The following is a 139,493-nucleotide window of genomic DNA, read 5'->3' on the forward strand; positions in this document are numbered from 1 at the left end:
TGAATAGTATAATTTAACAGATATAAATAATTAAAGAATTAAATTTAATGATAAAAAATTCGATAGTACCAAATTCTTAATGCTATCGTATTCCAGCCGGACTCTATATATATATTTATATAAAATATTCTAAAGTTTAGAGAAAAAAAAGAAAAACAAGTGTTATTCCATCTTTATGGAAGTACATTTTCACCTGTCCCGTATGATTCTGCACTGTTTCTAGCTCAGTCCATATTTTTTTTTCCAAAAAAAATATAAGAACAGCAACAACTTATGCGATACCAGTGTGATATTCTTTCTAATAATAACATCTAGAGTTCTAATTTAATCGATCATTGATTAGCTTAATAGTTGTTTCCTAAGCTGTCGCCTCAGATGTCGGAAGATGATTCCCGTTTTGTATTCTTCACAAACATAGTCTTGTTACTCGAGTTTAGACCAAATAAATAACTTCTTCGAGTGATATAACCCACCACTCGTCTAGATTAAAAATAAAGTTTAAAAAGAATTTAAATTTTTTGTGGGCCTATTTGAGAACGTGCTACAGTTGAGAGGTCCTTGGTACAAATTTACCATAAATTAATGAACAAAAAGTGGATAAGAAGAGGAAGCAACGCATCTTTGCTGGCGTGTTAGGGACTACACTAGTTGACTCAAAATGAAAATGGTCTCTTGAATTAATTTTACTGTTGATTCACATTTCTAGCTAAGTTTATTTTTTTAATAAAATAAATAAAACGGATAAAATGTTACCTATCTCTCAAAAAAAAACTTCGCCGTTGAGTACCACCTGTTTTCAGCTTCTCTCTCTTATCGGATCCGCTGATTTATTGGCCCGCAGACCGGCCCCACTTATATCATCCATTCAAAGGCTTTTTTCTTTTACATTTAGACCTCTCAAAATTATTCCTAATAAATTTATATTTGTATAAATAGCTCTTTTGTTGCCAGCGAGCGCTTAGATAGCATTTTTAAGTTGAACTTTTTTTATTTTTAACATTCCTAATTTGAAATGGAGGTACTAGAATGCGGATATAAACAAGATGATTCAATCGCCGTACTCAATTTAAAAATATCAACATAATGCTTGCATGGCGAAAAGAGGGTTATATATACAAAGGGTAAATTGCACTGTTATCCCTTGAATTTTTGGCGAAGTTTCACTTTACCCCTCGAACTTCTAAAATGCACATCTAACCCTCTAAACTCTAATATTTCATTCATGTTACCCCTTCTGTCAGTTTTCCGTCAAACTCCGTTAACCGGAAACTGACGAAAGGGATAAAACGAATGAAATATTAGAGTTTAGGGTGTTAGATATCTATTTTAGAAGTTTAGGGGGTTAAGTGAAACTCGCCAAAAGTTCAGAAAGTAGTAGTGCAATTTACTCCTTAGGGGACTCTTGACTATAAATTTTTATTATAATATGTTACTTATGGATTAACTATTAATTCTCAAGTTAGTAATCATACTTGATTTTTAATTTATATATATTTTTTATCCTAAAATAAATCATACCATAATTTATCTTACATTTTATTGTAATAAAATAAAAATGAAAGAAATGAATTAGAGTGGCTTAAAGATAAAAAAAAAGCGATACTAACTATCTACGATGCTCGAACACTCAACTATCCTAATGTACTCACTAATATAGTTGATTTACAATAGGTGTCCTCACTCGGATATAGAAATTTTAGTTCTCAGTTAATTTTCTGTAGTACTCGTTTGTCCCTTTTATCTTTAAAAGTATTGTTCTATAAAATATATTTAAATTAAAATTTTATACTTCATTTCAGCCAATTAGAAATTTTTAATATAAAAATATAAAAATAATTTATAGTAAAAATTTGGGTAAATTGTATTGTTACCCCCTAAACTTTTGGCGAGTTTCACTTAATCCTCCAGACTCCTAAAATAGACATCTAACACCCTAAACTCTAATATTTCATTCGTTTTATCCCTTCCGTCAATTTCCGGTTAACGGAGCTTGACGGAAAACTGACGGAAGGGGTGATATGAACAGAATATTAAAATTTAGGGGGTTAGATGTCCATTTTAGAAGTTTAAGAGGTAAAGTAAAACTTCACCAAAAGTTCAGGGAGTAACAATACAATTTACCCTATATACAAATATAAATTTACTAAAATTATTTTGTAAAAAAAAAATGTTGAGGGGACTAAAATGCAAAAAAAAAAAATCTCTATTCAAAGCTATTTTTTAGTCACTAAAAAGGCTCGAGCTCATGATTTTGTAGCTTCATTTCGCATTCATTCTTTAATTATACGAAATTAATATGAGAGTTAATTAATAACGTCTTTAATATTATCTATTAATGAGGGATATAGTTCTTCAATGTTGCTCTATTTTAAAAAAGGAATATTATTTGAAGATATATTGCACTATTTAATAAAAAAATTATACTATTTGCTACATATATTAAACTGTAAAATATTATAACTTTCTTACTAAACAGTGTAACACTTGTTCGCATAGTATAATTTTTTAATAAATAGTGTATCACCGTGTCGCCTACCGAATTTTTTTTTCTCACTAGTACACCACCTCGTCGCCAATGCCTACGTTCACTACGAACATGCTTCAAAAAATATTCTTAACAAGCGATCATCCCCCTTCTTCTTTGTCACCTTCATCTCAGTCTCTAGCGAAACGCCAAACCGCTATAGCAACAAGTGGATCAAGTTCGCCATTCCTCTTGGTTGTAAAGTGTTCATAATGCGAATGCGACCGAGTAAGTATGGAAACGGGGAAGGTGAGATGAGTGCTTAAAGCCGCTGGCGATTGAGACATGGCTCGCAAAGAGGAGGCAGAGAAGAGAGATATGGGGTATTTAATACACAAGATTTTTTAGGCGGTTTTTAAAAACTTTGGTATGCAAAAACAGTTTTTTTTTTTTTTTGGCAAAAAAGTCATAAATATTTAATGGGACAATGTAGATATGGTGTTTTTTTTTTTTTTTTTGAAGATTGAATTTACAGGTTGGTACATAATGGGACAATGTGAACTAACTTACCAGCTTCATTTATTATACCATACCTACATATTTAATCTCAAATTATTTAATCCTAATTCATTGGGTGACCCACCTTGGCCCACTTATATTAAATTGGTCACATTTTAGTCCTTTTTGTTGACATAAATTGGCCCATACTGGTCCCCAAATTCATTCAGTTTGGTAGCATTGAGCTGGTATAGAAGATGACCTGAGAGGCCGAATAAAAAATAAATAAATAAATAAATAATACAAATAAAAATGAGGATGCAAGAAAAATTACCTCAATTGGTCTAAAATATGTGCACATAAATATGTGTAAAATGATGGATCAAGTGTTACCCCACAAATTAATGATCTTATACAACTCATCACTCTGAGCATTTTGAACTAGCTGGTTTTGATACGGTATTGTTCGAAAGATTGATCTTATAACAAACGGTTCATAAATTGTTTTAACATAGTGTCAAAATCTGTGACCTCTTACAAACTGTTTGGCTGGATATAAATTAGTAATGCAGTGTAGTTGGAGATGCATGCAGATAAAAATGCAATAGTTATAACTATACACTTCTTATTTGATTGAATGCGGTAGAAAATATTGTTACTATAAATAAGTTGTTTAGTTGCTTACAGTTGAGAAGCACATTTTAAAATTTTATCACTTCATATATACGATTGTGGGATTATCTCCAATATTAAAAAAATATATTTTTTCTATTTAAAAAGTGATTAAGATGGTAAGTTTATCTTTTGTTTTAAAATCACTCTCTCCAATTATTACAGTTGAAACTGCAGTCAATTTGGGTATAATTTCAACTGCTGAATTGCGCCTCCTCATGCAATTCCGACTGTAGCAATTAAATTTAAATGCATCTAACGAAAAAATGAATTTAGATCTCAATTTGGTTACAATTATGCATTTGCAACTATATGCAACCAATTAAACAGCCTCTGAGAGCTGAGATGGTCAGATTTACTTTAATATCATATTATTCAAAAAAATCAATCAAATAAAGAACAATTCAGAAACATTCTTCTTTTTTTTTTTTTTAGAGATAGGTAGCACGCTATCCGCTTCGTTTATTTTATTAAGAAATAAACTTAGCTGAAAATGTGAATCAAGTAGGATTCGAACTTAGGTATCGGATACTAACCACCAAGCTCTTTGCCATTTGCTCTAGAGACGGTCGATAATTCAGAAACATTCTTAAAACTTATATTCGATACAAGGTAACACTAACCACTAATAAAATTATTAGAATGTTTAGTTTTGCTAGTTCTATGGAGAATTGTCTAGGTTTAGTTTGAATTTGTACCTGGAATTTGCTCCTATATATCATATATCATCATGAAATTGCTGCATCAAGAAGTTTCTCCCCTGCATGCTAAAAAGACAAAGCAATGATGCTGGGAGTTGAATAGAGGACAAAAAGAATCCTATCAAGTTTGTTGTTTTGTTTGTGCAGTCCTTTTTATGTATGGAAAATAAGACCCTAACCACACAGATATTATTATTTTTTATCCAAAAAAAAAAAATAAAAAACTAAACAAATAAGAGTTTGATATATTAAACCATAGTAGAAGAACTCTTATAGAGCCTGCTTAATTTGCTTGCTTTTGTTTCTACAGTATATTAGTAAAGTGCTTAATGCAAAAAAGAATTTGAAATTTTTATTGACGGTATAAAATAGAAATGATAGTTTAAAACTCTACGAAATTGATCAACAATAATTTTTTTTGGATACGAAATAATTTGTTATTGCCCCCTAAACTTTTGACAAAATTAGTCTTTTTGCCGAAAAAATTACTCCGAAAAGCTTTTCTTCAGCTGCAAATCCCTCTTTTTCCCTCGACATTTTGATTTCTCTTTAATTTAATTGGTAATTTTTATTTGCAATCCTCAACTCTTTGAGGAAAGGAAGTAACATGAAGCACTTACTTACTCCCATTTTAGAAGCTTGAGAGATAAAGTGAAATTCTGCCAAAAGTTCGAGGAGGCAATTTGGTCGGTTAAAATGCAGACGCACCTGTTAAACCTCAACTCATTTTAAAATCGACCTCCTGATTTTTTTTTTTTATTGATTTACGCCTCTCTTATTTACTAACTGTTTGATTTAACTCATTTGTTAGTAATTTTGATGAGTCTGTTAGAATCAAAATAAATGCTCGTGAGAGATGCGCATTTATTTTCATTCTAACGTAATCGCCAAAATTGCTAATGAAAATACCTAAATCAAACGATTAGTGTTAAATATAAAAATGTTTAAACACCATTTTTTAATAGCTTAAGCTTTTAGAGTACAACGGTTGTTTCACATGGTATCAAAGCAGGAGGTGCTGAGTTCGAGTCACGCCAGGCTCCTAGTATATTAATTTTTTCCTATTTAATTTAAACCCACGTCATGGGCCGATTAAAAAGTTTCGAGCCCAGACGTGAGGGGGAGTGTTAAATATAAAAATGTTTAAACACCGTTCTCTAACAGCTTAAATTTTTAGAGTACAACGATTGTTTCACAATTAGTAAACAGAGAAAGAAAAGGTTTCAGAGAGTCGAAAAGGAAAAGGAATTAAAATTTAGGGGTGTGTAATATGAATAAAAAAGTTGGAATTTCAAATCAAGTGCCTATTTCCAGCCTTTTGTAGAGCTTGTCCGCCCTTTTTGGTCGCCCTCTTCAGGACAAAATTGGGGAATGTCGGGGCAAAAGTGGTGTTTAATCTTAGCCCACTTTTATTATACTTTTTTAGGGTTAATTGTATATAACTCTTTATTGACGTATCGAATAGTAAATATATTTATATAAATTTTAATTTTAATTTTTATTTTATAAAAGTCAAATGATATTCATATTTGCTCTCTGATTTATTACTGTTCGAGCACTATTTATTTTTTGACTAAATTATATAAAATTTTCTGTCAAAATCCGATTTTTCACTTTTCCTTCTTGTCATTTAAAAACCTATATTTTGCCCCATGTAAAATAAAAAATGTTCACTTCGTCCCCTGCCGTTAGTAAACCATTAGGTTTTCGTTTATAAAATATTATTATATATTTTTTTTTGCCAAAAATACCCTCAGCCTTTTCTCTTATGAACATGATGATGGGCAAAATGATGAGGGGTAAAATAGTCATTTTGTCCTCACAATTCATAACGTATCCCTCTGTGAATATTTTTTATCTTACAAGGGAATAAAGTGTAGGTTTTTAAATGACATGAAAAAAAAAGTGAAAAATCGAATTTTGATAAAATTTTTTTGTAATTTAGCCTTATTTTTTAACAGTAGATAAATAAAATTATATATTTGCACTTACAAATATATCTCTCTAAAATTCCCAATTCTTAGAATTATACAGAAATGTCCTCCCAAAAAGTATTTTACCTAATAATATAAGAGGGATAAAAAAGTCAATTTCTCATTCACTAATCAAAATTAAATATTTTTTTAAAATATATTTAACATATTAAGATATATTTATTATGTATATATTACATTACTTTTATAGTGAAACCTATATAGTTTGCCTATCTTTCAATTTTACTTATAGCTAATTATATTTTTTCTACCGATCCTAACAGTAGAGAAATATTTAGAAATATTAAAATTTTTACAGAAATAAAAATAAAAAATTAAATTTTATAAAAATATATCATATGTTTAGAAAAAGCTAAATGCAATTAATCCTAAGTTTTATGATTGGATTGAGAGTTACACCAACCCACGTGACTAATTATAAACCTACTTTATTTCTAGATGAAACTCATGTGGAGAGAGTGATAAATTTTTATGTCCAAAATTTTTTTAAAAGCATAAAATTCGACAACTTTTTGGATGCTTGAGCCACTCATTTCGGGTGGAACTTTAATTTTTTGTTTTTGTTTTTTAATTATTCTCTACCCAATTTAAATTCAAATTAAGCACTTTAGGTGTAAAGCCACTTTTGGTCCCATCATGTTTGAATTTTTGGTACAACGGCTAGTAGCTGTATTTATTATTTATTATAGTAGAGAATTGATAGGAAATGGAGTTTTTTTAGTGGAAAAAATGGGGATTTTAAAAATTTGGAAATTTTAGATGCTTTGTATGCATAAACTGGTAAATTTTAATTATTGTCCCTTCAAAGTTGAACTAACAAATTAATGTAGTGTCTAAATCACATGAGTAACACATTTATGATAGTGTTTAAATTTACCATTTTCTACATAAATGGCCACTTTACCATCCATGTTTTAATAAAACATGGTAATTCAAAACTTGTTTTTATGGAATGAATAATAGCTCTTGACTAACGTTAATGAGATTCAAAATCAAAATATCTCACTGCGGTATCATTTTAAACAACGGATTGTTTTAAAAATTTAAACCGTTAAAAGATAGGATTTTTTAAATTGTATATTCAATAAATTTTCTTTCAAAAAATCTCTCATATTTAATACACACACACACACACACACACACACACACACACACACACACACACACACACACACGTGGCTGTGGAATTACTTAATAGCAAACATTTCGAAGTTGAGATATATATGTTTAAATTTTGAAGTCAAAATACCGTTGACTGGTTCAAATCAAACAAATTAAAAAGTTAGACAGTGAAATCAAAATTTTAAAAAATTAGTTAGTTATTTTAAAACAATCTATAATCCCAGCATTGTTACTGTATTGTTAGGAGCACAACAACTCTTGTACTCGTAAGTTTCTAATCACTCATCAATTTTGATGAGTGGTTAGGGTGAGAGAGAAAAGAGAAATTAGGAAGATATTAAAAGAGAAGCAAAATTAAGAAATTTAATTTTTCTCAAATTTTCCTTCTTCTCTCTCTTACACTAACTATTCATCAAAATTGATAGATAATTAGAAACTTATGAGCACAAAAACTGTTATGCTTTTAATAGTACAGTAGTACTACTCTTATAATAATTCATATAAATTTTATATTTTTTTATCTATTATTATTATTATTATTATTTTATATGCTATATAAATAATAAGTACTTAGTATGATTGTATGAATGACGACACCAATAATAATGCACCTCAAATTAAAAAAGTAAAAAAATTGTGATAGTCATTCAGGTCGCATTCATTTTTGCGGGGCAATTTGGATTAGAAAACATTTAATTTAATATTAGTTAATTTGTCTCCATCCCAGAAGCGGCTTCTCCTTGTCTCTTTCTCGAGCAAGAAATGCTCGGACGCAAAGCCAATAAAAAGAAGTCAAAATATGTAACGCTGTTGCTGACGCGATCTTCTGACTCGTCTCCCTCCGGAGTCAATTTTGCACTTACTCTTGTGTCTCGGCCTGCTGATCTGATTGCTTCAGGAATATAGCAATGACTGAACCTTGTCCACCATGTCAGCCATAGACCATAATAAATATAGAGAGAGATTAGGGCTACTACACAGTATAGATCTTTTTGCACTCATAAATTTTCGGCTCTTGGATAAAAAGATGTGCGGTTATGATGATAATGATCTTTCAGTTAGAATGATAGTGGTTCTCTAAAGTTGAGTGGGTGCCTGATTGAATAATATGATCTAACTTGTGAAAATAATCAAAGGGATAGATTTAACGGCCGAAAATTTATGAGTATAAGAGAGTTTATACTCATAAAGAGTATAGATAGGATTACTTTACTCTTACGAGTATAAACCCTTTTGTACTCATAAATTTTCGGCCGTTGGAAGAAAAGATGTGCGATTAGAATGTTAATGGTCATCGGTTAGGAAGGTAATGATCTTCTAGGATTGAATAGGTAGTTGGTTGAGTAGTATGACCTAACGGCTGGAAGTTGTCCAAAGGGTAAATCTAATGATCGAAAACTTATAAATATAAAGATGTTTATGCTTATATAGAGTATTGTAGTCATACTCTCTTTCTCTCTCTCTCTCTATATATATATATATTATTTATTTTATTTATTAAGGTGAAAACCTATAGAACTAGAAGAAATTTTGGCTTAGTTGGATTCAACTATCCAATCGTTTAAATTTTAAATTTTGGTGTCTAATTTTTTTTATAAATTTAGTTGATTTAGTAAAATATGTTGATCAAGCATGTAAAAGTATGGACTCTTGGATTGGTAGGGTGGTGGCGGTTCTATTCATCGTAGAAGAAACTTTATGTGTACTAATATTAGTTTTCAAGTCCTATCAATTTGATTTGAAAAGGAAGGAAACAAAGAGAGGGAAGAAGAGATAGGAATAAAGCAGTTTCCAATTTTTAGTTTTTGTTTTCTGCTTAAAACACTTTAAAAATCTAAAAATAAAATGGTTTTTTTTTTTCTGAAATATTTTAAAATTATTCTCATTTAGGTGGAGCCAAACATTTTGAAAAGCTACATTTCAGCTAAAAGCAATCCTGGTGACCCTTTACCTCAAAATATCAAAGCCAGATTTGATTTCACACAAATACAAAACCAGTATCAGATGCTTGAAGGATACTATCACAACACTGCGATTTCAGAATTGGCAACACTAGTTGCAGCATAAATTGATCTGGCAATGGATACTGCTTAATGTCAGAAAAACGGAGAACAGAGATACAGATGATAAACGACTCGGTCTTCCTAGGAACATCACAAAGGAACTGCACTACTATTTAACTTCCAATTTTGAGTAACATTTTAGACATAAGAGTTTGATGCATTGTTAAAATCCACCAACTATTAAAGTAGAATACGAAGCTTCTAAGGTTAGTTACAGCAAAAAAAAAGAACCGCCAGAGAGCTCACGTTTTTATGCACCCTTCACCACGGCTCAGCTAATGCATTGTTAAACTCCTGCCCAGTGGAAAGATGTGATTCCTCAATTCTACTCGCATCCAGTTTGAGACTTGCAATATCGGAGCTAACGCTTCTTCTTCGAGTAGCCATTGCATCTCTTCTCTCGCGGAAGAGTGCGAGGTTTTGCTCCGCTTCTGAGATAGCTCCATTCATTGTGCTGATAACCGCATCAAGTTGGTTGATATCATCTTCTTTCTGCGAAAGTTTCTCCAGCAGTACATCTTTTTCCTTCTCGCATTCCGCGTGGGCATCTTTTATGCACAGCAATGTGTTGAGGCGAGACCGCACACAGCGAACGTCAAATCCATGTGCTTCTAATGCGGCAAGACTTTTTAGCTTTTCCTCGAAAAGTTCGATTCTATCATCAATACGTAACTTGCCCATGCTTGATACTAAGCTGGCAAACGACACCATAAGACCTATAGCCATTCCTTCACGGAGCTCTGAACAGTAGAGCCCCAGTGGAAGGAAATGTGGCTTTTGCGGCATTCTACGAAAGATTTCCATCGTCTCAATAGATTTCCACAAGGAAGAGCTCTTGACGAATGAAAGATGCATCTCATCAGGCGCTGTAGCACAAGTCGGTTGATCAACCAAAGCCCTCTGATTTGCAACTAAAAACCTACCAGATAGCGATTCATCAGAGCAACACTCCTTGGGCGTAGAATTACTCGAACAAGATCGAAGAGCTCCATCTACTCCACTTCCTTGCTTCTGAACTCTACTACTTTCAACCCTCGTAGTAGGTGATCTCTGCACTGCACGTGAAAACTGCGTGCACGGACACTCAATTGGTGCTTTAGCTTTACTTAGATACGCCATCTGAGGTGCAAGACACCCATCTTGTAATACTTCTGCTTGTTCAGTCACCCTACTCATGCGACCAACATCACATCCTTGAACATCTGCAATAGAACTAGAAAAGAATAAGCATCACCAGAGAAGCATCACATGCATTTACAAACCAGAAAACCTTACTAATCATACATTAGATATTTACAAACAAATAGAGCCTCTGAAAGCCCACACCTTCATTTTGACGGTGAAGTGGTGGAGACAAATTAGGTACATCACTATAAAGATCGTCATTCCACACATCGGTGTCTTCAATCCTATGTTGCATTTCGGTAAATTGATCGTGTGCTTCTTCAGAATGTATCAATGCTCCCGCTGCAAATTGCACATGTAATACATCTGCTTGTTCAGTCACCCTACTCATGCGACCAACATCACATCCTTGAACATCTGCAATAGAACTAGAAAAGAATAAGCATCACCAGAGAAGCATCACATGCATTTACAAACCAGAAAACCTTACTAATCATACATTAGATATTTACAAACAAATAGAGCCTCTGAAAGCCCACACCTTCATTTTGACGGTGAAGTGGTGGAGACAAATTAGGTACATCACTATAAAGATCGTCATTCCACACATCGGTCTCTTCAATCCTATGTTGTATTTTGGTGAATTGATCGTGTGCTTCTTCAGAATGTTTCAATGCTCCCGCTGCAAATTGCACATGTAGGTTTTAACGATGGCATTTGATGTGTACAAATCTTTGGATGACAGCACTTACATTCTTTAGAGTTAAGCGAGCAATTCGTGTTTTTCTTTGGAAATCTACTTCTCTTCCTTGGCTTCATCTGCACATCCACGTAACAATAGAGTAGTCAGTCTCCAATCATGATCAACATGTAGCTTAAAAACAGCTCTTAACCAAGTGACACAAGATCGAGGTCTTACAGTATGATGGGTCTTCTTCTTCTTCTTCTTCTTATGTCTCTGTAGTGTTTGAGTATCTCGCTTCCTTTTTCCCCTGACAAAATCAGATAAAGGAACAGAATCGCCTATAAATTTCGTGGAATCAACAATGGGGAGCAAATTCTGAGCTTCATCATTTACTTCTGTATGGTTTGCATTGCAATCCTTTGACAGATCTTCTGATCTAACGCACAATTCATCATGGCAACTTTCCCCATTCATTAATGTTTTTGCGATATTATTCTCTCCAAGAAGATTTCGTTCATGCGTTAGCTCTCCCAGTGAAGAATCTTGTGGTGATTCAGTTGACTCGGTGCGATTTGTAGGAGTCTTCTCACAAGAAGGCATAAATGAATGGTTTGCCACAGCTATTGAAGAGGAATAATATTCTAGCATTGGAATTTCAGGAGGACTGGCACTGCCTTGTTCAAGTGGGGTACTCGAATCTCCTAATGAAGGTAAGTGATTCAGCTCATGTAATCCATTTTCCATCGGCTTTCCTCTGTTCAACCTTTCAGAAGGGTAAGCCGATTCAGCGTCACCAGCATTATCAAAATAAGATTCGTGCACGACCTCAACATCCTCGTCACTTGATGTTGACAACGAGATTGGAGAACTGGAGCTTGTGCCGGCAACAGATTTCTTTGTCCGATTAGCTCGCCTCTTTCCAATTTCCTTTGCCTCGAAACATGTCAAGATAACAAAGTAAACAAATCAATGAAAAATTAGTTAATCGATACGGATGTTTCAGTTAGGCTTGCTCATCTTTTGCGTTGATCACATCACAATCACATGGAAAATTAAACCAATGTAAATAAGGAGGATGAATAAGAATAAGCAACTAAATTCTCGTTTGGTACTTTTAGTGAGACATGTGATTGTCACATACTGAATTTTAATGGTATTTAATATTTAGTCCTACGTGCTTAAGGACGCAAGGTAGTGAAGCAGAATAAAGCAATAGAACAGGGTGTTAGCTCCAGTTTTCGCCACAGCACGTGTACAATTAATTACATTACAAGTTAAAAATGGAATTGTTACCACAGTGGAGCTGTCTATCCATTGTCTGCCGTTCCATTCTCTCCGCGACCTAATTAGAGTATCATCAAACTCCATCTCCTCCCCCATCTGCTCTCCATTCACGTTGACGGCATACCTCGAGCCGGGAAGAACATTTGACACCACCCCCGGCAACCACCCACCATCACAAAACACCTCAACCTCGCCGGACACACTGAACTCCTTTGTCTCAGGTAAATCGTATGCAGCCGGCCTAACATACTGAGCATCCAGAATCTCCTTCCTCAATTCTCCATTGCAATTAACTCCCGTAACATCATACTCCACCAGGAAACTCGTGGTCCCAATCACTTTTAAAACAGTGGCGGAGAACCAACCCAGATTCCTTTTCGCTTCAACCTTAGCTCCAACTGTGAATGCAGGCTCTCCATCTCTCTGCAAAAGGAGAGAAAAAGATTAAATATTTCACACAGATGGAGCGCATTTTCTCATAAAAACAATGCCTTTTGTTTGGTATTCTCGCCCTTCCTTTAAAAATCAAACTCAATGCTACAAAGTGTCGCAGATCAATGGTGGAGCGCTTGCAGTCAATACATCTACTGGGCTCAACCTTTTTCTCCTTTATTTGCTATTTTGTTTTCTTTTTAGAAAGAATGTCTAATGGCACACACAATCATATAAAAATCTTCATTTATGAAAACAAAAATCAGCAACAGCATCAAACACGAACTAAGCTTTTAGGTAAAAACAAATTAAAAAAAGGGGAAAACTAAAGTTCAAAGCCATTATCTTTCTATCAAACAAACAACCGCAGAAAAAATAATTTTTACCTGAATATCATTTTCAACCAAAAGTTATCTATGGGTAAACAAACAGGCCCCCCAAGTGATAGATGAACTTCTTTCAAAATAATAAAAAATGATTCAAAGTTTTATTTTTTTTTGTCGGCAAGATGTTAAATACAAGGATTGCAAGCAATGTACCATTCCCCTCTACGCTATTTCATATAAAAATCCGCTTTTAGATACCAAACAAGAACTAAGCTTTTCGATTCCCAAACTTCCATGAGAGAAGGCGCACTCCCAGTGCTTCATTAGTATTATTATTACCAATTCTTGGGCGGGGACCCATTTGCCGCGGAGCCACTCCATCCGGGGCCGGATCTCGGAGGCGGAGAACTCGATCACCTCCCGCGAATTGGGGAAGCTGACGACGTAGCGGTCGGGGGCGGCGCCGGGGGCGAAGACGACGCCGGCCCACCACCCGTCGTGGTGGAAGGCCTCGACGAGCTGGTGTGGGGCGAAGGGAGGGTCGGGGTCGGGGGGCGAGGGAGGAGGAGGGCGGGGGCGCAGGTGGGCGGCGTGGACGAGCTCGGTGAGGGGGAGGGAGGGGCCATGGTGGTCGTCGCGGCGGCGGTTGTGGGAGAGCACGGCGGCCTCGTACCAGGCGCCGCGGAAGCCCTCGTCGTCGCTCCGCACCTCCACCGCCGCCCCCACCGGGAACCCGGAGGGCGCCCGCTCCTGCTGCTTTGGCTTCTTCTTCTTCTTCTTCTCCATGCGGGCTAGGGTTTATGCTGCGGGTTTGGGATCGGGGGTGGGGATTGGGGTGGGGGCGGGGGAGCGAAAGCGACAGCGACAGCGAAAGCGGTGTTCGGGTGCTACAGCACCTGCGCGGTGTTAATACACTTCACACTTCACACTAGCGAGAGGAGAGCGACGTGGTTAACGCACCGAGGGTGAGGAGATCCCGGGTACGACGCTTCAGCGCTGTACCGGAAACTCCGACCCGTTGGGTCCCCTTTTTTTTTAAAAAAAAAAGAAAAATTATGAATGCATATTTAATACTTATTTTAATCATACTTTACTGTAAAAATCTTTATCAGTTTTAACCCCAAAATAATCATATCTATTTTTCTCGATAATAAAAGTGGGTTTGAAGGGACCAAAGGTGACATTTGTGACTTGTCCCCCTAAACCCCCATTTACTCTCTTTCTATATATATTATATTATATTAATATATATCTATTTTTTTCGGACTTTTTTTTGCAATTAGCCTCCTGGACAAATTTTATTACAAAAATGGCCATGTTAAAATTTAAATTACAAAAATGGTTCTGGGCTTGCCACGTGGGCGCCACGTCAGCATCACGCAGGCCGGATGGGGGTCAGATTATTTAAGTTGAACACGGTGAACCATTTACCGTGTTTAGACACGGTGAATCATTCACCGTGTTCAATATAAATAACTAGTTCTTAATCAAAAAAAGACTAAGTCGTAGGTATTTGTATTGGATGCGGGGAATGGTTCACCGTGTTTAAACACGGTGAACTATTCACCATGTCCAATATATTATACATACTAGCTTGGGCGGGTATAATACATTAAACACGGTAAACCATTCACCGTGTTTGAACACAGTGAATGGTTCATCGTGTTCAACTTACATACCTGGCCCTATCCTGCCCGTGTGGCGCTGACGTGGCGCCTGCGTGGCAGGAACAAGGCCATTTTTGCAATTTCAAATTTGATAAGGCTAATTTTAAAATAAAATTTTGTCAGGAGGCTATTTGCAAAAAAAGCACATTCTTTTCTACATTAAATGAGGGTTTGGGGGACCAAAGGATGACATTTGTCCCTCCAAACCCCCCTTTACTCTCACACTCACATTCTTTTCTACATTAAATGAGGGTTTGGGGGACCAAAGGATGACATTTGTCCCCCCAAACCCCCCTTTACTCTCTCACACACTCTCTCTCTCTATATATATATATATATATAATTGAGCTCCTATGCTTTTAAAAGTACAAAGTTATTGATGTTTGTAAGTTTTTTGCCCTTAGATTAAAAAATATGCGGTTAGGATGATGTGGGCCTCATAGGGTTGAGTGCTTGGTGCTTTTACAAGCACCATAGCCGGACTATATATATATATATATATATATATATTGATATCAAAATTTAAAATCTATTTCTCTACATTAATGGAGGATTTGGGGGACCAAAGGGTGACTGACACTTGTCCCCCAAAACCGCCCTTTACTCAATCTCTATATATATTAATTATATATTATTAATTAATATATATATATATATATATATATATCAAAATTTAAAATTTTTGAAACTTTAAAATTTTAAAATTTTAAATTATTTATTTTTAAATTTTAAATCTCTAAATTCTATGAAACTAATTAATTAATTTTATTAATAATACGTGTAATAAATTGCGTAATAAAATCTAACCTGATAGATGCAATTTAAATCACGTAAAATATCGCTGTATAAAAAAATACAGTATTTAAATTTTAGGAGTAAAATTTTAGAAATATAGTGTATTTCTGTGTATATATAATTAATGTTATTAAACAATTTCTTTTACAATTTTATTTTTCTTCTATTTATTGATTTTTTTAAAAATTATTTGGATAGATTTATCTCAAATTATTTTTATATATCTGTTTATAAAATAAATTATTGTATAAATTTACTTTGCGCATATACAAATTTTAATAATTTTTATTTAAATAAATTTACCGATTAAATTATTTTTATATAACTTTTATTTAATTAATAATTAGACTTATAAAACTATATAAAAATATTAAAAAAATAAAATTTATTATAAAAATAATTTTATATCCGCAGCATCGAGCGCGTATTTCACTAGTAAATACTAAATTTTGCGGCGTGATAATTTTAGTCCAATTTAATGATGATGATGATGATGATGATGATATATATATATATATATATATATATATATATATATATATATATATACATACTAGGATTAGTACTACAACACTGTACGAACAAACAAATAATTGGGTTGCAATACAATAAGCCAACATGCACATCGGATTAACTTCATCAAATTAAACTTCCGAACAGTTAGCTGCTTAATACAAAAGCTGTAACCAGATTCAGAGACAACTGTTTAACAGATGAAACTGGTTATGTTGTTTTTGGCGAAATGCGTCGCTGACGGATCAGAGAAAAGAACTCTTCCAGCATCGTTTCGCTCAGCACTGCGCCGTATTTACTGGAGTGCACATCATTAATTGATTCTTCTAAGCTTCTTGCATCTTTCGAACGCATTTGGATGTACTCATTGAGGTTGTTTGTGGTTCCATCTACATTAATAATTTTAAAAAAATCAACTTTTAGCAACAAGATTGAGCTCCTCCACCTCCAAAAAGTTTCAAATAGAACGAGTGAACTTCATAATTAAGACCAAAAAAGAGATGAAAATAAGTTGAGATAGGTAGTAGATTATCTCCTCACCTTACTATGTGTGTCCGTTTGCTTCTCAATCTCACCATGACAAGAAATAAACTGAACTTTCAACATGCGACACGACTTATTCCTAGTTCAATTTACATATTCTCTTGAATAACTTCATATCGATGTATAGCCTGGATAACCATTTCAGCTTCATTCGACTTTTCACCATCTAAATTGGGTTTGTTTGATCTCCACTAACACTTGTATATTGATTTTTATTGCAATAATTATTGAAAAACACACAGATTTTTTTACTTGAGATACATTTAGGGCATGTTTGGTTCATGATTGGAATAGGAATGGGAAATGAAATTAGATTGCTTTGAAATGGGAAATAGAATAACGAATCATCCAAAATGTTTGGTTCATTATTGGAATGAAAATCGGAATTTAAATTCATAATTTTTTAGAGAGGGTTTTGATTAAGAGAGAGGAAAGTGATGAAGGGAAATGAGGCAGGCATTAAAGAGAATTTTGAGTAGTTTACTTTGGAATGGACCAATCCGGAATTCAAAGCCGGATTGGGTCATAAATGGATTTGGCCATTCCCATTCCGGAGTGGAATGGGAACCAGAATCCGATTCCTATAAAACAAACGACGACTATCGGAATCAATTAATTCCATTCCGATTCCATAGTCTAAAATAGGTGAACCAAACATACACTTAGAAGAACACTGAGACAACTGTAACAACCATTCGAAAATCTAAGGTACAAAGCAGACAAAGTATAGGCAATGGACTCTCAACTTGTGGGGAGGTGAAATTCAATGCCAATGAAGAGGAGAAACATTCACAATAGAAAAGAGAATGTATAAGAATGTACCTTCAGCAACAATTGGATCATATACAGGTGGGGAGGAAATCCAATTTCCTGAGGGATCTTTCATGTGGCTTCTATCTGATGCAAAAGAACGAAGAAAGATGGGAGCATGGACAACGCGAAAAAGCCTATTTAAAGTAAAACAGCACTTTTAGTTGCTTTTCTGGCACGATAGTATATGAGGCAGCGATACTAAAGCATATAAAATTCAAGGATTTATGGCATTTACAATGCTTGTTTCATGAAGGAAATGAAACTCAAAACTAAATAAAATTTTGCCAGGATGTGAATATAACAATAAGTAAATTGTGCTTTCAAACGCATTGCCAAATCCAAATCACTTCGAACTGCAATGTCATGTGATAAAGCAGTCCAGATCCAATCAGGACTGAAGCAGGCCCTAGAGCTGTAGAGCACAAACTTACGTAGAAGAAAGCGGCTAGGTTTGTCTATACATAATGTATGTAACATATGTATGATATGAATCAATTTAAGCTGAAATTGAACCAAAAAAGAATACATGGTGTACCCAATACCTGCTATACATGGAATGGCCAAATGAAAGAGGTCGAATGGCTTCAGGAATATACTGGTTTAGAAGAAAAGGGAAAGGAAGTGTCGTATCCAAATCCCAGACAAGATCGATATCATTGCCTTGCTTTTGCTTTGACTGAGATGATAATTCACGCATGATAGATGTAATTGCTTCAGTAATTAGAAAAGGCTATCGTCAAGCACTATATGCAATCACAGTAATATATATTCCTAGTTGACAATCCAAGTTTATATAACATAATGATCAACTTTCACCTGGATGCAGATCACATGATAATCCCATACAACAAGCCCATCGATTGAGTTGCTTGCCTTCTGATGCCACAACGGAACCTGGTAATGGCACATAAAAGCAGTTGATATCAGTATGAATATTGACTCCAGGTGGGAAAGAAATGTTCATGAATGCCTTCACCAAACATATCTACGTAAACCAAATTAAGTTTTATCAACTATGAAGAATTAAGATAAGATGATCATCTTTACCGAGCAGGAAACACAACTTATGAGATTAGAATTACATTAAAATTTATAATACATCAGATCTAATAATCTGAAAGTTCAATGATTGCACTAATAAAAAGTAAGCAAGCAAGGAGAAAGATGGACTTATCAATTAGAGAATTTTCCTGTAATAGAGCTACATACTCGAGAGATGGCACATCAATAATTTTTTGACCGTGTGCATCCTGCAAGGAAAATGAGACTGCTAATCCAAATCCAAGTGATGGATGTGAAGTGACCTAAGTATGAGTCAGCTGACATGGATACCTGTATCATTCGAGACTCAGCTGATATGGGTGTAAAATGCTGGTCACACCAATTTTAACACTATATGTACTGATTTAGGTTATTTAAGATTCACAAAAAAGAAAGCATACAGAGAAAGCTAGATATGTTGTGGATCTGTAGCATGTAACAGCCAAAAAAAAAGGTATAATTGACCTGTCGAATGAACTCTGGAGGGGTTGGTTTTAAGATTTAAGAAAATAACTAACTATAACTAAGAAACCCTAAACGGTAATCAGACAACCCGTGATATACTTCATTTGTTAGACCTTCAAACTACAACTTAAATATTGTGCAAGTCAAAATTTGTTGAAAGTCTCATAGAGCAGTGACATGTTACCGGTAAGCTAACCCTACTACATAGATAATACACACTTATGTGCATGCAAATATCAATCAACCTTGAAGTGCTTAAAAACACTACAGGCGCTGCCGGTACAATGTCTTCCTAACAAATTAACATAACCTGCATCCATCTACATTACATAATATAGTAATGGCTGTAGTACTAGGTTTTCTCCCCTTTTGATAATTTAAACATAGGGTTTGATACCTTTTCAGCCAAATGTAATTCAGCTGTAGAACTGGTTTTGCTAGCTTTACAAACCAACTTATCAAACCATAATAATCCCTTAATCAACACTCAAACCAACTAATCGTTGAAAAGGCATTAGCCACTGCACACATCTGAACATTATCTAAAGCAGGATAGGCCCTCATCTATGCACTAGAATTAAGGTCAACTGCAATAGAAGTTTAGAATATTGGAAATTTGAGATTTCCAATATGGCACTAAGGCCTAAGATGTAAATGGAATATTTATCACTGAAAAAAAGAAAAAGCCCTAACATAATTCAATAGATTCCAGATAAATTTTCTTGAATTTAAAGGCTTTAGATTGCTTTTTTTCATATAGAAGCCTTAGAAAACAAAGTGTAGCATTACACCAATGGGAGATGTTATAACAGATGACTGTTCGAAGATAATAAAGCTAAAATAGGAACATTATTCTTCTTTCCTTGCTGATGCTTAAGCAATATAAAAGGTTTCAAAAAGGGTAATTAGGAAAAACAAAAATTTGACAGGCTTTCACCTTTTTCTCCTCATTAGAAATGAAGACAACAAAAAGATCGACCCCCACTGTGTCAGCAACTCCGATTGAAATGAGTTTCTTGCACAGAAAATAAACATTCTCCTCACTACATTAAAGTGCATAATAATCAAAGTTTTACCCCGGAACGTACGCAATGAATGAGTTGAGTAGAAAAAAGGAAAATAATTAACACAAGTAGTTCAAATGGTAAATAATCAGTACAAAACATTACAAAAGGCATTGGTACATGATCGACATGTTTTTGATATTTTGAGTAATACCTAATACAATGTGAAAAATCAATACAGGAAAAAGGTTTATGGGGAGCATTAGGACAAAAAAACTTAGATTATTCCCAACTTTGTTCTTTCGGTATTAGGCAGCAGTTACCATACGGTGGACATATGACAATTTATATGATCGAACCACCACTTCTAATCATCAATAGTTTAGCATGGAATCCCGATAAAGAACATGCATAGGCATATAAATATTAATTGAATAGAACAGGTCACAACATTTCCCTTGAGCAGCACTCACAGGATTTGAAAAAATTTACAACTACAAAACACATAAATTTAGAAAGCCCAATGCTTTAATTTCAAGGTTGAAGGTTGAATACCAAGCACTCGTTAGATACTCAAGGCAAATCCTCTAACCTCTATCAAGTTATTAGTTAAACAAATTGAAATCTTTTGATACTAAAAAAAGCATTCCTAATTATTACTAGCAACAAAAATTGTCTGATAAGTGATAAAAATGTGCAAATGATCAACACTGCTATGCAAAAGATCGATACAACGAAATGGCACACGAATACATTTAACACTCCTACTCACGTTCATGATGGATATGAAAGCCGTAAGAGCTTAGGATAGATCGATCGAACAGGAAAGGGCCCGAGGATATATTTCAAAAAACAGAATCAGGCAGAAGAACCTTGCGACTAACTTTCAAATTCCACTCAAATGGATTGGTTCGAAGCATAAATCAATTCCAGAAGCTTGTAAAGCTTGTAAATCATGGATGTCGATCGAGATCTTTCGACGAGCATAAATCAAATTCTTAGCTTTCAATTACGCAAAGATTCTTCATCGTTGGATCTAAAGTTATTGCAAATTACTTGTGTTTGTTGCCAAATTTGACTTTTGATGATTCATTTATGGTGCTCCAAACATGGGGGGAGAGAGAGAGAGAGAGAGAGAGAGAGAGTTTTTTTTTTTTTTTTTTTTTTTCTTTTTGTGTTAAACATAGGTGTTAGTACTCAAATCGGGACGAGACTCGAAGATGAGTTAGATCACGGTCGATCAGTGTTCTAATACTAGTCCAAATTTTTATTTTGGTAGAATCTCCTAATTAATTCTTCCCTTTTCTATGTTCCGTTCTTATGGAATCCTTCGTTTATCTTGATATATAGGTGAAGGGGTAACAAAGGCTGCTACTTTGTTAGTTTAACTCTCCTCAGGTATGTAAACTGGAGAGAAGTGACGACTATTAGCGTGCCGCCACCGCCACCGCCACTGCCACCGCCACCTCTGCCTACAAAGCCTTTCTTTACTCCCCTGACGCGTTCGAATCCTCGGCCACCTCGGGTATGGCCGCAGGCTATTCACAAGACGCCGCCGTTTCACGCCACCGGCACTACCACTACTACTACCATTACTCCGCCTCCGCCGCTGCCGCTGCCGCTGCCGCCTCCACTAAACTCCCGTTTACCACTTACACTGTTTCCGGGGCCTCCGCTACATTAACCAGCAGCTAGCGGATTGCTAGATGCCAACGACGAGACAAATAACTCACTTTTTCTTCACCTTTATTGGAGAAGCGGTAAACTCACAGGGCATTGATAGTTTCAACAACGACATCGTTAGTGGTCATTACAAACTTAGTGCTCGTTGCTTCATCTCTTGGGGTAAAATCAATAAAAGAGGGGAGAGAGAGAGANGGGACGTTTTGGAGTCCGCGTTTCGCCGGAAGGATGGTTTCGTTGGGTTCGTTTTTGCATTTAGCCCCCTCAAAACTTTTTTTTTTTTTTTTAACAAACATCCCTTATAAATTTATATTGGAATGCTACGGGTGGTAAACGGGTTTTATCGCCGTTTGTCACCCATTTATTTCCTATGATGATGGAGCCTCTAAATCGATGATCGGTACTATTGAATATGATTTCACTTAAAGTATTTAGAAATTAAATTTTAAATTTTTTCGACGTCATTGGCTTAATGATTAAAATATTATAAAATTTATAATTTTAATGGTAGGCATTTTTTCGTTTAACGGTGTAAAAATATTCAAATCAATTAAATTTTGATTAGAAATTTTTTAAAACTATTTAAAATAATATCTATATTCTTAATTTTGATTATAAGACTTCTATTATCACTTTTTAAAAAATATTCATTTTCAGCCGTTTATTTTTGTGTCCATTTGATGGACAAGAGAATATTATCGAAAAAATATGAAATTTAATTTTTAAATATTTTAAATGGTATAAATTATATTCAATAGTGCCGATTGTCGATTTGGAGGCTCTTCCATCGAAAATAAATGGGCCGCAACAAAGTTCGTTTGCTACTGATAGTATCCCGGCTCAACTCTATTTATATATATATGGCAATCTCTTTGCCACGTGAGTGTCGTTTTAATATTTTTAAGTTGAACACGGTAACTAAATTATCATGTTTCTATCTACATTTTAGCGTTTTTTTTTTTTACTTAAGATAATAAAAAATATTTAAAAAAACACGAGAATTTAATTATTATTTTTAAATACAGTGATCGAATCATATTGTTCAACAAGTAAAGAATTATTTATAAAAATATAAATTTATTAGGATGATTTGTAAAAAAAAAATTAGGAGACTAAGGGCTTCATTTGGAATTGCGGGGAGATTGCGTTACGTGCGGTGAGAAAATATGTTGGAAAAATACCATGTTTGTTTCCGTACGTAATATTGTGTTTCGCATATCGCGATGAGTCGGTTACGATATATGCAGGTCCACCGGAGAATACAGAAGCATATCCCTATATGTTTTTTCTTCAACTCAATTTTATCTAATAGCGTTAGATAGACCTCAATACCAAACTAAGCCTAAATATAAAAAAAACGCTTCTTCTGTTGTTGTTCTTCTTTTTTTATTTTTGGAAATTTTAGCACTTTTGCAAGTGGGTCTCTGCTGCTTGTAATTTTGATAATCATAATCTTTGAATTTTATTAAATAATTTATTAGATTATTATCCACCAGAAGTAATATTGCTCATTAAACAACTATTTTAATCGCAGGTTTAGCATATAACTTTTAATAAATTTAAAATATGAAAATATATGGTTTTCTTCATATATCATAATTATATTTCTGAATTCATTTTCTGCTGGATCAATAATAATTAAGTTTTTTTTTCTATTTTAATCTAAATTTCCTCTATTATTTATATAATTTTTAACTCCCAAAAATGTGAAAGTGTAGGACTCTGAAAATCTCATCCTCTTTTAAGGACGACAATACAAAAGATTTTATATAATTAAACTTTTTTTTAATACACTACTAAATTACTTTTTACAATTTTTATGTTATAAGTAATAAATTTAACAATTTTTAAATAGAATCTAACAGTACCATAAAAAACATGTATTATTAGCCATTTTGACAAGAAACAATAAAACATCCTGAAACAATGAAAAAAATAGTTAAGCTAATTCGAAAGAATTTTTTAATGAATTTATTTTGAGGCTTTTTTTTTTTTTTAAAAATAAACTATCTAACCAGTTGTTAGCTTCTGTATAAAATAATAAGTGCGTTGATAATAATACAGAGATTATGAGAAGTTGCTAGTTTAGTGGCGTTTTTGATAAAGGAAAATAGATAAGAATAGGAAATAAAACAATTTGGCATATTNTTTTTTTTTTTTTTTTTTAATAAACTATCTAACCAGTTGTTAGCTTCTGTATAAAATAATAAGTGCGTTGATAATAATACAGAGATTATGAGAAGTTGCTAGTTTAGTGGCGTTTTTGATAAAGGAAAATAGATAAGAATAGGAAATAAAACAATTTGGCATATTATAGAAATTTATAAAAAATAATTCAATAACAAAAGTTAAAAATAGTATAATATAGTAAACAAAAGACAAGTTAGAAACATACAAAACTTTTATGAAATATAAACTATTTTAATTTGAGTAGCTAACCTTTCAAAATTTTGACAGTACTTAGATTTCAAAGTTTAAGCTAACTACTTAATTTAATAAATAAATTTAAATTACGAAAATTACATAAAACATATTAACTAAATCTACAATGACATAAGAGGTATGCAAATTTTAAAGTTAAAGTGTTGACTGTTCAAATAAAAAAATTTAAAATCTTAAAAGATTAATAGCCAAATCAAAATAGTTTACAGTTCGGATATGTTTAATATACTTTTACCCAAAATAGCTTTTCTTTTCCCTTCTTTTCTTGACCTTTAAAAGTCTATATTTTATNTTTTTTTTTTTTGGAATTAACAAATGTTAATCTACAATTAGATTAAGATGTTTACATACTTTACCATTAATTACTCATTAAATATTATTATTCGTAACTCACTCGATGGGAGAAAATGAATAGATCCTACCCAGGTACTATACTTATTTCTTAATACAAAATCATATTATATAGATGCCGCTAACGTTCTCTTACTTAAGCAATGACAAACCCGTTTTCTTTTTCTTTTTTTTTTTATTTTGAGTAGATTAAATTTTTTGCTAATAATAACTACATATACAAATATTTTGCTAATAATAATTATATATGCTAATAACCTAAGTTTACTTTAATTTCTGAGGTAATTTTTAGGTGTATACAGTTTAGTTTCGACTATTAATTATATATGATTTCGATCGTAAAATGGGGACAAAAATTTTATGGACACCGTGCCCGGATGGGCGCCCCGTGTGTAGCGGCGCCCATCCGCACCCTTAAAGAAAAAAAAAAAAATGGTGGGCTCGGTTTTTAGAAAGAGAGAGAAAGAGAGGGGGAAGGGAGGGTGCTGATGGGCGCTGTTGCCCACGCGGCGCCCATCCGTGCACCGTGCGGTGCCTATAAAATTTTTTGTCTCACTAACGACATCTCCCGTACCATTTCTCACCAACCCCGCCTGACGACGACGACGGCGACGACGACGATAAAAAATAAAAAATAAAAAATAAAAAAATAAATAGAGGCTTTGGGGCCCCACAAGGAAAGGGCCGCTATGCAAGGTGCGAAAGGGACCCCAAATCACGCGATCTGGTGGGAATCTCGGATGACCCACAGTGACATTTTTTGCATGCACTCCGTGCACCCTGCACCATTTAAAAAAAAAAATCAAAGAATCACTAGTGTTTAAATTTCCCACCTCGGACTCCCAAGTTTTAGAATTATCTGATGCATGCTTTATAGATTTGTGGAAGAGAACATGCACCCTAACAAAGGGCTTTTTTTACAAATAGCTCCCTTACAAATTTTTTTTTTTAAATTGGTCCTGTCAAAAATTTATTTGCAAAAATGGCCCTGGCCTCGCCACGCAAGCGCCACGTCAGCGCCACGCGGGCGGGGCTGGGCCAGATGGTTAAGTTNTTCATCAAAGTTTCATAAGTATTTCATCCATTTTTTATAATATATCAAAAATATTTTTTAAAATTACATAAATATATATAAATATATAACTATAATTTGATAATTTTATTCTCTTCATTAATATCACGATTCCTAAAGATGTTTGGGCAATATATATATATTTTTAAAAGTCTTAAAAAAAAAATATTTACAGAAATATTTTCAAATTTTTAGCCCAAAATTAATAATAAGGTCCCGTGTTGTTAGGTGTAATTAAGTCTTTATTTACACCCACCAACGAGGACAAAAATTTTATGGGCCTCGTGCCCAGACAATTTATTTATGCACGGTGCCCGGATGGGCGCCGCGTGTGTGCCCGGATGGGCGCCGCGTGTGCAGCGTCGCTCATCCGCACCCTCAAAAAAATAAAAAAAATGAAGGGCTCGGTTGTTAGGAAGAGCGAGAAAAAGAGAGGGAAGGGAGGGTGCTGATGAACGCTGCTGCACACGCGGCGCCCATCCGGGCACCGCCCCCAAATAATTTGTTTGGGCACGGTGCCCATAAAATTTTTTGTCTCACCAACGACTTCTCCCGTACCATTTCTCACCAACCCCGCCTGACGACGACAACGATGACGACGATAAAAAAATAAAAAATGAAGAATAAAAAAATAAATAGAGGCTTTGGGGCCCCACAAGGAAAGGGCCGTTATGCAAGATGCGAAAGGGACCCCAAATCACGCGATCGGGTGGGAATCTCGGATGACCCACAGTGACATTTTTTGCATGCACTCCGTGCACCCTGCACCATTTAAAAAGGCAAAAAAAAATCAAAATCAAAGAATCACTAGTGTTTAAATTTCCCACCTCGGACTCCCAAGTTTTAGAATTATCTGATGCATGCTTTATAGATTTGTGGAAGAGAACATGCACCCTAACAAATTATAAGTTTTTTTTTTTGTTTACGTGCATATGCGTTATTACTGCTTAATTAGTCGATGTTTAGTGGTACACGAATACTACTATTTTGTAATCTTAAATATTATTGGATTCAAATAGTATTTGAATAATTTGATTTAAGGAGGGAATAAAGACATCTTCAGGCTATCAAATTAAAATAAAAATATATTTGTAATAATTACATCCGCACAAAACTAAATATTAATGCGAGTATAATCGTAGCTCTTATATTTTCAACCAAATACCTAAAAAAATGAATAAATTTATTTATCTAAGGCATATGTAAATTTGCCACAAGTTTCTATAATTGTGTAAAGAGAATGCCGGTGGATCGGGAAAACAACCAATTTATTTAAAACATATATATATATATATACTGTTGGAAGCCGAATCTCCCAACCCTTGACCCGGTCAAAATCCTCCTAGGAAAGCGTGTCGGGGTGAGGAACGGCTGCAGATAGACCCTCGAAGTTTGCGCCCTTCGACAGATCAAGCAATTAGGCTGACGAGGGATCGAGCTAGCCGGGTTCGAAAACCACTACTATAAAATCGGTTCGGCTGGAGAAGCCGAATGTATGAACTGTGCAGGGATCAATGTCGCAGAAAAACCGTATGGAAGAAGTACACAGTAACTGGTCGGCTGAAAGAGCCGAATAAATGAAATACACAATGACTGGTCGGCTGAAATAGCCGAATGCTTAAATATACATATATAATAATAAAAAAAAGTGTGCCCGAAGGGCATACAGACTGAGAAATATAGTTTACAATAGAGTGATGCCCGGGGGGCAGACAGACTCTGCAAATGTAGTCTACAACGGAGTGATGCCCTGGGGCAGACAGATTCCGGGGTTCTACTTAGCGAACTATTCCTAGGAAAGCAGTAAATGCGGGAAAAAAAAATTACATTTAGACTACTCCTAGAAAAGCGATAAAATATAGAGGAAATAAGGGTGGTTTTCTCGTTCAGGATGGAGAAAGACCTTTATTACAGTCTTCAAAGTTACTATTTATAATATCTTTAAGCCAACATTATTGGTTGGTTGAAAATAGTGAGGAGAGTGGTTGTAACCATGATTATGGAAGTTACACTAACTTCTCATGAAAGTTACGCTAACTCCTCATGGAACTTACGCCCCACTTCTCAACCGTTCCCGTCTAAACGTTCTTGACCTTCAGGCGCCTTATTGCCGACTTCTGGTATACCACGTATTCTTATTTTTTTGGCTCATACGTGGTTTAGGTCGGCATGTCTCAATTTTGGCCTCAACATATACTATATATAAAAGCACGTATTTCAAATTTTGGTCTGTCGACAGACCCATTTTTTGGCGAAAAAAAAATTGATTCCTCTTTCCTTACGTAAAATAAATAATAGAATTAAAAAAACTTTTATTTCCTCTTTATTTCTACAACAGAAAAAAAATTTATACTTATCCAATTTTTTACCGATCTGAGAATATCTACTGTGAATTTTTTTTAATTCATTTTTATCTCTAACTATAATATAATATCTATACTATCTATGACGTATTTCAAATTTCGATATGTCAGCAGACCCAGTTTTAGGCGGAAAAAAAATTTGATTCCTCTTTCTTTACGTAAAATAAATAACATAATAAAACAAACTTTTAATTTATCTTTACCTCTAAAATAAAAAAATATATACTTATTCAAATTTTGTCAACTGAAAGATATCTATTGTGAATCTATATTTTAATTCAAAATTTGTTTAATTTTTTTTTTAATCTCTCAAATAGAAATAAATTCATACTTATCCAAATTTTTGCCAGAATATCAATATGCTCTATCCATCTATTTTACATTAAAATTTAAAATTGAGTTTAAATCGTAAATTAAATTAAATATTTAATTTTGAATATCAAATCTATCAATCTATTTTATATTGAAATTTAAAATTGATATTATAGATATTTTTTAATAAAATATAACATATAAATTTATAAAATATCATATTCTAAATTTTTGAATAAATATGATTTACAAATTTTTATTGATTTAAAATAAATTAAAATAATTGTTACGTGCATTTGCACGTACGCTTAACTAGTATATATATATATATAGAACTAGGCTACTATGCTATTAATAGCGCCTAAGTCATTGGGGCTACCAAGTTTTTGGCCATTGGATTAAGAGATGTGCGGTTAGGATGATGTGGGCTCTCTAGGGTTGAGTGAGTAGTTTGTTTAATAATATGATCTAACGGGTGAAAATGATCAAAAGGGTAGATCTAACAGCGAAAAACTTGGTAGCATCAAGTGCTTCGTGCTATTAATAGCATAGTAGCCGAACTCATATATATATATATATATTAAACATAATGAATCCACAATATTTCTTACCACGTGGCAAGAAACCCTTCATTCTTAGGTTATTAGATAATATCCATCTCTTATATGAATCTCCAATATAAAATTTATGTTTCTTCTCCACTTCTAAATGCTTAACCGTTTACCTCTCTATATTTAATTACATGCATTATATTCCACCAATTAGTGAGCTTTGTAACTCCAATCCACTCCTCTCCACCATTAATCATCACTTCTAAATGCTATGCTAAACCCTTCACCTCTCCACATTTAATTACATGCATCATATTCTATCAATTAGTAAGCTTTGTAACTCCAATCCACTCCCCTCCACTATTAATCTCCACTTCTAAATGCTCAATCTTTCACCTCTCCACATTTAATTACATGCATTATATTTCACCAATTAGTGAGCTTTGTAACTCCAATCCACTCCCCTCCACCATTAATCCCCTCACCCCCTCTTTCTTGCATGACATGTTATTTTTCATGCAAAAAGGAACATTATCATCTAATCTCTCACCCCACACTTATCTCCTTCTCTCTATCTCATTGTGTTAACAAAGATTATAAGAATGATGAAGAAGAAGAGCATGCGAAGAACGTTGTCTCCTTCAAAAAATATCGTCCTGTAAAGTCCAGCCGCGCCCTATATAAGTGCTCGCTGGGCCAGTTTGCACTGGAGCCATCGCTCGCCGTGAACCGCAGCCGCCTCGGCTGCCTCCTCGCACCGCTCCCGCGTGCCAGCAACTAGGCCGAGAGGAGCGCCGTCCTAGCCTCCTCTTCGCGGGGACGTTGCGCTGGAGCTTGCTTCTCAAGAATTGCAGGAACTTTTTGGTAAATCAAATTGTTTAAGAATTAGGGTTTCTATGGTTGATGTGATGGCAAGACTGTGTCGGTTTAGATATCGCAGTTTGGTGATGCAGATGAGGTATTTGTTCATAGGTTACAATGAAAATCCAGAAATGACTCGGCGCAGGGAGCAACTACCAACTGAAGATTAAGAAGATGTATGAGATTTGGATGAGTAAGAGAAGTGCTCCAAAAAAATATTAGTTTTTTTAAGATTGATGTTTTTTGTTTTATTTTCATATTATGATCATTTTTTTGAGTAGACACTGTTGTGGGCAAAATTTCTTTCGTAGATTAAAAAGTATGATGCGGAGATTTGGAGCCTGAGACGCCAACCAAAATTTTCTTAAGCCAGATACGTTAAGTTATTATTTATGTATTTCATATGCTTCTAACTATTATTTTATTTTTTTAACAACTGAATTTAGTCATGCAAATTGACTGTGCTTAAACATGATATAGCTTGCTATAAGCTGTAAATATAAATTTTATTAAAATATTAAAAATTTATTTCTATTATCTATCCGCTGCATCGCGCGGGTCTCTACACTAGTATGAGTTGAGCTAGAATACTCCTAAAAGTACCATGGGAGTGGTGCTTTTGAATTCTTAGCCCTTGGATGGAGAGATGTAGGGTTGGGATGATAGTGGTAGGTGGTGGTAGGTGGAATAGTGTTTAATCCAAAGGCTATTAGAAATCAAGGAGTAGATCCAAGGGCTAGAAATTTAGAAGCACCAATGAGTTGGTGCTTCTAAATGTATTCTAGCTCTACTATATATATATATATATATATATATATATATATATATATATATCTGATTTTTCACCTTTTTTTTCTGTCATTTAAAAACCTATATTTTGCTCCATTTTAAAATGAAAAATGTGCACTTCACCCCCTACCGTTAGGGTTTCGTTATAAAATATTTTTTTATGCCAAAATACTCAAGTTAAAAGATATGGAACAACTAACATAAAATATATTATACATGACCCCCAAAATTTGTCCATTGCTACTTGCATTGTATCTTCCGTCACAAGGGCCAGATGTTGATTTTTTTTTTTTTAGAATAGGGGATGTGGGTTTTGAAGATGTTGTAGATTGAAAAGGGTCAATGTGGTAATAAAATAATCATTTTAAGAGGAAAGAGGCTTAATTATAAAAAAAAAAATTGCACCTTATTCGGCATCTTAAATATTCCTTGCATAAAAATATTTAAGCAATATCAACACTACATTTTGGTTCTGTCTCAAATAGATTCTTCCCTTAGAATTTTTTGTTAATTTTAATGGCATCATATTAAAACAGCATATTTTAAAGATCTTTTAAGCACACTCTCAAATGTTAAAATATATAGAGGAAACATAAAAAGTCATTTACATGCGAGAATTTAAGTATTTATACCGTCAAATAATTTTGTTATGCCATTATCATTAACACTTTTGTCAAAATATTAAGAAAATTTCTAAACCTATTTGGCATAAATTAAAGTGCAAAATTAGGATTGCTTGATTTTTTTATGCAAAAATATTTAAGACACAGGATGAAGTATAGCGGATTTACAGTCTTGTAATTAAGCCGAAAAAAGGGGCAAAGAAGTGTGTACACTGGGTGCAGGACATAATTTGATCGAGCACGTCGGAGCGCACTCGTCTTTGGTTGTCCCGCCCGAACTCGCACCCCCGTCAAAACCCGCGGGGTCGTCTCTCTCGAACGGCGCGCGCGGACTCTCCAAACCTACCCTCCTTCTCCTCCAACAATGGCCGCCGCCTCCTTCTCCTCCTCCTCCTCCGGCGCCCTCTCCGCCTCCTTCCTCCGCTCCCCATCCGACCCTCGGCCCCGATCCCTCTCCCTCTCTCTCTCCCTCTCCCCCTCCCGCTCCTGCTCCCTCCGCGCGCGGCACCCCTCCCTCCCCAAACCATTCTTCGTCGCCAGATCCGGCGGCGGCGGCGGCATCGGAGGATCCGGAAACTCCGGCGGCGGAGGCGGCGGCGGCGATGGGGAGGAGGGGGATTCGAGGCGGAAGAACCGGGACGAGGCGTTGCTCGCACTGGCGGAGATCGGGCGATCCCTGGAAAGCGTCCCGTCCGATCTGGCTGCGGCGATCGAGGACGGGAGGATCCCGGGGGCGATCGTGCGCCGCTTCGCCGAGCTCGAGAAGTCGCCGCTCTTCCGGTGGCTGATGCAGTTCGGGGGCTTCAAGGAGCGGCTCCTCGCCGACGATCTCTTCCTGGCTAAGGTCGCCATGGAATGCGGCGTCGGGATCTTCACCAAGGTGAGGTTCTCTTTGCTCTCCTTCCAACGCCCTTTCCTCCTTTTGTTGGCATTGTTTTACGTTGCTTCTACTCATTCTAGGTGAATTTGATGTTCTGTGATGTGCTTTCTCTAAAAATGAATCTCACTTTTTAACTCTTTCCTACGACAAGCGATATGTAAAGGTAAAAGTCATTTTTTTTTCGTCACCCTTTCCTTGAATCTATCAGAAATGTCCGAACAGGTTATGTGGATCCCACTCCCGATGTCGCATTTTAGTATTGATCATTCAGCTGTATATGTCGTTATTTATCATTAAGATTCTGTTCAAAACTATTTCTGTTCCCAGCATGATTAATCTGATGTACTCGCAACTTCACAGATAATGATACATGAATTGCTTGCTCTATTTAACTTTTGGCATCCAAGCTTCATCGTCTTTGTTGTCTTGGATGATCCCTTCAGTCTTTGGAGTACCTCCTTTTACTATTTTCTGATTTTTGTAGGACCGCATTCAGATAATTGGTTTTAACATGACTTTGCAGATTGCATCTGCATTCTAATTTCAACATCATTTTTGTCTTGTTGTTTTCTTGGGACAAAACTCCAGTTTTAGATTAAGGCCTTTGCGAATGTATACATTCCTGTGTTGGGATATTGTTATGTAAGTGCTAATCTGGCATATTTTGTTCTTCTAGACTGCAGCAGAGTACGAAAGGAGGAGAGAGAATTTTGTCAAAGAATTAGATTTTGTTATTGCAGATGTGGTACGTCTCCAATCTTCCTATTATATATCTGGTCTATCTGATTATTCTTTATCAAGCAGTTGCAAATTAATATTTCGTAATGGTCTTCTTCTCATCTTAAAAACACAGAAGGAAATGGAAGCTTCTTTTCATCTAGTTTACAGTAGGGGTGTGCTCGACTTAAAAAGCCGAGCTTTGAAATTACTCGGTCGAGCACAAGCCGAGCAAANAACGAGCCGAACACGAGCTGGCTCACGAGCTGGCCAACAAACAATAAATTAAAAAAGATTAGATTCAATATATATAAAAAATAAATTTATAAAATCTTATCCATTAGACTTTGATCTAATAGTTGAAACTTTATATATAAATGAGTCTTTTTATAATTAAGCTCGCATTTATATTTTTATTTTGCTAAAATTTAAATAATAAAAATATATATTATATATAATTATTTATTTATATATAAAAATATAAATTAAATAAATTATATAAATATAAAATATATGTATTCGAGTTGTTATCGAGCCGAACACGAGCTGACTCGCGAACAGCGAGCTGGATTGCCACCCCTAGTTTACAGGCCCTTTTTTAATAAAAATCTCCTGAGCTATTAAAGATCAAGTAAATTTCTGTTTAGAATTATCTGATCTGTGCTCTCCAATTGTAAAACGAGGCGTAGAACTGTTGAACTTGGAAATATGGTACTTCATTTTGCAAGATCCTGGAATTTCCTCTTCTGGTGGTTCAACTAGGCAAAATGCTTAAGCTACTTTACTAATGGGCTTAGAGAGCAATTGCTTTCACTTAGAGAGCAATTTTGATGCTATTAGTTTATCTAGTGGATAAGAAAAATAATTCATAGAATACTCTAACGAGCTTCCTCTAGTTTTTATGTTATAGAATGCTCTAATGAGCTCCCTGTAGATTGTTTTTGTCATATATCTTGAAGATAGACTATATTGGTACTTGTAAATTTTCATGCATATCACAAAGTTCTTATGTGCCAAATAAAATCTGCCTCCATCTAAAAGACAGACAACTTCACCTTGAGTTTGGGAAATTTTGTTTGTGGTAGCGGGAATACTTTGTATAGTCCGTGTAGATGGCAGACGTGTGACCTAGCCCAATTCATTGATCTGATGTGACATGGAAAATAACTGGACCCAGATAACTGAGTCCAGTAAAACTGAGTTGTCCAACTGTTCTTGGGATTTGTTTGAGATTTGTAATCTGGACAATCCTCAAAGACCTAGTAGTAGTTTTAAAAAAATGTCAATCTACAAGAACCCCACTTTTGTTGGTTTTTGTATTTTTCTTGCTTTAGTTAATCAAGCAATAAGTACATTGTTCCTATATTGTCCACTCTTTTGTTATAAAAATGTTGACGTTTTGGAAAGACAAGAATACAGTGTAGAAAGCAGGAGTGTCATTGAGACATTTTTATTCAGAACTGGAAACATCGTATAATTATACAAGATAAAACTGTAATTGTCAATGTCATGCTGCATCACACTATAATATTCATTTATCCGTTACAGATGGATCATAAAGAGGCCTTTACCTATATGTTAATTCTTGTTAAGATAGCTTGATGATCAGCTGTCATCATAGCCATTTAGGTTTAAATTTTAGAAAATTTTGCATCATTTTTTTTTTCTCATTTTCATTTCTGATATAATCACACATTGTGTCATTATAAATGTTGTTTAATGGCACCAAATCAGAAAATAATGTTCCATCGGACTATCTTGAGCATTTTGTTGTTTTCATTAATAGCACTATTTTTATCCTTTTTCTTGCTCATCCTTTTTCGGTTCCTGATTCAATAACTTCTTAGGTCATGGCTATAGTAGCAGATTTTATGCTTGTCTGGCTTCCTGCTCCAACTGTGTCACTTCAACCACCTCTTTCAGTTGGCGCTGGTCTCATCGCTAAATTCTTCCGCAATTGCCCAGATAATGCTTTTCAGGTATGCATTGTCTTGGTCGAAGTCGATAGTTCTCCAATTCTTCTACTTCTCCTTTTCTCATACGGGGCAAATTATCTTCAACTGATGCAATCCTTGTTGCAGGTTGCTTTGGCTGGAAGATCTTACTCATTATTACAGAGAATAGGTGCAATTGTGGTAATGTATCATGCATTCATGCATCTTGTGGCTGTTACGATGGTCAACTTGACACTTACTGCTGATTACTACCACTATTAATGCATAATCTTTTCTTTCAGCGAAATGGATCGAAGCTTTTTGTAGTGGGAACTAGTGCATCTCTGGTAAGCCCAAACTTCTCCACACTCTTCCCATGGCATATCAGTTGTATTGTCACTTGATTATCTCCATGCTAGAAAAGTAAATTAGTGGAATCATGTTTTACTATCTTCAATTATCACTTAGCTAGTGGTTGTCGAACTCTTCTGAATTCTGGCCGCAGAAAAGTAATATTGCGAAATATATTTGGCACTGAGAAGTGACAACTGATTTCCAGCTAACTCCTTGTGGTATCTGAAACTTCAGTAACGTCCAAAATTTCTTCATGCGTCCATTGAGGAGCAGTATGTGATTGACATGTGTTAAGAAAGGTTGCCATTTTCTAGGTAGACATCATATGGAGTTATAGCAGATAACAGAACTCTTTGGAGTGTTATAGAGATCCTGAGAATCCTTCCAGAGTGAGGACATCATACAAATGTATATTCTTAAGACTGTGATTCAAAATGCTGAAAAATCACACAGGGAAGATACTGGATATAATAGGACTACTATTGATATATGGCTAAATCTTTATTTGATATATCATATATCCTACTTGATTCCACAGTCATCCACAGTCATCCAAAGTTAATAACTAACTTAATTTTGTATATTCATGAAAAAGGAAATATCTACATTGGCTAAGACATAGAAGCATGTTTCCCTTCATACAACCTTAATTTTCTGATTGCCCAGCTTCATGGTGGCTGATACACAATTTCTCATGGTAGTGTTATTGCATCCTTTTTTCACTTACAGTCTTTGGCCATCAAGTTCTAGTTTTGTCAATTTGCATTTGAACTGGTGTTAATGGCAAAATGCAAAATTTTTCGTCACTCTTTGAGATGGATAAATTTGAAATAGATATTGATATAAACATTTGTTGTTCTATTGCTTTAGTGCATCTTCGATACATATTCTGGTGTTAAATGTTTGACGCATTCGTATTTTGCTGATCAAAATATACTTCTCTGGAGGGTTTTTAAGAGAGCTAATGGAATTTTATTTATTTATTTATTTATTTTTCAGATTGGGACTGCTGTAACTAATGCTTTGATTAAAGCAAGGAAGGCTGTTAACAAGGATTTTGCTGGTGAAACAGAGGATATTCCTATAGTATCAACCAGTGTTGCCTATGGCGTATACATGGCAATTTCAAGCAACCTTAGGTATGGATAGACCCCCCGTTTTTTCCTTTTTTTTTTTTTTTTAAACTCCTGACGTGTTTTATTTCTAACATAGTTGTCATTTTTGACGACTTCATTATGGGAATAACTTTTTTCGTAATCAACAAGCTGAGCTCAACTTGTGGGAGAAAGCCTAATCTCCACCCGTATTATACCCTATTGAATTCGTCCTAGACACAGAAATCAAACACTCTAGGACTAATCAAGCTAAAAGGGAAGCAGAAATTATTTCATTGCGTAGGATTCCCTTGGAAAAGTTGATACATGATTATTAAGAAAAAAGACAAACAGTTACAGTATTTTACAAGTTACTTCTTAGAGGTAGTTGATGTTGGTTTTCAGTGATTAGTTTAGAATACGTAAGATCCTTAATAGCACCATAATGCAACTTAGAGAAGCAACCTACTTTGAAAAAGGACTTCCAAACAGGAAAACCATATCCTTGTAGTAATTCAAATCCTAATAATAGCCCCGCAAGTGCTAATAGAATAAAAGGAGAATTAGCAGTTGAACGGCACATCTTGGATTGCCGGGACGACACTTGTTGGAGCCTTTTGCTGTCAGATTCTGGAATCGAATTTTTTTGATGACTCAATCACTGAATCATATTTTTGTGTATTGAACAGGTACCAGATTCTGGCTGGAGTGGTGGAGCAACGGATCTTGGAGCCGATGCTACACAACCACAAACTCATGTTGAGTGCAATGTGCTTTGCATTCCGCACGGGAAATACATTCTTGGGTTCCTTACTGTGAGCAAACTTGGAAACCACTTGAACTTCCGTCTATAGTTTTATCGTTACTACTTTTTGTAGCATAAAATTTGTTTGGATTCTTATTCACTGGCCCGAAATTTTCTATTGAACAGGTGGGTTGACTATGCAAGGTGGGTAGGCGTCCAATAGATTCAAGAATAAACTGGCGTCGAAGAGCACGTTAAAAGTTGATTGAAACTCATTCTAAAAGATTATTCAGAGGGAAGATAGTTCACTGGGATCAATTTAACATACACTATATAACTTGCAAATTTTGGTTTTCCATCCTTCATAATGATCTTTGGATTCGCATCCCTTATCGAAAGAAACAAAGTGATCCGGCAGTTTGGTACTATCTTTTTGGTTCTATCTTGGTCAATGGAGTGTGTGTTGTTATTTAAATTGTAACATTGTTGCTTACTCGATAAGAATGCTGCCACCTTCCGATTTTTGTGTGATTTTATTTGATGACGCCAGTGTTGATGGATTATCAAGAGTTAGAAGCATCTCTTATTGGTTTTTAACTTTTCCATGAATGTTTTTAATTTTTATCCAAAGCGTGCGCATATCAAGGCCTAATTTTGGCCCAAAAAATTTAGTAGGTTGTTTAATTTGTTCTTCAATGGTATAAAATTGGCGCGACAATCGCTATCTTAGAAGCACAGTGATTACAGGACATACAACCCGGGAGGTCTGATTCTTCATGCCTTCTTTTTATTAGTAAAAAAGCAGTATTCGAATTCGAGTTCTCATTCTTGATAATTATTAAGAAAGTGATTTTAGTATATGCATTAGTGCCGGCAATTTAGGTTTTTTTTTTTGCTCTTTTGTGTTAGAATCTGCTAAACATGTAGTAGCCACCTCGGATTCCCAGCTCGGAAACTTCCTGACCTAAATCATTCCGGAAAGGGGTGAGTCAGCGGATATAGTTGCTGCTGTAGCCTCGGATACCCCTGCACTGCCGTGGCCCAACTTGTCTCCACATGCACCCTTCTTCCGGACCCACTTTTTGGCACCTCTTAACTCTCCCCGACCAAACCAACAACACTCCACCGCTCATACTCATTATTTGGTCCGAACCCCCTTCTCCTAAACCCCTCCCCTCTCTCTCTCTCTCTCTCTCTCTGTGGTGGGCGCCCTCATCATTTGAAATCCTATAGGCTCCCTCCCCCATCACTCTCTCTCTCTCTCTCTCTCTCTCTCTCTCTCTCTCTCCACCTTCGAAAGCATTGGTTGCTCCTCTCACTTGCGCTCTCTCCATCCCTCTGCACATATGGCTGCGGCTTCGTCGTCGTCGTCGCACGATGCGGGGTTTTCGACGGCGTCGGCGATGGGAGGGGGAGGGGGAGGGGGAGTTGTAGGGGGCGAAGGGGCGTCATGGGAAGGAGGAGGAGGAGGTGGCGGTGGTGGTGGGAGGGGCGGCGCGGATCGGGTGAGCGTGGCGGGGCTGAAGCGGGCGAGGAAGGAGAGGGTCTGCACCGCCAAGGAGCGCATCAGCCGCATGCCCCCCTGCGCCGCCGGCAAGCGCAGCTCCATCTACCGCGGCGTCACCCGGTACCTCATTACATCCATCCCCCTTCCTCTCCTCCTCTAAAAAAAATTACAAGAAACTAAGGGCTTGTTTGGTTCATCCATTTTGGATATTGAATGGGAATCGGTTTGATCAAATGCAGTTAATTTTGTTTGGTTCACATGAATCGGTTTGGGATTCCTATTCCGGACTGGAATGGGAATGGCCTATTAGCTTTCAACTTGATTCCGGTCTTCTAGCTCGGATTGAGATTTCATTCCGAAAGTCCACTAAATTTTCGAAGCCCATGTGACCATCTCGCCTTCCTTCTCTTCACCCCTTTCTCATAAAAAAAAAAAAATCAATCATCTCTCAAAACCCTATCCCTAACTCACAGCAATAAAAGTTTTTAAAAATAAATTTGATTTTTTTTTTGGAAAACTTATTAGAGAATAGTATTATATTTTTCATAAATTTTAAATAATATAAATTTATATTTGAGAGTAAAATTAGTATTATTGTATCCTATAATTTTTTTAGTTTATACGAACCAAATAATGAAATGTGAATAACTCATTCCAATTCCCAATCCACAAATAAACCAAACGTTTTGTGGGGTGAGCCATTCCAATTACCATTCCAATTCATTCCCATTCCATTATCCATTTCAATTCCACCCTTGAACCAAACAAGCCCTAACATTGGATATGATAGCACCAACATGGTTTTCTTTTTATAGAAAATGATTTCTCATTTTGTCTAAAGACCATGAGCTCTGAAGTCTCTGGAGTGCATCTTAGAGGAAAGTATCCGCCTGTTTAATGATCGTAAAAACACATCTTAGAGCTTGCTTGGTACCATAGTTGTAACTGGATGTAGATCCAATTATGATGTTTGGTTTGACGCACTTGAATCCAAATTGGAATTGTACAGGGAGGTTCAATTGCTGCAATTGAAACTGTGGCCATATTGGCTGTAGAGTATAATTTAAAATAATAGTTATGCGTACTTGCCTACTCACCTATTAAATAGACGAATATTTTTTCTTCAACATTGGCGGTACTTTCACCGCTCCATATATAAAGTGATAAAATTTATAAATACAGTTCTCAATTGCATGCAATCAAACAAATTATTTATGCTTGCAACGACTCTTATTACATCCAGCCAAACCAAAAACATGTGCAATTTTAAGAACTACGCTACATTTACAATTACATCCAATCAAACCGCCCCTTGTCATGGTATAGATATTTGAATTTATCCCTAAGCTCTTTCAATGGAGGTAAAAGATTCACTTGGAGCCATGTCTTAATTTTGTTATTTCTAATCTTCTTTTATTTTCCGTAATTTTACGTGTTTAATTACTTTGCCAAAACTTTTTGTTTCCCTGTTGCAAACAACAGGCACCGATGGACCGGTCGTTATGAAGCTCATCTTTGGGATAAGAGCACCTGGAACCAGAGCCAAAATAAGAAAGGGAAACAAGGTATATACAGGATATTTATATGCAGAGCTAAGATCTTACATGGATCATAGAATGTAGACATTTGATTTGCAAACTTTTGAATTAACTGCAGCTGACATCTACCTGTTTCACAGCGGTCGTTATTACACTATTAGTTAGTATATTCTGTTAATGCCATTACTTTGGGGCTATTGGGGTGCATGGATCTGGTAAATTTAGCGTGGGCACTCTAAATGCTTGCAAATCCAGTACTGCTGACGAAGTAATTTCAAATATACAGTTTACTGTGGAACAATTCCGTCATGTGGATTTTCACCGAATTAACACTAGTGCTCTTGTTTTGCATGGTAACTTGATGGCGCTGAACTGTTTAACCAGTATATTTAGGTATGAGAACAACTTTTGTGCTTTACTCTTTTCCTTCTGCTTAGTCATTTTGAGAGCTCAACAAAGGCATTCTTCTCCGCTGTGTTGATATAATGTAGGTGCGTATGATGATGAAGAGGCTGCAGCTAGAGCATATGATCTTGCCGCTTTGAAATACTGGGGTGCCGGGACACTAATTAATTTTCCTGTGAGAGATATTCAATATTTTTAGTAGAGAAAAACTTATCATTATTACATATGCTTTTTTCATAAAAAAAAAAATCAAAAAATAATTGCAGCATGTGCCTGTTGATGTGTACGTGTACTGTCTTGTTCCTCTTTTCCAGGTCAGTGACTATGTAAGAGATATTGAAGAGATGCAGATGGTTTCAAAGGAGGACTATCTCGTGTCTCTCAGAAGGCATGCATATTTATTCATAATAAAAATGTTTCTTGCGGCTTAATTGTTTTGCCACTCATTGCTTGCCGAATTATGCAGAAAAAGCAGTGCTTTTTCAAGAGGATTCCCTAAATATCGTGGACTTCCTAGGTAAGTATCGGTCATGTAGATTACGAAACATTTGCTTCTTCATTATTAGAAGAATCTCAAGCCTTACCTTTCCTCAATTGACTAAGTTTTCCACTTAGATGACTTCTTATTAGTGCGCGTAATGGTAGAATAACAATTTCCAATCTGCTGAGGCACTGTTGAATAAGTTAAATTGCTCATAAATGTTTTCTCGGTTTCCTGCATGTACGAAGATTTTGCTAGCATCATACTAATTGACGTCGGCCATGTTGTTAAGCTTCTGTTTTCATTTTCAGTTTCTTTTTAGCTGTTAGCAATTCTACAAGATGTAACCGATGCTCCCAGTTAAAGTTCTTCTTTGCAAATATAGTAATTAATGTTGCACGGTCCGCTAACAATTTTGGCGAACCACTGTATATGGCAGCCTATTTCCTTGTTGCAGTATCAGCTCACACTGTGCTGTTACCGTATGAAAGAATATTTGTCCCTTAGAAACTTCTCAGATCTTAATATTGAGCAACCATATCTGTACAGTCATATCTTCTTCTGAGTTTCTTATTATATTTCCTGCTAATTTCTATACGCCATTCTTTTCCCTCAGACAACCTCAAAATTCCCGACGGGATGCATCTTTTGGACAGTTGCTAGGAAATGACCATAACAACCTAAACTGCAGTAAGTGCTCAAAAAACTTGATTTAAATCCACAAGGCTTTATAAAGATCCAACTTGAGAAAATAAACTTTATTGGTTAATAACTTGGTTGCTCCTTTCTAAGGTACAAGCAAGGATGTGATGACAGATGGAAATTATGCCGGCAGCTTTGTTTTGGAGAGAAAAATTGATCTGACAAACTATATCAGGTGGTGGCTACCAAAGAAAGCACGTCAATCAGAATCTGCCTCTGCTTCCGAAGAAGTAGCCAATGAACTCCGAAATCTCGAGTCCTCAATACCACCAACCGAGCCGTACAAGCTGCCTTCTCTTGGCCCTCAGAACTTGAAGCCTCGTTCAGGGAGCCTTTCTGCGTGTAGTATCTTATCACAGTCTGATGCCTACAAAAATTTTATGGACAAGTATTCAAAGTTGTCAGAAGAGAAGGAAGGTGTTTCTGGTAAAGAAACGGACCTTGGGAAAACAGTTCCCATACAGTTTGCTAGCAGTGGATTTGATGGATCAGTAGTTAGCATAGGCTTGGCTGAGTTTCCAGCTCAAAAATCTCCCTATATGTTGTCTCCTCTTCTCTCTGCACCATTAAGGACCAGCTGGAATCCTGTTGATCCCATAACTGATCCTCTTTTCTGGACCGGTCTTGTTTCACCAACCGGGCAATCTCTGACAACATTGGTTATGCCTCTGCCTGCTGCTTCTCTCTCTTTAATTAAACAGTTACACTAGTTGATTCATCACCGTAATCTATATTTTCTACTGTTATATCCGTGGTACATTTTCTTTTGCTGCTCTGGAAAATTTTAGTCATTCATGTGATATATATTCTGCTAGTGTTGTAGCCATTTATGTTCATTTTCTCTGTTACAGCACGGGAAGAACGAAGCTAGTTCTAGTTACTCATATCAATGTCAGGAATGATGCACACAAGATTTAGAAGTTCGTAGGAAATGGTTGAGTCTTTGAGGGTAAACATTGTTTCTGTTTTAGATGCATTAATCTTTTACCTTTTTCTTTACATTAACTGTCTTAGTACAACTGAAAGCAATTATTAAATTTATTATAACATTATTCAGTGCCTATCCATTTTGTTATTGCATCGAAGGAATCAACCTTTCCTGATATCGTCTGTAAGACTTTTTAAATTGGGGGATCATTTAATTAAAGATGAATTTATTAGTTGATTTTTGGTGACAAAGGACACATATCTTCTGAACTGTACTGATTGAACTTAAATACCATGAATTGCCACAAACTAACAGAACTCCTAACTCGAAACATTTAATTGGTACTCAAGCTATAAATGTTTTGGGTGAGACCTACTCGAATGTCGACTTCAGAACTACAGTCTAAGTCCGATAAGATCTTTTGATGCTATTGTTCTCCTTTTACTTATTTTTTGGTCCTTGTCTGCAGGTGTACGAGATATTGCTATATAAGGAGCCTTGGTGGTAGACAATTACCTCACTTCGTCAAAAAGTATGTTTGTACTCGAGGAAAACTATGTAAGCTGTGTCGGATCATGAGTTCACTTGAAACCACAATTCTAGCATATAGCTGCAGGTTCATTTGTTCAGGCAGAGAACAAAGAACTAATCATGGAATGTAAGGGGCGCTTCCGGTCAAACAGTAGCACACATGGTGGCACACATGATCGCAAGCCGAAAAATGCTATAAGGCTAGGCAGTCTATAAGATTACACTAAACTGGTTTTGAGCACACTTTTTACTGTTAGAGTGTAGTTTGTTTCAGATAGTATGTTCTTGAATAAACACAGATTCGGTTTTGGGTGTAATGTGTGTGATGATAGGTATAGATATAGTATGGACTTTGTGTGATATTTTACCTTATTAATATACAATTGCATCTCATGTAAACTTTTGAGAAATGTTGGTAGTCATAATCTTTGCCTATTTCCTAGATGTTGGTAGTCATAATCTTTGCCTATTTCCTAGAAATGGTGGCAACGATGTTTTCTGAATTCTCATACTTCTCCAGCGGCGGTTTGCACAGTATTATTGTATCAGAAGAGGATTTTGAGAGTTTTGCAAAACATAAAAGCGAGATTTTTTTGGCAATGCAATTTCAAATGAGGCCTTACTAATCAAAGAGGGAACTTTTGTAGAAAATATTATGTAATGTGTGCGATGATATGCATATATATACTTATTTATTTATTTTATTTTTTTAAGACTTAAAATGAATAATTACGAGTTAATTAAATATAAGTTTTTTATTAGAGTAAGTCGATAATTTCATTATATTTAATGATTTTGATTACGGTTTAATAAATACATCAATCAATCAAAATCAATAAAGTTTTGGTTACTTTGTACGGTCTGATATATAAAACCGATCCGTCGTCTTCGACATAAATCTCCAAAGTCATTTTTAAAACCCTAAAACCCTCGCTCTCCCTCCCACTCGCCCTTCTCTCTGTCTCCGACCAAATCCTAACATCCGAAGACACCTTCGAACATGAAGCGGAAACCCGAGGCGGAGCCTATGGCGATATCCCTAGAAACCCACGAGGAACGCGAGGAGGAAGAAGACGACGGCGACCAAGAAACCCTAGAGGGGTCCGGCGACGTGTGCGGCGCCCTCATGGGCCGCTACGCCAAGTCCTCCGCGCCGCAGCACCGCCACCTCTGCGCCTCCGCCGCCGCCATGCGCGCCATCCTCCAGGAGGAGGGCCTCCCCCTCACCCCCTCCGCCTACTTCGCCGCCGCCATCACCGCCCTCCGCGACTCCTCCTCCGCCCACGACCCCGACGCCGCCTCCGCCCTCGCCGCCTTCCTCTCCATCCTCCTCCCCCTCCTCCCCGCCCCGTCCCTGCCCCCGCCCAAGGCCAAAGACGCCGCCTTTGTCCTCGCCGGGTTCCTCCGGAGCTCCGTGCCCGGCGGGGCGGCCACGGGCACCGTACGCTCCATCGTCAAGTCGCTGGGGTTCGTGGCGCTGCTCCTCGATTTTGAGGATTGGGAGGCCGTCGAATTGCCGCTGGAGACGGTTCTCTTGCTTTCGGTGGATCGACGTCCCAAGGTATCTTCTTCTTTTCTCATCATTTTTCGGTAATCCTGAGTTATAATTGTGGCGATTTAGATGCTGGTCGTTTATGCGGACCCATAGTAATCATGGTTACTGATACTAATTAGAGAGTTTCTTGTTCTTGCTGCAGGTGCGGAGATGTGCGCAAGAATGTGTCGAGAAGATCTTCAGAGCCTTGAAGGGTTCTGATGTTGTCAAGAAGGCCAGCCTGCTTGTACTCCGTATGTTTGAGAAGTACATCCCACAGGCTGAAAAACTCGTCTCTAATGAATTCTCAGATGCATCTGCGGGTAATTCAAACCCCGAAATTGCGGGAATCCTCTATTTGCTAAATCTCTTGGGACTCTTAGTCCCAAACCTCAACAAGAAAGTCCGAATGAAGATTTTGTCTGAAGCATATAAGCTTTTGCCTTGCCGTTTCAACATGCTTACAAGACACATTCTCAAACTTCTTGAGGCATTAGCGGAACACTTAGAAATTAAATATCTTGATTCTGATGCTGAGAACTTTATTTTTGCTCTTACATCATTTATATCTTCTCATGAGAAGAATCCTATGGATACCACCGTATCTGCACTAAAGGTGCTGAAAAATAGCTTAAGGAAGCTGGAGAATCGTCACCCTGGCATGTGGATGCGCACTCTTCCTGTAACTTTGGCTGCAGTTGCAGGTTTGTTTAATTGCTCTCTGTTATAAAGTTTTTGTGTTTACTGACAATCTGATGTGTTGTATAAATGTTTGCTGGTTTGTGTCTTGTATAGGGATGAAATGCATTGTAATATGATAGAAATGAAATGCATTGTAATATGATAGAATTAAACAAACAAAATAAATTAGTACATAACCATTATTGTCAATAGTTACTTCTGCTCGTTCATGGTTGTTTAGCTGCTGATTTTTTGTTATGTACTTAATTATGTATTGCCCTTTTCTTTAAAATCATTGCACTGTATGAGAACATCCATCAAGAGCAGCCCTCTTCTTGCTAATTGCATGAATTGTTAATATAACTAGTATGCTTTCTTGATATGACTTCACCTTATGTGCAATTTCTGGTTCTGTTTGTTGTTTAGAATTCACTTTTTTATCATGCTTTGAATCGTTAGTTATTATGTTTTTCTTTTTTGTTTGTTTCATTTATCTTCTTTGAGGTAGTCTTTTTCAGGGTTTATGAGAATATAAATCCTATGATCTGTCTTTTCTTGAATTTTTGCAAATTTTAGATGGATTGTTGCAGTTGTCTTTCAGCACTTACTGTAAGCTTGACGTGTTGTTTTGAATTATTTATCTTTTGGCATGTTTAGTTTGCATTAATAACTGCTCTTTTCTGTATAGAATTATTTATCTTCCAGCTTGTTCAGTTTGCATTAATAACTGCTGTTTTCTCGATAGAATTGAAGGTTTTGTTTCCACTTCGAGAAAGCTATCTGATTTTCATTTCATTTTCTGTACATTGTGTTGGTGATTTGAGCTTCATGCTTCTGGAACTTTTCAGGATACCTGCGTTCAGATGTTGATTCCTCTAAAGTGGTTGCACTTATCTTGAAAGATTGGATTAGCTTCCATAGCGACTGGAGAGTTTTTGTGACTGATACAAATCAGTCATTGGAGGAAACTACAATTTTATCTATTTGTTTAGTACTCGATAAAATGCTCAGCTTATGTGACCTTCCTTCAGAGAATATGTTAATGATCATTTCAGTTTTGTTCCTCAGACTTGGTATGTCTTTTACTACAGTGCATAGCAACATGTTTCTTATAAACATAGGCATTGAAATGTAGCAAGGGGTGAATTTTTTTTTTTAAAACTTATTTCACTGCCATTTTTTGTTGTTAGAATCATGTTCTAATGGAATCTCATATAAGTCTTGTATTCAATTTGTTTGAGTGGTTACACTACATCATTTTCTGTCTGTTTTATTAATTTTTGTACCTGTACATAGCTCAGATTTGATTTCCTTTCTGATTGCATAAGAGGTGGAGATTTACAGTTTGCAAAATTTTTACTGGCTCTTTAAGTTCTTTTGTAAGACTTGGACTTGTTTAGTGTAGAGATATTTCTACCAAGTTTCTTACCTTAATGAGTTCATAGGACATTTGTGCAATATAGAAATGTATGCCTGAAATAAATTTGGAAATTGGGGACGGAAATATTGCCTAGAAATTTGCTCCTTGATAGGTCGTATTAGTGAAATGAATCAAACTTATATAATCAAGAGTGTTGAAATTTTTAGTAATTGGCCTATCCATGCTCTTATATACTGGCTTCACTTTTGCTAAGGAAATGACTCAATCAGACATTATCGAACATCAGGATAGGTGATCTTTGCCTAACTGTGAGTCATACATGTATATTTCTTTTTCACTGATGATGAGACATACTATGTGTTCCCTAAATATATGTTCTAGGTTGCTGTTTTTGCAGTTAATTTTGCAATAGTTTGGCTCAATACTGAGGTTTAAGTGTACTACCTTGAACTTGTTTTCTGATTGAACATATTTAATGTTCTTTTTATCTGGGCAAATGTGGAATAAAGGTCCTTATTCTCTTTCAGAATGTGTATTTTATTTGTGAATTGTGATCATCTTTATTCAACTTATTTGTAGGAGAGAGCTCTGACATGTTTATGAAGGAAATTCTGATTAAATTATCACAATGGGCAATGAATGTAAACAAGGAAAAGCCCTTACTAAGGCATGTAAGTTGTGCTATAATGATATGTACAAATCTTTCTGTTTTGACCATATGTTAGCTATTGCTCTATCACAAATGCCTTTGGTAGTTATTAGGAGTCCTTGTCCATTTTAATTTGTCAGCTGTAGTCAGCTCTAGTCAGTATTGTTGCTGTTTTTTGGTACTAGGGCCTACATAGTGTTGACTGGTGTTTTCAATGAACTGCATTGTACTATATATTTAGGTGCTATATCTGTTGGTGTGAGAAAAGCTTACTAATATAATGGCAGAGCCTAGGATGCGAGGAGTGTATTACTACATGGCTTGTTAGGCACAGTCGTCTAATGTTCTGTTGGATCTATCACACTCATGCCACAGGCTAAGTTCTTGTAGAACTTGGAAAATCAACAAAACAGACATAACTGGTACTTAAGCTGCTGCTATTAAATAGAAGTAAATGGCATGTCACATTCTAGGCTGCAAATGAGTAATAGAATAGCATTCAATAATTTAAACATATGAGCTTTTAAATGTTAAAGATTCAGTAATGGAGTTTTGTTCGTTGTCCATGTAGAGTAAATACAGTATTATCTAGTGGGAAGTTATGCGAGCATAGCAAAGCTGGTTAAAAAATCAAATTGGTTCGTGTAGTCATTAAAGTTTTTAACAAGGAACTATTTATAATCTTTTGTTGTTGTAGGACAGTAGAATATGCTTGTCAATATATATGGTACTCATACCTATCTGACTCAGTATCTAGGCACCTGGGCACCTAGGGCATTCTTGATGGTCTAGGATAGGCTTGCCTAGATATATCACTCCATAAGCACCTAACATTTTGGGCACTTTTAGGAGCCTTGAACCATCAGTGATGGTAAAGGATTGTCGTAATACTAGTAGTTTTCACTTTGAGTACCCACTAGTTCAAAATTAGGGAAATGAGATGACTTCATGATAGCATAAGCTTTGGCTGGTGAACTTACATGCACCTTAAGGGTTTTTATGTATAGAATATAATAAACTCATTTGATTAACTTATGCCTTATGTAACCTGAACTTACTGTTTTGTAGATTCATGAATGTATTGGTTCTGCTGCAATTGCTATGGGACCAGAGAAAATTCTTTCACTTGTACCTATAACTTTTGATGAGGAGAAGCTAACATGCTCAAATACCTGGCTTGTACCGATATTAAAACAATATATGTTTGGTGCATCATTGCAATTTTTCATGGAGCATATTTTGCCTATTGCAAAGTCTATCAAAATTGCATGCAATAAAGGTACAAGTATGAATGGTTAGTGTAGTTTAAAAGGTATGACCCCAAGATGACAAATTTTGACCTTTTTCCTTTAATGTTTCAGCTAAAAAAGTATCAAACCAAAAACGCCTGCAGTCCTTTTATGATGACCTGTGGAGTTTGCTACCTGCGTTCTGCCACTATCCCACTGACACATCTCAAAATTTTGGATCCTTGGCCAAACTCCTTACGGCAGTACTTAAAGAGGATCCATCTTTGCATCAAACTATTGCGACAGCATTGCAGGTTTCACTTTTTAATTATATATCAGTCTTTTGACTTTTGTTGTAATATTTCTGTTGTGCAGTAGAGATTCTATCAAACTGTGCGTAATATTTGTTAATTTTTTATTTTTTCCCTCTCTCAGGAACTAGTAAAAGGAAACAAACACTTACTCAGTGGAAATCAGGACGCAAATCTTGTGGACATTTTACCTAGCTTCTCTTTGGAAATTCATGATGTTAACTGCAGGGGCTTGCCTTACTATTACTCCAAAAGATTTGCACGTAAAAACATGAAGGTGCTCGCCTCCAGTTCTATGGATTTGATATGGATTCTCATAGATATTTTCTCTGACTCTTCACCTGAAAAGCGTGGCTATTTGAAGGTTCATAATTCTACAATACTTTTCCAGATGATTTGAGCTTATCTCCATTTTCCTTGGGCACTTTGTTTTGTTCTCGCTTGTGGAAATTATTTTTCTGGAACAACTCAGCTTTACTTAATGAATGCTTTCTTATCTCTCTTCACTCGGCTATTTCTTTTGTATTAAACTTCAACTTAGACTTGGAAATTGCTTTTGTATTAAGCTTCAACTTGACTGGGCTATTTCTTTTTGTATTTATACTGCATTAGCAAAATCATTATCTATTTTTTATTTACAAATGTTGGTCACTAACACTGAACATACAATATCATCTAATTGTCGTGTGGGTTTTATTGCAGGAGACACTGCGATGTTTGTTTTCGCTGATTGGGAGTGCTGATATCCGTAGCTTGTTTCTCTCATTACTAGAGAGATTTAGCTTGTCAGGTACAATAGGGGAATCTGATAATCTGGAAGGTCAAATTCCTCAAGTAGAACAAAAGGAAGAACAAACGGAAGCAACTGAAACAGAGAAAGAGAAAGAAAAGATGTAAGGGGCATTTCTTTGACTAATTAATGAATTAGTCTATTTTATTTTTAACATTTAACTACCAAATGGCATAACATTTTCTTATGTTCAGGTATATTCTTGTATCTGTGCAAGTAATTGGGTTCTTTTTCACTTTTTGATGTCAATTAATTTGTGGGCAACGAGTGTCAGAGACTCAGAGATGCTAGCAATTTCATTGGTTTCAATTGCATGCATAAGAAAAATTGTAGTGTAATACTCAAACTCAGGAGAACATTTTGTGAAAGTGCAGAATTCTTTTTTAAGTATATTTGTGGGCAGGAAGTTTTATAGGAGAATTACTGGAGAAATGCAATTGAGTATGTTGAGGATTGCAAGGATTGCAAGTCCCAACTGTCTTTTCTTGCCAATATTCCTCTTTTAATGAGAATTAGCTGCATTGCTGTAGGTTGTAACACTATCTTCCTCCTCCATATTTGTAAGCCAAAAACTACTTGTAGTTCTAAACTGCTAATTGCAAATTGGAATGATTTAGTTTGACATTTCTGTATGTTCTATTGGAAAAGAAGCTTATTATAGACCACTGATTTATATACTTCATCTTAATGCTTGATTTACAAGGATTTTTGTTTTCATTGCAAACCTGTTAAGTATTACTACTAAATTTTAAACATATTTAATATTTTCTTTTTGATTAGATTTTTCATAGTAATTGAACCTGACCTACTAAACTCCTGCAAGTAATGTGGAAATGCACCCTTATTTGATAGCTGAATTATTATATATGTTTTAGTTCCTTCGTAGATCATAGATAGTTAATTGAAAGTTGCTCTTCTGCAGGTGTTTGGTGATGGAACTTCTTTCAATTTTTGTCGAAGCAGCTGACAAGGATCTGATTAGTTTATTCTTTGACTTCATTAAGTCTTCTTTGTTGGTACAACTCAGTATTTCCTTATTCTTTTGAAGGAGTAAAAATATATATATCTTTTCTTCTTAACCTAGTTATATGGACAATTTGTGTGTTTTTTTTCGTAGGATGGTAATGATTCTTGTCAAGCTGAAGCATACTTAGCATTGAGCAAAATTTTGAAGGTTGTTATAATGATGTTTTGTCATATACAGTTGATACAGGTGCCTTATATAGTTTTTCTTACCCCTTGCTGTCTGTAACATGCAGGACCATAGTTGGTTTTGTTTAGCTCAAGTTGATGAAATAATGATGCTTCTCCACGGTTTGAAGACAACCTTCAACAGTACAGCTCTAAAAAATCGTTTATCATGTTTCCAGTTTTTATTGGTTCACATGTTAAAGGTAGGCAGCAAAAAGACATGTTTTATGGGTAATTTTTGTCTTTATAAATACATGGAAACTTTTACGTTATTCATCTGCTTGTTGCATCTTTGAACATGAAATTTCAAATATGTCACATTATTTTGTAATTAGGATGATCGATGATGCATAGAATTATTCACTAATAGTACTAGCTCAACTACACTAGCTGTTGTACAATTGTACAAAGGATATGTTCACGTCAACCGGTGAGAGTGTGATATTTTATCTATTTATATGTTTTTGATGTGTCGGCATTCATGATGTAGAAGATTTTAGTTGGTGTATGCATGCAGTTCAAAGTGTCGTTTAAGTCTGCCAACATATCAATGGCATTATAGGAGACCCATTATGGGGCCGCAATTACGCAAAGCATCTCCATGCAGTGACATGATGTTTTGGTTACTTCAGCACTTTTTCAGTCAATACTGTCAATCCAGGTTGATGTGTTTCTTTTTCCCAATCTGGAAGCTAATAGTTTCTCCCTTACATGTTAATTATGGGCATCATTTTTAGGATAATATAGGATTGAAAATATGAAACTATCATCAACCTTTCTTTTTGTGAGAAGAAGCATGTCAAGATTGATTCTCCCACCATAGAATAGTCTACTGATAAGCCCTGTCTTTCTTGTATTACTTATCACGAAATATCCTGCCTGCTTCACCAAGTTGTCTTAAGATACATAATACTTCTCATAAGAGAATGGTTCATATGGTATCCCCACTTGCGAATACAAATTCCCAACTAGTATCATGTTGGGCGTATCATAATTGATATGCTACTGTTGATACCTAAACAAGTTACTTCTTGAAGTAATAACGGGGGAGATTTTATGACAGAGCTCAAGTTAAGCATTATTGTCTTAGAATCACTACACATTTGACAGGATTGGTGCTGATTTTATATTCTCTTTTCTTGACATATTCACTTAAATTTTTCTCATTCAATGCGCTTTCTGTAAATCTTTGTAGTTCGTGCATTACATTGCTTTTTGTTTTCAATGCACATGGTTTTTCCAACCTGCAAAGTGCTTGAGTTGCAGTCAAATGCACCGTCTAATATAACATATTTTCCCTTCTGATACGCTGTTCACCATTTTGCAGATCAATGAGGAAGACATAAATACAAAAGCATTTTTGATTTTGAATGAGATCATCCTTACACTAAAGGTTGTTTTACTTGATTATTTCTCGTGTAGTTATGATCTTGTGTAATTTTGTAGTCATAAAGTAGGCCATTGCTGAGATATTATTATCCTTGTAATCAGTAGACCAGATTACTAAGTTGATCCATTGGAATATGACTAAATTTAAACATTTTGTGGAGAAGTTGCTTATCTAAGAAGAGGTTCCGAAAAGTCTAGTCTGTGCATTAAAAATTATGATTTTTTTTTCTTTTTGGTCAAATACATCGTGTTGATTTCTTACTGGGATTCATCAAGTGGTATCTCTTTTTAAGTATTCAACGGCTTCCATATAACTCCTCGATTGCAATTTGCTTAATCTAATAATTACTTTTTGTGCAGTCTAAGAAAGAATCTAGAAAAGTGGCATATGATGCACTGCTGGCTACAAGTCACAGCTTGAAGAATTCTCAGTCCGCCAATAGAGAATCGGATCTTCAAAGGCTATTTACGATGGTAAGGACACTATCGCTTTGCATGTTCTTTTATTTTGACAATACTCTGAAATCCGTACAATTACTTGATCACTATTTATCACATCTATTATTCAATTAAAGCTCTTCGGCTGCTCTTTCTTTTATTCAGTTATTATATAAAATGTATATTGAAGCAAATAAAAATGAAAGTTTACTTTGATACAAGATCTGTGAAAGACTTCTCATTTATTGAAGCAATCTTTTTGTTCGTTTTTTTCCCCTCAGGTTATGGGCTACCTTTCTAGTCCGTCTCCTCACATAATGAGTGGAGCAATATCTGCACTTTCATTGCTTATATATAATGATGCTGATTTTTGCCTAGCAGTGCCAAACCTGATACCATCAGTTTTAGTTCTGTTGCAGAACAAGTCTAATGAAGTTATTAAAGTAAGCTTCTTCAACAATTTTTCTGTGTTCTATTTTATAATTACTTTCTGAAAATTTCATCTGCCATATTACGTTCTAGGCAGCTTTGGGCTTCGTAAAGGTGTTGGTTTCCTCTTTGCGACCAGACAACCTAAAGAATCTGCAAGCAGATATTATTACCGGAATATTACCTTGGTCATCTGTCTCAAAGCACCATTTTAGGTCAAAGGCAAGCAACATTGGGCTAAGTTTTGTTTTCCTTTTTCTTTTCTTTTGAATCTCTGCTGGTGAATGCTTCGATTTTCCTGTTAAACTCTATAGATTACTAGATGATGACTTGAATACTGCAGGTTGCAATAATCCTCGAGATATTGATAAGAAAATGTGGTTTTGATGCTCTGGATATTGTTGTTCCTGAAAAATATAAGGGCTTTGTCAGAACTATTGCAGAGGTAATGTGTAATCTTATCTTTGCTATGAAGGATATTGATATTTTGAAGATAAGGGGAAAATGATGACCTCTCTAATTAGAGCTTTTGTATGTTTCTTTTGTTTGCATTTCTTAGTTATATAACACATTATATTGCAGTACATAACTTCCATTGGCCATTGGCACACCTGTAATGTTTGATTTCTTTTTTCCCTTTTAAAATTGCAGATTTGCAGTAACATATTCGCAAAGCATTCATTGTCATTTAGACATGGAAAGATTTTACTTATAGAACTTACCGTTTGAGTTTTTGACTTAAGATGTGTTTATGCTACTTTGTATATCCTGAAGAGTTTGTAAGTCACAGTCCAATTACTACTATGGTTGTTGGGTTAAAAATCGTTAAAGGAAATCGCTAATTTCTGCCCTTTGATTAACAAACTAATGTGATGCTCATACATATGCCATGTGCTTCTTTATTGACACCAGATTGAATCATACTCCATGCTTATATGCTTCAATTTCTTGGGTTTGAGATCGTAGCACAATCTTATTCTGCTTCAATTTGATTGGTTTGAGATCGTAGCACAATCTTATTCTGCTTCAATTTGATTGGTTTGAGATCGGAGCACAATCTTATTCTGCTTCAATTTTATGGGTTTGAGATCGTAGCACAATCTTATTGTGTCATTCCCTGCCTCTCTCTTCCATACATCCCACTGCAGAATGTTATGGTTCTCTTTTGTATGCAGGGGCGCCAGAGCAAAAAGAACCCCATCGAAGCTGCTGATTCTGAAAAAGCACCGGAATCTACAGGGTCTGCTACAAAAAGGTAACTTCTGTCGTCGTGATGTTTATATGCATCTGAAAGGCTTAATTCTTGTAAACTTACTAACTGTGTCGTCACGTTTTACATTCATGCAGAGCTAAGAAACCAGATGGTCTAAAGCAGCGGCCGGTTGAGGCCACATCTAATAGGCGTTCATGGAGTATTAAGAAACATAAAAAGAATGGCTCTGCCATGAAGGAAAACAATCAGACTCGTGACAGCAAAGGAAGTAGAGGTCAATCTATAGAAAGGGCAAGTCGTTTTAATTCCAGGATTGGATTCAAAGCACACCTGAGAAACAAGGAGAGTAAGAATGAGAAAAAGAGTATGAACAAGAATGAGGAACGGAAGAGAAACATTCGGGGGCCGAGGCGTGATAAAGGCGTGAATAATACATTACCACCTCCCAAATCCAATACCTCCTTCATATCCAAGAAAAGAAAACGTAGTACTTCAAATTCAACATAGAGCAGAGAACTGTATGAAGATTTGTGTGGTAATTTTGATACTGTAATGCTCATACCCCTGGCTAGGAGGTACTTGGGCGAGACATCAAAGTAGATCCACTGGTCGGCTGGTGTGGAATCGCCACTGCAGCCCATAGCAAGGGTGCTAGAAAGAGGCACAAGAGATCCATTTATTTATTACTCTGAAGATCTACCCAGAGATTTTCCGACTATCATCGCCTCTGCGACAGTTTTGATTCGGTCGGGCCACAGCTTGTTCCATATATTATTACAGTTAGCGATGCATTGCAATTTTGATTAGTTTGCCTTATATCTGTTGTGAAGGGGGGAAGGCAGGAGAAACCTTATCTGAAGAATGCAGTGTTGGATGATCATACTGTGTCAAGAACTGTGATACATCCAATTGGAGAACTTCTTTATGTATGGCATTTCCATTGTATTATTTTGGTCTGCGAAATTGGTTTGAAGAACAAACAAGTAATGTCTATTAATATTTTTGGCTTAGGAAAAGTTTGAGGATAGCATCTTATGCAAGTTCGATAGTAATATCATTCAGAAGACCGTCAACTTCGGACATTTTGTGGTGATTTGACAAATTGATATCCTGCCTTCAAATTAAGGGTCTTAATTTTTTATTTTTAACACTTTCGGCAAAACTAATAAGACACCCACTGTATTTTTGAAACAAATGAATTCAACTAAAAATATACAATTAGCTTTAAATTTATAACTTTGGATGCACATCATTAAGCCCTTTAAACAACTGTGCTAGGTATGGAAATTGAGGCGGTTTCTTCTGTGTCATTTGAAAATTGGAATGTACACATGCGAATGCACGCAGAATTGGGCGGTGCGGTGCCATTATAATCTGAAGACATACAAGGGGCGCAAGCACGCACAGAAAAAAAAAAAAAAAAGAAAAAAAAGAAAAAAAAAAAGGAAGGAAAAGCAATTGAGCAAAAGCATCAATAAATTAACTAAATCAGCTTAGAAGTCAGATAACCTGTTATAAATATTTGATCTTAATAATCTAAAATGCACCAGAGAAGACCCTGAAAACACGGGTTTTGCGAAGCAGAGTGAAATAGACGGACAAACTGGCTGTTACATTCCGGATTCACAATAATTTAGGAATCCAGTGTCAGAAACAAATGAACTAGTGCATTATATATTTTCCCTCGGTTTAAAAGAAATGCTGGACAAAGTGCTACACTATTCTGGGTCAGGAGAACCACCAGGAACTAGCTGTAAAAGACAAAAAATCACAATTTTAGTACATCAAATAAAAAACAAAAACAATCATCTTCAAACTAAAGGCAAAGTTCTATAGAGAAATGGATGTTCAACACGAAGGGGAAAGGAGAACTTCCCACAACTTTTGCAAGGGCCTACGTGATCTACCACCAAAGGCAAGGAGATACAATACATGCTGAAGTTTTACAGGTCACAAATTAGTTAAAAGCCGATCTTAATACGACTATGAATAGGCCGGTTGCAGTTATTGGATAAAAATGATTGCTTTGTGACAAGAAATCTGCAAACTAATTTTTTAACAGCTTATTTTGTCACGGTTTTGGTACTTAATACCAAAGTAAATGCAATAAAGCAGTCATTATCCCTTACAATGGCAATGTTGTTCCCGTTTAACAGTATCTGATCAAGCTTCGTTATTCGGCGACCCTCCGCTGTGATTTCGCTGCAAGGGAAACACAAGAAAATTATTATACAGGAAAAGGAAATAGACGAGCATTCCTTTCAGAATGAGAAAGAGTTTCAGCCCCTGTTAATATAAACACACAAAATGAAATGCCCTGGAGAAAAGATACAACAACTATTTACGACACGGTTTATTTCACAAAGTAATCCACCAAGATTAAACAGACATTCCATGAAACAAGGTACATGCCCTAGATGCCTTAAGCCTTATCACGTAGGTTCTGTCTTATCAAACCATCGAATCACTTCTATACCACTAGTGGTTTGATTTTGTTCTCATTTGACATCTCACACCCTCGGTTTCGACTGCTTCCACAAATTTTCGCTTGTGTTTTGTTTTCAACTAAAAGAAGGATAAAAGATGTGACAAAGGAGTAACAAAAGGAGGATCTAAGAAAAGAATTGCTTTTAGTCTTCGCGATGAGGAAATGTTTTCATGTTTCTTTCTGTTCTTAATGTTATACGAACAACTCATGAAATTCCTTAGTTTGATATGATAGAAATAATCAGATGTGATGAGTTTTACTACAAGTGTTTACTTACAATTTTTCTCAACACAAAAGGCCAAGTCCCTATTTATGAAATTTCATAACATGCCCTGTTTTGCACTTAATATATCCTAGACATAAAGTATGCACATGCTTTCATGCTCGAATGTAGGCAGATGAACTGGGTCTCTCCCTCTACCGCCCTCACGGGAAATGTTCGACAAGTTCGTAACTACTACTCTCACACATACAGGAAACTATAATCAAGGATTGTTTGATCAATCAACATTTACTTCATAGATATAATATTTTCCGAATCCAAAAGTCCAGTATCTTCCTTCAGATTAGGGATCCAGGCAAGGACTCCTTTGTGCAGAACAAGAAAGAGCAGGTCACTCTAGATTGTCCACATACACCACATAACAACAAGCACTTCCCAAACAATCACCAAAGTTATTAAGAATATATATATGATATTTTATCGCCTACTTCAATCTTACATTTCTGTAAAATATATACACAAATCATTTCTGAATTATAACTGGAACCATCCTTTTCCTAGATTCATCCCGCATCACCTAGTCTTTGCAAAGTTTCATTTTTTCCGAATACAGAGGAGACGAGGATTCTCTGACTATCTAAGACCTTAATTTACCGACAAAATTATCGTCTTTTTTAACTCCGAGATCATCCCAGCTTCAGGATTCAAACTTCGATCATACATCGCAAGCCATGTTTAAAATTATCCGATTAGAAAAGAAAATAAAATACAAAAATGATTCAACAAAAAAACTAAAGAAATTTTATGAGCGGCTAACAAAGAAACTCTGAGGCATTTTTTCTTGTGGCCTCATGATGATTGCCAGAGGAATTTGGAAACCCTAATTTCACCATGATGGGCTCTAAATATTTTCCTTAGAAAGCAAAAAAAAAAAGAAAAGAAAAGAGAAAAGAGGGTTTGGGATTAGGGTTTTACTATTCGGTGACGTCCTCGAGGACCATGTTGACGTAGACGTCGAAGCCCCTTAGGGTTCCGACGAGCTCCTTGTCGCCCTTCATTATCACCCATATCTTCGACCCGATGCACCGATCGATCAACTCTACACAAGAAAAAAAAAAAAAGATTAAAAAAGAAAAAAAGAAAAAAATAAAGAGAGATTTAAAGAGTTCAAAGAAGAGAGGAGGGTTTGGGTTCGCCTGAAGGGAGGAGCTGAGAAGGGTTGTTGTGGGACATGATCTTGGAGGGGGATGCCGGCAGGCGGAGAGAAGAGGGTTTTAGGGTTCGAAGAAAAGATTTAGGGAGGGCAGACAGACAGGACAGGAAAGACGTCCAGGCGGGACTGAATTTTGAGGGGAGTGTTTAGGGATTAATTCTAGGGCGTGTTTGATTAGCCTATTTTTTAAATTTTGAATGCGTTAGTTTATTTTTATAAGTTTAATTACTATACTTTATGTAATTTTGATAATTTATAAATTTATTAAAATAAATAATTATTTTAAATTTTAACAAATCAAATAAATTAAAATTTTTGATAATAAAAATTTAAAATTTAAAAAGTCAAATAGTCAAATTCAAAATGATTCATGGTTCTGGTGAATTCTATACAATTTTAATTTTCGAAAATAGTTGCTTACGCATACTTCTCTTTCTCTGTTAACTTGTCTGTATATTTTTAAAACAATACTATCTGTACATTCAAAAAGGCATATAAATTTTACGTCACATTACCTGAGGATCATTATTGCACCAATGTATTATTAACTCTGTTTTTTTTCGGCAGTTCCTAACACAAGTGATAAAAAGTTTAATATTCTGCATTTTTTTATAATATTATAGTATAATGTACGGCACTTCTTAATTGAACTACATTCCACAACTTGTCCAAAAAAAGCTATAAAATTAATTTGATGTATCTCAAAATAGACCATAGGCAAATTGTACAAGCTAAACAAAAACATAACCCATGTTGATTGATGGAGATGGAGAGTTTATTAAAATATACAGATCGTTTTTTTTTTCAGGCATTTTTAAGAAATTCGAGCTCACTTTTTTGCCTTTTGCTGCAATTGTTTCTTTGTATGCACCAGATACTGAGCTTATCAAAGCTGCTACATTTGTTACCGGATCAAACGCACCAAACCTTATTTAATAAAGTTGGTAAACTGCGACCAAACTCAATACATCTATCTGTTTCAAATATTACTTATGCGAATAAGATGTCAATTTTTGGATGATGTTGATTTTCCATGGAAGAGGATATATATCGATAACAATAATGAGCTTGCTATGAAATAGATGTCTCTGGAGATGCTTATTAAATGCAATCAATGTATAAAATTAATTTTGGTATAAATATATATATATATATATATATATAACTTATTTGAACTATATATAGACAATTTTGAATCAACTATTAAATCTTTCAAAATTTAAATTTCAATATATAATTTTAAATTTATTTAATTTCATTCTGTTGATGACTTTTTTTGATAAAAAAATTAGACAGATTACTTACTTTAATAAATTTATAGCAATATAAATTATATAAAATATACCGGTTAAATCTATAAAAATAAACAAAGCATTGCAAATTTGATGGTAGAGAGTAATTAACGGGCTCAAATAAAGTAAATTAAAAAATTTCATAATAAAATTAACATTCTTAAATAATAGATCGTACAATCAAAATGTGTTATAGTTGAGATAAATTATATATATTTTTGCCAAATTTTATTTGCNATATCACAGACAAATTGAACCTGAATTTGTCACGGGAAAATCAAAAGAAAATTAACATAAATAACAAAAAACTTGATGATTGATATTTAAAATCTTAAATTTCAAACTTACTATATTTTAAATTAAATTTATTTTTGAAAAAAAATGAATAAATCGGTAACATTGTATCATTCACTCTCTCTGCAGACACTAAAACAAAAGGAGAGGAAGTGATAGTATGCAAAAGAAGAAAGAAACTTGAACAGCTCAAGATGCATTTACACCAAAAAAATAAATTTAATTTAAAATATAGTAAGTTTGAAATTTAAGATTTTAAATATCAATCATCAAGTTTTTTGTTATTTATGTTAATTTTCTTTTGATTTTCCCGTGACAAATTCAGGTTCAATTTGTCTGTGATATGTATTATTTTCCATGGAATTATTTACAAATCAAAATTTGATTGTTCTTAGCTTTTTCATTAGATAATAATACCCAACTTACCGATTTTGATAATGGCTAATCTTAGATAAAATGGCTTTGTTTCCTTACAATTACTTATTCAATAATAGCTTGAACACTATAAAATTTCGATCTAAAAATTAACCTGCTTTTACTTTTCTAGAAATTAATGCATTCAACCTGCAATATCAATTACTTATTTTGAAATTAGGATAGAGGTGAGATATGTGTATTATTTTAGACGGCCGAATTACACTCCTCATTTATTAATTACTGCATACATAACTAAACAAAAGAAAAGTACATATGCTGGGCAAAATACTCGCACATCCATACAAGCCCTGAGTATATACGCGCATCACACCTCGAGTACATACGTGCGTCAAATATTGGTGAATAGTTGCGAGTAGATAGAGCTATGCAAGCTAGCACATACAGTAATTTTACTGTATATGATAGACGGTGGATGAAACAGTTTCACGTTTATGGTACGGGGAGAGAGTAACTATCATTTGTCGGCAGCATCATCGGCGTTGTCGTCGTGGTGGCGGCGGAGGCCGAGGAGGCGGAGGTGTTGGTGGGTGTCGGCCGGGTGGTCGTCGATCTTCTGGCGCTCGGGCTGGATCCAGCGGCCGTCGTGGGCCCTCACCATGCCCTTGTTCTCGTCCTGCCGCCAGTACGGCGGCACCATGTGGTGCTCCTTCAAGAAGTCACATGCCTTGTTCACCAGCGCCGGGTCCCGGCCGCTGGCCAGCACAAACCGCTGCCCCTTCCCGTGGTACCTGCAGTCGTTAATTAAGTAATTCACTCAGTTGTCGGTTACCGACTGTTCCTAGCGTAAGTGATAAAGGATTTGATAATTGATACTTAGATTCCAAATTCGAATTCCAGTTGATTCACATTCCCAGCTAAATTTATTTCAAAATTTTAAATAAAATAAATAAAGCGAATAATATATTATCTATCTTAGAAAAAAAAAAAAAGCTCAGTTATTAAAGTGTACATCTTACATCGTTTTCATTCAAAAATTATCATTTTTTATTTATCACATTAATTAGAGTCTCACAATGCTGTTAGAAATCTTAAGCAAATTACAAAATGATTTGAAATGAGATGTATCCGAACGATAGCATAGTATTATTATTATATTTAAAAAAAAGATGCCATGCCTTCTCAATCATTGGGCATTTAGATTTGAAAATTGTTTGTTAGTTAAAATGCCGTGAGATTCAAGCTACTCAATTTGTTCTGCGTGAATCTTACAGTGCTCTCGTGCATCCATTGGGCGTAGTAATTTTTATTTTATTACAAATATTTATTATGAATTAACTACTATCTTTTTCCAAGTGCAGAGAGATCTAGAAAGAGAGATAAAGAGATTTAGTTATTAGGAAAGACTAAATCTAATTTTACATACCATTTTTAATGTAAGTGATAAAAATTTTGACAATTGATATTCAAAGTTTTAAATTTAAATTATAATTAATACATATTTTCAACTCAATTTATTTTTCTAAAAAATAAATAAAACGAATTACCTTTTTCTTCGAAAAAAAAAAAAAATTCTAATCTTAAAAACTGCACAGCCAGCTAGATGGCTCTGTTAAGTAGACATGAATAAAGATAGACATGAATAAAGATCAGCTGTCCAATAGTAGCTGCCTGCAGTGACAGCTGCCTGACAGCTACTATAGAATTTAAGAAAGAGCCGTCTTCCATGCCATATCCTGAAAAACCCACGGGCCTCCTAAAAGTGTAATTTACCATAATTTTCTTTTTTAATCAGATTGATCATGTAAGTAATATGGTATACTGAAGTTGATTCAGAAAATTTTTACGCGAGGTGAGTGAGGTGGTGGCGATGCTTAATTCGTCACCTTCCGTTTAATTATGACTTAAAAAATTGCCTTGGATTAGAGGAATTAATGATATGGTGAGGCATATGTACGTATGTGTACCCGTCGAGGAGGTGGAGGTGGGCCTCGAGGTTGTGGAAGCAGGAGGGATCGGCGGTGGGCTTGAGGAAGGGGGAGTGCGTGTGGTCCAGCGCGAGCTCGACGCCGACGTGGCTGTAGCTCCACGGCAGGGCGTCGGCGAGGCGGCGCACCGCGTCCGGCAGCCCGCGCAGGCCCTCGTTGAGGAAGATCCCGGGCACCTTGGGCACCGTGTCGTGCACGTTCACCACGCGCAGCGCCTTCACCCCCAGCCCCTCCTCGAACCTCTGCCGGAACCGCCGGTTCCCCACCCGCGGCCCCGAGAACGACAGCACGCACACCGCCTTCCCCTCCACCACCCCCGTCTCCGCCAAGTCGTACGCGCTCAGCATCGCCAGCGCGCTCCCCAGGCTGTGCCCCGTCACCGTCACGCTCACCTCCTCTCCCCTGCCAGCCAAAAAATATATATATATATATATAAAACACCCAAGTTAGATCATACTATTCAATCAGTCACTCGCTCACTCACCCACCCAACTCGATCTAGTGAACGCGCGGCTATAACCGAAAATCTTATAGCATCTATATATAACTTAACTTAGTGCTATTAATAGTACTATGATAGTCTAGTTTTGTATGTATGTATGTATGTATGTATGTATATATATTACCTGACGTGGGCGTAGTGGTGGACGAGCTTGCGCAGCTCGGAGAGGACCTGCTCGCGGGCGGAGTACTTGCAGAAGCGGCAGGTGGGGTCCTTGTCGGTGTAGAGGTCGATGAAGCCGGACTCCACCTTGACGGAGGGGTCGGGGCAGGGGATCTTCTCGGTGGCCACCGGCTTCAGAAAGTCCATCAAGTCCGCCACCCACTCCAGCCGGGTGACCGTCCCGCGCCAGGCGACGACGACGTCCCGGCGGCCGATGCGCGCGCTGCAGTCGTCGTCGGAGACGGCGACGTACCCGATCCAGTTGGCGCGCTGGCTCCACAGCTTGCTGCTGCCGTTTCTGGAGGAGGAGGAGGAGGAGGAGGAGGAGGAGGAGGAGGTGGCGAAGAAGTTGGGGAGGTTGATGTTGGAGGTGGCGTAGAGGTAGCGGGTGACGTCGTAGCCGCAGTCGGCCATGCCGAGGCCGGCGAAGAAGCGGCGGCGGTTGTACTTGCAGCTGCCGCAGTACCGCGAGAAGGGGTCGTAGTCGAACGCGTCGTAGCAGGCCTGCGAGAATTCTCCGTATCGGATCAGCTCCTGCCGCAGCAGCGGGTCTATCGGGTCCAGCAGGCCCGCCCAGTCGTCGCGGCCGTGGATCTCGCGCCACCGCTCCGGCAGCCGCATGCTCGGATCGGACGACTAAGCAACGTCTTCTTCTCCTTGTTCTTCTCCTTGTTCTTGTTCTTGCTCGCGCTCTTCTTCTTCTTCTTCCTGGTCGAGTTTCAGCCCGGCGATCGTGGAGGAGAGCGAGTCGTAGTCCTTGGCGGCGGCGGAGGACGGTGGAAGCATCTGGATTCTAGACGTCCTTTGCGTGGAGATGAACGATATCGAAAGCGGTAAGCGAGACGGCGATCGAAAGAGAGAGCGAGAGGAGCGGCCATGAGGGGCGGCTGCGGAGCATAAGGCGACGTCGCCGGGGTGGCGGAGCGCCATGGAGGATGGAGAAGTGGGACAAAGAAGAAGAAGAAGAAGAAGAGGAGGTGGGGAGTGGGATGGAGAGGTGATAGGAATGGTAGTGGATGAACAATAATTGATAGAGTTTCACTGGAAAATGCAAAAAGGATCGATGAATGAAAGTGAACGAGAGGGGTAGGTGGGGAATGATATACATTCAATAAAAGGATGCGTTATAGCGAGGAATTGTCAATTGTATATCAATAATGTGTGGTGTTGGAGCCTATAAGTAATTAATATGGTTAGATTTTATGTGGCAAATAATAAATAAAAGAAAAAAATAAAAAAAAAATGGATCATGTGAAACGCGTGTAGGTTGACCAGGTATATGCCACGTCATACATGCTCTACGACGAAAACACACTGTTGTACTGCATCGTTTATTTATTTCGGACCAATCAAATTGTTAACACATTAAAATAATTTAAAAATTACATAAATAATTGCACATTAAAATAATATTTTAATAATTTTTAACACATTTAGGAAATATGGAGATAGTTACTTGAATGTTTCAAATTTAATGTGGAATAATAATAATTATGACAAAGAAGATATATATATATATATTTTTCGGTATTACCATCCTTATCGCTTCTTCGGTACGGTTAGAAGTTAAGCTGTCGATTAAAAGTATGAAATGAATAGAGGTCCAATAAAAATTAATATTTTAAAAATTATGTTATAGAAATATTAGTGGGTCAAGAGTCCAATAAAAATTAATATTTTAAAATTTATGTTATAGAAATATTAGTGGGTCAAGAGTCACAAATTCACGTAGATCAATTACTAATTGAACCAATAACATCAATATGACATCTTAAATATTTTATTATTATTTTTAATTATATCACATAAAAAATATACATATATTAATTCTAGTATCATACTTAATTACTATATAGTAATTTCTAGAGTAAATTAAGAATATATAAATTCTTAAGTTTCACATTTTATAAAATTAATCTATACGATTATAAAATAAAATCAGCTAAATTGATTTTAAACAGTAAAATTTTAATATGACTTAATCAAAATAACATAGTCAGTTTGATTAAACCCGGATCAGTTCATTAGTTTTATTGTTGAATCACTTGTTCGAATGATTCTAAGCGATTTTTCAATTTAAGGTTGATTATTTTATAAATTGGGTCGCGATCAAACCCGTAGGGGGTACCACCTAGGTTTTGAACTATTGAGAAAAGTGGGGTACCCAACTGTACCAATACGTTAACCTCAAACTATTTGTTGTTCTACCTATGATGGGAATGGCAAAGTGGAGTTACTCCACAAGTTTGGAAAAAAAAAATCTACAATGTGCCGGTTATATATTTTTCGGCTATGGTCTAACTAATCGCAATTGCCTTCTGAATTCACCTATTTCACTACAATTTATAAAATATTATTGTGATTTTATTTTTCTCTCAAAAAAAGGTAATTGATTGAATGTATATAGCCGAAAATATTAATTAGGCAAAAAGGAAAGACAGAAGAGGAAACAAAGAAGAGAAAATCGAAAAAAATGGAAAAGGAAAGACAAACAACAAGGAAAGTTGAGAAAATTAAAAAGTTGTCTTCTTCTCATTTTATTCAACTTAGAAGGCGGGAGGTGGACCCCACGTCTACCATTGAAGCACTTGAGGTTGGCTCCATACTCACCATCGAACCGGGTGGTGCCACGTGTATAAATTATTAAGGATTTATATATTACTAGTGAAGAGACCCGCGCTTTGCAGCGGATAAAAACCCTAATAGTAATTAATAATAATAAAATATTAAATATTTTTTTGTGTATCTCATTTGGTATATCTACCGAAAATATCTCACTGTAGGCTGCAGATATGAACCCGATGATGCCTTCTCCGGCAATGGTGATAGTGATGGCGACGACGATCTCTCCGATAGCGGCGGAAGAAGGAATTGGGCGCACATTAATGAGAGAGAGAGGGAGTGAGGGAAGGAGGTGATGGTGTATAGCTAAAGATGAGAAATAAAGAATTGATGAACAAATCGAAGATAAAGGATTGAAAGTTCAGTGGAAAGAGGAAAATGGGCCATGATGAATAATTGGAGATACAGGTTACGATCGTAGATAGTAGTAGGACCATTTAAATATATTAATTGAAAGTTTGGTAGTGGAACCATTTACATTAATTGAAAATATAGTGGAGGGAAGGTAGTGGGACCATTTAAATGTACTAATTGAAAGTTTGATTAATGAGACCGTTAAAATGTATATTGAAAATTTAGTGAACATGATGAATAATTGGATATAGAGAGATTAGGATCGTAGATAGTAGTAGGACCATTTAAATATACTAATTGAAAGTTTGGTAGTGAAATCATTTATATTAATTGAAAATATAGTGGAGGGAAGGTAATGGGACCATTTAATTGCACTAATTGAAAGTTTGTTTAATGGGACCATTAAAATGCATATTGAAAATTTAGTGATGGAAAGAAGAAGAGTTACATTAATGAGGGTGAAGAAAAACTTGCCACGTGGCAACAAATATTGAGGATTCATATAGTTTAATAGATATATATATTACTAGTGAAGGGACCCACGCTTTGCAGCGGATAGAAACCGTAGTAGTAATTAATAATAAGAAAATATTAAATATTCCCTTATATATCTAACTTGGTACATCCACCAAAGGTCTCTCATTATTGGTGGCGAATATGGGCCCGACGATACCTCATACCGCGGCGGAGAGGGGAAGTGGGCGCGCATTAGTGAGAAGGGAGAGAGAGCGAGGAAAGGAGGCGATGATGTATAGTAAAAGATGAGAGATAGAGAATTGATGAATAGATTGGATATAAAGAATTGAAAGTCCGGTGGAGAAAAGAAAAAGAGCCATAATGAATAATTGAAGATAGAGAGGTTATAATTGTAAATGATAGTGAGACCATTTAAATATATTAATTGAAAGTTTGGTAGTGAACTGTTTGCATTAATTAAAACTATAGTGGAGGGAAGGGAAAGGGTCATAATGAATAATTATAAAAAGAAACAATAGAATTGTAGATCGTAGTGGGACCATTTAAATGCACTAATTGAAAGTTTGGTAAAAGGAAGAAGAAATGTCACATACTAGTAAGGGTAAAAGAGAACTTGCTATCTGGCAGCAAATATTGAGAATTCGTAGGTAGGCTGAAATACTATTGATACCAAATATTTTTTTTTGTTATTAAATTTTTAACCATTGGATGAAAATTTATATATATATATATATATATATATATATATATATTACAGAATTATAGATATAGATTATAGACTATTCATGGAACCGTTTGTAGGTCGAGTCAACCACGTCGGAAGGGTTAACCATCATTGTCCTCCGTTTGGTCCGACCAGAGCGTTTCAATCAGATTTAGAAAATTGCTCTTAAAAATAATAACCTTTTGAGTTAATCTAAACATAAAATGTATGATGCTGTTCTCACGCCAATGAATTTAGAGACAAACAATTTAAGGATCTTTTTTTTTTTTTTTTTTTTTTTTTTTTTTGGGCTCGAATAATATAGCGGAACAAATTTTGAGATCTGAAGTAAAACTTACCTATAAGCTCGAGGACAGGTAACTGCAATAACTGAATAGCAAAGAGAAAACTGTATAACTGTCGAGGGAATTATATGTATGCAGGAGGGGTAAAGTGATAATTGGAAACGAGCCGTTGAGAGTAAGTTTTCTACATTTTAGCATTTTAACAAAAAATAATTTACTAGTAGGGCTCCACCAGATTCCCGGGTAAATAATTACACAAGAATATACATCTCAACATGCCAGGAAAAGCAAGACAATGTCACGGGTGGGTAAGTGCGTACCATCAAACATATGAATAAATCTTGGAGAATCAAAAAAAGAAGAAAAAAATACAAAACAAAACTAAATGAATAACATGATGGTTTCCAACATACAGGCTCACAAAACAAGAAGATTCTGTATTTCGACTTTCAGAGCTTGGAGCTTTTGCTGGATGCTCGATAACTCGCCTTGAATTTCCTGCAACCGATCTATTCTCTTCTCTGCGGCATCCCGGTAGGGCTTGCTGCTGACCTCGACAAACTGAGATAGCTTTTCAGAGCTGTTTAAGAGATCCCTTTTCATAGCATTTTCAACCTCAGAAGCTAGGGAATTGGCCAGCTTCGCGACTTTCTCTACTGCGTCCTTTCGACGACTAGGAAAGTTAGATATCGCCAACAACCTGATGCAAGAAAGTAGAATTTTGGCAGTTTAGAATTAGACGATTTTTGAGATTCCTAATGAAAATTATACACTAGATCTTAAATCATGTATAGTACCCTCACAAAGTTGAAATTTGTACACACGCAAATCCATGCGAAATATAGTTCCCACATGAGTGCAGCAGGTGAATTCATGCAACCGGATATAGTTTTAGGGGCGCATGCAAACAAAGCAAGATTTTTGTTGAATTTGTGTTCTCTTTGTTACCAGGGCAATTTTGTTCCAGTAACTAGGAAAGAGTGATAGGCATTTGTAGCTATCCTAGACTTTGACCATTCTTTAAGTGATACTTTTAATATTTATTTAAAAGAGACATCGTCCGGTCATGTGTTTCATGTGTTGAAATCAGGCTGTCTTAATGAGCAGTATATCAATTTTTACCCGCCAGCTGAGCAAAAAGCAAGAGCAAGAAGATCTTCTACAGTTGTTGGTAAAACAGATGTTAGAAGAGAAGCGGATAGTCCTGCTGCTCCCAGCCCTCCAAAAGTTCCCACAACCTACAATTGCAAGGACAGATAGTTTGTTAGCCAGAGAAATGGAAAACACAACATAACATAATTTTCAAAATCACATGGACATACAGCTTAACTATCAAGAGATTAGGATAAGTAAACACTATTGCTGGAAAATCATGCAAAGAATTAGGCACTCAAACTTCAGTCATAATAGTCTCTTTTAGACATATATTTTGCTTCCGACTATCCAATATCAAAACAGTAGAATTAGCTTGGGTTGCTGACAAGAAAAAAGGTATTAACATTTTCTACCACCAAGTTATCATGCTATATTTGAAATTTGAATAACTGAGAATAAGATGGATTTAGATGGCCAAGTACATAAGTTCAAGATATACTGAGAAAAGAGAGGGAAAGCGATAGAGCTATTTGCAGTTTTTAATTTGGAGGCCAGCCGAGTTAATTAGTAGAGGATGGGATCATGGAAATGAGGTTCGGAATCTGTTTGTAGGGAACTGACCACTTCACGAATTTCTTGTTCAAAAACCCTTGCAGCAGCACTAGCACTAAAGCCTTCCAACACCTTCGTGCTGAGTTCTCCTCCCTTACTAACAAGTACGCATGTATCTGGTTGCGCTTTGTCTTTCACATCAACAGGCGTATTCCACCGTTTATTGAATAGCTCTGCATAGAAATTCGCCTCACAAACATAGCTGGACTCTAGCCAGCTCGAATACTCAGAAAGCAGTTTCTGAAAATTGATCAGTAGAAAGACATTGGTACTTGAGTTTATATGCAACTCCAAAATCTTAGAGCCAGCCAAAAGAGAGAAATATAACGAAAGCTTTAAGAGAGAAGGTAAAAGAAAATTTTGCTTCTGCATGGAAGGTCTTAGTCGGTTCAAGGAAACTAGAGGCATTGCAATTCCATAAATCTTTCCCATCTTACAGTAGATGTTTTATTTCATATGCTAGAATCTATAAAGTATTACTATAATACTTGGTCCTAACAATTTATAAAAGAGTCTAACTACTATACTCTTATAAGTATAGACCCCTTTGTACTCATTAGTTTTTGGCCGTTAGATCTACCTCTTTGACCATTTCTACCCTTTAGATCATACTATTCAACCAACCACCCACTCAACCCTAGGAGACCACTATCATTCTAACCGCACATCCCTTCACCCAACGACCGAAAACTTATGAGTATAAAGGGATTTATATTTATAAGAGTATAGTAGTCCTAGTCTTCATAAAAAGGGGAATATTTATTGACTTAACATACTCTACCTACAAATAGTTACAAGTAACTAAAAAAACGAATATATATAAAAATGGAAATTGGTAATTGGGTTAGGAGATAAAAGCATTTGTGTTTATATTCAAAAATCAAATGCCTTCATAATCACACAATGTGCATTCGAAGAAAACAAATCTATATTTCATATTACCAATACATAAAAAATTCAATAAGCCTTTCTCTCTTTTATTTTTTGCTTTACGTGTGATGCCCTCTGAAACCTACAAATAAGCAAGCCCATATAACATAACTCACTATTGGGCCACCCAGGCAGTAATATGCGAATTGAATTGCATTCCATCATTAATGCAATACTTCTTATTTGGAAAGAAATGATATGAAAGAAACAAGATAAATATCTATGTAACTGAATAAAGTTACTAAGGAAAAGGTATGTACTTGAGCATCGGAAAGAGCAGGACCAAGAATTTCATTTTGAATAGCTGCAGTGGATGGGATGGAGTTGGTCTTTTCTTGCTTAAATGCATATGTAGAAATAAGGTCAATATTTGACAATTGGAGAGTGGACTCCATTAGCTTTATTGCTCGAAGTTTTGCTGTCTCAATCTGCAGTTTTCAAAATATAAATTCTTCAGCAAAGATAACATCCTGACAGAAATGGGCAAGTTATTCCCTTGTACTTAAAAGGTATCCTGATATGCAAGCAAGCAAGCAGATGATATCACTATTTGTGTAATTGTCAACCAAATAGGAACATACAATAGAACAGTCCAAACACCAAGAGGATGATGCTGTGTGTATAGTCCATTCAGATGTTCTAGAAAAATATTTAGCTTTCCTAATAAGACACTCACAAGAGATAAAATCTGCTTCCTCCAAGAATTGCTCTCAGTTTCCATCTTCGCAGCATACTCTTTTGCACAAGAAATGATATTGTTTATTGATACCAAGTCCTGGCTAGCATTTTCATACTCTTGCTTTATAAAACTTTCACAAGAAGTTAGCAAACGATCTGCAATTCGAATTGGTGTTTCAAGTTTCAGGAGGACCCTTTCCTTTCCAGCATCAGTTGATGCATCCAAAAAGCTGAACAAGAACTTCTCCAGCTCATAGAACCTACTACTCGTCCATCGAGGATCATCTAATTGAACATGTTCATGGCTAATACCATCATGAATTGAAGAAAGTTTTGCTTCTAGGGCAAACCGTGCAGAGACAGGAAACAACCTTACATCTTCTGCATTAAGTAGCTTCTTTGTGTTTTCTTTCACAAATTCAATCGCTTCCTCGAGCTACAGTCAACACCATATAAATGAGAAAAGTGTAAAAGAACCAATATACCAAGTAAAATTTCTTGTTAAGAACAAGAAATCAGTCATATAAATTCTTATTCTCTACAACTTAAATAGCAGGGGATTGAAAAGAACAACCTCACTGTCATTCCGATAGAGATCCATCTTGTTTAGAACAAACACAACTTTCTTCTTCCACTGCTGCACATAAAGGAGAAATGCAACCTAAAAAATTGCAAAAACAAGCAAAGTGTCAGTTACAAAAAGCAATTCGAGTATGTTAATCAATTTCTTGCTTCATATTTGACACAATATTCAATTTACAATTGAATTCCCACAAACAATACCTGAAATCTGTATAAGATAACTGAATATCTAATCTTTTCTATGAGAAGTCTAAAAGAAGGTCATGCTGCCACAAGAAATCTGCTGAAAAGTGTAATTAGAACCTATAATCCCAAAACAAGCCAGCATAAACAAATGTTACAAGCACAGTTCTTGTTAAGCTGCAAGAGCCCTGTTCCAAAAGACAAGGTACAAGTGTGCAATTGCAATTATAAGGCTAGTTCCTTGCCATTCCTTTTAGTGAAGAAAGTTGAAAAACAAGCCTTGCCCTTTTAAACTCTTCGACATTGGTTAATCAAAACAGGGGCACAACAACATGCATCTCTATTTTGACATAGAGCGTGTTGCATAAGTCTTAGGATTGCCTCAATTTTTATTTTTAGTCTATATTCATCTAATCAAGTTTATTATGCACTTAAACTTGGTTTCGGAATTTCAATCAGGTCGTTATATTAAAATGTCTATAAGGGTTTGTGTACCTCTTCTCTCCCAATTTTTCTTCCCTAAAATTGACCCCCAAACAATCCTTTTCCTACTATACTTAACCAAACAACTTCCAAAATAGAGAGATCATTCCTAAAATGGAATTACATTTACTCCAAATAGAGAGATCCTACCTCACTTTCTGTCAATGGTCTATCTGATGATAGTACAAAAAGTATCAAATCAGCACGAGGAACAAATTCTTCTGTAAGCCGTTGTTGCCTCTGCAGAATAACATTTGTTCCTGGGGTGTCGACCAGGTTCATCTGTGACAATTGAACAAGAGAAACATAAAAGGATGATCACAATTACATTGAGGTCTTATAATAACTGCAACAACTAATGATAACATGAGCTCCGAGAGTTGATGCAAGAAATTCGGACAAGAAAACTTAGATTAAGAAGCTGTATCTATTATAAGATATTAATGGACTAGATAACTACAAATATTGGAATGAAGAGAAATACTAACATCCCTTAGTAAATATTGGCATGCAGAGATGTTTAGAACAAGTAAATATTTGCATGCAGAGATGTTTAGAAATACTAACTTCCTTCAGTATTGGCGCGGATATATAGCATATAAATTGACCATCTGGGTGTCTCTCACAGCGTTCTTGCTGATTAGAGTCAACTTCAGAATATGAGAGCAAAGTGATCTCATTTGTTGTAGGAACTACTCCCTCCTTCAGGTAGCTCCTTCCAAGTAAAGCATTTATAACAGTTGATTTTCCAGAGTTGAATTCACCCTAATGTTAGTCAATTGAAATAATGATAAGGTCAAAGTAAATCAAAAGATCAAGAGGTTAAATTGTCACAAGAAAAAATATATATATTAGAACAGAAATTTTTGAAAATCATCTCAAATATTGATACTTGTAAGTTCAAAAGAAAGGTCAGAATAGAACAGAAAAATTACTTTGGAGCTCAGTTGTAACAATTGAAAGGTTGCGAACCAAGGTGGTACCGTATAAAAGAACTATCCACTATGTGTGTGAGATCCAAAATATTGCAATAGCTACTTGTTTAGGTTTTAGAAACATTTTATCAACACTAGCTCTTAAGAATACTTGCAAAACCTCATTAAGAGCTCCAGAAGATATATTAATAAGGAGCATTCTTGCACACTTTAGATAAGAACCTGAATAAACTTACCAATTATCTAAAAAAATTAAACATCATACAGATAAGTGATGTCAAACATACTGTTTATCTTTCTTGACTATTGGGGCATTTTGCAGGTCCCTCAGGCAATTCTTCAATAAGTTTACAAAGGTTTAGCTTGTTATTTTTGAAAAGAAAGATGGATAAGTAAAAGAAGCTTGTTCCTGGCTAGAGAGAAAATTTATTAAAAAATTACAACGTTTATGTCTGTTAGATTAAATAAAATCAAAGAAAAAACTGCTCCCACGATCTCAAAGAATGCCATACAAGCCTCATTTTAGTTAAAATAAGTAACGATCATCTATGTAGGTAATAATACATGAACAATGGAGAAAAGATAATTAATTCAAATTTCAAAATATCCAATTTAACTTGACAAGGAAAAGAGTAATCAAGGACTGATTATCAATAGGCAACAAGTAGCATAGAAACATGTAATGTAACGACCCGGCTCACTAGCAGTAATAATTCGTTGGGTCCAAAACCACCGGCCCAAAATACTTAAGCCCAGTTATTATTACTAGTATCCATGGTCTCTTATATATCCAATTACAATTTCATTCCCATCCGATGTGGGATTATTGAGGTGTCATGTAAATAGAGCAAACAATTCAAAAACTAGTTTTAGATGAAATCTTTCCGGTACTAAATAAGGAAATTTAAGTAGCTAAATTCAAATATCATTTGGTGACATTACTGGATATCAAACATTATTGCAGCCTCAGGAATAGGCAGCAACAAGCAATAGCAACCAAAAAAATGCACAATCTTGCAACTGGAATTTGGTATCGTTGTAATTACCACAATAACCAACAGAAATGGCTCAGTGAGGCGAGAAGCAGCATCCACCAGAAGCGAAACTTCCTTCATCTGTTACCATATATGAGCAATTATATTTTCATGTCAACCATATGCTGAAGGTATGAATGAATTCATTTGAGGGCATCTTCAACTACCAAAGGTTTAACACTAAAAGATCACCATTGGCGCAGCTTTTTTGATGACAGCAACTGCTTCACTTAAAAGAAGTCGTTCTGTTTCTATCAACTGCATCTCCTTTTCCTCTAGTTTCGTGAATCCTGTAATTCCTTTCTTCCCATTACTTACAACTCTGATATCATCCACATCCAACTTTTTAGAAAAGGACCGTCCACCTCGCAAAATTCTATCAGACACATGCACTTTAGAAAATACCTTCACTAAAGGATCATCACCGAGAAGTTTCATATCAGCCAAGGACACGACAACCCCACAGGCACCTGATTGGAGCAACATGGATGTAACATCGGAAGGTGATTCGTCTTCTACTAAGTCAACTATGTTGAAGAATATTGGAACCCTGATGTCCCGAGTAACAAAGTTTTCTAAAATTCTAGAGAAATTGTGAATATTGGTACTTATTATAAGAAAATCGGCACCCTCGGAAGCAGAAGCATTTGTGGCGGCATCAGTAGTTTGTACCACTCTTGCAACAAGAGGGAGATATATAGAATCAGGCTTAGAATTCATCATCATTTTTCTTGCAACAATAGCAGGAATACCTGTGTCACAAAAAAAAGAAGAAGAAGAAGAAAATATTAACTGAGAACTTTTGTTAAATCAATTTATAGAATAAACTCTGATGTTTTTTCTCAAGATTTCTTTTTCCCCCACTATATGCTAGCAGTAGAACCTTAATCAAAATGAAAAGGAAAAAAGTTAGAAGGCCATACAAATGCAGATAATAAAAGCATACTCTTCAGGCATCAAAAAGATATTACAAGCATAATGAAACTTTATTCTACTAGTATAATAGTTTAATCAATCGGCTCAAAATGCTTAAACCCAAGTTACTAATGCTAGAGTTAACACTACAGTGCTAGCCTTCGACGATGTATGATTTGACGTGACAAGGACAATAGATTCTAAAAGGAGCAAGCTTGTCAAATCCCAATCATTCTTCACGGGATAAAATGACACACTTGTAATGTAACATAAATTAAACTAGTAATGAGCTTAAACATTTTGCGCCAAAATAGTAATGGATAAGTACATGGTGATCTACAATTCCAATTAGCTACAATTCAAAGAATGAGCTTTAAAAAAAAAAAAAAAAGAAGAAAAATTAAATTTTGCACGAACCATCATCGGATAGCACGATCCCGTCGGCTCCGGACGCCGAAGCGACGTCCACGCGCTCGGCAACGAGAAGATAGGCTCGGTCGCCGATCAGCGATCTCAAAACCCGGGCCGCCTCATAAACCCTACCGCCCCCCGCGCTTCCCACGCCCCCATCCAGCACCACAATTCCCGCGCCGCCCCTCGACACGGCGACGTTGATCGCGGCGGCGCTCTCCTCCCCCAGCAGCACCTCCTCGACGCCCACGCGCAGCACCAGGGTGGGGACGGTGATCTCCGGGCGCTTGAACCCGCCGGGGAATGGGGTTCGGAGCCACTCCGGAGGGTTCGGCGAGGAGGAGGACGCGGCGACGATCGGAGCGAGGCTTCTAGGGGAGTAAGGTCGAGGTCGAGGTCGAGGTCGAGGATGGGCTCGGGAGAGGGGGTGGTGTGGGGTGATGAAGAGAGGGAGGTGGGGGAGGCGAGGTGCCGTGGAGCAGTTGTGGGGAAATGAGACTACCATGGAAGTAGAAGAAGCTAAGCAATTGTTGCGGAAATGGAGAAGAAGAAGAGGAGGTTTGTGGAAAAAAAAAAGAAGGAGTTTTGGCCCAAAAAAAAAAAAAAAAAAAAGGAATAAAATGAAAGAAGGGGAGGGAGAGAACGCAGAGGAAGCGAACCTTATCCGATATTGGAATTTAAACTAATCGGAGTTGTGGTTACGGATAAGAGTCGAGTGCGGTGTTATCCGCTAACGAGACTCGAAATAATAGTTTGGTGGAATGGGACTTAATAGTTTTGATGATCCCTCACCAACGAATCATTTTGCATTACTTTTCTAATTTTTAAAATTTTAAATTTACTATACAATCTTCCAATTTATAAAATCTGAATCACTCGGCAACACTTTTTTAGCTCGTAGTTTAAGCAAATTGTTTATTTTAATAAATTTTGAATTGTGAGAATTATATAAAGTATACTAAATTCACTGTAATAAACTTAGCTGGAAATATGAATCTCAACTAGAATTCGAACTTGGAACCTCAGATACCAACCGCAGAGCACTTTGTCACTTACATTCGAGACTGTAGGTAATTTACTGTAAATTTTAAATCAAATAAATGAAAAGTTGAATAGTAAAATTAAAATTTGAAAAATTAGATAGTTTGACTTAAAATAATTGATAGTCCAGATAATTTTTGTATGTTTTTATCTTATTAATATGCTTAGAAAATATTTCTTGTGTAGTCATAGGTTTGTTTTAAATTTTTTTTTAGAAAATATTTAGAAAAAATTATTTTCGGTGTCTTCGTAATAAACGACGAGATTAATAATTATCTTCATACCAAATTACACCTTTATTAATCTAAACTCTCCTAAAGTGGTGAGTGGTGCTGAAAGTACTTTAGAACAAAGCACACAGGAAATGAACGGTTCTTTTGACTCTTTTCTTTAATTTACTGTGTTTAGAAATACTTTGTCTTTAATTTATTTTGTTCAGGAAAAAAAAAAAGAAAATCCGATTATTTCTGAAATTTATTAAGAAAATTAGTCTTTTATCTTCTCATGTATATCACCATATAGTAATGTACTGTGACCTCTGATTGAATGTTACTAACTAATTTCTTCTGACAATAACAGTTATTAGAAGTTTTAGAATCATCCGATGTTAATAATAGCCCGCATGGGTCTGGTGGGATATAGCAGGATTTTTTTTTTTTTTGAAAGAAAAAATATATAGAACTTATCTGAATAATCAACTATTTAAATTTACTATTCGATCTTTCAAAATTTTAATTTTATTATTTAACTTTCAATTTGTTTGATTTGAATCAGTTAACGATATTTTAACTTTAAAATTTAAACTTAACATTTTACTTTAATATATTAATAATTACGAGAATTGCACGAAGTATAATAACGAAAACTTTAAAAATAAATGACAGACTTATATTTTGAAGTCAAAATATTGTTGACTCGGATAAATCAAAAAAATTGAAAAATTGGATAGTTAAAATTAAAATTTTAAAAATCTGAATATTCGATTGAAAATGATGCATAGTTCAAATAGGTTCTATATGTTTTTGCCTTTTGCAAAGGTAAGTGGAAGCATAAAATCAGATAACAAGATAGCTAAGATGGTGAAGGAAAGAATATATGCTGCATTTAGAAAATAAAAGTGATAACAAGGAATCATCCATCATCTTTAATAAAGCTAATGCCTCTTCATTATAAGACCTGGAGAGGTCCCAAATGCACATACAGATCTTGGGGAACAATCAAACAAACTTGGGGAGACCACCAGAGACAGATAAGATGAGCTCTGTCAGAAGCAGGGTATTGCCTTCTTTGCTCCTCTTTATGCTGATAAGTCTTGGATCAGGTCAGCCAAACCAAATCCCTTTCTTCCCCTACTGGTCTAATTCGCAAATGCGATTTTAGGTTTAAGAGTTCAAAACCTGAAAGAGCTATGACAGACAATTCTTTTGCTTACTGTTTCTGTACCCAAAAATGCCAGCAGATGGCGCAGATCTGGGCCGGCAGTGGTGCATAGCTGACGAACAAGCGACAGATGAGCTTTTACAGCAAGCTCTTGATTGGGCTTGTGGCGTGGGGGGCGCCGACTGTAGAATGATTCAACCAAACAAGCCCTGTTACCTTCCGAACACTCTGAAGGATCATGCATCCTTTGCCTTCAACAGCTACTGGCAAAAGTTCAAAAACAAAGGAGGGTCCTGCTACTTCAGTGCTGCTGCGATGGTCACCGACTTAAACCCAAGTAAGGCTCATCTCTTCTTCTATTTCATGACTTTGATAGCGATTTCTTTGCAAAGATTTACACAGTTCACATAAGTAGAACATTCCCACAGTCAGATGAGTAAGTTCATGAATGGGAAATTGAAAACTTCTTTTATTGTGCATAAGGCTGTTTTTCCTTTCCCAATAATTGTGATGTCAATATCCAATTATTAGGCAGTAGAGTAAGTCTCTCCAAGAAAATAACCCTCCATCAATCAACAGAAAAGATTACAAATTACCTTGTTTATTCAGAGATGGCATGTAAATTGCAGGTCATGGTTCGTGCCAGTTTGAGTCGGTTCCATAAACCTAACAGATGATGACGAGACAATTGCTGCGTGCACACTTTGTTCAGTTATGGAGCTGATCATCTCGGTTGTCATGTCCAAATAACGAGAAGCAACAGATGCTGATCCGTTCTTCCCTTGAGTCTGATCCTGTAGCTGCTTAGGACTTGATTCAAGCAGCTCTTGTGATATGTATGATCCATAATAGAACATCTTTCTTCAGTAGATTCCATAGTTTGGTTGAACAAAACTGAGTGCGTTAGCTAGGCATGCCTACTCTTTAGACCAAGTGATATCAGGAACGCATATCACAAAATTCCATTAAGTATCAAAGCATATAAGGTTACCGGAAATCTAAGTACATGACGGGCTTAATTTTAATGAATGTGGATTAACAAATACATAATGGACAATCACCAAGAGATGAAATGACCGTAGACAGATAAGAAAGAACATAAGCAAGAACTCCCAGGTATTGACTATCGAACTTGGCGAATTTTTTATTATGTGCAGCAGATAACAAGATAGAACATCACAAATAGCGATTGTTTTAATATACAGTGTTGTGTTGTACACATCTATTAGAAGAGGAGGCTGGCCCAGCCAGCAATAAATGCAAAGCCACCAAATGGTGCTGGCAATGCATACTTTCTGTCTTCAAGATAAGCCACAGTATAGCACCTGAAGAAACCAACATAAATTAGCAAAAAATCCCTATCAAATCTTTAACGCTCTGATACATAATTGACAGTTCAGGAAATTTGTAAAAATCCCAAACTGCCTAAAGTTTCAGCGTGAGCTTTCTTCTTCAAGTCATGTATTCTTTAGCAGCTTAGCATTTGATTTAAAGAGAAGAAAGCGAAAAATAATCAGCATGAACGAGACCACCTTAATGGGCTACAAGAGCAACTTCCTTGAATTCATAAGTGAATACAACAAACTCACTAATAAATAGATCAACAACTAATGTTTTCTTAAACATAGTAAACTTCAAGTTCTAGGCTTAACGTCCCACGGTATGCACTAGAGCTTGTGTAGATAGAAGAGTAAAGTGCAAAACAAAATTAGAACAACCAGTTACAGGGCATGAGCATACAATTTGCCAAAAAGTTATAGCAAATCTGTTTCTAATCTTCTATCAAGTTTAAACTCAAAATATGGACGAATTGAACATAACATCTTATTTTACATCTTACTTTGATTCTCACACATGACTATTCAAGTGTTATCATGCATTTATTGGTCCCAAAAGCAAAAAAAAAAAAAAAAAACTAATGCAACAAAGAGCTCATTGTAAATGCCTGCAGTACACAAAAAAATAACTTCTGTGTATAAGACTTCCAACTTCTATGTCTAGGTTCAGACTTTCCAAACAAGTAACCTAGCGGAAATTATTCTCATATAATTTGTTTCTAGTGTATTGTCGAAGTGCACCTAGACAATATGCAAAGCCGACAAAGAAATTACAAGCCTTAAATACATGAGAAAGAATCAAGAAACTCACGTTCCAGAGAATGCCAAAATTCCAGCCGTAAGAAGACCCCCAAACTGTGGAAAATAAGAATAGAGAAAGCTTTTTTTAAAAAAAAAAAACAGCATAAAATCAATATGTGAGTAGCAAAAGAAGAATAGAAGAATACGCACAATGTGAGGGCGTTTCGTGAATGGAGCTCCAACCAAGGCGGCCGTGTGAACCAAATGGTAGAGAGAAGCGGTTTGCCAAACCTTCAATTTGTTAAGAAAGAGAGAACTGTATTACTATTTTGGTTTCCGTTAAGGACCTTCCATTAAAAAGAATATCAAATTACTAAACTTTCTAAATCATAGGGTGGTGAAATGCAAATCCGAGTATGCCCCTACCCTATTTTTCGCAGGATTTTAGCGAGACACGTAAATATTTATTTAAGTACACTGTTAACAACAAGTTCTTACGTAATACTAAAATAGTAATCACTGGGACAAAGTGCGACACTTTAAACCACAAGACAAGGCAGTAAATATACAATAAAACTACACCACAAGATAGTAAAATATAATCAAACTATGCAACAAGAGAGCTTTTCGAAGTTTTCCTTCTTAAATACACTGAAATGCCTCCAAATTGAAAGGCAAGTGATATTACCAATCCATTGTCGATAGGAGCAGATCAAATTCACTGAATATTGTCAAATTCAGTTAGTAAACAGTGACTAGATTAAAAAAAAGTATATTTTTAATAGCACCACCAAAATTGAAAATTTAAAAGGTTTCAGGACAATCAAATGTTACCTCCTTGTACGAAGCATTCTTCGGACGGAAAACGTGAGCTCCGTAGGTGCCCAATCCAAGCGCCGCCACACCTAATTCTCAATCATATCAACAAAACTCCAAACCCTAATAGAGAGAGAGAGAGAGAGAGAGAGAGAGATGGGGGGGAATGGTACCGGATACGGCGGCGACCTTGTGCCACAGCATGGGATCCATGAGAGGGCGCTTCGTCGTCGTCGTCGTCGAGGGTTCGATCGAATCCGAACGGGGGCAGTGGGGAGTTAGGGTTAGGGGATCACGGAGAGAGTCAACGGGTCCGTCCATCGTATAGCGTGTGGTGATTGTTTTCGACGCTTCATAATGGCTCGCGCAAGGATCGGACGGTCAACGGCTTCTCTGGCGAGGTTTTTTAGTGATTGCACGCAAGAGGAGAGGGGAGGGGTGGAGAGGTCGCATGCGGACTCGGCAGATCCACCGTTGGTTCCTGCGTCGCGTCAATCCCAATCGTCCGTGTGCTTAATGTAGGCCCGATTTGGTTGTGCCCATAGCTCCCGTAAGAGAGAATTGTTACTAGTACGAATCGCAAATATAGGTTACATCTCTTGTACTCCTCACCTAGAAATTTAAATAATTTTTTAATTTTTCTTTCTTTTTTTTTTTCCCCTTGCTGAGCTGATTATTTCTTTATTAAATAGGATTGAGGACCAATCTAGTCTCTTCTATTTTTCTCTTTGGATTTTAATTATTTCCTTTTATATGACATACGTAAATGTGCCTAAGATATTGGCTTTAACTACTTTGTTATTGTAATCAAGCTTAATTTTAAATAAATGATATGCTTAGGAGCCTTCTTGGTTAAAAAAATAAAAATCTCAAGTCGCTTGAATATTTTTGCCCCATCGTTAACAAAAAATGGGATTCATCCAGTTGCAGTTCACCCCACAAATGGCCACACACGATCATTGTATTCTACCACAATTAGAAAGTGTTACACAGGAAATTAAGAAACCGCAGTAAAAGAATTACAATAAGCCCGAGGCGAAAACTCACAAAACCCCCTATATTATTGAAAAATGGAGCACAAATGCGAGTACACACCTGGTACAAGAAACAATTCTTCTAACTAACGCCCACTATATTAGCAACCTTTTGTCGAGTTCGGTTAAAAGATGAAAAACTAACTACTTCGCGAGGGGCCCCAAAACAAAATTAGAAAATGCCTTAGCTAACTAAATATTTATAATTTAATTAGCGAAGTAGGACGCCAAACTCGCTTCTCGTGGCCGAAAATAAATAAGAAAATGCGCGCCTTACAGACATTCTTGGAAGTTGGAAGCTGGATCAGCGCACGTTAGCACCGGCGCGACTGTGACCGGCTAAACGGCGCCGAAGTCCCACAGGTGCAATCCTGAGGTGCGGTCCCACCCCGCCACGTAGGAATCATTCGCGGCCACTACGCTTATCCCCAACCTCTCCCTGAAGCTGTACAAGAACTCCCCGGTGAATGCGTCCCAAACGCGAACTCGCCCGGATACGCCGAGAATCGCGTAGCCCCAGTTCATGCACCCCACCGCGTGGTGCAGGGCCCCGCCGTGCAGCACGTTGAATGCGCACACCTCCTCCAGCGCCGGCACCCCGTGCACTCTCCCCGTCCCGTTCTCGTCCACCGTGAGCATCCGGCCCTCGCACGCATCCGCGGACGCCCCGTGGTGGACGACGTTGAGCTCGAGCTCGTTCGCGACCGTCGGCGGGTCTTCTTCCAGATTTATGACCTGTGCAGCGATGATAAGTGTCGTCGGTCGGCTTAAGCTTATAGAGAATAATAATAGATAGATAGCAACCTGAATTCTTGAACTGGTGCATCCAACAACTGTGGCAGGCCAGGGCATCCGGGCACGACCCACCACCGGCCCGCCTAAGTGGGTCAGCATGCGCCAGCCCAGCAAGGCATCCGGGTCGGTCAGCATGCCGCCCACGTACACCAGTTGCTCTGAGCCGACGTCCCACACGTGCCACGCCCGGCCCGGCACACCCGCGAAAAGGCCGACCCACCACCGCTCGTTGCCCGTGAAGTCGACCATCGTGCCGTCGTCGATGACGTTGCCGGTGCAGGCCCGGCGCTCGGAGCGGGACACGGGTTCCGCCACGTCGGCGACGTGAACATCCCCGCTGTGCGTGGCGAAGACGAGGCGGTCGGGGTCGGCGAGGAAGACGAGGCCGGAGACGGCGCGGGAGAAGGGGCCGAGGCCGTCGTGCTGCGGGTGGGACTCGTAGAAGGCGAGGTGGTGGCCGCCGGGGACGTCGAAGAGCTGCACGGCGCCGTTCAGGAAGCCGGCGGCGAGGTGGCGGTCGGAGACGGCGAGGCGGCAGCACGTTCGCTCGGCGGGCGCGGCGGAAGGCATGAGGTGGGAGTGGGCCGAGCGGCCCACGCGGAAGTTGCGGCCGGCGCAGTGCAACCGGATGAACTCGTCGCGCCACGTGGCGCGGACGCGGCGGCGGCGCGGCCACACGCCTCGGACTGGGAGACAGCGCGCCACGTTGGGCATACCTGCCACGTCAGAGCACGTCTATTCTCGGGAAAATTTTGCACAACTTTCACATACAAATTAAACCTTTTTAACAAAATTCCAACATGTTCTTAATTAGTACGGGGAATATGACATAGGTAGATACAATGTTACATGTTCACTGTGAACCGTTGAAGCACGCAGTTTACCAAATTTAACGGAGGATTACAGTGCTAAAACAAAAATGATCTTGTATTTCAGAATGTTGCAAAATTAAACTCGGACTCGACATCTAAGCTAGTGATGATGCTTTTTGTTGTGAAGGTTAATCTATGGTTTTACTTTACACTCCAAATTAGTCGTAGAAGAGAGATATTTTTTGAGAGATAGGATAGTACGCTACCCGCTTCGTTTACTTTATTTAAAAATAAATTTAGCTGGAAATGTAAATCAATTAGAATTCGAACTTAGGCCTCGGGTACCAATCATCAAGCCCTTTGCCACTTGTTTTAGGAACGGTCGGTTCGTAGAAGAGAGATTAAAATACATGTGATAAAATAATAACATTTTGAGTCTCAAGTTCTTTGTTCTATCTTTAACTATTCTTCTTCTATCGCATTATCTAGATCTCGTTTCTCCTTCATTCTACTACTAGATCTAGATATGGATTTATATCAGGAATGAACAGACTTCAGAAAACGGACATAAAATGTTTACTTAAAATTTGATGTACCGTGTCCTGATAGATGTCTACATGCTTAAAACACATTTTGAGGATTAATATGCATAGTCCAACCAACCCATAAAATGCTTAGCAACTCTTGATGGAAGTGGCAAGATTAATTTGCTTTCGCATCTAATCGACAACGCACAGTCGTCTAAGGTTACGAATACTTTGAGGCATCCCTCATCAACCCGTGATGTATATGTATCGAGTTAGAAACCTTTACCAAGGAAATTTAATGTAGACTCTTTCGCTTCGCCACTATTGGTTAAAAAATGCCATTCTCAACTGAAGGAACATCATGCTATTCGATTCAAAATATTAGACCCTAAAATATTCCACATTACATAAGAAGTTTGAAGACAACAATCTAATAACTTTAAAGCGTGCATTTCTTGTTACCAGCTAGTGGGTTACAATTATTCTGGTAATATGCCACAGCTACGTTGCATATCATATAGAATCACAGTCTGAATGGCAGTTGATAGCATTATAGACAGTTAGTTATTCTTTCGCTAGCTCCATTCTAATTTTCACTAAATATGTTTTCAAAGAATCCAGCATGGACTAACTGATTAACAGTTGATTAGTTCAGCATTTTGATTTCACATCTCATGCAACAGAAAGGTCCTTGGACAATGAATTCATTATGAAACATACAATGCTTATCCAAATTTATTGCCACCCCAAATTGCTTAGGACATAAGCACATATGACATGTGTTGAGGAGCTTGAAACCTATGTTGGAGCCAACTAAAGAAAAGAGACATTCACCTCACTAAGCAGTGTGCTTTTGATCAAAACACCTGGAAAGAACTAAAAGAGGCGAGTAGTGGACAACTACGAGTTAAAATGTCACGACAAACAAAATTTGCAATAGCTGAAAATAATTAAAACTGTAATAGATTGTATTTACAAGGTTTGTTAGCACTATCAGTCCATATACTTTTGTTAACTAGAAGCATGATTATCAACATATAAGGTAAATGTCTATCAACATTTCCAGCTTTTTGTTAAAGAGTTGTTTGCACAACAAGAAGTTACCGATAAGGCAATTAAAAGAAGTTTTGACCACATTACGTTGCATTCCACCAACATGTACAACACCTACGGTAGTAACTTTTCATGCAAGCTGACTGTAAATTTGGCCAGCTTGCAGTTGCTTTATTTGTTAGCAAAAAGAATTCCTTCTCTGCACTACACAATCAAATAACCAGGGTTTTCAAGTGTTGCTGGCCTTATCCTGTTGGAACTACAAGCATGAGAATACTCCATAATGTATATTCATGAAGGTTTTAGTACTGTCCAAATCTCCACTTGCAGTTTCAAAGTTGAATGAATTCTCTTTGAAAGTAAGAGTTAGTATGACTCGTGGTAAAATAAGCATATATTTATCTGGAATCCTTAATTTGTATTGTTCTTGTCTTCCGAATTGGTCGGAGATAGCAATGACTCTTGACTCCAAATTAACCTTTTCAACTCACTTATTTTTCTTTCTTGCCTACTGTTGCAGGAAGCTACGAGAACAATCTTCTATTACAGATTCTTAGCCACATAATCATTCTTAAGACAATGTCTTTAAGTTGCTAGGTTGCATTTCTTAGTGGGCGGGTATGGTACTATTTATTCTTACAGGCATCATAGACTAAACCGATAAAAGTTTTTTATGATTATAAAACAAAAAAGAACAATAACAGAACTCATAAGCCTAGCCAAGCATTAATTATACATCACTACTACAAATTTATGATTTAGCGGCATTTACTCTGCAACATTTATTTAAATAACGCTAATTAATATATTTAACAGCATTACTTGATAACTATCGTTAAATTTAATAATTTAGCAATAATTTACTATTAATATTGCAAAATAGAATAAATTAGCAGCATAAATTAGTAAATGCCACCGANTCAAATTTAAAACTATTAATTTTGAAACTTAAAATTTCATATTTCAAAATTAAAAATTTAAATTTAGTATCTAAATTTAAAAATTTAAAATTTTAAAATTTTAAAATAGAAGACTTAAAATATAAAAAATTAAAATATACATAACTAATAGTCGCTAGCGCAAGTGGCAAAGGACTTGGTTGTTGGTACTCGAAGTCTCATGTTCGAATCCTAGTTGATTCACATTTCCAGCAAAGTTTATGATTTATGAAAAAAAGAAATAAATGAAGCGGGTAGCATATCAATAAAATTAAATATAAAATTAAAATTTTAAAATTTAAATTTCTAAAATCAGATATTTGTATTAGCGGCATTATATTTATGTGTCATTAATAAACAATTTAAAATTAGCATTTAATCCCCTTTAGCGGCATATTCCTAATGACACTAATTAATTTATATCGGCGGCATTTATAATTAATGCTGCTAAAACTTTTAGCAACATTGGCATAGGCAGCATTTCATGTCATATGCTGCTAAAACTTTTAGCAGCATTTGTTGATCATTTAGCAGAATAAATAAATACCACTAATGATTAATTTTCTAGTAGTGCATGAATATGACTTCCGACACTTACCATGCATATCCAAAGGATGCAATGTTTGTTACAAATCCTACGGGAATTATTCCGTGTGTAAGTAGCTTCCACAGCAGTTGTTGAATTGGAATAACCCAAGCATTTTTAAACAAGTAATGCAAATTAAAAAGTCAATCCATTGACTAATATTAGATCCAGTGGTTAGGTACATACGATTACCTACTATATCAAAGACAAAGAATTTCATTAATCTACTATATCAAAGACAAAGAATTCCATTAATGAGTTACATCTAAATCCCAGAGGATGCAATAAAAGCTAATATTCTGAAAAATAACTCTATTAGGTATTGGTAATTGTATGACCAATGAATTACTAAAGATTCAAACTCATGTGTTTATGACAAGAAGATCCTTAGGATGCATTCAACCAGTGTTTGAAAAGGCGCGCCTGAGTCGCGCGCCTCAGCGCTGCAGGTGCAAGGTGCGAGTCTCAATGCCTTAGGAAGTGAGGCGCGCGCCTCAGACGCGCCTCGTTTTATTTACGTTTAATGTGTCTACGGTGTGGGTTTTTGGGTTTTGAGTTTCTTCAATATATTCTAAAATGTTAAGAAACTTTTTTTAAAAATTTTCTAATTGAACGCTTTCTTTTTCTTTTCTCTTGGTCGTTCTCTCTTCCACCCCCCAATGGCAATAAATAGCAGCGACAAGAAGAAAGAAGCATCAGCAAACACTTTAAAGCTAAAAGTTGAAACATAATTTTTTTTATTTTTAAGTTGAGAACATTTATGCATGCGATTTCTTTACATTTTTATGGTTATTTTGTTTTTGTATAGCTATTTTAGAATTTTTTAATATAAAACATATAATTAAAATAGGCTTATTAAGAGTGTTTTATTTTTATTAGATATGCGCCTCACCTTCTTGAGGCGCGCGCCTCGCGGTGCGCCTCGCGCCTAGACTCCATAAAGCCTTTGCGTCTTTTTGCGCCTTGCGCCTTTTCTAACACTGCATTCAACTATGGATACACCACACAAATTGTCCCTAAAGCAAGTGGCAAAGGACTTGGTGAAGGTCCCAAGTTCGAATCCTAATTGATTCACATTTCTAGCTAAGTTTATTTCGAAATAAAATAAATGAAGCGGGTAGCGTGCTACCTATTTCTCAAAAAAAAAACTATGGATACAACACTCCCAACCCAAGAATAGTGCCTAAGCTAGTTGGGCTGCTTCTCACAACATTTTTGTCCACGGTATTAGGTTCATGATCACTTAAATTCCAGTAAAAGATGTATTGAGATCGTTTTAAATTAAACTAAACTGCACCCCGAAAAAAAAGAAAAAAGAAAAATGGAAAAAAAGGAGATGATAGACCCGAGTACCCGCTATGAAGTAGGTAAACCCGAGTACCCGCTATGACGTAGGTAAATAAAATAAGCTTCCAAAGGGCCAAATCACGGCTGGAGAAATAGCACGGTACGTAGCAGCGAGTTTTCAACGGCCAAAAGAAGCGGCTTTTTAATGGCTTTTATCAAACCCGTACCACGGGCGTCTACGTTGCAACGTGACACAACGCTATAAGGCAAGCACTGGTATGCCAAAAAAGAGAAGGAAAAAAAAAATCGGTGAACAGTGGATTGCTACTGTTTAAAAAGGCTCCCCGTGAGTGAATCTCCGTGTCAGATGACTCAGATCCGAGCAAAAGGACGTAGGGGAGCCCCCGCTTTCTAACCTACTACGAAAACTAGCCAGCGTTACGGAATTTTGCTAAGGACAGGAGCACAGGAAGAGTCCAAAGGATTCAAAGGTTCCTTCTCTTAAGAATCCTATCGACAATATTTAAGTGCCACTCCATTAAACGATAATTAATGCGTAGAATTGAACGTCCTCGAGTATATACCATATCATATAAAATACACAGCAAAAGCAAAAAAACAAAGAAAAAGATAGGAATGGTCTAACTAATAGAGAACGGTTAGTACCGTAATCATCTAAGAAGCGTACCTTATGGTACACCATGAGCGTAGCGAAGGATATAAACGCCCCACTCTTTTCGTAGCTCAATCAACATGATGTTACAGTGCCGTCCAACGTACCAAAGATAGCAAGTAGTGCAAACAGAGTGAAATAAACCTACGCGTGGGCTGCATCTTATTAATATATACAACTGTTCGTCCTGTGCTACCCATTGCTAAAACAAACACGTACACGCGGCGACGCCAGAAGTAAAAACTGCGTTCGGCTGCAGCAGTTGATACATATAAAGGGCAAATAAAGTAACTGTCAATAAATGTGGGGCTTGGGCTTCTGCTTCCAGCTCTCGTCAAAGATGGGCTTTTAATAGTCGTGGGCACAGTGCCCGAGAAGAGCGGGAGATGGTCCGAGACATGGGAGGGAGAGAGATGGAGATGGGATATGATATGATATATGATTCGATTGACATCTCATTCTTCAGTATATATATATACTATATATATATATATATATATATATATGTCTAACCAGATACAGAGTACTTCGCATCCTATTAACACTGTCCAAAGTGTCACTCCCTCACGCTCCGACCCCCACCCCTATCGAAAAATTTTAAAATGCAACAGGTATATTAGTGACGTGACGTAACAAACCAATCAAATTAATTCTTTTAAGAATATATGTCCCATCATGATTGTAAAAAAGTATTTTTATTGTACTTTTGTTTGAAAAGAAGAAATGTGATTGGCTTGTTATTGATGACGTGGTGCAAGTGTGACAGTGTAGAATTCCTCCACCCCTATCTCTTCCCTCTCCCTTCTTTATTAACACAAATATATATATATATATATATATATATATCCCATCACCCCCAAGGCCGAAAAGAAAAGACAGGGGTTCATGGGTCTTTGTAGCGGACCATACTTGGACGGTGGGAGCTTAACTAAGAGTGTGCTTAATGCTAATAACTCTGAATCATCAGATTCTAATGGAAAGTTTAGGAAGGTTAATGATGATTAAGATAAGACAAAGTGTGCTTTGGGAATACAACTGCATGTGCTGTATAAGAAGAGAAAATGCCTCGGGTACTGCAACAAATGATCCTTATATACCACTAATATATTAATTAGTATTATAAAATTAAATCTTTCACTCCATATATAGATATTGGTAAGATGCCTTAATCCATATTCTAATCACTAGAATCTTTCTTATTAAAGATAAAAATACAATAAAAATATTGTTTCAAAAACTATGAAATAGATAAAATTTACAAGCTAATATAATTACTTGAAGGCATCACATTTTTGTGGAAACCAGTTGCCGGCGTGAGCGGCTTACAATGACAACCTAAATATTAAAAATTAATTTATTTATATACTTCGTAAATTTAAAAAGTTCTATATAGATATTGTTACCTTAAACCTAATTTTCAGAAATTACATAATACCTCTTTACTATATCGGATTCTAAAATTATATGAAACAAATTAGAAATACATTTTTAAAACTTTGGATTTTTATATTACAAAAATACTATATTTCTATAAAAATAATTTGAATTTTAAAGTACTTATTTTTAAAAATAGATATATATAACATACTACCGGTTTCATTTATTTTATTTTAAAGTAAATTTAGCTAAAAATATGAATCAATTAAAATTCGAAATTGAGATTTAGAATATCAACCACCAAATTTTTTTTTTGCTATTTGCGCTAGCAACCTCATGTACTAATCATGTTGCATGGATGCACGCAAAACGTAGGAAAACCTTTCATCCTCATTGGCTGGAAAGCGCATCCTGCATGTGCTGCTTCCTTTGCTGGGCTGGTTGATGTGAGACTCGGCCAATAAAAATAGATTCCACGCGAAATTATTCAAATTTTTTTTCTTTTTTTTTTGTCGGGATAGTCGTTGCCCTTTCATAGCATCAAATGCTTGTGGAAAATTCTAAATTTTTCGATTCTCGAACACAACTAAATGCTGTAACCTTCGTTTGGGGAAAATAGACAGTATATATACTTTCATTCACAGCAGAAGAGTTTTAATTAAATTTTAAATATAATTTAAGATTATTCTATAAATTTGACACGAGCTAGGCTCTACTAGGATGCCGTACGAATTCAGTTCTGCTACATGCATGAGATATCATACAAACTGGTTCAGAAGAAATGTTGTAAGTCAAATCAAGTTATGATCTAAGCTAGAAGAGAACTAGACAAAATCCAATTGAAAACTAAGCCATGAAATTCAATTTAAAAACTAGAGAAAAATCACCTGAGAACTGAACAAAGCCGGTTGAAACATGACTAAACCAAAGATACTGGCAAAACAGGCCCGCAAGAAAGGTGTGAATCAACCTCTAATATTACGCTAAAAGAACTCAGGTGCGACCCAAAAATTTAAACTAAAAAAGGATTAAAATAGCGCTCCACGTACATTATATATATAGATAGAAATTTTGATTTCTAGTGACAAGAATTCTATGCAGACCATACTATAACATCACTGGTGTTATGGAATGACCAACCATCCTTAACATGAGTAGCAAAGAGCTTATTATTTGATATCCGAGCTTAATTATTTTATATTATTAACTAAATTTAATTCTAAAAAAATCGACAATATTCCTCTCTTACCAAAAAAAAAAGCTAATGTTATGGAAAGAAAAGTCGTTGGGGTGACCAAATCGTTTCAAATATTATAAACAAACAAACGAGTTACTAAGGAATGTCCCTAGTTTGGGGGGAATTAGGAAGGGTCCCACTGAAAAACAATCCCACCTAAAAAGAAATAAGAAAAAGGAGAAATAAGAAAAAGGGAAAGAGAGAAGGGGCCGAGGCGAGGCATTCATCGGAAGAGGCGAAGCATTGGCCCCGGCCATGCCAACACAAAGGGCTCGCCTCTGTTGCTTCTTTTCCCACACTTTCATTTCCGAGGCGAGCGATAAAATAAAACGTCTTTACCCCCGAATCAACACGCCCGGTGCAGTGCACTACGATCTAATTCCTAGTAAAATATTAGCACACGTCCCATTCGCTGCTGCTGCTCGTGCTGCGTGGGAACAGCGAGTGACTGGAGCCATCGCGAATCAGGAACGTCCGTTTCTCCGGATGGGAGAGCGCGAACGGGCGACAATCCGATTTGGAAATGTTCTGGGTCAAGTGCATCACAAGTCTCCGACTTTTGTTCGGTTTCGCTCTGGGCACGTAACGCTTTTTAGCTTAGGACGCTTTTCGTAAGGTAAAAATGTACAAAAATATATGTATGACATATAATTATGTAGCCCTCACTATTACCCTTTCAAAATATTAAATTTAATCTAATATGTAACTTGGAATATTATGTCTTTAATTACAGTAATAAAAATATAATTGCATGAATCATGTAAAATAACTAGACATAGTAGGATAACAGGTGCACACGGTTAAATTCTAAAATAAAAGAGCTATCAAATAGTTCAACTCAAAATTTTAATATAATTATATAGTATTTTAAAAAATTCAAGCAAAAAATTATTATAAATTAAAATTTAAGGTCCAAAATATCAAATAACTCATAATTTGAGGACCAAATGCGTGACTAACCCTAGTCTATATTAATAAATAAGGTAATTAAGTATACAAATATACTTAGAACACATTTTTAGTATCTTCTCATTTTGGCCAATTTGTACTTTGAAACTCAAAATAAGAGAAGTGTGATATTTTAATTTTCAAATGTCCATTTATTATAATTTCTAATTTAGAATTTTCAAATTATTATCAGTAAGTTTCACGATAATATTTAACTCGCAGATTTGTGATGTGTTACTGATGTGATGAGATATCTTTGTCAGTCCTGTATTGTCCACCAAATTTCAATATTATAAAAATAATTTAAAATTTTAGAAAAACTTTAAATATCACTTTTGTGGTTTCGTACTTTTTTTACTTTAGTACTACGTGATTTAAAGTATATCACTTTCGTATCATATAATTTTATTCTATTTTTATTACCCGTTCACTAATTTTTTTAATTAAATTAGTGATAAAATTAAAACTAAAAAATATTAAAGTAAACTATAAGTGAAGTATCTGAAATTTTTTTATATATGATTTAATAAAAAATTAACGAAGGAGCTGACAAAAAATAATAATAATAATAATCACATGATACTCAATTCATACGAGCTACATCATAAGGTAATAAAATGACAAAGTGCGAGACGCCAGGGGCGATATTTGAAGCTTCCCCTAAAAATTATGGATCAAAGGATGAAAAGTGCAATTTAGCCTTACAGTTTCCCATTTTCGGATGCCCGTAGATCATAGCACATGCACCTATCATTCGGAATAAGACACAGATTCGAACGTTGAATGTTCAACTTGTAAAAAAACAAAAGAAGAAGAAGAATGAGAAAAAAGAAGAAGGAGAAGGAGAAGAATCAAAGTGAGGCGTGGTCAAAAGTTGGGTGGAAGTGTGGTGCAATTTAGGGTTAGTTTTGCAAGGGGAGGTGACAGAGATCGCAGTGGTGGGTATCCGTGAATAGTGTTCTCCCTAATAACCGAAATGGAAAAATGAAAGCGACGCGTTGGGAGCATTCGCAGAGCATTAATTAATGAACTACCACCACTTGCACCAGCACCACCACCAGCACCACCACCACCACTACTGCTATTGCTACTGCTATATACTGCTGCTGCTGCTGCTGCTGCGGCTGCTAAAACCAAACCAGTGTGAGTCCACTACAACCATGTACTTCAAAACCCTTATTTTCCGATCTCCTTTCAAATTGTTTCTTTGTGCTTTTTTTGTAACGTAGTAAAAGAAGCGATAGGGATGGATCATTCCAAAAAGCGAAAGCCAAGAAAAGAGAAAAAACAAATAGTAAAGGGTTTGGAAGAGTCAAAAAGAGAGATATAGAGAGAGAGAGAATGTGCTGTGTAGAGAGAGAGCGCGAAGGAAGAGAGAGAGAGAGAGAGAGAGAGAGAGAGAGGAAGCAGAAGCCATAAATAGCGGAGAGAGAAAGCTAAAGCAGGTACATCCAAAAAAGGAATCCCCGCGAGATCCTTATTTTGCCCTAGAAATTGTATGCGCCTATCACCTGTTCGTTGTATGTTCTCTCACACTTTTCAATACAAACAACTAGCTAGGAATTAATCGCACAATAAAATAGTATGCACCGCATTAATTAGGCGCGAGTAGGAACGAAATCGAGCATCGGCTAGGGTTTAGGGTTCGGACCTGGAAGAAGGAGGCGACGGCGGGGACCTCGACGGCGATGGCCTCCACGATGTGCTCCGGCCACATCGCCGCGGCGGAGGATCCCGGCGCCGAGGACGACGATGGCTCCCCCGCCTCGGCGCCGCGGCGGCGTCGGCGGCGCCGGCGGCGGCCGAGGCCGGGATCCGCGCTCCCCTCCCCAATCTCCTCCTCTCCGCCGCCTCTCTCCCCCGACATTGCTCGGTAATCGCAATGCGGCGGGAGAGGAAGGAGAAGAGAGCGTAGTACGGGAGAGTGTAGAGAGAGAGAGTGTGATAGATAGAGAGAGAAGTGGCCGAGGACTGGAGAGAGAGAGAGAGATAGAGGGACGGGAGAGGAACCGCACAAAACGCGGCGATATATAGGGGGGGAGCGGCGATGTTTTCTACTGTTTACTTCGAATATTTTAATACGAATTATGTTAAATATAATATAATAATAATAATATAATAACATGCCTATAGCTATATCTTATTTTATTTTTAACGCGTTACATAAATAAACAAATATTATTTACTGTGCAGTAGGATATATGTTGCGTGCTCAAAGGCGGCGTGACCGCTGCACAGTACTAGCATGGACTAGCCGGATAAAAGAGTCGTAGGAGCTCCGCGGGAAAAAAATTTAGAGTACAACGGATATATTGATGACGTGGCGTAACGAATCAATCAAATATTTTTTTTAAAAATATATATTTTATCATGATTGTAAAAAAAATATTTTTATTGTATTTTTGTTTGAAAAAAAAGAATGTGATTGACTTGTTATTTATGACGTGGTGCAAGTATGATAATGTAGAATTCCTCCTCCGCGGGAGACTCACATGTTGACCGCCCATCGTTTTTCCACTTTTTTTTTTTCTCTTCTAGGCCTGCAAAACAATAAGATAAAGTGATTTAGAAAAATTACAGCTTCCATACACAGATTGAGTTATATATGCCCATATCTCAACTAGGATGCAAACTGTGGAGATTTGGAGTTTTTTAATAATTCTTTAACGTGTTAAAATAGAACAATAGAAAGAAAAAATTCCTCGATTCCTCGTCTTCTGCTTCATTTTCTTAACGAAATATAATAGACTCAATGTTGATTGCTTGTTTTCTTATTTTTTGCCTCTTATTTGGGATGGATCGAAACAGCCGTTGGTAAGAAAATATAATCTTCATTTGTCTTTTATTTTTGATGTTCTTATCAAAGTGAAAGGCGTACTATTAAGTAAATAAAGAGTAAAGAATTCTCATCCAGCTTGTTACTTAATTCATTTCTCTAATTAACGAAGTTAATAGTATGTTATTTTTTTCAAAAAAAAAGAGTTCATCATATAGCTAGTCTCTTATTACATCCGCCCTGGTGACTCTCAATTTGGTTCTAAATTCGTCCCCTACTTAGTCGGAGTTTTCAATTTCTCATTTCGAAAGTGATGATCGGTCTAGAACGGTGACGTCTTCATTTTTTTTTTTTTTGTTTCATGAGGCACCCTTTTCATGTTCACGTTGGATGAAATCTTATTTTATGATGATTGCATGGAGTTGCAACTGTAATTTATTGTTTGTTGTTGCTCGAATTGGTCAAACTTATGTAACTGCAATTGTAAAACACGACCCAACTGCAGTAGTTGCACCTAACCACCAACAACACAACTGATCACGCATGGAGCTGTAGTTGCTTACTATCTTGTTCCCTCCTTTAGTCCTTCGCATTCTTGTGCCAGCTTCGTCACTGCTCTCGTGAAAACCCTTGCAATGATGGTCGCCATTAGCGAGCGGCGAAAGCGTTTCGAGAGCCGTAATCTCCACCGTCACCTTGCACTGCTATTGAGAGTCGCACAACCATTCTTTGTCGCCGCAAACACCAAAAAAGAGAAAAGGGCAAATTTGAGTCATTGCAACCTATGAGATACACAAGCAATACTAGCTGTACGTCTTTTTTTTTTCTTTTTTTTTTGAGATAAATAATATGCTATCCGTTTTGTTTATTTAATTTAGAAATAAATTTAGTTAGAAATGTAGATCACTAGGATTCGAACTTGGAACTTCGGGTATCAATCACTAAATTCTTTGCCACTTGCGCTAGGAACGATCGATGCTATACTTCTAAAATTGGATGTAAAATTTTCATTCCACACATTATATGAATGTGAATTTTTTTACTGGTCACCTCGGTGTGCCTATTCGAAAACCTCATCCATGGAATGAATTTAGCATGGAACCTCGGTGTGCCTATTCGAAAACCTCATCCATGGAATGAATTTAGCATGGAATTTAGACCACAAAAAGGGTGTATAGGTTACACCCTATGCTTTCTAGGGTGTAGCTTTTTTTAACTAGTTTTATCCCACTTTTGTTTATTAAAATTTTAAAAAAAATCCCTAACACCCGTTTGGTTCGGAGTCAAGAGATGGAATAACCTTTTAACCCCGAAGTTATTTCCAAACATCCAATTTGGGAGGTGGGGCCTATCCCATTCCACTACTCCAATCAAACAAAATACTATTTTATCCACTATTCTTCTTATCCTATCTATTCCAACCAAACACTATTTTATCTATTCTTGGACTAAATCCAATTCTCAACCAAACACAATATTACTCTAATCTCATCTTAACCCTGAACTTAACTCTATCTCTGAAATAACAAATTTTTACTTAATTCCGAATCAAACGGTGGCTAAGAAATTAGATCTTAAGGGTGTAATTAAAATGTACAACCTATAGAAGATGTAAAGATAGCATTTTCCACAGTGAATGTATTGATAGTCTATGTATTATTCTATTATTGTAGCTTGATTTTTATACATTTTACATTGACATTTAAGTCCTTAACTTACAAAAAAAAGAAAAAGAAAAAAAAGCTAAATTTTCTTTTAAAGCAATCAATTGTCATTTATCATTGTGCATTAATAGTTTACTGCAAATATAGTTAAATATTATTTTATAGTAAAAGTTTGATCTTCTTTTTAATAGTCAGCAGCTAAAACTGTACAGTACGAAAAAAAATCAAAAATTAAAATATTTAAATCAAACCAGTTGTTTCTAATGTAAATAGTAAAAGACTTGAGAATTAGTAGCTGAGATCTTAAGTTTCAAAACTAGTTAGTTTAAAATTTTAGTTAACTGCATATCTTAAAAAGAAAAAAAAATAAAAAAAGATGGCGTGTGCACTGGGTGGACCCGGTGCAAATTTTATTTTAAAAAAAAGGGATGGCGTGTGCACTGGATGGACCCGGTGCAAATTTTATCTAAAAAAAAAGTATGAACGAAGGAGGCTGAAAAGTATGAGATAAAATAAACGGAACTGCAGGTGCACGGTGTAGACGGGTGCACCGGGTCCAGGCAATTCTGAGTGGGCCCCACTACAAACCAATTCTTTGCAGTGCGCAGACCCACTCTCGTTGGCTCGCTCCCTGCTGCGGCGCTGCACTGCTACTGTTGTTGCTGTTGGTTAAATGGGCCCAGTGTGGGCCCATGTTGGCCCATATTTGGGCCCAAAAAAAGGCGGATGAGCCATATACAATGTTCGATACTATCTTAAATTCGTCTCTTAAGACCCCGTTCGGATCGCGGGATAAGCGGGGATAACGAAAGTTATCCCCGCTATTCCGCCAAACGGGGTGAAATTTGGCCGGGATATTTTATCCCGGTCAAACCTTGCTATTCTCGGTTATCCCGGAATAGCAAGGGATTTGCTATTCCACCATTTTGGTGGAATAGTGCTATTCTAATGCTTAATTTCAAACTTAATTAAACTTATAAATTGAATTAAACTAAATTATATAAATATAATATGTTATATATTATAATACATTATTTTTATTATAAAATTATTAATTGTACTATATTAATACATATTATTTATATTTAAATATTATAATAAAATTTATAATAAATTATATTTAAATATTATAATAAATTCTTTTTATTAAATTTAAATTTAAGTAGAATTTTTAAAAAATTTATAAATTTATTATAATAAATTATTTTTATTAATTGTTCCCACCACTATTCTTATTTTAAAATTTTAAAAATTAAAAATTTAAATTTTTAAAATTTATAATTTATAATCTCAAAATTAAAGTTTAAAATTTAAATTATAAATTTTAAATTTTAAATTTAAATTTTGATATTTTAAATTTTTGAAATTTAAAATTTGATATTTTATATTTTTTTAAATTTAAATATGATCTTAAATTTAAAGTTTGAAATTTAAAATTTAAAATTTTGAATTTAAAATTTGAGATTTTAAATTTCAAAGTTAAAATTTTAAATTTAGAAATATAAATTTAAAAATTTAAAAATTCAAATTCAAATATAATAAGTGGATAATATCATTATTTTTTATTTACAAAACCCATTATCTTTTTTATTCCATCTTACCTAACCAAACGCTATTTTTTTTATTCCAGGAATAACCCAATTTTCATCCAAACGCAAAATTGATCTAATCCTCGCTTATACCTTAATTTATACCTATCCCTGGAATAGCCATTTTTTTTTTATCCCTGAACCAAACGATATCCCAATCCCCAGTAAATGGGAGATGGCCCCATCTCCTGCACATATATCCAACATCAATGGCCACTTTTATGGTCTGATCCCAAGTGGGCCCCACCAAAGGGAGAAAGTAATTGGCTGCACCCGGTGCAGCATCTGCGCCTCGTGTAAGGCCGGCAGACTGCACCCTGCCGGCCATTCATTTCATCTCCTGCTTCAGTCTACGCAATCCTGATTTGAAAACAGAAGTGGAGTTAATGGTGGGTAAGAAGTTCAGACAGAAAGATCCTTTTCGCGGCCAATATTGTCTCTACTGATTTTAATGTAAGGCTTAGTTTGGTAATGAGGCATATCTAACGCTATTAGATAAAATGGAGTTGAAAAAAAAGCATACAGGGATATACTTCTGCGTTCTCTGGTGGGACCGTAGAAATATATCGTAACCGACTCTTCACGATATGAGAAAGCAATATTACATACGGAAACAAATAGGATATTTTTTCAACGTACTTTTTCACCGCATATAAAGCAATCTCTCAACAATCCCAAAAGAAGCCTAAGAAAAATCATTTTATTTTGATAAACTCAAAGCTACCGTTTGGTTCGGGATTAAGGAAAAACTAGTTATTTCAGGGATAGGATTAAGTTCAGGGTTAAGGCGGGGTTAGAGTATTTTTGTGTTTGGTTGGAGGTTGGAGTTAGTCCAGGATAGTGAAAAATAGTGTTTGGTTGGAATAGGTGAGATAAAAAGGATAGTGGGTTATTATGAATAGAAAATAATGTCTGGTTGGAATTTGGAGGGGTTAGGTGGGATTAGCTAATCCGGAATAGCCCATTTGAGGTGGAATTAACTAACACCATCCATTTTTGAAATTGTTTAGGAATAATATGGGGGTTAAGAGGTTATTCCACCCCTTAACCCTCAACCAAACAAAGGCAAAAAATTCACACCAAGTTACTGTTGCGTATAAAGAAAATTACTGTATATGTTGGAACAACTCCTATTTGAATAAGATATTAAAATAAGACTAGTGTCTCCTTCATTTTCAAGATATGCTCTTTAATTAATCTTCCACAATTTTACCAAAATAGGATTTGAAACTGGTCCTATCAAGCGGAGATTCGGTAGAGGTGCGCTGCATAGGATGCGTAGATGCACCAAACGTAAGTTACTAGCTAGGCTTAGAGAGGAAGATGATTTTTTACAAATGTAGCTAGTTATACTTTACAACCATTTTCATAGCTATAAATATATTAAATTAAGTAACTAACTTAAATACTATGGATTGACTTAACTCAAACTAATTAAAAGGTTGAGCAGTAAAGTCAAAATTTTAAAAAGTTAGGTAGCCTACACAGATAATTAGTTATGTATAATTTTACCTTTATTTTATTAAGATCGTAGTAAATCTACACGAGAAAGCGAGTCAATCAGTTGCTTGGACAACAAGAGATGATGAGGGTTAAGTTTCCTTAAAAATGCTATATATATATATATATATATATATATAGAGAGAGAGAGAGAGAGAGAGAGCTAGGCTGGTATACTATCGATAGTACGGAGGCCTCCGTACTATCAAGTTGTTTTTAATAATGTAGCTTCCAAATCAACGATCGGCTCCGTTAGACTTAATCTACGCTATTCAAAGTATTTGAAAACTAAATTTTATAATTTTTCGACACCGTTTACCAATCAAACGAGTTGTCTAAAAATAAATTGCTGAAAATTAAAATGATGATAAAAGACTTGAATTTAAGATCAAAGGTACTTATCTTACTCTAAAAAGTGAAAAGAATTTTTTATAAAATTTTATTAGATTTGGATTGTTTTACACTGTTAAATTCACAAACGCATCACATCGACCATTAAAATTGTCAATTTTGAGACTTTTCGATCATTAGTCAAATACTGTTGAAAAATTATGAAATTTAGTTTTCAAATACCTTTAATAGTGTAGGTCAAGTCTAGCGGAGCTGATCGTCGATTTGGAAGCCGCATCATTAAAAACAACTTGATAACACGGAGGCTTCCGTACTTCCGATAGTATATATATATATATATATATATATCGTCGATTTTGGAAGTTCGATCATTGAAAACAACTTATGAGTACGAGGGCTCCAATACTCATATAGTGTATATAATATATATAATTATATTATACTATAATATATATATATATATATATATTATATATATATATATTAATATATATAATAATATATATATATATGATCTAGAATACTATCGATACAAACGGCTCTGTTGCCACCCATTTGTTTTCGATGATGGACGCTCCAAATCGACGATCGCACCGTTGAATATGATCTATACAACTTGAAGTGTTTAGAAATCAAATTTCATACGTTTTCGTATATTCTCTCATCCATCGAGTGGACACAAAAATGAACGGTTGAAAATTAATATTCTTTAAAAATGATGATAGAGTCTGATAATCAAGATCAGAGTATAGATCTTATTTTAAATAGTTTAAATAATTTCTAACAAAATTCAATTGATTTAGATATCTTTACGCCGTTAAACGAGAAAGCGCCTTATATCAACCATTAAAATTACAAATTTTGAAACCCTTTGATCATTAGGCAAATGATTTCGAAAAGATTTGAAATTTGACTTTCTAAACACTTCAAGTGGTATAGATCATGGTTCAAACGGCTGATCGTCAATTTGGAGGGCTCTATCATCGAAAACAATTGGTGACAACGGAGCCCGTTTGCTATCGATAGTATTCTAGCTCAACTTATATATATATATATATATATATATAATTATATATATATATATATATATATATATATATATATATATAATATATTATAGAACTAGGCTACTATATTATCGTAGCACGGAGCGCTCCGTGCTACCAAGTTTTTCGATGAGCAGCTTTCCAAATCGACGATCGCTCCGTTAACTTGATCTACACTATTGAAAGTATTAGAAACTAAATTTCATAATTTGTCGATCATTTACCCTATCAAACAAGTAGTCTAAAATTGAACGGCTAAAAATAAAAATCTCATGAAAATGATGATAAAGATTTAAATTGAAGATAGATATACTGATCTTCTCTAAATAGTAAAAAGAATTTTCTATAAAATTTTCATCGCATTGGAGTGTTTTACAGCTAAACTCAACAAACACATCACATTGGTCATTAAATGTCAATTTTAAAATCTTTTGATCACTATCAAATGATGTCGAAAAAATCTGAAATTTAGTTCCAAATACTTTCAATAGTAATAGATCAGTCTAACGAGCCGATCGTCGATTTGGAAGCCGCAATCATCGAAAACAACTTGTAGCACGGAGCGCTCCGTGCTACCGATACATAGTACGCGGACTCTATATTATATATATATGAATTAGCTGGAATACGATTAATAGTAAAATGCCTTTTTGCTATCAAGTTTTTAACCTTGATGAAAAATTGTAAGGTCAGGAGAATTAGTCAGTTAGAGTTAGTGGGCTCCTAGGGTTGAGTGTTCCACTGGGTTATAGTATTTAATCCAATGGTTAGAAATAATGAAAGTTGATCAAAAGCTAAAAAACGGGTAGCAATAATGAGATTTGCTACTATTGTAGCCCAGTCAACTATAATATATAATATATATATATATATATTATATATATATATATATATATATATAGTGAGGCTATTATCTATCGGAAGCACGGAGCTCCGTGCTTCTAGCTCGTTTTCGATGTTGCTACTTTCGAATCGTCTATTTTTCGGCTCCGTTAAACTTGATCTAAAGTATTTGGAGTACCTAGAAAATAAATTTTATTATTTTCGATATCATTTGCCTAGTGATCGAATGTGCTCAAAATCAACAAATTTCAATGGCTGTAGTGAGCCGTTTGCAAGTTTAACGGTGTAGAAATATCCAAATCACGTGAAATTTTGATAGAAAATTCTTTATACTATATAAAACAAGATCAATATCTTTGATTTAAAATTTTAATGTCATATTATTACATTTTATAAGATTTTTATTTTCAGCCGTTGATTTTGAACCCCTTCGTTCATTAGGCAAATGATATCGTAAAATCATAAAATTTATTTTCTAGCTAATTCAAATACTCTAGATCAAGTTTAACGGAGCCGATCGACGATTTGAAAGCCGTAACATCGAAAACGAGCTGGAAGCACGGAAGGCTCCGTGCTTCCGATAGCTTAGTAGCCTCACTCTCTCTATATATATATATATATCATGAGTTAGATGCTCTTCGTCCATTTATTAGCATTATCAACGCAAATATCCAAGAACCTGTTCCTGAAACCGTGTCCTTGTTCTCTCTTCTCTGTTTCTATCATGTCTAGTTGTGAACTGGAGCTCAGTTAATTAAAAGCGTTGCTTGGATTTGAATTGGACATGAGCACACGAACCCAGGCCACGTGCACAGTGCATGGGGAGTGTATGCTCTCGTAATTAACTCAGACTCGTCGCTTTCATGGCTGATGGCCCCAATTGCAGAACTGGTCGAGGATGCAGCGATCGGTTTAATTAACTACTTGTCGGTTCTCACCACCCTCCAGCTCTGGTTTGGTCTTCTTGTTCTTGTCTTTTATTATTATTTCTTTATTCTGTTTTTGTTTTCTATTTTTGTGTTTTTGTTTTTAACTTATGATTAATTTCATGCATACAGATCCCTCTAAATATAGTAAATGATAAGTATATTCCTACAAAGTTCAATTTTTATATGTTGTTCCTAGAAAAGTTCTAATGTTTTCAAATATGTCTCTCTATTTTGTTACCGTTAGAGAACCGTTTATATATATTTTCAATTTTGCCATCACAATTATATCTCACCAAAAATCATAACAGTATAATATAAGAGGGGTTAAAAGTTAAAAATTAACCAAGGGTAAGTATTTAATTTATGATTACCTAAAATTTTCTAATGGATACTAACGACGTGGATATATTTGAAAACATCCGCACTTTTGTAGGAATAACATATGAAAGTTAAACTTTGTAGGGATATGTTTGCCATTTATTATATTTGCAGGGACCTGTATGAAATTAATCTTTTAATTTATTAGTAACTTGCATATCCTATACAATTAAACCCTAGAAATCCCTTTGCACTATTATACTGGGAGTAAATTTTACATCCCATCTATATAAAGATTACTATCTTACTACTTGTCTTTAGCAATCTTTTTTTTTTTTTTTTGGAAAAACTTCAAATATTACTCATGTGGTTGCGCGCTCTCTCACTTTAGTACTCTGTGATTTAAAATGTATCACTTTCATACCCTACGATTTTATTTTTCTCTTTTTGCTATTTTTTTCGTTAATTTTTTCGTTAAATCAATAATAAAGTTAAAATCATAAGATGCTAAATAAAAATTCGTCAAATCACAGAGTACTAAAGTGAATATTTGATAAACCATAGGTGAGTTATTTGAAGTTTTATATTTATAATTTAACAAAGAATTAACGGAAGCACAGGCGAAAAGGAAAAAATAAACCCACATGCATGGTACTAAAAGTGATACACTTTAAACCATAAGATACTAAAGTGAGAAAACGCAAAATCACAGGGATAGTATTTAAAGCTTACTGCTACTTCAATTTGCCTTTTTGTGATTTAGCATATTTTTACTTTCACTTTCTATGGTCTAAAGATTTATATATAAATACTTAGTAGTTTTTTTTGCCTCATCTTAAATAGGCATCATTAAATAGAGTTAAATAGAGTAGCCAAGTTGTACTATTGAAAACCTTAGGGACAGTATGATATAATATTTTATCATCCTATGATCTGTATTTTATCATTTTATAATTTGTAGTAATATCACTTTACTGTCCTATTTAACTTCGTTTAACGATAGATAGGTTCTTAAGCTGACATAACAATATAATTATTGTGTAGTCGAGTGCAACTTTTGATATCAAAGGGTGGCAAAGTGACAACTGAAACTGAAGAAATCTTAATGAAAAAAAAAAAAACATATGAAGGGGTCTACTTCAAAATGACCCATAGGTGAGGGTTCCCATGTATTTTTATCCACTACTAAGGCTTAGTTTGATATTGAGATCTATCTAACGCTCTATATGCTTCTGCGTTTGATCTCCGGTGAGACCGCAGAAAATATATCGTAATCGATTCATCGCGATATGTGAAACGCAATATTACATACGGAAACAAACATAATATTTTTTCAACGTATTTTCTCACCGTACGTAACGCAATCTTCTCGCAATTCTAAACGAAGCCTAATTAGGAATAGCATTGTCGTTTAAGGGAAACTAATTAAGTGGGTATTAAAAGTTTTTCAAGCTTTCATGAGATATATATCCACTATATTTTTTGAAATTTAGCGGATACCTACGAATTGCACGCCTCAATAACCTTCTACGACAATGCCTAAAAAACTGCTATAATCGTCACATTCTTACGTCCATCTTCTTTGTTACAGCAATTTTATATAAGAGTTGCAATATCCAGCCAAATACTTTTACATTATGTAAAAAATATATATAAAAAATTAAAGTATTTATTTAATATGTACTTACTATATTGCTCTTAATTAAACTTTGTTCTATGCACTTAGACACAATATATTAGGTTTTCTGATATATCGCACGCATTCTAAATGTTACAGAGTAAACCTTTTTTCCTAGCTCTTGCATTAGCCTGTTACAGTTCATGGAAGAAATTTTAAACTGGCAAGAGAGAGAGAGAGAGAGAGAGAGAGAGAGAGATAGCACACTACGCGCTTCATTTATTTTATTTAGAAATAAATTTAATTGAAAATGTGAATCAACTAGCATTCAAACTTGGAATCTCGAATACCAATAATTAAAATCTTTGTCATTTGCTCTAGGAACGGACGGTCAGAGAGAGAGAGAGAGAGAGAGAGTGAGTGAGAAATTAAATTCAACCACATAAGGCTTACACCATAAGGCCGGCTTTAATTAACATAGAACAGAACTTTTATCGCATTGCTTTGTACTCCACCCGAAAAGGTGTTTGGGGAGTAAAACATTCTTCACAAAATTTGTTAAAAATATTTTGGATTAATTTCGTACAGTTCTCTGTAAACATATCGAATAATAAATATATTACTATAAAGTTTAAATTTTCATATTTATCCTTACAGAAGTCCAGTAATATTCATATTTGACCCTTTGGTTTATTGCGGTTAGAACATTATTTATTTTTTGATAAGTGAAATAATATTTTTGTCATTACAAATATGCCCTCTAAAAGTCCAAATTATTAGAATTATTCAGAAATATCCTTCCAAAAATTTTCAACGGTCTTCTTCTTTTCTACCATCACAGATAATATAACAGGGATAAAAGATTAATTCATCTCATTCACTAATCAGTGTTAAGTATTTTACTTATGATTAATTTTATTTTTCTAACGGATATTAGCAGTAGGGATATCTATATTTAAAGATATTATGACTTTTATAAGAATAAATATGAAAAGTTAAAATTTTATAGAAATATATCTACTATTCGATATATTTATAAAAAGCTGTATACCCAAATATTTATATGCTTCTCTCATGATCGTAATTATATAACATAAAAAACGAAAAATCAAAAGTGCTTCAAAATTTTTCAGCCCTTTAAAGTACAAAAAAAAAAAAAAATCACCTTCACATTGCCAAACTAGTCTTAAGAACAACAATTTATATTCATTAACAGACAATTTTTAGTTCATTTGATAAATGAGTTGGTGGTTGGTTACCGGAGATCCAAAGTTTTAAACTAGTTGTTTTTTATTTTCAGTTAAATTTATTTCCAAAAATATAAGCGTAACATTCTACTTTTGTCTTAAAAATAAAACCCCTGCTAGATAAAAGAAAATATGTATATGTAACCCTTTTTGATAGAATAAGAATATTTTAGCATATTACAATATGAAAAAAAATGAAAATCAAATGCAAGCAATAGTATAAAATAGTAAAATATAATTCAATTTTGTAAAAGAAAATATTAAGTAAATGATCACATGAAAAATAAAATTTACGAAATGATCAAAATATATTAACGTATTACTGCACGATGAAAATAAAAAAGAGAAATTAAGAAAGAAGGACAATTTTGGTATAAAAAATAAATTTCTAACGGAAGTAAAACAATGAGACGACGGAAGGGGCAGGGTGCTAACGGTGTAACTTTTAAGGGGTTAAATGCATATACATTTTAGACTTTTATTTTAATCAAATAAAATACAAATTCATCTATAAAAATATAATAGAACATATTTGATTTTCTCCGTTTGGTGCTGAAATAGAAAAAAAAAACAAGTGTCGTATTAATGGTAGTGGAGGTATCCATTACGAGTTTACGACCTAAAACGACCTGTTGATAATCTTAGCGTGATTGCATCTTGGGCTTAAGAATTTTTCCGAGCGAAATCCGATTGAGGCAAATTCGGCGAGTCTATTCTCGGATTAGATGAAATTTTAATCCGTGTAGCACGGGCCGAACCGGAAATTGCACGAACATTTTGAGCCCGCACCAGGTTAAAATGACCGCTCCGCGAAGAATCGGGCCGGGTTAAGAATCAGTAGGCCCGGGCCTAATAAGCTCCGTTATCCTCAGGACGTTACATAGGCTTTTTTTTTATAAAAAAAAAAAAAAAAAACTTTAGATGCCCAAGTCCAGCTAAACCATAGCCCAAAAATATTGAAGCAACTGATGCCGCGCATAATATTTTGGATAAACTTCAAATACTATCCATATGATTTCGCGTTTTCTTTTTTTAATATTTTATAGTTTTAAAGTGTATTATTTTAGTATCCCGTGGTTTTATTTTTCTCTTTTCGTCAGTACCTCCGCTAACTCTCTGTTAAATTATATACAAAAAACTTCAAATACTCCGCTTATGATTTATCGAATATTCACTGACATATGTAGCTTGTAAATCCAATAAAATCACATAAAAAGACAAGTAAAACTTGGACCCCAAAGAAAAGCAAAGGGCTTTTTTTGCATTTAGACTCCTGACAAATTTTTATTTTAAAAATAGCCCTGTCAAAATTTAATTTGCAAAAATAGCCCTGAGCTTGCCACGCAGGCGCCACGTCAGCGCCACGCGGGGAGGGCTGGGTCCGTGTGTTAAGTTGAACACGGTAAACCATTCACCGTGTTCAAACACGGTGAATGGTTCACCGTGTTTAGTACGTATTTTTTTACGTATTTTTTGTATATTGAAAAATGGAATAAGGAGTAGGAATGTCAATAGGTATGGATATCCGAAATATTATCCGAATTCAAACCCGAATATATATATATATATATAATTTATTTTTATTTATTTATACAATATATAAAATATTTAATAATTTTTATTTTTAGATCTCTCCAACCCAGCGGGTGTTTTTAAAATCCTATACCGTTGATGAAGATCTAAGGATTTAAAAATTATTAAATATTTTATATATTGTATAAATAAATAAAATTAAATTATGTATATATATATATAATTTATTCGGGTTTGGATTCGGATAATATTTCGAATATCCATACCTATTGACATTCCTACTCCTTATTCCACTTTTCAATATACAAAAAATACGTAAAAAACACGATGAACCATTTACCGTGTTTAGACACGGTAAATGATTCACCGTGTTCAACTTAACACCCTGGCCCCAGCCCTGCCCGCGTGGCACTGACGTGGCGTCTGCGTGGCAGAGACAGGGCCATTTTTACAATTTTAATTTTGATAGGACTATTTTTAAAATAAAAATTGCTCATGGGGCTATTTGCAAAAAAAGCCCAAAAGCAAACTATACTCTTGCATCCAAAACGCTCGGACAAATTTAAACAATTAAACTAATGCATAAAAAGCTCCAGAAATAATACAAAAATATAGAACTTTAACTACTGCTCAATATGTGACTAGTATTCTTAACATTTTTTATTCTCGGTAATGTTCTTATTATATAAAAGGGTATAGGACTTATTATGCGGTTCAAATTTTCTAAAAAGCTCTTTTTTTTTGAGAAATATGTAGCATACTAGTTGATTCATTTATTTTATTTAAAAATAAACTTAGCTAACAATATAAATTAATTAAAATTTGAATTTATAATCTCGGATATCAATCATTAAATTATTTACCATTTGCGCTAGGAACAATTAGAATTTAGACAAATTTTTTTAATAAATAAAACTTAATGAATTTTTGTGCGCACTGCAATAATCAAATCACCCTTCGAGATCCCTCTCAGTAATAGAAAACCATCATCAACCGCCCCGACTGCAGGTGATAAAAGACTTGATGATTTGTACTCGAAATTTCAAATTTAAATCCTAATTTTTTCATATTTTTAGTTAAATTTATTTTTTCGAGCTTTCGGAATTAATAGTTAGCGTTAACGATCCGACAAGTAGAATCAGAGCTATACGATTCTTGTGAATTTATGCAGATGCTGAAGGAGAGATTTTTGAATTAAATGAGTCGGCATCCTATTATGTGACAGGAGACCAAATAGGCCGAATCATGTTCAAAATGACGTAAGGCTTGGTAAGCCGAATTATAATCAAGATTCGTGAGTGTTGTATTTGTACATTATAATAAATGGATTAATTGCGTATTTCCAACCGTTCGAACTTCTGAGATTAATGATTAACGCAAACGTTCCGAAAAAAAAAAAAGAAAAAAAAGAAAAAAATGAGAAGCGTCCGATCTTGATCCAACGTTGCGCACTAAATAACAGCTCAGATGATGATGTGCGCGCATTCTCGCTCACGTGAGTCAAAAAGTGGCCGACAGAGCCAAGTGTGCGGAAAAATCGCTTTCCCGAAAAGCCCCGAGCGGGGAATCGATCCCTAACGGCTGCTGGAAGCACCCACAGTGGCATTTTCGTAATATCAGTGCCCATGCGCTTCACCAACCGTACTTCCCTCGGAACGTGGTATTATTGCCTGCACCCGGTGCATCAAGAAAAAGAAAAAAAAAAAAGCTACTCCTTACGCATTTGTTAGTTCCTGTAATTATATATAACTATTCAAACTTCTAAAATTAAAAGATAAATATGTACTGAGTTCTGCATAGTTGGATGACATTTGTAGATTTTTTAGTGTTCGATTCTACGATTACAATCATTTTTTATCACTTTTTTTTATTTTTTTTTTAGATTTTGTTTCTATTAATTTTTTATTTTCTGAGACCCTTGCTGTCTTACTCTATATAGTTAAATTTACTTACTAAATGAATGAATCAGATAACATGCTATTTTTAAAAATATATATATATATAAACAGAATCAATTGAATATTTTTGAAAGTAGCGTACTTCTAGAAATAGTTTAGCTGAATTATTTTATAATTTAAAACCACTTATAATATNTGGTAAAATTATTGCTCTTTTTTACAGATATCATGGATGGAGAAGTTCGTGCAAAAGGGCACAGAGATTACAGCACCTGTCCCAATGGCCCCTCCTGGGACAACCGGTATGGGAGGCTTCGAACGGCCTTCGTCCAGGGGAAATTCCTTACGTTCAGATGCAAGCGCCACATTAAATGTTGGTGTTCTTCATCTTGTACCGACATTGGAGGTGTTTCCGTTATTAGATGATCCTAAGACGTAAGCAGCCATCAACCAAATTATTTTCCTGATTTTTCAATCTAAATCAGTAAGACTTTAGCTTTTTCTCTTTGCTTGCCATTGCACTATAACTGTAAGAATTAATTTACAAGGCACCAAGTTTTTTTATATTAATTTCATTTAAATCATCTATATTTTGTTTGAATGTGGATGATCCGCGTTGCAGGTACGAACCAAACACCATCGATCTCGCAGATCATAGTGAGCTTGAGTATGTTTTCTATAGTATTTTTAGAACACTAATATGGAATCTTATGTTTCTCTCAAAAAAAAATGTGGAATCTTATGCAGTGTCAACCCTCTAATATTTACTGATCTATAAACTGTATCATTGTAGGTATTGGTTTAAAGTGCTATTAGAGCATATGCCAGATCTTGTTGATAAGGTATGAATAATTCTTGTTGTTTTTTTCTTTCCAGTGGTTTTAATTAAAACAAGTATATATATATATATATATATATATATATATATATATATATTTGTCAATTTAACGTGTCTTAATTAATATCTTTCGGACAATAATTTAAATGCCTTTCATTTCTTTTAGTAAGAATTTAGGTTTATTATTAGACTTTTAACCTTTTTTTTTAATAAATTTTGAGATATTCATGTGTTTAAATTCTTTGCTAGTGTTTGGTTGGGGGTTAAGGGGTGGAATAACCCCTTGACCCCCAATTAATACCCAAACACCATCCTTATGGGGTTAGTAAACCCCTCCCAGCTTTATCCCCGCATGCCTCTCCAGGCTCCACTTTCCCTTTTCTCCTCTGTTGCTTCTTCCTCTTCCTCCCTATTCTCACCCCGAAGCTTCACGCCTTGCTCCCTAAGCTTAACCTCCGAACCCCCTTCAGCTTCGCCCGAAGCCCCTCCGGCCTTACCTCCGGTCGTCGCCTAACCTCCCCTCTCGTTGCCTCACCTCCGGTCGTCGCCTCACCTCCCCTTGTCGTCACCTCATCTCCCCTCCGACCTCACCTCCGGTCGTCGCCTCACCTCCCCTCGTCGCCACCTCACCTCCCCTCCGGCCTCACCTCCTGTCATCGTCTCACCTCTCCTTGCCTCACTTCCCCTCCGGCCTTACATTCGGTCGTCGCCTCATCTCCCCTTGTTAGCGTTGGTCGTAAGTGTCTCACATCTGGCCAAACCCTTTGCTACTTCTTCCTTGTCGATTCCGTGAAACCAAAGCTTTCGGATCTAGCTTCTCACGCTCGATCTGTGCCCGCCTTCATCAGCGATTTGCTTGTTGATTTTTTTTTAGGGGGCTTTCTTCACCTGCGATCTGTGCCAGCTTTAACCCGCAATTTGGTTGTTGATTCGTTTGGTAAATCTTCTCGATTTGGGATTTTCTTCACCTGTGATTTGTGTCGGCCTTAAGCTGCGACTTGCTTGTTGATTCGGTTGTCGATTCTTTGTTTTGGGGTTTCTTCACATGCGATCTGTGCCGACCTAAATCTGCGATTTTGTTGTTGAATCTTGGTTTTCTTCGCCTGTGAACTGTGTCACCTTTCTCACGCACGATCGTTGCTGTCGAAGAGGCTTCGTGCTGCCAACGGTACTCAACTCCACTAGAGGTTAAATTTGAAAGGTTGAAAATTAGTATTTTTGGAGGGTTAAAATGCAATTATAAGTAAAATATTAAAATAGTTCGGAAAATACAAATGTGAGTGAAATTTAAAATTAAGACAATTTTAATATAGTTGTTTGAAAATTTTAGAAATTTTTAAAGTTACAAAAGAGTAGTGAAAAATATTTTTTGGTACAAAATTACGCAAAAATATATTTAATTTTAATCCTCACAATTATTTGCAAGCATAGAATTTTAAAAATAAAAAAAAAAACTTTTATTTCAATATATTAATGTGAGGGTATTTTCATCTTTTTATCACTTTACCTGTTTACCAACTACTATCCTTCTTATCACATCTACTCCAACCAAACACTATTTTTCACTATTCTGAATTAACTCTAACCCCCAATCAAACACAAAAATATTTTAACCCCACCTTAACCATGAAATTAATCTTATTTCTGAAATAACTAGTTTTTTCTTAATCCCGAACAAAACGGTTTTAGGATATGATTGATTAAAGCAACTTAAAAGTCTATATAATAATTTTATAAAATGGCAGTAGCAGTGTATTTGTTAATTTAGTGGAGCAGGTGCATGCAAAATTTTGTGGTGGAAAAAGTTTATCAAAAGAAAACAAAGAACGAATGAGTAGCAGAGAGAATCTTTTCTGAGTCGCCAGGATTGGGGTAAACTCTCCCTTTCATCTATATCCCTTTCTCCTCCGCTAGGTAAACCCTAACCCTAACCCTAACCCCAACCCAAACCCTAGCCCTAGAAATCGAGAAGGAACCAGTACTTTACCTCTCTCTCTCTCTCTCTCTCTCTCTCTCTCTCTCTCCTTCTCGCGACCCACCTCGGCCCATGGCGATCCAGGAGCGGCTACTCTCGCTCGCGGCGCCGCTCCGCCACCGCGGCCTCGTCGGCGGGGCCGCGATCGTCGCCGCGGCGGCGGCGGCGGGGTACTCGCTCGTCCACGCGCGCGCCGCCCCCTTCGGGCTCGGCGCCGTCGTGGCCTTCTTCTGGCCGCTCCTCGCCTCCACGGGCCTCTTCCTCGCCGCCGTCGCCGTCCTCCTCCGGATCTCCCCGCCGCCGCCCCCCGGCGCCGCCGCCTCCGGCGAGGAGCTCCTCGACTACGTCGCCGGAAGGCCCGGCGACGACGCGGCGCCGCCGCCGCCGCCGCCGCCCTACGCCGCCGCCGCGGAGGGCGGCGGCGGCTGCGGCGGAGCGGATCGCGATTGGAGGAGCCGTACCGTGTATTATTAGCCAATGGGGAGGGATCATGCGAAACTGTTGTGGGGGCAGGTGTACTGTAACATACTGTAGTCTTTTTTTCTTTTCCTTTTTTTTTTCTTCTTTTTTTATGTTTCCGGAATAATATTTTCTTGGAAATAAGATGAAGGGCTTATTAAACCAAAATTTTCATCTACAAATTTACTTTGGTACCACGCATTCCATTCCATTAATTACGACCGACCGAATAGTTCAGTTGGTAGGTACAAAAAAAAAAAAAAAAAAAAAGTACGTGCTCTCTCATTATGCATTCTATTTAGGTGCGAGTAAATTCGGCCTGATCCGTAATATCCGGCCCATTCATATTCTACTGGGCTATATTGGCCCTTTTCTTTCTATTATTTCTCTGATTGATTCTCCGAGCTTGAAATTCTGGTCCGACCCGGCCTGGCCCGTACATTTTGGACTAGACTCGGGTTTAAAAGTAGATAGAAACAAATATTTGGGCCAAACAAAAATCCAATCCTTTTATGTTTTTTAACTTACTTACAAGTTGTGCAATCTCTCTAGGTAACAAATGTATAAAATTCATATGAACTATAGACTTTTCTGAATTTACTACAAGTCTTTCAAAATTTTAATATTACGTTTCAATATTTTAATTTGATTTGAGTCTACTTAACTTTAAAATTTGAATGCGTCGTTTATTTTTATATTTTTAGTTAGTATACTTCATGCAATTCTCGCGAGTATAAATTTATTAAAATAAGTAATTAGCTTAAATTTTAAAAGTCAAAGTATTAGTGACTAACTTAAATCAAATAAATTGAAAAGTTCGACAGTAAATTCAAAATTTTAGAAAACTATATAGCAAATTTAGAATGATCTATAGTTCATATAAGTTTTATCCACATTAAAATATTATTCTATGATAACTTTTTAAGCAAATCAGTTATTTAATATTATTTAACAATGTAAATCACGTTCCAATAAAGAACATAATTTTTATCACAAAACAAACATCGCTGTATCCAAACTCTACTGCTATTCTATTCAAGCAGCTACTCTAGCTTCTACATGTTTTCCAAACACACTACACATTACTAAACCTAATTAAACCAAATTATACCCATTTTTTTATCCACATATGAGCAAAATAATTCATAAACTGGGCCACTCATGTGAGACACCTATGCATATACACCAAATACTACACAGCAAAAAAATCAATAATAGTAATATTTGGTAATTAGTTTTTAATCTCATATGAATTTAACAGAGTTTGCAAATAAGGGTAGATTTGAAAGAATCTATATATTTAAAGAGATATTTATGATATTACTGATTTTGTGAGGGTATTTACGATATTATTAACCTTTTGAAGGGCACCAGTGAAATTAACCCTATTATTACTACTACTAGGTGGCATTAAAGTTGGTCAAATTGGCCAACACCTACCTTTGTCACACCTCACTTATTATTATTTTTTTTATTTTCTAATTTTTGATGCCCTACCTCTGGGGGTGAAAACAGTAGAATACCATTGACTATTTTTACAAAATTATATCCGCATTCATATTTTTAATTCAGATATAAATTCAAATGTGAATTACGAGACGCTACATTTTTCTTACTATATTTGCTAAAAAATGAATTTGAATTCAGATATGAGTCTGATTTGTATTTCAATATTATTCGGACCGTAATATATACTAATATGCATATATATATATATATATAAGATATATAGTGCAATTAAAAATTCACACTCGTATTCAAACTTTGTATACTTATATTTTATTCAATAAAATTTAATATTTTAATGAATATAAATTATAGTTTTAGTCTATAATTTATAGTAAAATAAATAAAAAATATGATAAAAAATTATTTTATCCTCCTACCATATATATTAACATTCTTCTTAGGAAAAACTTCAAAAACCCTCCCTGTGGTTTCGTAGTTTCTCACTTCGCCCCCTTGTGGTTTAAAATGTATCAATTTGCTCTCCTGTGGTTTCTTTTTTCTCTTTTTCTTATCAATTTCATTATTTTTTTTTCCTTAAATCAATGATAAAGTTAAAATTAAAGAGTACTAAAATGAATATTTGATAAATCTAAATAGGTATCTGAAGTTTTTTGTATATAATTTAATGAAATATTAACGAAAAAGCTACCGAAAAGATAAAAACGAAACCACAGGGGGGCAAAGTAAGAAACTACGAAACCACAGGGAGGGTTTTCGAAGTTTTCTCTTCTTGTTATCTTTTAGAGGTAAAAAAAAGTTGGAATACGATCAAATATTCGAAGAAACTATATTTGTATTCGTATTTTTTTCAGATATGAATATGTGTCGAATATTAAATTTTGATATCCGTATTTATTTTTTATCAAATCCGATGTCAGATTTGATCTGAGATTATCCTAACCACTTTCACCTCTGCCTACCTCACTACTTCTCAGATGACAAATCCACCTATCAGGATAATAAATTGCTGCCAACCGGACACGTTAGCCTTTTGGGCACTCTTTAGAGTGGATAAAATGATATTTAAGTAAAAATGGATAAAATAATATTTAAGTAAGACTTTTAAAAAAATATAAAAAAAAATTTTCAATTAATTTAGTACTCCGTGATTTTATTTTTCTCTTTTTATTATCCCCTTCATTAATTTTTTTGTTAAATCAGTGACAAAGCCAAAACTAAAAGATACTAAAGTAAATATTCGATAAACCTAGACGACGTATCTGAAGTTTTTTGTACTTAATTTAACAAAGTGTCAACGGAAGTGCTGACGAAAACAGAAAAATAAAACAACATGGTACTAAATTGATATACTTTAAATCATAAAGTACTAAACTAAGAAAGTGTGAAACTATAGAAATAGTATTTGAAATTTATCCAAAAAATATTTTATACTGTTTTCTTTTAGAAGAAGAAGATTAAATTGAAGGTTTTTGGCCTTAGACCTAGTGTTAATATATTTTGTGATTTTTCAAAAGAATGTGATCGAAATTGCAAGAGAATGACATTTTGGTGAAATTCAAACTCAAAATATTTTACTCGGATATCATGTGATATTACATTACACGACTATTAATCCCTCTAAATTAAGCTAATAAAGTTACTTAATTACGGTGTTCTAATATTTTCTATTCAATATATCTTGCCTAAATGTTCCAAATTATTTTCAATATTTTGAAATATCTAAAGAGTTCAAAAAAGTTCTCAATCTTTTCTATTTGGATGCTTTAAAATAATTGTTAAAATCGTCAATGGAGAAGTATGCGAATATTCATTTGGTCGAAATCCTTACCATTGTTTTATAAAATTATTTTTTATTCCGCTAATTTTTAGATAGCGGTCAATAAATTTATTATTTTAGATAAAGTCTAACAACTTTATAAAAAAAAAAGTTAAATAACAAAACAAATCTAAACTTTAAATTCTTTCAAATTGTTTTTAGTTGTTTATTTATATATATATATATTTTATTATTATTATTATTATTTTTGAGAGAAAGGTAGCACGCTACCTGCTTCATTCATTAAGTAAGTGAATTTAGTTACATAAAGTGAGGCAGCCAATGCCTCGAGGAGGAAATAAAAAAATCAACATAGAAAGAAAAAAAGCAGAAGAAACAGAAAAAGAGTAACATAACAACGAAAACACGAAAAGACGAAAACACGATAATAAGCGTCAAAGGTAGGGTGTAACAAACGTCGTCGTCGCCCAACTCTACGGAAATCGGCCCACTCCTTCATTAGTACTTCGACACGATGGGCAATAGATATAGTATTCATCGGTAGCATCCGAAAAATCACATTGTTTCTTTCACACCAGATCAACCACCACGTGGGTATTCATTGGTAACATATCAATAATATGTATTTTATTATTGATATGTTAAAATGATGTGAATGTATGCTCTGCCATATTTAACTAATATTTTATTCGAGCTTTTTGGCGTGTTTGGTTCGCTTCTTTTTCACCCTGGAATCGGAATCGGAATGGGTAAATCCGTTTGTGGGTGTTTGGTACGCGGGAGTCTCATTCCGATTCCGATTCCCGAGTGGAATGGGAATCCCCCAATAACCTTTTTTTTCAATCCGGCCTAAGAGGCCGGATTGAAAGTTGAATCCGGACGGAATGGATATTTATTCGGATTAAATTTATTTTTTAAAATTTTTAATTAAAATATTAGTTAAAATTTAAAAATTAAATATATAATTTTAAATTTTAATTTGAACTTAAATTAAAAATTAAAATTTAATTAAGTATTTCGAATCTAACTTATGAATTTGAATTTAAATTAAATTTTAATTTATATAAAGTTTTATTCAAATTTTATTTCAAACTTAAATTAAATTTATGAATTCAAATTAAAATTTAAGTTTGAATTTAAATAAATCAAAATTTAGTTTCATATTTTGAAGTTTCCACTCAACTTCAAAGTTTAATTTTTTTTAAAAAAATAGATTTAAAATTTAGACATTATTTCAAAATTTTGATGTAAAATTTCAATATTTAATTTGAATTTAAATTAATATATTATAAGATAATGTTAGTATATTAATTTGATTACGTTTTTTATATCTACCTGAACCAAACACCGACAATGGGAATGATTTATTCCGATTCTGATTCTGGGGATGAACCAAACGGAATTAAGTAATGGATCATTCCGATTCTGATTCCACCTTATTTTGATTCCGATTCCGATTCCGATTCCGACTCTGACTTCGAACCAAACACGCCCTTTATGTAGAACTAGTGTAGGAACCCGCGCGATGCGGCGAATAAAAAATTTTTAGTAACAATTTATAGAATAAATAAACAAATATAGAACATAAAAAAGAAAAAGAAGAATATAAGTATATTTGATTGAAAACATTACATATTTTCTCATAATGGTAGACCAAAAGCCACTGAAAAAAGAAAGTAAATGTGAATAAATGAAACGGAAAATAAAGAGTCATTTAAAAAAATAAAATAAATATTTTTTTTAGAGAAGAGAAAAAATGACTTAGGGCCCACCTCCCTCAAATTAAAAAGGTACATCCACATAGGATTTAGACATGAAAATTCATATATAAATATAGATAATATATTTATTACCTTATAGAAATTGTGAAGTTTTTGAAAAAAAAAAAAAAAAACTTCAAATACCGTCCCTATGGCTTCATGCTTTCTTACTTTAGTATCATGTGGTTTAAAATATATCAATTTAGTACCATATGGTTTTATTTTTATCTTTTTATTATTGATTTCATAATTTTTTTCGTTAACTCAGTAACAAAGTTAAAACTAAAGGGAACCAAAGTGTATATTCAATAAACTTAGGTGAGGTATTTGAAATTTTTTGTATATAATTTAACGAAATATTAAAGAAAAAGCTGACAAAAAGATAAAAATGAAACTATAAAACACTAACTTGATACGTTTTAAACCATAGGATACTAAAGTGATAAAGTGCGAAACCGCAGGGTAGCATTTGAAGTTTACGCAAAAAAAAATAAATAAAATAATTATGCTATATTATATAGTATAGCATAATTAAATAAACCAAGATAAAAAATGATGATAAAAATAATACCAAAAAGTGAAAATAATAAGATGCAAAAGTATGAAAATGGGCAAATGAGTCACCATCGTTATGGTGGGTCCCCCAAAATCCACAAACGGCCGCGATGATGTACAGTAAATCTCACCAACGGCCGACGAAGTCCCACGTGGACCACTCTTATCGACAGACAAACGGCTACCGTTGGTCCACGTGGCACTCTCGATGCGATATGAGGACCAAGATCCAACGGACCCGGCCATTCCCCTCCACCCCCTCCCCCACCCCTCTTCTCTCTCTCTCTCTCCTCTCTCTTCTCTCTCTCTCTCTCTCTTCTCTCTCCTCCGTAGATGCAGAGAAGGGAATTAAATCTCCAATTTTCACAATTTCTAAAGCTTTTCAGGAACGCGTTTTATTGGCTTCTTCCACTACTTTTCCAGTTCAAAGAAGCCCTTTTTTTCCTTTTTTTTTTAAAATCCATGTTGTGACTTTTCCCAGCAAATCAAAATTTCCCAAAGTAGCTCCTCTATTTAGTAAGATTCGATTTTTTCCTTTTTTTTNAGTACAGCGGCGGCGGGGGCGGCGGCGGGGGGTCGGCGTCGTCGGCGCGGGAGCAGGACCGGTTCCTGCCGATCGCGAACGTGAGCCGGATCATGAAGAAGGCGCTGCCCGCGAACGCGAAGATATCGAAGGACGCGAAGGAGACGGTGCAGGAGTGCGTGTCGGAGTTCATCAGCTTCGTGACCGGGGAGGCCTCCGACAAGTGCCAGCGCGAGAAGCGCAAGACCATCAATGGCGACGACCTCCTCTGGGCCATGTCCACCCTCGGCTTCGAGGACTACGTCGAGCCCCTGAAGGTTTACCTCCACAAGTTTCGCGAGATCGAGGGCGAGAGGCAAGGCACCGCCTCCGCATCCGCCTCTGCCTCCGCCGCTCAGTCGCATCAACTGTCGCCTAACGAAGCCAATGTCGGTGGCGGTTACGGCGGCGGGGGGATGTTCGCGGGCAGTGGAATGATGATGATGGGTCAACAACATTTGTATGGGTCTAACCCTGGAGCTCTGTATCATCAGCATCATGATCATCAGTTTAATCATTTGATGGGTATGAGTATGGATCATGGAAAAAGTACACCGAGGGGAAGCGGTGGCGGCGGCGGCGGTGGCGGCGGATTCGGCGGCGGAAGTTCGGGTTCTTCAGGGAGCAATATTGGAAGGCAAGGTGGGGTATGATGATTAATTTTAGTTATTAATTGTAGTTTTTATTATTATTATTATTATCATAAGATGATGATGCATGCTCTTGTTTTGCATATATATATATATATATATAACTTCTTGTAGATTCCTGTTAGAGGTTGGGTGGTTAATTTTCCTTGATGAGATGTTATATATTAGCTTGTTAAAGAGCCCAAAAAAAAAAAGTTAATTATGTAAATTGAAGTTGCCCTTCTATTCTCTTTCTTTTGTGTTTTGGTCTAAAAAGCTTTTCTTTTGGTTTTGATTTTTTTATTTAAGTACTATATGGCTAAATTGCTTTAGTAATTTTAATTAGTTTTCAATGCTCAATTAATGGAATTAAATGTACTAATTTAAACCTAATGAGCTTAATCAAAGCAATAATATCATGTGATGTAGCATTTTGTACTATTGTTGATTTTGTAATACTAGTTTTTTTCTTTTTTAAACCGGTTTAGTTATTAGAAAAGTCTGATTTTGACATTAATATATATTCATCAAATTTGGTCATCTCTTTCAGACTGAATTCGACTAAATTCAATAAATTGGATCAGTCTCGCGTAAGAATGTTATATCAACATCATTTTTTTGTTTCAACGAGATGTTTCATAATGTAAAATATCATGTTTTCATTTTTTTCATTAAATTGTAAAACCTTACTATTTTTGGGTTGAAAGATCTTGTATTATATGATGATGATAATGGATAAAAAAGGAGATAAAACTTATAATAGAGAAGTGATGAACATGAACATGGTCCTTTTCTTTTTCCTCTCCTTCTCATGTGTTTAACATGAAAATTGCTTCCCTTTTTCTTTTTCTTTCTAAATTGCATGAAATACACATCATTTTCTCCTCTTTGGGGATGTGTACATAGGTTGTTAGATTTCATTCTCAAAGACCAAGTCTTTGAGGAGAGGCTTGGAGTGACATGGACTTGGATAATTGGCTAGGTCCTTGTGAGTGTTAAAATGCCCTAAAAAGGGTGTTTCCAAGATCCTCTAAGAAAGGGCTCTCATTGGCTAAAAAGGAAATTTTCTTCTTCATATGTGGCCAAGGCTATGCTCTTTTTTATTTTTTATTTTTCCCTCTCTATTGTAGTACATATGTTGTCCTTTTTATTTTGGATAATAATAGAGCAAATATATTGTCCTTTTGTTCACGGATTTTGTAGAGTTACTATACTATCAGAAGTATAGAGAATTTAATACTTTTGACTTTTTAATTTTTGGATCAAGAATTATACAGTTGGATGATTGCGGTCCTCTCTAGGATTGAATAGTATCCTTAAGGTTAAGTAATCTCCACAGAATAATAATATTGATCTAAAAATTTGAAATAATCTAAAAAATTGACCTAAGAGTCAAAAAATCGGAAGCACCAGATCAAAAGGTTAGATTTTTTTCCTCTGTATTGTAGTAGATTTGTTGTCCTTTTTATTTTGGATAATAACAGAGCAAATATATTGTCCTTTTGTTGGAGGATTTAGAGGACAAATGCATGTTCCAAATCCATACCTAATGTGACAAAATGTCTAGGAGCCCTTTTTTTTTTTCAACATGCATTAGGTGTGGGTTAAATCCAAATGAAATATGTAGAGTTTTTTTTTCTCCTGCAGTAGCACCATAAACTTGAATCTAATTTTGTGATATTATCATATGAATAACTACAGTTGAAAGACCAAATTAGAAGCAAATAAGAAACTGTGAATTCGTCCGTAAGCAGATAAAAATTAAAAATATTGTACCAACCAAAAGATTCATCACCATCTTTCCATTCCTCAGATTTGAGATATTTGAAATGAAGTTACGAGAATAAACTTTTAACGCATAGAAATTTGGCATGTTTGACTTTGCTCGCTAAAACTTTGAAATTAAACTAGTGATCTAAAGCTGCTGCTCGAAGAAAAAGACTGACATCTTTTTCGTCAAAACTTCGAAAATAGTTTTCATACTACAGCAGAAGCAAATGCCCTGAATTAAATTCGCTTCGCTTTTGCGACTTTGAAGCTTGTTTGTGCTCTAGTGGTAACAAAAGCTCCCTAAGTGGTTTCAAAATAGACAAGTAGATGCGAAGTAGTGTTCAATTAACATAATTAAGCACGCCAAAACCTAATCAATTAGAGTAGGATAAGCTATTTAAGAACCATAACAAAAAGTCATATAAGAAACTACTAGAATAGGCTATTTATTATAGCTTCATCATGGAGCTCAACTAGCCCTTTTCACCCACTTTACCTTTGTGAATATTTTTATTATTTAAACAAATAGAACAACTCTTTGAGAAAGTTTAGTATTAAATATCAGGGGTAATTTCATATAGGTTACTGCAAAGATATTGAATAGTAAATATATCTCTATATAGTTTAACTTTTATATATTGTTCTTACAAAAATTTTGATGTTTTTAAATATATCCCCACATGTCGTTAGAATCTATTAAAAAAAATTAGTTAACCATAGGTTAAATACTTAACCATAGTTAGTTTTTGACATTTTTATTTTTTTATATTATACTAGTATGACTTTTGGAGGAACATATTTGTGATGACAAAATTAAAAATATAAACGATTCTCTAACGGTAACAAACCAAAAATACATATTTGAAAATATTAAAACTTTTTTAAGAACAATATATGAAAGTTAAACTTTGTAGGAATATATTTGCTATTCACTATGTTTATAAGAACATGTATAAAATTAACCCTAGATGGGAGATTATTGTCATAATCGACATAAGTGGATATTTTTGTAGTTAATAATTGTGCCTTGCTTGCTCCTGTCAAATATTTTTTTATTTCATCATCATGGCGAACAGCTGCTAATTGTGCAGCACGCGCTAAATCCCGACATGACTTTTTGCTCCGACATCATGTAAAATATATCGAATAATTTTGAAAATCCGTAGGCTGAAATTAATTTGGAGAAATTAGTAATAGTGTTTTTTTTTTCTTTTGTTGAAATATATATTTATTAAATCAAATTATTATTTCCTGGCTAAATTTGTTTAAATTTGATCAGTCTGATATGTTTCTAGTAAATATATGGACATGATGATTCTACTTTCTCTGAGTTTTAATCGACAGTAAAGCTATAGGTATACGTGGTCTTAGTTGGGCCAAATCTTAACTTAACATAATTAAGCTACGCCGATATAAATTTCAAAATTAATGAAAAAAATAAACAAAATTGATAACACACTATTATTTTCTCAAAAAAAATTAATGATGAAAAAATTAAATAGACGTTGCGCAATCTCAAAAGATACTTTATTTAGTGCCCGCAATTTAAATACACACGCGTGCATTAAAAAAAAAATGGTTCGAGTTCCCCCAACTTCTTGGAAAAATAANATCTCAAAAGATACTTTATTTAGTGCCCGCAATTTAAATACACACGCGTGCATTAAAAAAAAAATGGTTCGAGTTCCCCCAACTTCTTGAATATATTTATATATACTATTCAAAGTGAAAAAAAAATAAAAATGGAATCAAACTTTTCTATTATCTAATCAATCTCTCCATGCCATTTACCTATATATATATACAGTGATTCTCTGAGGATTTGTTTGATTCCATTTTTATTTTTTTTTCACTTTGAATAGTATATATAAATATATTTAGTACAGTATTTGATAAAAAAAATTTAAAATTTGTCGCACGTCAGTATGTCACCAAGTAAAATAGAAGAATCAGGGCATAGAAATAAAGTATCAAATGTAGTATTTCCAATTTTGCTAAAAAGAAACTTTTGAAGAAGTTTGCATACAATATATAATTTTGTCTAAAAAATACAATTGTCTCTAAAAAGAAAAGCTTTATTGTATAGTACTGTACTCGATCTACGGCTGAGCCAAATTAAATTTAGAGAGACTTGAGTACGTATATTCAAAATTTTATTCGAATTCAATAATAAATGGATATGATCTCGGATATCGATATGAAAAATAAAAAATCGATGGATTTGAATTCAGATAAGGATTTTATCAGTACCTTATCCGAATCCGAATCCGAATCCGAATTGATTTTGCATTATACAATATAAATCTATAAACATTTGATGTTATGTTTGAAAATTTAGATTTTAGTGTAATACGTTTTGAAATGTGGTAAAGAGAAATAATCATTATTTCACGTTCGAGTTTCGGGTGATTTGGTTAGGTTCGGTGGTAGATATAGAGTTTTTCAAAATTCGTCGGGTTCAGATTCTGCTTCGGATTCGAGTTTTGGATTTGATTGTAGGATTGATTGATTTTTGAAAATTCGCCCCGAATTCGAGCCGTTTGACGCTTCTAGATGGGTCCCAAGCCAATCTAAAATTTGCAACCATAGAAGGCACCAGGATAAGTGCTTCTCCACACCACACCTGGCAACATGGCCACTAATCATGGTCCCAAATGTCATGTTGGTCTCCCTGACTCAGCACCCTACACATGGCTTACCTAACCCTCTTAGCTTTTTTTAATAGCTTTTTAGAGATCAATTACCACACTATTTTTTTTAAAAAAAAAAAACTTCAAATACCATTCCCGTGATTTCACACTTTTTTATTTTAGTATTTTATAATTTAAAATATATCAATTTAGTATTATATGGTTTCGCACTTTCTAACTTTAGTACTCCGTGATTTAAAGTGCATCAATTTAGTGCCCGTGGTTTTATTTTTCTCTTTTCGTTGGCTTCTCTATTAATATTTCATTAAATTATATACAAAAAGCTTCAGACACTCCACCTAGGTTTATCAAATATTCACTTTAGTACCTTTTAATTTTAACTTTGTCACTGATTTAACGAAAAAATTAGTAAAATGAATAATAAAAAGAGAAAAAGAAAACCACAGGGTACTAACTTGATACACTTTAAACTATAGGGTGTTAAAGTGAGAAAGTGCGAAATCACATGGGGCTATCTTGATATATTTTAAATCATAGAGTATTATAATCAAAAAGTACGAAACCATGTAGGGAATATTTGAAGTTTACTTTTTTTTTTCTTTTTTCTTTTTTTTTTTCTATTTGAGTTCTCTCTCTTCCTCAGAATCCATGTAGGGGATATTTGAAGTTTACCTTTTTTTTTTTTTTTTTATTGTTTTTCCATTTGAGTTCTCTCTCTTCCTCATCCCACACTTTTGGAACGTGTGGAGCTGAGCTATGGTAACGGATGTGTCTCACTGTTGCTAAAAAAGGTTAAAAATTATTAATGTTAGCAATAGTTGCTACCTATAGTAGCTACTAATAAAAGTTAAGAGAAAGAAATAAAGAAAAAAAAGTAATGTAAAGCTCTATCCAATTATTGTGGATTATTTAAGTAGAGGCTAATCCATTGTTTTTAATAAATTTAATAGCTGATATTTGATATTCTAAATTTAAAAGCTAAAAAAGCATATATACTATCTTTCTCTCGACAAGAAATTTATATAGAGGTTTCGAACTCTGCAAAATAATTTTAAAAACATTTTTTGTTTTTTAATCTTTTCTTATATAAAATTAATTTTTAGTTTATTTTTTAAAAAAGTTTCTATGGAGTGTTCTTCTGAGGAATCTAACAATATCATGGTAAGATTGTTAACTTTAATCCTCTTCTTCACAAATTTATTTTGTTGTAAACGTAATTTTCCTGGCGGAAAGAAATAATTATAAAAGAAATAAAAAAGATAAGACTACTAACAGTTTAATTTTCTCTCTTTTTTTTTTGAGAAAAGCTAACCGAATAAGTTTCAATTTAATCGAAAGATGTTTAGCAAAAACTTTTTTTAAAAGAAATACTTAAAATTCAAAAAGTTATGAAAAACTAGAAACTTTTAAATTGGCTTTGTTAGGGACCTACATATGAATTTTCACTGGAGATTAGGTCAGCTGAAGGAAAAATCTGGTCCATTCATTTGATCATCATGAAGCATGTCGCGTCAACCTCACAGTGCTCCATACTCTTCCTTGTGAAATAATGCGAAACAATCATTATTCTTTTAGAAACTTAAGTTATCAGTATTAAAAAGAGTTAAGCATGGGTGCCCGTGGACGACTTGTTATGGATTTGCACATCTTCTTTCTCGAATGGCCCTAACTCGAATCGAGAACGTCTTTTATGTAACAGAGACTTAAGAGAGGATTCGTGCCAGATCAAATGAAATTAGCTAGAAACATAAAGTAATTAGGCTTTGAACTTGAAACCTCAAGTACCCACCGTCAAGTATTTAAATAAGATACTTTTGTGAACAAATCCTTTACATTAAACTTTCTACAAACAGAACATAAAATAAGTGTGAAGCAAAACAAGTGTGTACTGAGATTCAACACACAACCAGCAAAGAATAAACAATGGGACAGAGCTTCTATCCACAGCACCAAACAAGGCATGTGCTTTTCGACACTCTGAAGGATAAGCATGTTCAGATCATGACCCTCTAACTAGTAGCCATCATTTATCATTTCCATGCATGCATTTGGCCCTCTATACAGATGTGCCATGCTTGCATGCCATGGAGGGAATTGTAGCTTGGAAAAAGATTGTTCTCAACTTGATCCATCCCCTCTTAAGAAATGGTGATCAATAATAGCCCACTTTTCATTACATATTTGAACTTATCCGCACTGAGAAGTAATAAGTTACGCATTTGACAAACAAAATATTCCAGACTTCTTGATATATGAAAAGTTGAAAGTGCAGAAATTATATCGTAAATCTTTATTGTGCGATTCGCATGATGCATTATTACTTATCAAAATAATATAAAATATTTTTACTATACTTTTTTTTGCTGTACGTAATGTATTTTGCCCCGAATCCCAAATAGATTGCAATAGTACCCAAAGCTATCCATGCAAGCAGCGCACGACTCACTGAGAACCACTCATTGTATTTTGATACTTCAGTTACTTCAATTTTTTAAATTAAAAAAAAAACCTGTCACTAACTAGACAAAGGTTTTATTTGGTATTGGGGTTCATCTGATTCTATTAAATAAAATAAAGTTAGGATAAAAGTATATAAAAATATGCTTCTGCATTCTTCAGTGAGACTATAGAAAATATATTATAGTCGACTCATCGCGATATGCGAAACGCAGTATTAAGTACGAAAACAAACAGCGAATTTTCCTATCATATTTTCTCACCGCACGTAACGCAATCTTTTCATAATTTCAAACAAAAGCCGAGGAGGATTGAAATATGAGATGGAATGACCACGGAGCAGCGTGGTGCATGAAATGACATGGTACACCTGGTTCGCGCAAAAGTTTCTTCTAGGATTTGTGTGCTACTACTCATATAGATAGAACAGTGGTGCCTCCCTTTCTATCACCATTCTTAAGAAAACACACTACCATTGCTCATCTACTCCTCTCCAAGAACCACAAACTAAGAGCTCCCGCCATGCACGGCGTCCGCGCAGACACATCTCAATCCCCACATCCTCTTCTCCCCTCCGCCATGACGACAACCGGCTTCCCTAAGAAGCCCTCTCTCCCTCGCAGCAGCTCCTTCGAGCTCGAGGTGTTCGACGCCAAGCGCTACTTCTCGGGCGCCATGGACAACATCCTCCTCGACGCTTCTACGAAAGCAACAAACACGACGGAACAACAAGAAACATGCAGCAGTATGAAGAAAGAGATCGCGAACACGCCCGTCGTCAAAGATACCAAAAGAGACAGCAGGTGGAAGAAGCAACAGCCTGGCTCGCCAGCCGGCATCAAGCTTGCTGGCTTTCTCAACTCCCTCTTCTTCCACCAAGCAGCTTCTGCAAAGAAGCAGAAGTCATTCAACACCGCAACGAGCATCGACAACGATTATAAAGACACCAGAAGTCTTACAGGGTGGAGGAGGAGGAGCAGCAGCAGCAGCAGTAGCCGTTCGAAGAGCATACGAAACTGCGACTCACAGTCCTTGTATTCGCATCAGAGCAGCCGCTTTTCAACTCCTGGTTTTAATGATTCCTCAACACCAACTGTCCAGAAGGAGAAAAGTAGATTCTGTATCAGTAAACAGAACAAGGAGGCAAAAGCTGAAACTTCTTTACAACAAAGCAAAGTTAACACTTTTAGCGGAAGATGTGATCAAAGGCTCTACGGAATCGAGTTCGAGGGAAGAGATGGGTATGTGGGGAACAAGTGGATGCTAAATAAGACAAGTGATAGATATCTGGAAAGAGAATGGATTTTGATCAATGAGTTCATGGAGAGGGACAAGAAGAGCACAAATTGTAGGAGAGAAGTTGATGGTGGAGGGTGGGAGAGTGATTCGAGCTCGGATCTCTTTGAGCTCGACAACTACGATCTTGACGCTCCATCGAGCGGCTTGCCGGTTTTCGGGAGTACAAATTTGGAGAGACTCAAGGAAGGAACTGCCATAGTTGGTTTTGCATCTTAAAAGAGCTTCCTTTTTTCCTCCTCTATCTTTGCTCAGTTTTCATTTTCTATATATGGATTGGTTTTTTGTTTGCATACTATGTGATTCTTTCCAATTAAAAGGTAGTTGGTGTTATCATGTAACAATGAAGTGTTACTATCACCTTCACATGCCTAAATTTGAGTAAATTATCAGGAAAAATCCTACAACTCACAGTACTCAATAATGTAATAAACATGCTTACTAAGAGACAATTAGCTATTCACAATTAGCTATTCTGTGCCATTGTGTGGGAACAATTAACACAACTATAGCATATTCGAAGACGATTAAATAAATGGAAAGGAACGCATTTATAATGATGAAAACACAGATAGTAACAATTGAGCCTGTTTTCAATGAGTTGGCGCACAAGCAGATAAACCCCTTTGATGAAAGTTTGCATCAAGAGTTAGCTTAAGAACCTATTTTCAATAAAAGTGTACACAAAGAGCCAAAGAGGGTTTGTGTAAGAAAATAATTGGATTTAGATAGGAATCTCGGACGATTAGGGACCGAAAACACAATAATAAAGAACCACAAGGATGTCAAGAGAGGAAAGCAAAAGACTCACAAAGTGATTAGGGACAAAGAAATAAAAGGATTTAATGCTATTACTCATAATAACAAGACATAAGAGAGCAAAGATTTACAGTTCTTCATATCAGAAGACATAATAAATATCATATGGAATTCTGACAGATGCTTACATTTTGCATGGAGCTCGACAACTTAAATTTCTCATAAAGGTAAAAAAACAAAAGATGCGACTTTTATAATAGATGACATGTTGCATACCCTTAAAATTTCCCGCTCCTTTTGATAAGAGGGGATCATTTTTCAACTTCAGTGATAATTTTATTGAAAGAATCCCAAATGTTCTGAGATAGTAACAATTGAGCCTGTTTTCAATGAGTTGGCGCACAAGCAGATAAACCCCTTTGATGAAAGTTTGCATCAAGAGTTAGCTTAAGAACCTATTTTCAATAACTTTTAAGTGTACACAAAGAGCCAAAGAGGGTTTTAGTGTAAGAAAATAACTGGATTTAGATAGGAATCTCGGGTGATTAGGGACTGAAAACACAATAATAAAGAACCACAAGGATGTCAAGAGAGGAAAGCAAAAGACTCACAAAGTGATTAGGGACAAAGAAATAAAAGGATTTAATGCTATTACTCATAATAACAAGACATAAGAGAGCAAAGATTTACAGTTCTTCATATCAGAAGACATAATAAATATCATATGGAATTCTGACAGATGCTTACATTTTGCATGGAGCTCGACAACTTAAATTTCTCATAAAGGTAAAAAACAAAAGATGCAACTTTTATAATAGATGACATGTTGCATACCCTTAAAATTTCCCGCTCCTTTTGATAAGAGGGGATCATTTTTCAACTTCAGTGATAATTTTATTGAAAGAATCCCAAATGTTCTGAGAAAAGCTTGAAAAGGCATCTTCCAAACTTTGTTGTGTAAAACTTTTGAGTGGCAAGAGCTATTCTTCTCTTCTTATTTCAACAACCTCTTCAGGCCAAAGAACATCTCATCCTGAGACTAGTCATTTTTGCTGTCTCAATCTCCCTAATGAGAAGATAAAGCCCAAGAACTACAAGCCACCACTCACAAAGTTTTTATAAATAATTCCACGAAAGGATAGAATGAAATAAGACAAAAAAGGATAAATACGAGAGCAACTTCAGCCACTCTGCCTCTATCTTTGTCCCCGCTAGGTGTCGAAACCTCATTACTGAGAAAGCTGAGCAATATGCTTGAAAAGCTAAGCTCCGAACCAAAATTCAAAAAAGCAACTCCAAACCAAATTGTAATTCACCAATCTTGCTGAGATTTGATGCCATTCCTCGAATAAAACTTCATTTGCATCCCAAATTGATGGCCTTGTATTGTCCATTTTTTATGAGAATTTGCTGCTTAATACAAAACTGGCCATTATTTTTACGCCTGTCGCACATTTTCCGTGGCTTTTCTTTGTTTCAGCAATGCATCACAAACCTTCGCAGCATCCAAACCATAACCCACATTATGCACTCTTATAACATTAGCACCGCCCAAAACATTAGCACCGCCCAAAATCCCCGCCGTAACAGCTGCAATAGTAGCAGGATCTCTCTCAACTGGATCAGTTCGATTACATATCTCACCTAAAAATCTTTTCCTAGATGGTCCAACCAAGATCGGTAAATGCGAGCCACCTACACTTCTTTTTCCAATTTCTCTTCTAATAGAAGGCAATCCCATAAGAGTTTCAAGATTATGCTCCAATTTCTTAGAAAATCCGATACCAGGATCAATAATTACTCTCCACAAGGGAATTCCCGCCAGCTCAGCTTCACTCACCCGTGAGTATAACTCGCAGGCTACTTCCTTGCAAACATCTTCATACTGCAAATTTTGCTTACTTTGCATAGTTAATGGATCTCCTCTCATGTGCATAATAACATAAGGGACCTCGAGGTCCCCGACAACACTAAGTATTTTGGGGTCTATTTTCCCCCCAGAAACATCATTAACGATATGGACTCCTCTATTGACTGCTTCAAAAGCAACTTCGGAGTAGAAAGTATCGATCGATAACAGCTTTCCTTCAATCTCAGGAATTTGCATAATTGCATCTAAAACAGGAATTAACCTCTCAAGTTCTTCGGCAGGAGATAGTCTACTTCCAAAAGGCCGAGTTGATTGAGCTCCGATGTCGACGATATCCGCACCTTCTGATATCAGCAACTTGACGTGAGAAACCGCATCTTCAACTCGTTGAAACTTCCCTCCATCGCTAAAGCTATCGGGCGTGAGATTGAGAATGCCCATCACGTGGGTTTTCTTCGACCAGTCCCATAAGCAATTTTTCACTGGTAAGACCCTTCTTAATCCTTCCTTTCCAATTGAGGACTCGCCCCCAAGTTTCTCCCATATTTCAAAGATCCCTCCATTGCATCTCGAAAATGAATGCCAACTTGATTCAATTTCATTGCCAACAGATGACCCAATTAGGTCAACAAGCGGAGCGATTACAAACGGTCTCTCCCAAATTCGTTCATGTGGGATCGTAAGAGACTCCGATTCGATCTTGGACTCCCCATAGAAGAGAATGTCTAGGTCGATCGGTCTAGGCCCATACCTAACCCCATCGGTTCGCCCCAAATCCTTCTCAACTTGCTTCAGAACATTAAGCAACTCATGGGGCCCGAGTTTCGTCGTCCCTCTAATGGCGGAGTTTAGAAATAGAGGTTGATCAATAACATATGCAGGCGCGGTCTCATATAACAAGCCGTGTCTGGTGATTGTCACCCCCGATTTCTTCACCAAGTTTAGGGCATTATCGAAATTTCGGACTCTGTCGCCCACATTGCTCCCTAAAGCAATCACCACCTCCTGCTCAGGAGAATGAACCGATACTGAAAATGAACGAATAAACGAAAAATTCACGGTCGAATTAGCCGAGGAACGAAGGGAGGGCCTTCGGTTCGATCCTGCGATATGAAAAGAGGAATCGACAAAAGACGGGTTTATATTTTATCCTTTTTTTTGTATAAATTTGATGAAAAGAGGGTGAAAAACAGCACCTTTAGAAGTAATTGCAAAGGGGAATCCTTTGAGTTGATGCTTGGCAATAGGAAGCATCCACTTAACTCTTTCCTTGATGCGGAACATAATATATATAGAAATTTAATCACATTACTACACAAATCTCCTCGTAAGTTGATCTAAATCCAAATATGATGAGAATTTGGGGAATCCTGAAACCAAAGAGCTACTACATGAATGAACAGGTGATCTGAACAAGGGCACAAAATCACAAAAAATTCTTGAAAAAGAGTATGAATAATGAGAAAATATCAAATCTTACAAGGGATAAAAAACTAATTTTAAAACCAAAATTACATCTTTGCGCTAAGACATTAGGGTCTAATAAAGTGTGATTCGAAAAAGATAGCAACAAAAATCGTAAATTTTACTCGGAAAAGAGATAGGAGAGCGAGGATTAATGAAATTAATTAATACAACCAAAATTGCGAGGATTAAACCAACCTTTTTTTGTGCAAAGGAAACGCAATTTTGAAGAACGGGGGTATCGATTTGGATTGGGATTTGGGAACGCAGAGAAAAGGGTTTAATGGCGAAGATATTTAATTACCATTTTACCCTTTATCTTGTCGCTTTTGGTTTGGTTCGATTTTGGAGGTTTCTCCAAAACCACACTGGACAATAATTAATTTTATGTAATTTGGGTAGACAATTATTTATTTAAAAATACTTAATTTGAAAAAATAAATGTTACCCATTTTTTGAGTTTTTTAATTTATAAAATAAAATACCAACAAATAGAGGCAAATCAACCCCCACCTGTCCGGTCCGGTCCGGTCCGGTTTGAGTAAAAAAGTCGGTGAGTTTCTCCAAAGAAGGAGGGGCAAAAGAGTAATTATGCTCCAAGCCAATCTCCTCATGGGAGATTTTGTTCAACGAGAGAGTCGAAAGATTACAACTTTTTTTTAGCTTCTTGGAGAAGCTCATTAATGGCGATTATGAGAAGCTCCTTTCTCTAATAAAACTCCAAAGAAGAAGAAGCTTGTGGAACGAATCATGGCCACTCTTCCATTCACGTGTCCTCTCCCTTTTCCAAGGTCCCTCCTTTTTTTTTTTCATTTACCTTAAAAATCACTCTTTTAAAGTAATTATTTATGTGTTCTATAATTTTCTCCATTATCTTAAGCTCATGGATAGATCTCGTCGTTATATTTTGTGGGTTTTCGTAAGTTTCTCAATCATTATGTACTGTTGGAACTATTTAAAGTAGGTATTTTGTTTCCCAATTGTATCATTGATGCATTTTGTGTTTGATAACCTTTTTCTCTTTGAACACTTTAAAAAAAAGGTCTCTTTTGGAGAGAGAAAGTTTTTAGAAAAGTGTGTTGTTCAATTTTAATTATAAAACTTCAATTCTAAATGGGTACTGATATACAATGATTGATGCACAGGAAACATTAGTTGATTGTACTAAAATCGGCGCTGTGTCTCTTTAATATTCATGAAAATGGAGAGGTTATTCTTCTACTATTTCATAGATCTTGACAAAAAGATGACAGTTTGGCAATGTAGTAAAAACAGAAAACTATTTCGAGGAAAGGGTTCTTACTCTTTCTTATTCATAATCTTGTTTAACTACTATACGATATATTGGTATCACATTATAGTCGTAAAGAAACTTCAATTGGTCGTATCGTCACTTGATATGTAAATTGTGCAGGGGGCAGCTTCTTTGTCCATCGAGTCTTTTGCTAAATATGATTTGTCCCAATGATCATAGACCGCATAAGTTATACATTAGAGCCGTTTCAAAGAAAAGTGATTCACAACTTGTAGTAGAGAATCCAAGTAATGAGGAAAGTAGTGTTAAAACTTCTAAAAAAGCTGAACGAGCTCCCAGACGCAGTAGAAAGAAAGTTGCTGCAGAATCTTCAGATAGGAGTTCTATGGAAACTGTCAGTACTGTGAGTGAAGAGGAAACAAGCGCACAATCAGTATCTGCTGAGGAAACAAAGAAAGTTTCAAGGAGAGCTCGAACGAAAGGTAAATGCCACCTTCATCTAATTAGTGCTTGTTTGGCCTGGCTAGAGCTTTTGCAAATGCGCTATTTGAGTATAGTTGGTTAAGAAGGTAGCTTTTCATCTACAATTTCTTGCTGCAGCACAAGAAGAAGCTTTATAGTGGAACTTCTACTTTTGGGGCTTCAAAGCTCATTTTAGCCTCTAACAATGGTAGAAGATTCAGACTATTGTTAGCCAAATGGCTAGTTTCTAGAAACTTTTGCTTTTGCGAGTTGAGAAGTTGTTTCAAAAGTCAAGTCGTACTGGATGAATAACCTAAGTAACTTGAGCATGCACTACATCTCATCATAACTTTGTTTGATTTGCAGCTACAAGTATATCGAGCTCAGAAGGGGAGAGTGTTCAACCAAAAGCTTCTAAGAGGAGGAGCAGGAAAAAAACAGTTGATATCGAAAAGGATCTAACCAGTAGTGAAGTACTTGTTACTCTTGAGAAACCTGTGTCCACAAATGTTCTCGACAGCGAAAAGGAGTTACAGTTAAAAGAAGGTGATGGAGAGGATATTAGTTTCACCTATAGTTGGCCACCTCTGGTTTGCTGCTTTGGCTCAGCCCAGTATTCATTCATACCTTCAGGAAGGCCGGCTAATCGATTGATAGACCATAACATTCACGACTCATTGAAGGGCATGTTTTGGGCCCCTGATAAATTCATAAGAGCGCCTGGAGGGCCTGCGTCGAGTGTTGCAGTAGCTCTTGCAGCTCTAGGTGGCCGGGTTGCATTCATGGGAAAGCTTGGTGATGATGAGTTTGGTAACAATATTCTATATTATTTGAATGTAAACAATGTACAAACTCGATCACTCGTGCTTGACGGTTCGAAGCCTACTGCCTTGTCTTACATGAAGATAATGAGAAGAGGTGGTTTAAGGATGAGCTGCAATAAACCTTGTGCTGAAGATTGTCTTTTGGCTTCCGAGATCAATATTGATGTTTTAAAAGAGGTGAAATCTTTTTTCCCGAAAGAAACTCTATGCATGAAGATGGTGCTCTTTCCTTTTTCTCTATTCCTGTAGAATACTATATCTACGACATGTATATTGGCAATTTGTGGAATAGTTTGGTTATTACTTATTAGTAATGCTAGTGTAACAAGCTATGTAGAACCATATTAGCAAGATCGTACTAGTTTCTATGTTAGAGTATGCATTTGCATTTAGTGAATCACTCTTTTGCGAATCTAGTCAAGAACTGAAAGATGCAAAAGTGTGCTAAATGACATTAGGTTGGGAGCATTAAGCATGATTCTACTCATCTAATATTTGATTGAGTTCCTTTGTTATTGTTTTACTCATTTATAGGCTAAAAGATTTATTGTATTCTTAGAATATTTCCATCTACATGAGATTTTTCTTTTGTAATATATCTTTAGTCTTCTGAATATCAGTTTCGTGTTTCTTTTCTAATTCGTTGTGCCGATTTATTTTGTCATTTTCGGGATGCAGGCGAAGATGTTCTATTTCAATTCATCAGCCTTACTCGATTCAAACATGAGATCGACATTAATGGAAGCAATCAAAATTTCCAAGAAATTTGGAGGCGTCATATTCTTTGATCCTAACCTTCCACTGCCACTGTGGGGGGCAAGCGAAGAAACCATGTCATTCATCAAGGAAGCATGGAATGCCGCCGATGTAATCGAAGTCACCAAACAAGAACTCGAGTTTCTCTGCAGCATCAAACCTTTGGAGAAATTTGATACCAAAGATAACGACAAATCTAAATTCATTCACCACAAGCCAGAACAGATTAAGCACTTGTGGCATGATAATCTCAAGCTCCTCTTCGTGACAAACGGGACTTCTAAGATACACTATTACACGGAGAAGCATGATGGATGGGTACGTGGAATGGAGGACCCACCTATTACTCCGTTTACTTGCGACATGTCGGTTTCAGGGGATGCCGTTGTTGCAGGTATACGAGACTTTTAAACTGAACTTTAACTGTTTCGCACTTGCCTTTGGTACATTTGGCATTTCAGCTGTGGCTCCTCCTTTAAGGAACTGCAAGTATATTAATTCATAACCATGTTAATTGCGATTTGACCTACTAACTTTAGTTACTCCCAAAAGAGAATCCTAGACCCTTTTTGTATTTTTTGTATTGAGTTCGGCGCATAAAGTTTGATTGGGTGCCAAAAACTCACCATCTAGATAAAACTTTGCAGCTCAAACCGCAAAACATCTGTCGGTCCTTTTAGCACCAAATTAAAGTTGAAGGATCAAAAGTTCATTAAGGAAAAGTTTGGCAGGTTTTAATGATTTTAACGTAGATTTTACGATCATACTTACAGTAACTAACACTTACAAAATTCGCGTGCTTTACATAATTTAGTTTAGTCACTTTTTTTCGCTTTGTATTCATCTGAAGTAACACTGTTCATGCTTCAGCTCTCATGAGGATGTTAACAGTCCAACCCCATCTAATTACCGACAAGGGTTACTTGGAGCACATGATCAAGTACGCAATCGATTGCGGTGTGATCGACCAATGGCTGCTCGCGCGAGTTCGCGGCTTCCCTCTAAAAGAAGGGCTCGATGTCGCTTCTTCGCAGCATGAGATGGCGAGATCCCTTACAGAGAGAGAATACCGGACAGTGGAGGAACATGTTAGCTGATCAAAGTCTGCATGCTAGACCATTACATTATTCACTTCTACAGAAATCACTTCCGAGTTTCAGTTGTCATTACGAATAATCGTAGGAACAGAGGCAGAAATTTTGTAGCAGTTGTGCTAATAGAGAAGCTGATTGTATTACTCGAGTAATTCATTAAACAAGAAAAAAATTTTCGCTCGCTTTTCAGATAAGTTTGTGCAGTTATCTGCGGTACATAAAGAGTGTGTTTTATCATTTCTGTATGTGACAGATACCAAAATCCTCTTGTGTCAGTAACACAATTTGTATTTGTTGCAAAATCAATTTGATTTTGACCCACACTCTTTGGTAGATAGAGAGAGAGAGAGAGGAAAAATATATGCCAAGTCCTTTAACTGTTCCAGTATTGCAATGTATCATATTGTTGTTTTGTTTGAATGTATAAATATTTTATTCAGTGTTTATTTTTTATTTACTCAATAAAATTATAGTATCGGTACAAATTAGCGAAAAATTATCTTAATTTTTAAATTAAAGATTAGTTTTTTTTTAGAACAAGATAGATTGTTTAGTAAGTAAAAAAATACTATTCAATAAAATTATGAATATTTGACTAACTGTAATTACTATAAATTTTGAAACTTTTGCTGGTAAATAGAAAAATTTTAAAGCTTAGGAGGTGGTTGGTTGCTCAGAGTGTCTGGAAAACTATTTTTTCTAAAAGAAAAAAAATTAGGAGAAACAGTTCTTTCATAATTTCTATTTATTTTTCAAATAAAAGTTTTTAAAAATAAAAAAGTTTTTAAATACATTTTAAATTTTTAAAAAAACTTTAAAACTAATATAAACTATTTTTTCAGTTAAAGAAACTATTTTTAAAATTATTCTTGGGAAAATGAAACATGTTTTTACCCAAATTATTAATTCATAGCAGAAGAAGAATTGAATTGAGAGAAAGGTGTGACATGGGAAAGGTGAAGTACTTTTTCAGTTGTTCTCGGAGCTTGGCGTACAAACACGCTTCGTACATGGTGCTCTCCACAGAGAGAGAGAGAGAGAGAGAGAGAGAAGAGACGCGAAGCTTCTAGAGCTTGAGAGGGGATGCGGAAGCTTCTCCACTCCAACCTCTCACGCCGCCTCAATCAAACCCTCGCCGCCGCTGCCGCCCCCAAATCCACCGCCGAAACCCTAGCCCTCTTCGCCTCCTCCGCCGCTCCCCCCCGCCACCACCACCTCCTACTCCGCCGCTTCCACTCATGGCGACCGCCGAGCCACCACCGCGGGCGCCTCCGCCCCCCGACCGGAACCCTAGGTTTCCTCTCCGGAACCATCCTCTTCAACCGCGCCGGGGCGGCGGCGGCGGCGGCCAGGAGCGCCGTGCGGCGCTCCTCGGCGTGGCAAGAGATCCGCTCCCTCCTCGTCTCCCTGCAGCGGAGGAGCGGCGCGGGCCACCTCTTCTCTTCGATCCGGCGATCGTGGTGATCTCTCTCTTTCGCGGTTCTTGCGTTGCGTCTATAGTACGGTTCTCTTTGTGAATTAGTTTAATTTGGAAAAAAGAAATAACGTGAAATGGAAGAAAGGCATCTTGTTTGCTATGTTTCCATTGAAGATGGCTCGTAATTTTTCTTTTTCAATAATAGTTTACGGGCATGCTTTGGTGTCCAATTTTGGATTGGATAATATACAACATGAGAGCAATGCTGAGGTACAGAAATGGTTAAGTAATCTGGTGGTCTCAGGGGTGGTCATATGTTGGGAATGGGATTGGATTCGAAATTTCGTGTCATATTTCATCTCTTTTTCATCTTATCCTATCCAATTCAATTTTGGATCACAAATGAGCCCATAATTATGGGGCATTGTTAATGGATGATAATTTTTGGCTATAAGAATATATTTAGATAGAAAAATGAAGCAGCTGATAGAGATCAACAATGCCCATAGCCATTTCATTAATTGTTTTTCTTTCTCATTTTGGATGTCCTGGGTTCTTAATTCAATTGGTTGTTGCGAATATTTCTTTATTCGGCCAAGATATATGTTGGCTGCTTTTCTGTTTTGCAGGACATATTGGATTCAGTCGCCTGATGGGGTAGTTCAATTTCTGATAGGAACAAATATTGCTGTCTTCTTCTTGTGGAGAATTGCTGATCCATTGTTTATGAGGAAACATTTTATGGTCAGCTTCTCGACGATCGCTTTAGTGCTGTCTATGTATCACTTTCATGTGTTTCAGTGATTTTATTTAATATTAGTAGTCCTTTTGGCCCGGCCTGTACAGTTGTTTTGATGCTGCTCTTCTATGTGCTTGTGCACTGACCTCTTGGTAATTGATGAGCAGATTTCACTAGATAATTTCAGAAGTGGGCGCCTGCACACGTTGCTGACCAGTGCTTTTAGTCATTCTGATCTTGATCATCTTGTGACTAACATGATTGGTCTTTACTTCTTCGGCTTAAATGTAAGATCTTTCCTTCCATGGCATATCTTTCATGCTGAAACTTTTTTCTTCCCTTGCTTCTGATAGATGTTAATAAGTTATTAAGTTGTATTTCTGTGCTAGATCTACTCAACATACGAAGAAAGAGAGGATGTTTATGATATCTTTTTTTTCCATTGCAATCTTTACGATCACCACACAATTTTAGATTAGTTCAAGATTTTGGATGTCTGGTGTATAGATTGTACTTACGATTGTTACGATATCTTCTCTTTTACATGCCAATTTTCTCTCACTTCAATCAAGTTACTGTTGACTCTTCAATCAATTTTTTCAGATGTTGGACTATGGAGTTTTTTTTTTTTTCCCTTCCTTTTTGGTAGGAGCAAGATTGTGACCTTCTTACTGATATATTGACAAGATTGAAACTTGCAAGTGGTGAGGACCAACATATTAAATTAAATAATTAAAGCCTATGAAGTTTTGATGTTAGCTTCGTATATAGAAATTTGAAAGGGATTAGATACTCTGGGAAGATAATGGGGTTGATTAATGCTAGTTGGTATGCTGACGATGCTTTTTTTGTTTCCTCTGTTGTCCCTCACGTTTGTCTTTCATGATGAATGCATCTCTTCTATATTCAAGAGTGCAAGTTTATCAGCTGCAAAGCCAATTATTTGTTAGAATTGCCTGATTTGCATGTATTTACAAATCGTTTGCTCATTTTCATCCAAGTTAGATGTTTGAGTTTCCATATTATGTAGCATAGCTTATCCTTACTAAGACTAGCCAAAAGTGCTTGTTATGATTGTCCAAATACATAATTTCAATTATTATTGTGAATTGATCTGCCTATGTTGTTCTCCAATCTTTCTTGACGATCAGATTGCAAACCGTTTTGGGCCTCAGTTCCTGCTTAAGTTGTACCTCGCAGGGGCGCTTACCGGATCTGTCTTTTTCTTGGTTCACAAGGCTTTTCTAGTCCCGCCTAAAGCAGTAAGAGTTTCTTAAGAATCACTTTTAAATTGTCTATATTTTTGTTCAACAACTTCTTTTAAGAATGATATCACTGTTATTACATGATGACTTATTTTCATGACAACTGTCAAGATGGTGACTTATTACTGCATCTTTCCATGTAATTTCAGAGTTATCGAGGATGGGATGATTCAAGAGTACCTGCACTGGTACATGTTTCTCGAGCCAACTGTTTCCATACAAGTTCGCACACATTTAAACTGTATTCCTACTTTTTGCACAAAGAATTAAATTTATGGGTATAAACAAAATCAACCTTTCCTGAATAGAATACTCCATAAGGTTATAAAATGTT

The 139,493-nt window shown here is 35.7% G+C and overlaps 17 protein-coding genes across 28 annotated transcripts in view; 9 read left to right on the plus strand and 8 right to left on the minus strand.

Annotated features, from left to right (window-relative positions):
- LOC109708876 (DUF724 domain-containing protein 6-like) lies at nucleotides 9,487-14,171 on the minus strand. 2 transcript variants are annotated; one of them, XM_020230785.1, is made up of 7 exons: nucleotides 13,706-14,171; nucleotides 12,618-13,031; nucleotides 11,559-12,251; nucleotides 11,392-11,458; nucleotides 11,181-11,321; nucleotides 10,841-11,056; nucleotides 9,487-10,716 (listed from the first exon to the last, which is right to left on the minus strand). In XM_020230785.1, exons 1-7 carry the CDS (start codon nucleotides 14,150-14,152, stop codon nucleotides 9,776-9,778), a joined length of 2,919 nt encoding a protein of 972 aa, XP_020086374.1. In that variant the 5' UTR covers nucleotides 14,153-14,171; the 3' UTR covers nucleotides 9,487-9,775. The 2 variants fall into 2 exon arrangements, with proteins under 2 accessions (XP_020086374.1, XP_020086373.1); XM_020230784.1 differs by having other exon boundaries at nucleotides 11,559-12,257; nucleotides 13,706-14,170.
- On the minus strand, nucleotides 16,403-20,251 carry LOC109708432 (protein N-terminal glutamine amidohydrolase; the record flags this gene model as incomplete). The annotated part of the gene is made up of 5 exons (XM_020230168.1): nucleotides 16,403-16,730; nucleotides 17,707-17,831; nucleotides 18,240-18,373; nucleotides 18,514-18,591; nucleotides 20,141-20,251. Coding segments are annotated over 5 exons (627 nt in total), but the record flags the coding sequence as incomplete, so codon positions are not given.
- On the plus strand, nucleotides 31,468-37,581 carry LOC109709724 (protein RETICULATA-RELATED 4, chloroplastic-like). The gene is made up of 8 exons (XM_020232055.1): nucleotides 31,468-32,134; nucleotides 32,811-32,879; nucleotides 34,699-34,830; nucleotides 34,933-34,986; nucleotides 35,088-35,132; nucleotides 36,139-36,278; nucleotides 36,923-37,048; nucleotides 37,165-37,581. The coding sequence occupies exons 1-8, from the start codon at nucleotides 31,619-31,621 to the stop codon at nucleotides 37,199-37,201; spliced, it is 1,119 nt and encodes a 372-aa protein (XP_020087644.1). The 5' UTR covers nucleotides 31,468-31,618; the 3' UTR covers nucleotides 37,202-37,581.
- LOC109709549 (AP2-like ethylene-responsive transcription factor At2g41710) lies at nucleotides 38,122-43,514 on the plus strand. Of its 3 annotated transcripts, none has more exons than XR_002216137.1 (10): nucleotides 38,122-38,605; nucleotides 39,968-40,050; nucleotides 40,408-40,416; nucleotides 40,515-40,603; nucleotides 40,743-40,816; nucleotides 40,895-40,945; nucleotides 41,526-41,599; nucleotides 41,702-42,365; nucleotides 42,463-42,560; nucleotides 43,009-43,514. XR_002216137.1 is itself a non-coding variant. In XM_020231833.1 (10 exons), the coding sequence occupies exons 1-9, from the start codon at nucleotides 38,325-38,327 to the stop codon at nucleotides 42,511-42,513; spliced, it is 1,281 nt and encodes a 426-aa protein (XP_020087422.1). In that variant the 5' UTR covers nucleotides 38,127-38,324; the 3' UTR covers nucleotides 42,514-42,560; nucleotides 43,009-43,514. The 3 variants fall into 3 exon arrangements, 2 of the variants coding, with proteins under 2 accessions (XP_020087423.1, XP_020087422.1); XM_020231833.1 differs by having other exon boundaries at nucleotides 38,127-38,605; nucleotides 41,702-42,270; XM_020231834.1 differs by lacking the exon at nucleotides 42,463-42,560 and having other exon boundaries at nucleotides 38,124-38,605; nucleotides 41,702-42,270.
- Nucleotides 43,976-55,387, plus strand: LOC109709177 (RRP12-like protein). Of its 3 annotated transcripts, none has more exons than XM_020231264.1 (18): nucleotides 43,976-44,631; nucleotides 44,768-45,308; nucleotides 46,134-46,358; nucleotides 47,246-47,337; nucleotides 48,384-48,594; nucleotides 48,677-48,858; nucleotides 48,980-49,219; nucleotides 49,558-49,748; nucleotides 50,568-50,661; nucleotides 50,763-50,819; nucleotides 50,905-51,039; nucleotides 52,164-52,229; nucleotides 52,586-52,699; nucleotides 52,945-53,106; nucleotides 53,186-53,314; nucleotides 53,436-53,537; nucleotides 54,268-54,347; nucleotides 54,440-55,387. In XM_020231264.1, the coding sequence occupies exons 1-18, from the start codon at nucleotides 44,071-44,073 to the stop codon at nucleotides 54,810-54,812; spliced, it is 3,555 nt and encodes a 1,184-aa protein (XP_020086853.1). In that variant the 5' UTR covers nucleotides 43,976-44,070; the 3' UTR covers nucleotides 54,813-55,387. The 3 variants fall into 3 exon arrangements, 2 of the variants coding, with proteins under 2 accessions (XP_020086853.1, XP_020086854.1); XM_020231265.1 differs by having other exon boundaries at nucleotides 48,980-49,132; XR_002215910.1 differs by lacking the exons at nucleotides 54,268-54,347; nucleotides 54,440-55,387 and having other exon boundaries at nucleotides 53,190-53,314.
- LOC109708461 (sm-like protein LSM5) lies at nucleotides 55,781-58,384 on the minus strand. The gene is made up of 4 exons (XM_020230213.1): nucleotides 58,213-58,384; nucleotides 57,992-58,115; nucleotides 56,435-56,507; nucleotides 55,781-56,056 (listed from the first exon to the last, which is right to left on the minus strand). Exons 1-4 carry the CDS (start codon nucleotides 58,247-58,249, stop codon nucleotides 56,024-56,026), a joined length of 267 nt encoding a protein of 88 aa, XP_020085802.1. The 5' UTR covers nucleotides 58,250-58,384; the 3' UTR covers nucleotides 55,781-56,023.
- On the minus strand, nucleotides 60,432-63,488 carry LOC109709241 (phospholipase A1-Igamma1, chloroplastic-like). Of its 2 annotated transcripts, none has more exons than XM_020231368.1 (3): nucleotides 62,805-63,488; nucleotides 62,158-62,580; nucleotides 60,432-60,981 (listed from the first exon to the last, which is right to left on the minus strand). In XM_020231368.1, exons 1-3 carry the CDS (start codon nucleotides 63,461-63,463, stop codon nucleotides 60,708-60,710), a joined length of 1,356 nt encoding a protein of 451 aa, XP_020086957.1. In that variant the 5' UTR covers nucleotides 63,464-63,488; the 3' UTR covers nucleotides 60,432-60,707. The 2 variants fall into 2 exon arrangements, with proteins under 2 accessions (XP_020086957.1, XP_020086958.1); XM_020231369.1 differs by having other exon boundaries at nucleotides 60,761-60,981; nucleotides 62,148-62,580.
- On the minus strand, nucleotides 67,473-75,760 carry LOC109708874 (probable transmembrane GTPase FZO-like, chloroplastic). Of its 3 annotated transcripts, XM_020230774.1 has the most exons (11): nucleotides 75,168-75,758; nucleotides 74,028-74,587; nucleotides 73,848-73,916; nucleotides 72,434-72,631; nucleotides 72,017-72,148; nucleotides 71,193-71,279; nucleotides 70,617-71,054; nucleotides 70,201-70,368; nucleotides 69,020-69,250; nucleotides 68,426-68,541; nucleotides 67,473-68,003 (listed from the first exon to the last, which is right to left on the minus strand). In XM_020230774.1, the coding sequence occupies exons 1-11, from the start codon at nucleotides 75,664-75,666 to the stop codon at nucleotides 67,721-67,723; spliced, it is 2,781 nt and encodes a 926-aa protein (XP_020086363.1). In that variant the 5' UTR covers nucleotides 75,667-75,758; the 3' UTR covers nucleotides 67,473-67,720. The 3 variants fall into 3 exon arrangements, with proteins under 3 accessions (XP_020086363.1, XP_020086364.1, XP_020086366.1); XM_020230775.1 differs by lacking the exon at nucleotides 70,201-70,368 and having other exon boundaries at nucleotides 75,168-75,760; XM_020230777.1 differs by lacking the exon at nucleotides 70,617-71,054 and having other exon boundaries at nucleotides 75,168-75,759.
- LOC109709562 (glucan endo-1,3-beta-glucosidase 4) lies at nucleotides 77,274-78,471 on the plus strand. Of its 2 annotated transcripts, none has more exons than XM_020231858.1 (3): nucleotides 77,274-77,523; nucleotides 77,659-77,919; nucleotides 78,212-78,471. In XM_020231858.1, the coding sequence occupies exons 1-3, from the start codon at nucleotides 77,394-77,396 to the stop codon at nucleotides 78,244-78,246; spliced, it is 426 nt and encodes a 141-aa protein (XP_020087447.1). In that variant the 5' UTR covers nucleotides 77,274-77,393; the 3' UTR covers nucleotides 78,247-78,471. The 2 variants fall into 2 exon arrangements, with proteins under 2 accessions (XP_020087447.1, XP_020087448.1); XM_020231859.1 differs by having other exon boundaries at nucleotides 77,279-77,523; nucleotides 77,662-77,919.
- LOC109709561 (transmembrane protein 256 homolog) lies at nucleotides 78,598-80,860 on the minus strand. Its single transcript, XM_020231856.1, has 5 exons — nucleotides 80,650-80,860; nucleotides 80,495-80,565; nucleotides 79,871-79,951; nucleotides 79,731-79,774; nucleotides 78,598-78,907 (listed from the first exon to the last, which is right to left on the minus strand). The coding sequence occupies exons 1-5, from the start codon at nucleotides 80,795-80,797 to the stop codon at nucleotides 78,808-78,810; spliced, it is 444 nt and encodes a 147-aa protein (XP_020087445.1). The 5' UTR covers nucleotides 80,798-80,860; the 3' UTR covers nucleotides 78,598-78,807.
- On the minus strand, nucleotides 81,742-83,019 carry LOC109708747 (transcriptional regulator STERILE APETALA). The gene is made up of 2 exons (XM_020230567.1): nucleotides 82,315-83,019; nucleotides 81,742-82,245 (listed from the first exon to the last, which is right to left on the minus strand). The coding sequence occupies exons 1-2, from the start codon at nucleotides 83,017-83,019 to the stop codon at nucleotides 81,850-81,852; spliced, it is 1,101 nt and encodes a 366-aa protein (XP_020086156.1). The 3' UTR covers nucleotides 81,742-81,849.
- Nucleotides 109,283-109,929, plus strand: LOC109709254 (pantothenate kinase 2-like). The gene is made up of 3 exons (XM_020231390.1): nucleotides 109,283-109,490; nucleotides 109,678-109,722; nucleotides 109,849-109,929. Exons 1-3 carry the CDS (start codon nucleotides 109,288-109,290, stop codon nucleotides 109,901-109,903), a joined length of 303 nt encoding a protein of 100 aa, XP_020086979.1. The 5' UTR covers nucleotides 109,283-109,287; the 3' UTR covers nucleotides 109,904-109,929.
- Nucleotides 111,728-112,495, plus strand: LOC109709255 (RNA-binding protein Nova-2). Its single transcript, XM_020231391.1, has one exon. The coding sequence runs from the start codon at nucleotides 111,941-111,943 to the stop codon at nucleotides 112,340-112,342; it is 402 nt and encodes a 133-aa protein (XP_020086980.1). The 5' UTR covers nucleotides 111,728-111,940; the 3' UTR covers nucleotides 112,343-112,495.
- Nucleotides 118,440-119,340, plus strand: LOC109709256 (nuclear transcription factor Y subunit B-8-like). The gene has a single exon (XM_020231394.1). It carries the CDS (start codon nucleotides 118,526-118,528, stop codon nucleotides 119,102-119,104), a length of 579 nt encoding a protein of 192 aa, XP_020086983.1. The 5' UTR covers nucleotides 118,440-118,525; the 3' UTR covers nucleotides 119,105-119,340.
- Nucleotides 128,647-131,654, minus strand: LOC109709257 (folate synthesis bifunctional protein, mitochondrial-like). Of its 2 annotated transcripts, none has more exons than XM_020231395.1 (3): nucleotides 131,546-131,654; nucleotides 131,080-131,253; nucleotides 128,647-130,986 (listed from the first exon to the last, which is right to left on the minus strand). In XM_020231395.1, exons 2-3 carry the CDS (start codon nucleotides 131,165-131,167, stop codon nucleotides 129,452-129,454), a joined length of 1,623 nt encoding a protein of 540 aa, XP_020086984.1. In that variant the 5' UTR covers nucleotides 131,168-131,253; nucleotides 131,546-131,654; the 3' UTR covers nucleotides 128,647-129,451. The 2 variants fall into 2 exon arrangements, with proteins under 2 accessions (XP_020086984.1, XP_020086985.1); XM_020231396.1 differs by having other exon boundaries at nucleotides 131,080-131,267; nucleotides 131,546-131,620.
- Nucleotides 131,976-136,184, plus strand: LOC109709258 (fructokinase-like 2, chloroplastic). The gene is made up of 5 exons (XM_020231397.1): nucleotides 131,976-132,138; nucleotides 132,762-133,084; nucleotides 133,431-134,065; nucleotides 134,567-135,038; nucleotides 135,515-136,184. Exons 1-5 carry the CDS (start codon nucleotides 132,098-132,100, stop codon nucleotides 135,739-135,741), a joined length of 1,698 nt encoding a protein of 565 aa, XP_020086986.1. The 5' UTR covers nucleotides 131,976-132,097; the 3' UTR covers nucleotides 135,742-136,184.
- LOC109709259 (RHOMBOID-like protein 12, mitochondrial) overlaps nucleotides 136,663-139,493 on the plus strand; it is a 4,222-nt gene continuing 1,391 nt past the window's right edge. Inside the window, exons 1-5 of one of the 2 annotated variants that reach the window (XM_020231398.1) lie at nucleotides 136,663-137,198; nucleotides 137,785-137,899; nucleotides 138,062-138,181; nucleotides 139,046-139,156; nucleotides 139,309-139,347. In XM_020231398.1, coding sequence (XP_020086987.1) covers nucleotides 136,822-137,198; nucleotides 137,785-137,899; nucleotides 138,062-138,181; nucleotides 139,046-139,156; nucleotides 139,309-139,347 — 762 coding nt within the window. In that variant the 5' untranslated portion in view covers nucleotides 136,663-136,821. The remainder of the gene's footprint in view (nucleotides 137,199-137,784; nucleotides 137,900-138,061; nucleotides 138,182-139,045; nucleotides 139,157-139,308; nucleotides 139,348-139,493) is intronic. The other variant, XM_020231399.1, reaches the window with a different exon arrangement.

This window comes from Ananas comosus, linkage group 4 (genome assembly GCF_001540865.1).
Source record: "Ananas comosus cultivar F153 linkage group 4, ASM154086v1, whole genome shotgun sequence".
Lineage (NCBI taxonomy): Eukaryota > Viridiplantae > Streptophyta > Magnoliopsida > Poales > Bromeliaceae > Ananas > Ananas comosus.

What these genes read in the sequence shown, in the direction of transcription:
- LOC109709724 (XM_020232055.1), top strand. Translation starts at nt 31,619, where the DNA reads ATGGCCGCCGCCTCCTTCTCCTCCTCCTCCTCCGGCGCCCTCTCCGCC. An exon ending in ATTTTGTTATTGCAGATGTG is followed by an intron (nt 32,880 to 34,698) that starts GTACGTCTCCAA and finishes ATAACTTCTTAG; the next exon opens with GTCATGGCTATAGTAGCAGA. An exon ending in TGGGAACTAGTGCATCTCTG is followed by an intron (nt 35,133 to 36,138) that starts GTAAGCCCAAAC and finishes TTTATTTTTCAG; the next exon opens with ATTGGGACTGCTGTAACTAA.
- LOC109709241 (XM_020231368.1), bottom strand. Translation starts at nt 63,463, where the DNA reads ATGCGGCTGCCGGAGCGGTGGCGCGAGATCCACGGCCGCGACGACTGG. An exon ending in CACCACTACGCCCACGTCAG is followed by an intron (nt 62,581 to 62,804) that starts GTAATATATATA and finishes TTTGGCTGGCAG; the next exon opens with GGGAGAGGAGGTGAGCGTGA. An exon ending in CACCTCCACCTCCTCGACGG is followed by an intron (nt 60,982 to 62,157) that starts GTACACATACGT and finishes TAACGACTGCAG; the next exon opens with GTACCACGGGAAGGGGCAGC.
- LOC109708874 (XM_020230774.1), bottom strand. Translation starts at nt 75,666, where the DNA reads ATGGTAGTCTCATTTCCCCACAACTGCTCCACGGCACCTCGCCTCCCC. An exon ending in GACCATTGACAGAAAGTGAG is followed by an intron (nt 71,280 to 72,016) that starts GTAGGATCTCTC and finishes GCAATTTTTTAG; the next exon opens with GTTGCATTTCTCCTTTATGT. An exon ending in CTGCTCTTTCCGATGCTCAA is followed by an intron (nt 69,251 to 70,200) that starts GTACATACCTTT and finishes ATCAATTTTCAG; the next exon opens with AAACTGCTTTCTGAGTATTC.
- LOC109709256 (XM_020231394.1), top strand. Translation starts at nt 118,526, where the DNA reads ATGAAGAAGGCGCTGCCCGCGAACGCGAAGATATCGAAGGACGCGAAG.
- LOC109709258 (XM_020231397.1), top strand. Translation starts at nt 132,098, where the DNA reads ATGGCCACTCTTCCATTCACGTGTCCTCTCCCTTTTCCAAG. An exon ending in ATATTGATGTTTTAAAAGAG is followed by an intron (nt 134,066 to 134,566) that starts GTGAAATCTTTT and finishes TTCGGGATGCAG; the next exon opens with GCGAAGATGTTCTATTTCAA. An exon ending in AGGGGATGCCGTTGTTGCAG is followed by an intron (nt 135,039 to 135,514) that starts GTATACGAGACT and finishes TTCATGCTTCAG; the next exon opens with CTCTCATGAGGATGTTAACA.
- LOC109709254 (XM_020231390.1), top strand. Translation starts at nt 109,288, where the DNA reads ATGGAGAAGTTCGTGCAAAAGGGCACAGAGATTACAGCACCTGTCCCA. An exon ending in TTATTAGATGATCCTAAGAC is followed by an intron (nt 109,491 to 109,677) that starts GTAAGCAGCCAT and finishes TCCGCGTTGCAG; the next exon opens with GTACGAACCAAACACCATCG. An exon ending in GCAGATCATAGTGAGCTTGA is followed by an intron (nt 109,723 to 109,848) that starts GTATGTTTTCTA and finishes GTATCATTGTAG; the next exon opens with GTATTGGTTTAAAGTGCTAT.
- LOC109709549 (XM_020231833.1), top strand. Translation starts at nt 38,325, where the DNA reads ATGGCTGCGGCTTCGTCGTCGTCGTCGCACGATGCGGGGTTTTCGACG. An exon ending in GGACACTAATTAATTTTCCT is followed by an intron (nt 40,604 to 40,742) that starts GTGAGAGATATT and finishes CCTCTTTTCCAG; the next exon opens with GTCAGTGACTATGTAAGAGA. An exon ending in CCATAACAACCTAAACTGCA is followed by an intron (nt 41,600 to 41,701) that starts GTAAGTGCTCAA and finishes CTCCTTTCTAAG; the next exon opens with GTACAAGCAAGGATGTGATG.
- LOC109708876 (XM_020230784.1), bottom strand. Translation starts at nt 14,152, where the DNA reads ATGGAGAAGAAGAAGAAGAAGAAGCCAAAGCAGCAGGAGCGGGCGCCC. An exon ending in AGAAGAAGACCCATCATACT is followed by an intron (nt 11,459 to 11,558) that starts GTAAGACCTCGA and finishes GTGGATGTGCAG; the next exon opens with ATGAAGCCAAGGAAGAGAAG. An exon ending in ACTTCACCGTCAAAATGAAG is followed by an intron (nt 11,057 to 11,180) that starts GTGTGGGCTTTC and finishes GTTCTATTGCAG; the next exon opens with ATGTTCAAGGATGTGATGTT.
- LOC109709177 (XM_020231264.1), top strand. Translation starts at nt 44,071, where the DNA reads ATGAAGCGGAAACCCGAGGCGGAGCCTATGGCGATATCCCTAGAAACC. An exon ending in AAAAGCGTGGCTATTTGAAG is followed by an intron (nt 49,220 to 49,557) that starts GTTCATAATTCT and finishes GTTTTATTGCAG; the next exon opens with GAGACACTGCGATGTTTGTT. An exon ending in AGCACCATTTTAGGTCAAAG is followed by an intron (nt 53,315 to 53,435) that starts GCAAGCAACATT and finishes TGAATACTGCAG; the next exon opens with GTTGCAATAATCCTCGAGAT.
- LOC109709255 (XM_020231391.1), top strand. Translation starts at nt 111,941, where the DNA reads ATGGCGATCCAGGAGCGGCTACTCTCGCTCGCGGCGCCGCTCCGCCAC.
- LOC109708461 (XM_020230213.1), bottom strand. Translation starts at nt 58,249, where the DNA reads ATGTCCCACAACAACCCTTCTCAGCTCCTCCCTTCAG. An exon ending in TTCTCAGCTCCTCCCTTCAG is followed by an intron (nt 58,116 to 58,212) that starts GCGAACCCAAAC and finishes TTTCTTGTGTAG; the next exon opens with AGTTGATCGATCGGTGCATC. An exon ending in ACGGGAACAACATTGCCATT is followed by an intron (nt 56,057 to 56,434) that starts GTAAGGGATAAT and finishes TGTCTTTTACAG; the next exon opens with CTAGTTCCTGGTGGTTCTCC.
- LOC109708747 (XM_020230567.1), bottom strand. Translation starts at nt 83,019, where the DNA reads ATGCCCAACGTGGCGCGCTGTCTCCCAGTCCGAGGCGTGTGGCCGCGC. An exon ending in GCACCAGTTCAAGAATTCAG is followed by an intron (nt 82,246 to 82,314) that starts GTTGCTATCTAT and finishes ATCGCTGCACAG; the next exon opens with GTCATAAATCTGGAAGAAGA.
- LOC109709562 (XM_020231858.1), top strand. Translation starts at nt 77,394, where the DNA reads ATGCACATACAGATCTTGGGGAACAATCAAACAAACTTGGGGAGACCA. An exon ending in GCTGATAAGTCTTGGATCAG is followed by an intron (nt 77,524 to 77,658) that starts GTCAGCCAAACC and finishes CAAAAATGCCAG; the next exon opens with CAGATGGCGCAGATCTGGGC. An exon ending in GGTCACCGACTTAAACCCAA is followed by an intron (nt 77,920 to 78,211) that starts GTAAGGCTCATC and finishes TGTAAATTGCAG; the next exon opens with GTCATGGTTCGTGCCAGTTT.
- LOC109709257 (XM_020231395.1), bottom strand. Translation starts at nt 131,167, where the DNA reads ATGTTCCGCATCAAGGAAAGAGTTAAGTGGATGCTTCCTATTGCCAAG. An exon ending in CTTTGCAATTACTTCTAAAG is followed by an intron (nt 130,987 to 131,079) that starts GTGCTGTTTTTC and finishes TTCATATCGCAG; the next exon opens with GATCGAACCGAAGGCCCTCC.
- LOC109709561 (XM_020231856.1), bottom strand. Translation starts at nt 80,797, where the DNA reads ATGGACGGACCCGTTGACTCTCTCCGTGATCCCCTAACCCTAACTCCC. An exon ending in CAAGGTCGCCGCCGTATCCG is followed by an intron (nt 80,566 to 80,649) that starts GTACCATTCCCC and finishes ATTGAGAATTAG; the next exon opens with GTGTGGCGGCGCTTGGATTG. An exon ending in TCACGAAACGCCCTCACATT is followed by an intron (nt 79,775 to 79,870) that starts GTGCGTATTCTT and finishes TATTTTCCACAG; the next exon opens with TTTGGGGGTCTTCTTACGGC.